Source organism: Ipomoea nil, unplaced genomic scaffold (genome assembly GCF_001879475.1).
Source record: "Ipomoea nil cultivar Tokyo-kokei standard unplaced genomic scaffold, Asagao_1.1 scaffold0202, whole genome shotgun sequence".
NCBI lineage: Eukaryota > Viridiplantae > Streptophyta > Magnoliopsida > Solanales > Convolvulaceae > Ipomoea > Ipomoea nil.
In genome coordinates this window covers 1,731,858-1,876,036 of record NW_017616630.1, presented here as the reverse complement: position 1 = coordinate 1,876,036, position 144,179 = coordinate 1,731,858, and the positions used below count along the sequence as shown (strand labels likewise).

The 144,179-nt window shown below is 39.9% G+C and overlaps 4 protein-coding genes, 2 long non-coding RNA genes and 1 other non-coding gene across 18 annotated transcripts; 4 read left to right on the top strand and 3 right to left on the bottom strand.

The window, feature by feature from the left end:
* The first annotated feature begins 10,027 nt into the window (after positions 1–10,027).
* Positions 10,028–43,206, top strand: LOC109189450. Its single transcript, XR_002055572.1, has 6 exons — positions 10,028–10,039; positions 22,369–22,375; positions 30,220–30,225; positions 33,314–33,499; positions 36,210–36,216; positions 43,195–43,206. It is a non-coding gene; the product is annotated as an uncharacterized LOC109189450 (long non-coding RNA).
* Positions 43,207–49,979: 6,773 nt separating this feature from the next.
* Positions 49,980–50,053, bottom strand: TRNAV-CAC. The gene has a single exon. It is a non-coding gene; the product is annotated as a tRNA-Val (tRNA).
* Positions 50,054–51,508: 1,455 nt separating this feature from the next.
* On the bottom strand, positions 51,509–55,249 carry LOC109189424 (uncharacterized protein At2g27730, mitochondrial). 2 transcript variants are annotated; one of them, XM_019340115.1, is made up of 4 exons: positions 54,981–55,249; positions 53,128–53,254; positions 52,438–52,476; positions 51,509–51,888 (listed from the first exon to the last, which is right to left on the bottom strand). In XM_019340115.1, the coding sequence occupies exons 2-4, from the start codon at positions 53,227–53,229 to the stop codon at positions 51,676–51,678; spliced, it is 354 nt and encodes a 117-aa protein (XP_019195660.1). In that variant the 5' UTR covers positions 53,230–53,254; positions 54,981–55,249; the 3' UTR covers positions 51,509–51,675. The 2 variants fall into 2 exon arrangements, with proteins under 2 accessions (XP_019195660.1, XP_019195661.1); XM_019340116.1 differs by having other exon boundaries at positions 53,128–53,239.
* A 12,445-nt stretch (positions 55,250–67,694) lies between these two features.
* On the top strand, positions 67,695–78,061 carry LOC109189327 (coatomer subunit beta'-2). Of its 9 annotated transcripts, none has more exons than XM_019340106.1 (26): positions 67,695–67,977; positions 68,239–68,259; positions 68,367–68,428; positions 68,693–68,747; positions 69,620–69,656; positions 69,763–70,088; positions 70,195–70,326; positions 70,413–70,561; positions 71,021–71,089; positions 71,410–71,560; positions 71,657–71,722; positions 72,323–72,511; positions 72,791–72,931; positions 73,022–73,096; positions 73,206–73,382; positions 73,488–73,579; positions 73,664–73,780; positions 74,673–74,787; positions 74,917–74,988; positions 75,243–75,439; positions 75,530–75,623; positions 76,006–76,112; positions 76,355–76,499; positions 76,762–76,991; positions 77,558–77,621; positions 77,780–78,061. In XM_019340106.1, exons 1-24 carry the CDS (start codon positions 67,975–67,977, stop codon positions 76,945–76,947), a joined length of 2,778 nt encoding a protein of 925 aa, XP_019195651.1. In that variant the 5' UTR covers positions 67,695–67,974; the 3' UTR covers positions 76,948–76,991; positions 77,558–77,621; positions 77,780–78,061. The 9 variants fall into 9 exon arrangements, with proteins under 9 accessions (XP_019195651.1, XP_019195656.1, XP_019195659.1 ...); XM_019340111.1 differs by having other exon boundaries at positions 67,847–67,977; positions 76,762–76,915; XM_019340114.1 differs by having other exon boundaries at positions 67,847–67,977; positions 76,762–76,915; positions 77,766–78,061.
* Positions 78,062–80,779: 2,718 nt separating this feature from the next.
* On the top strand, positions 80,780–85,914 carry LOC109189297 (nuclear pore complex protein NUP50B-like). Of its 3 annotated transcripts, none has more exons than XM_019340098.1 (3): positions 80,780–80,889; positions 84,272–84,634; positions 84,692–85,914. In XM_019340098.1, exons 2-3 carry the CDS (start codon positions 84,323–84,325, stop codon positions 85,688–85,690), a joined length of 1,311 nt encoding a protein of 436 aa, XP_019195643.1. In that variant the 5' UTR covers positions 80,780–80,889; positions 84,272–84,322; the 3' UTR covers positions 85,691–85,914. The 3 variants fall into 3 exon arrangements, with proteins under 3 accessions (XP_019195643.1, XP_019195638.1, XP_019195636.1); XM_019340093.1 differs by having other exon boundaries at positions 84,272–85,695; positions 85,731–85,914; XM_019340091.1 differs by having other exon boundaries at positions 84,272–85,914.
* Positions 85,915–86,097: 183 nt separating this feature from the next.
* On the bottom strand, positions 86,098–86,846 carry LOC109189311 (thionin-like protein 2). The gene is made up of 2 exons (XM_019340104.1): positions 86,504–86,846; positions 86,098–86,416 (listed from the first exon to the last, which is right to left on the bottom strand). The coding sequence occupies exons 1-2, from the start codon at positions 86,793–86,795 to the stop codon at positions 86,343–86,345; spliced, it is 366 nt and encodes a 121-aa protein (XP_019195649.1). The 5' UTR covers positions 86,796–86,846; the 3' UTR covers positions 86,098–86,342.
* A 28,756-nt stretch (positions 86,847–115,602) lies between these two features.
* On the top strand, positions 115,603–116,361 carry LOC109190463. The gene is made up of 3 exons (XR_002055706.1): positions 115,603–115,641; positions 115,739–115,818; positions 116,289–116,361. It is a non-coding gene; the product is annotated as an uncharacterized LOC109190463 (long non-coding RNA).
* Positions 116,362–144,179: the final 27,818 nt, after the last annotated feature.

Here is a 144,179-nt window from a genome sequence, read left to right as displayed (position 1 = left end):
CGGATGCGGTGGTGAGAGGTTGAGGTTGAGGTCCATCGTCTGACCCTGCTGTTGGGTAGCATAGTGGTCGGAGGAGCTCGCCGCATCCGCCTGGTCGTCGGCAAAGTTGTTGTGTGCCCACGGATACATGTCGATGTAATGGTCGGGTGCTCGTCAAGACGTTGGTTTCTTGCACGGATCCCCACAGACGGCGCCAAAATGATACTGCTAATTATACGTGAGCAATATATAACGACACGAGACCAATTAAAGCAAGTAAATATCTTTATTGATCACGGTAAAGGCCCTAAGTACAATCTACTTGGTTGCTCTGAGTACCGACTGACTGCGGTCGGGATTCTCTAACAACAACCTATCGATCGTCCAAAAGGTCCCTTACACTGTAGCTACTGTGGGTATTTATAGCCGCTATGCCGGGGACAAGATTCCAGCCGTTCGGCATGTCCTCCACGTAGCCACCACGTGTCATCCTCCCGGGTGCCCTGCCTGTCGATGTAGAGAGCCGCCATGTGTCCTTCGTCAGCTCTTTCGCCAAAGGACTACCGCTCGGCGGTCGACACCGTCGCCCGGGCAACTCCGTGCCGATCTACGACCGGGTTCTTCTCGAGGAGCCCGACCTGTTACCTGCAAAGACAAAGAGAAAGAGACAAAGGCTCCTCGGTCGGGGTGAAGCTATGTCGGTCGGGATATTCCCTACCAACCCTTTTGGAAACATTCTATCCCTGTGGACTGAGAGTTTAGAGTCATAGTGCTCAGACTTTTAATAGGGGTCTCTTGAACTTTTAAGGTAGGTATAAAGTTTACTAAATAAGTTGTAGCAAATAAAGGACTATATGATGGTAGGATTTAGGAAAAACATAACTAATATACAAAGAAACAGTTTACAAAAAATTGTAAAAAAAAACTTACGCATTATCACAGATTTGGAAGTCAATAAGTTTGGTGGCTTTCCCACCCACAATCTTGTCAACAGGACTATATATCTCCACCACACGACCTATAACATCTGCAAAATATAAAAAGATTATAAGCAGTTGTTTTATGGAAAAACACTTGTAATAGTAAGAGTTGTAGTGTATTACTAATGAGCTCCTTGTCATTGACTGCGTTGGGATCTTTCAATGACTCAAAACTTATTAACCGAAACATAAAAATGGGGAATCCTATAGAATTGATGTGTTTGACCTCAGTTTTATAATTGAACTTCAACATATATTTGTGCTGTGTGACCTTGTAGAGGTAATAATTTGTAACAGCATAGAAGTTCTTTATCTCATAAAGCTGCCCTTCTTCTAGAACTTCTTTGTATTTGACAACATCTTTAGCCTGAATATTGGCATGCATATAATGACCCTACAAAAAAAAAAACAATACAGTAGTTTCTAGAGTAAGATGGGTTCTGTTTTAGAATGCAGTATTTAGGAAAAAACATTAGAACATTACCTGATCATCATGGAAAAGACATTCCATACTCTTTATGTTAACACCTCCCCTCTTTTCAGGCGCATCATATATCCTTACACAGCGTACTCTAATGCCTCTTAACTTGTGTTGAGGATGGATATCCTTGACATCAATGAACAGGGAAGGCATCTCAATACAGTGTTTGAGATGCAGAATGGTGTTTTGCAGAGAAGGTTTAATCAGGACGAAATAATCAGTATGAAGGTAGCCTTTTATAGGCACAAATCTGAGTTTTGAATTACTTACATCGAAGAGTTTTCATGATGACACAGCCTTGGAACACCAAAAGGTTATTAAATGTTGGTGTTCTTTTATATTTGAATTAGTTAAAAACTGTTGGTCTTATAATATCAGCAGCTTTCATTCCCTTGTTTGTATTATATCAAGGGGTTTTTAATACACTTCCAATATCCAGATTTCATAATCTTTATTTATTTTTTATTGAACTGAATTTAAATTTACATTTGTATTCGGTAGCTATGTGTAATATGGTTTTAATTTTTTTTTCAGTATATTATACGTTTTTTTTTTTGCTAATTGATTATTTATATCATTTTATATTTGGATTTAGAATATATAAATATATTTATACATACATACATATATATATATATATATATATATATATATATATATATATATATATATATATATATATATATATATATATATATATATATATATATATATATATATATATATATATATATATATATATATATATATATGATACTGCTAATTCTACGTAAGCAATATAAAATAACACGAGACCAATTAAAGCAAGTAAAATCTTTATTGATCCCGGTAAAGGCCCTAAGTACAATCTACTTGGCTGCTCTGAGTACCGACTGACTGCGGTCGGGATTCTCTAACAACAACCTATCGATCGTCCAAAAGTCCCTTACACTGTAGCTACTGTGGGTATTTATAGCCGCTATGCCGGGGACAGGATTCCAGCCGTTCGGCATGTCCTCCACGTAGCCACCACGTGTCATCCTCCCGGGTGCCCTGCCTGTCGATGTAAAGAGCCGCCACGTGTCCTTCGTCAGCTCTTTCGCCAAAGGGCTACCGCTCGGTGGTCGACATCGTCGCTCGGGCAGCACCGGTCGGTCTACGACCGGGTTCTTCTCATGGAGCCCGACCTGTTACCTGCAAAGACAAGGAGAAAGAGAGACTCCTCGGTCGTGGTGAAGCTATGTCGGTCGGGATATTCCCTACCAAGAGCCCCCCAGCCCGGGCCTTTTTGATCAGTCGGGAAAAAACGGGACGGGATGAAGAAGCCCAACCGTCAGCCACCAAGCCGACCTGCCAGCTGTCATTCCCTCCTACGCCACGTGTCGGCCTCTGCCGGCCTCGGCGATCCCATCCGTCGCCTCGGATTCAGCGCGGGTCGTGTCTGGCAAATTGGCCCATTTCCCGCCTAAATGCCCTCCTATAAATAGGCCCTTGAGGCCCTCATTTGAACTTTCCTCACTCTTTTGCTTCAGTCGGTATCCTCTAAGAATCCCGAGCAGAGCATCTCAGCAAGGCGATCAAGCAAAGCAAAACTTCAGACCTTCTTCAAAGTTTTCTCACTCGGTAAGCTCTTAGTTCTTTACTCTTTGTTTACTCTTTACTTAGCGTAGAAGTAGGATAGCACTAACTTCGAGCTAACTCCCCGAACCCTGTACTAACTCCCGACCGACCTTTAGGTAGAAATATGTCGGACTCAGATAGTCAAAACGCCTCGATCGCGGATTACGATGAGGAGGTCGAGCGTATCAGCGACGAGGAAGTGGACATTATGTCCTACACTCCCGAAGCCAGCCCCCGAGCAACGCCAACCCCCGATCGAGCTGTCGAGCATAACAGCGCATCAGGCTCCTCCGGGACATCGAGCTCTAGCTCCAGCGGATCGGGGAGCTCCAGCGAAGAAGAGGAAGAAAGGACCACGTCAAGCGGGCGGGGTTCTCCGACCGAGGGCGTTAGGGAAACGCCTACCCGGGTGGTTGGGGACCACCCGGAAGCTGCTCCTCGAGGGGGTGATCGAGAAAATACCCCCGAGCAGACCGAAGAAGACCCGGCCGGGCCGGCCACACCAGCCGTCGAGCTCGAATTCTTGAACAGCGAGAGTGTCGAGCAAGAGATGAGCCTGCTGACCAAAGGCGAGGCGGCTCGGATTGCTGAAATACTCTGGGGTCGGGTAGAATTCGATACGAGCCGGCAGCTGGGAAACGTGATTGACAGGCATCGGGGCAAGTGGATCGGGATGCATTATGACTCCCTAATGGCCCCGATCGCCATTCCCTTCACCCCCCTCCTGAACGCCTTCTTGGCCTATTACCGGGTCGCCCCGGCCCAGATCTGCCCAAACGCACATCGGATCCTCGCTTGCTTCCCGCAGATATGCGCTCGGCACGGGGCCGAGTGCACGATGGAGTTGTTCAACTTCATCTACCAGATCAAGGTTCTCCCGGGCCGCTACGGGGGTGGGTTCCTGATGCTGCAATCCCGAGCAGATATGTGCTCCATCAAAGGCCTGCCCGGGAACAACAAGGGGTGGAAGAACAGAATTTTCTCCATCAAATACGACCCCTGGATCTTCCCGGTCGATCGCACTTGGAGCAGCCACTTCAGAAAGCAAGTGGTGCCGGCCGAAACGCAAGCGCTGAGGGACACGGTCAGCCGGATTTCGAGCGAGGTGCACGAATACACAATCTTCCGGACGGCTGAAAGTCTCGCAGCCGCCAAGCTCCCGCCCCCCACGTACGAGCTAAAGGAGAAGTACCTTCCCGTACCGATGGGCGTGACGGTCGCCAAGCCGTCGAAACGAAAGAAGAAAGGTTCAGCTCGAGCCGTTCTTCCCGACCTAACTTCATTTCTTGATCAAACTAACTTTGCTCTTTTATTGCAGCCATGGCAGAATTCGGCGATGAAGACACCGCCCTTCCTCCGCCCACGAAGATCTCCCTCGGCGGGAAGAAGAAGGCCAAGACCAAAGCAGCCGGGGAAAAGGAGATTCCCACTGCCCGACCCCTGAGTGCCTCGACCGTGTCGACGGGCGAGGGCTTCATCGTCGAGCAGCCCGACGTCATGGTCACCCGGGTGGAGGTCGCCCGGGGCAAGGAGAAGGTCGCCGACCAGGGCGCGACCGAGGTGGGCAGCCTGAAGCGCCGCCGTGAGCAGCACAGCCCGAGCCCTTCGGTCGGGCGAGAGAGGGAGTCGACGTCCGTGCTGGCACGGATCGGCAACGCCGCGCCAGCCCGAGTGGATCTGGGGAAGATGACCCCGACCCAGGTGGCTGAACGGATCGGCCACGATCTGGCCGAGGTGAGTTTCCCAACTTATATTCTTTGCCCAAGTGTTTTCGATCGGGCTAACCGAACGTTTCTTGTTTTGCAGATTTCCCGGGCCGCCCAGCTCCTACAAGGTCGAGCCATGCTGGCCGAGGAAGCTGATCACCACAAGAAGACGGCCGCCCGTCGCTTGAAGGAGATCAAGGACCTCCAAGCCGAGCTGGAGAAGACCCAGAAGGCCCTGAAGAAGGGCGACGAGGAGCGGGTCCTCGCCGAGAAGGTCGCCAGTCGGGCGATTCGAGAGGCCAAAGAGCTGAAGGCTCAGCTCGAGAATCCGAGCGAGCTGGCGCGGGCAGCCTTCAAAGACAAGGACTCGGGCTCGGCCTTCCTTACAGCAGCCCGGGGAACAGAGATCGGGGAAGAGCTGATCGTCTCGTTCGGTCGCTGGGGCTTTACGGCCGGGAAGCGGAAGATGCTCGAACGAGTCCGTTCCCGGTTGGAGCAGGCTCTAGACGGGGAAGACCTTCAGCTGGTCCTCTCAGTATTGCCCCCGGACCTAGCCGATCCCGGTCCCTCTCCCTTCGCCCCAAAAGCCAAGGCGTCTGAAGCCGGGGCATCAACGGCGGCCACCCCGAGCGGAAAGGAACCGGCTGCCGGAGCTCGGGAGATGAAGAAGTAGAATAGGCTCCTTTCTTCTTCTTCTTTTTTGTAAAGGACCATTGATCGGGAGCCCGGTCCCGAATTGTACCGGGCAACTTTTTGTTTGTTAATGAAATTTATTTTTTGTTCTATCTTGCGTCGCTCGTTTTTTCTTTTCGCACTTTTATCTTTAATCGCGTAAGTGCTGATCCTTAATGCTCGACCTCGCGGCCTTGTGGCCCGATCTTGCACTGGTTCGACCCACTCGACGCCCGACCTTACGACCTTATGGCCTGGTCGTGCGTTTGATATTACGACGTCAAATCTGGCCAACCGATCGGGTGTACCCGATCCCGGGCCTTTGTCGAAAAATTTTTGGAAACAAGCCTCTACTGTCGGGATGTAACCGAGCGACGGGCCTGCGAATACTTCCTTAACAAGCCTCTACGGTCGGGATGTAACCGAGCGACGGGCCTGCGAATACTTCCTTATCCCAGCCCCCACACTATTGTGCGCTCGAGGCACGAGTGGGTGCAATAGTGGACAGAAGTTGAACGGATCGGGGGATAATGCTGAGAGCTCCTGGCTTCCCCGATCATCGGCGTGACTTGAGTGTCCGCCAATGTGGAGCGCGTTTTGACCGGTCGATAGATTTCGCCCGGTTGATGAATGTTGAACTGACCTGCATGTAACGAAGGTGAAAGAAAATAACCGATCGGGCCGCCGCATACAAACGGTCGGGCAATCATCGATCGTATATACATTAAACTTTCCCGCTCGCAGGCGGTTGAATTAATTTTACAACCACAAATTTACATAGAACTGACGACCGGGAGTAACTCGCAGGTCAAGCCCCCACTTCGTCTAGAAAATACAAAGAATAGGCTAATGCCTAAAAAGAACGAGGTGCTCGGAATTCCACGTCCCCTCGATTAGCCGACCAGTCGTTGTCTCTAGTCGGTATGTACCCGGCCGTATGACAGCGTTGATGATGTACGGCCCTTCCCAGTTCTGAGCTAGCTTTCCGCCCTCTAGAGGTTGGCTGGCCTCCCTTCGTCGTAGAACGTAGTCTCCGACTTGAAAATAACGAGGGTTGACCCGAACATCTTTAGAACTCTTGACGCGCTTCTGATACTCGGCTATGCGTCGAGCGGCTAGCTCTCGTTTTTCTTCGATCCCATCAAGGTCCACGGCCATCGCGTGCTCGTTCTCTTCTGCATTATAGGTTCTCTCTCGATCGGTCAGAATCCAGGCCTCGATCGGAAGTCGGGCCTCAGCTCCGTAAACCAGGGCGAAAGGGGTCTCCAAAGTAGCTTCCCTCGGGGTCGTCCGATAAGTCCATAAAACATATGGCAACTCATCGGCCCAACTACGACCGGCCGAGTGTAACTTCTTTTTCAGACCTTCCACTATCGTCCGGTTAGCATTCTCCACTTGTCCATTTCCCTGTGGGTAAGCGACCGACGACCGGACATGAGTCGTCCCGATCGTGGCCAAGAAATTCTGGAAGTATTGGCTCACAAACTGGCGACCGTTGTCGCTAATGAGATGCACGGGCGCGCCAAAACGGGAAATGACATTGCGCTAAAGGAAGCGAGCACATTGCTGAGATGTGATCGTGGCTAAAGGCTCGGCTTCTATCCACTTGGAGAAGTAATCTATGGCGACGATCACGAACTTTCTCCGACCGGAGAGTTGAGGGAAGGGGCCCAAGATATCTACCCCCCACCTAGCGAAAGGAATTGCGGTCGTGACTGGCTGGTAAAACGTGGCCGGTCGGCCAGGCATCCGGGCGTACAGTTGGCACGTCTCACATCCCCGAGCTAACTTTTCACAGTCCAGCTGGAGGGATGGCCAATAGTACCCGATCAACATGATACGACGGGCCAGGGATCGACCTCCTTGATGGGAAGAGCAAATTCCCGAGTGTAGCTCCTTCATGACCAACTCAGCCTCAAATGCGGTCAAGCAACGCATGAGGGGGCCTCCATACGATCGCCTATACAGACGATCGTCCAAGACTTGGAACCTTGGGGCTCTTAGCTTGGCCTTCCGAGCACGCTGCGGGTCGTCGGGGAGGCGATCGTGCTCGAGATACTCCTTCAGATCGGTGATCCAATTGTCATCTACCGGTTGGTTGGGATTGACCGGTAGACGGTGAATACTGTGTCTGGGGATCACCAAGATCCGAGCTATCTTCGAAATGTGCTCCGGGGCGTCTTGGGCCAGTTTAGATAAGATATCCGCATCGGCGTTATCCAACCGGGGTATGTGTCGGACGGTATACCCCCGGAACTGAGCGAGCTTTTCCATGGCAAGGTCTCGGTACAACTGCAAACGCTCACCATTGACTTCATAGTCCCCAAGGACTTGCCCGACCACGAGCGCGGAATCTGTCTGAGCTCGAATGTATTCAGCCCCCAAGTCCCGAGCGCACTGCAAGCCGTTAACGAACGCTTCGTACTCGGCCTCGTTGTTGGTCGGGTGGAACTGATACATGAGAGCAAAATAGACTTTGAATCCTTCTGGGCTCGTGACTACTACTCCTCCTCCTGCCCCTTTTTTGCTACTCGACCCATCTGTAGCCAGCGACCACCACTCAGCCTCGGGATCCGCAACCTCAGGAGGCCGGGTATCCCGGGCGGTGCACTCAACCAAGAAATCCGCAAGAGCTTGACCTTTAATAGCCGGTCTTGGTCGGTATTCGATCGCGTACTGGGTCAACATTAACGCCCATTTGACTAGGCGACCTGATGATGAAGCAGTTCGGAGGACTGGCCCGATCGGCTGATCGGTCAACACGCGAATTGCTCGACCTTGGAAATAGGGAGCCAATTTCTTTGCAGCAATGTATAGGGCATAGACGACCTTCTCTAGCCGGGAATACCGGAGCTCGGGACCATGTAGCGCGTGGCTTACATAGTACACCGGTCGCTGGACCCCTTCCGGATCGGTTCGGCACAACACTGCGCTTACTACACGATCGGACACGGCGAGGTACACGTCTAGCTCTTCTCCGTGCTCGGGCTTTGAGAGCACGATCGGTGACATGAGATACTCCTTCAGCTCGTCAAAAGCCGCTCGGCATTCTTCGTCCCAGATGAATCCATTAACCTTCCGCAATACCTTGAAGAAAGGTAAAGCGCGCTCGGCTAGCTTGGAGAGGAACCGGCTGAGGGCTGCCAACCGACCGGTCAATTGCTGGACCTCCCGAACGGTGGAAGGTGGCTGCATGTCCAGAATCGCTTTTACTTTGGCCGGGTTGGGCTCGATTCCTCTCTTGGTCATCATATAGCCGAGGAACTTGCCGGTCTGAACCGCGAATGTACACTTGGTCGGGTTCAGCCGCAACTGGTACTTCCTCATGATCTGGAAGCACTCCCGAAGGTCCCGAGTGTGGTCGGATCGGTCCCGACTCTTGACCAACATATCGTCAATGTAAGCTTCCATCGTTCGGCCCAGCAAATCAGCAAAGAGCATGTTGACCATCCTTTGGTAGGTCGCTCCTGCGTTTCGGAGGCCGAACGGCATCACTCGGTAACAATACAGCCCATCCGGGGTTATGAAGGCTGTCTTGCTCTCGTCTTCATGGTGCATCATGATCTGATGGTATCCCTTAAAGGCATCCATGAAGCTCATTAACTCGGCCCCAGCCGTCTCGTCGACCATCTGATGAATGCTCGGTAGAGGATACGGGTCGAGCGGACAGGCTTTGTTGAGGTCCGTAAAGTCGATGCACATCCTCCATGCTGGGGGCTTAGGTACAAGAACAATATTTGCCACCCACTCAGGATAGACCACCGGACGGATGTGCTCGATCGCCGCCATCTTTTTGACTTCTTCTCTTACAAACTCGCGGCGATCGGAGGAGAGGTGTCGTGTCTTTTGCACGACCGGCTTAGCTGCGGGATCGACGGCCAATTTGTGACAGATGACCGACCGATCGATCCCGGGCATGTCTTCAGGCCCCCATGCAAAAATATCGGCGTACTCCCGGAGCACGGCCAGAACTTCCGCTCGGAGCTCGGGAGTGAGGGCTCGTCCAATCTTTATCTTCCTGTCCGGGCGGTCCTCGGACAGGGGAATTTCTTCTATCTCTTCGGAAGGCTCAGGCTGCTCCTTCTGTTCCTTAGCCTCCTCCTTGGCTATGGTGTTCACCCGGGAAGATGGACCGGAATCTCGTCTATTGACCGCTCGGGTGTAACACTTCCGGGCGGATTGGACATCGCCACGGACCACGCCGACCCCGTTGGGGGTGGGGAATTTCATGCATAGGTGAGGCATAGAAATTATCCCACCGATCTTCATAATGGCGGGTCGGCCCAAGATAATGTTGTGGACGCAATGGAGGTTGACCACAACAAATTCCAGCTCCGTTTGGATCGACTTTGGAGGCGTGCCGATCTCAACCGGGAGCGTTATTTTTCCCTCGGGGTAGATAAGAGCCCCGGTAAATCCTGACAGTGGTACACCGACCGGAGTCAGCTCCTTCCTGTCAAGGCCAAGCTTCTCAAACACGTCCAAGTATAGGACGTTCACGCTACTGCCCGTGTCAACCATAACCCTTTGGACGTCCGTCCCCTTAACGTCGATCGTGACCACGAGCGCCTCCATACCGTGGTCGCTGGTGCTAGGTTGGTCCTCAAGGGTGAAGGTTATGGGTTCCATCTTCTGCCTCTTCCCGGTTCCCCGGGAATCTACTATTGCGACCGGGCAATTAGTCCGCGGTCGGGAAGCATCTTCCAGCCCACCAAAAATGACGTGGATGGTTGGTTTTCCGGACGGGCGGCTACTGGACGGAGGGTCAGGGTCCCGTCGGTCATCATGACGATCGTCCCTTCGATCGTCTCTTCGGTCCTGGCCCGACCGATCAGAGCGGTGATGAGATCGTCTGTGATCCCTCCGATCGGTATTTCTCTTGCTGTCTTCTCTCTTTCCCACACACTTGTCCAATTTTCCCAAATTGAGCAAATCTTCCAATAATTGGCGCAAGTGGGTACACTCCTCGGTGTCATGCCCGGCGCACCGATGGTAAGCACAGTGCTTACTCTTGTCAGGGCCGTCTCGATCGGGATGGGGAAGTTTGATGAGATTGCAGGACTGGGCGTATTGCATGGCCTCCGCTGCGGATCGGTTTAAGGCCGTAAACTCGCCAGGCCTGGTGCGGGATCGGGGATGGTCATCTCCCGACCGATGTTCCGCCCGGCCGGCTGGTTTACGGGACGAAGAGCCGACCTCCTGCAAGCGCTTGACGGCATTCGCCTCACCTGCGTTGGCGTAATCAGTGACCCTTCGGAGGGCCTCCTCATATGTGGTCGGGGGGTGGAGGATAAAATCCTGGTATAGATACCCCGCCCGGAGGGAGATGTGAAGCATGTGAGTGGCGGTCGCATCATCCATGGGCTCGACCTCCCCGACTGCTGCCTTCCACTTGATGAGGAAGTCGGTCAAGCTTTCCCCCTCGAGCTGCTTGGCCTTTTCGAGGTACATATAGGACTTCCTCACCACTTTGGAAGTAATGAACTTCCGTACAAACTTGATCGCCAGGGTCTCAAATTTGTCGATTGACCCCGGCTGCAGGGTTCGGAACCATTCTGCCGCCTGACCGGTGAGCGTTGAGTAGAAGGCCCTGCACATTACGGCGTCTGAAACGCCCTTCAGCATCATATTGCTGAAGAAATCATTCACGTGAGCCTCAGGGTCCGTCCGACCGTCGTAACTTTTCTCTCCCGAGACCTTCAAGTCGAGCGGGTAAGGCTGGGCCATTACCGCTGCTGTGAAAGGCGTCTGGTGTAGGGTCGATCGGTCGGCCGGGGGTGCTGTAGGATACGCACTCCTGAGCTGCGCAACTTCCGCCTGGAGGTTGTAGAGCAATCCTCGGGTTTCGTTGAGCTCGGCGGCTTGAGCGGCTTGGGCTGTATCCCGAGCGCGTCGACGTCGATGAGATCTCGACCCGCTATACCCGGATGAAGCCTCGTGGCTAGCTTCCTGCATTTGTACGTCCTCTTGCCCGCGATTCGGGTCTTGGGGCCCCAGACGCTGGCGCATCTCTGGTCGGAGACGATCGAAAGCTACCGCTCGGGCAACCTCTTCAGGGTCCTCCGCTTGAACGGCCTGAGCTGGTGCCTCCATCGCATCAGCACCCCCCGACCCCAACCGCGAATGAGCCGAGCGTCGAGCCCGGGAAGTGGACTGACGCTGCGGCTCTACTTGTGCGGTCGGTTGTACTGGAGGGGCGGCGGCTGGAGCTGTATAAGCTGGCGTACCGGTAAAGGCCCTAAGTACAATCTACTTGGCTGCTCTGAGTACCGACTGACTGCGGTCGGGATTCTCTAACAACAACCTATCGATCGTCCAAAAGTCCCTTACACTGTAGCTACTGTGGGTATTTATAGCCGCTATGCCGGGGACAGGATTCCAGCCGTTCGGCATGTCCTCCACGTAGCCACCACGTGTCATCCTCCCGGGTGCCCTGCCTGTCGATGTAAAGAGCCGCCACGTGTCCTTCGTCAGCTCTTTCGCCAAAGGGCTACCGCTCGGTGGTCGACATCGTCGCTCGGGCAGCACCGGTCGGTCTACGACCGGGTTCTTCTCATGGAGCCCGACCTGTTACCTGCAAAGACAAGGAGAAAGAGAGACTCCTCGGTCGTGGTGAAGCTATGTCGGTCGGGATATTCCCTACCAATATATATACATACATATATATATATATATATATATATATATATATATATATATATATATATATATATATATATATATACATATATATATATATATATATGTGTGTGTGTGTGTGTGTGTGTGTGTTCAAATGAGAACAAGTATATTATAGAGGATTGTGAGGACAGATGTAGTGTGTGCCATTAGCCGGTAAGTCGTGTGCATGACCGAATGTAGTCCTGTGCAACAGTTTGTATGTCGCGTGCTAGATTTGTTAATTTATAGAGCTTGGGTTCGAAACCTGATGTTTACATTTATTCTTGTGTGCCATTATGTATTAAGTTGTGTGCCTGGTATTAATTTGTTGTGTGCCCATTATTTGTCCTCACAGTCCTCTATATATTGTTGTCCTCATTTGAACTCAACCCTATATATATATATATATATATATATATATATATATATATATATATATATATATATATATATATATATATATATATATATATATATATATATTGGTGAGCTGTCGTAGGCTCCCAAATTAAAACCTTACAAACGTAGTAGCGGGAGTAAGGATCGATCCCACGGGGAGTAACTAGTTTAATGTATGTGTTCAAATTAAAGTAAATGGGGATTTGGTATGAAGGTGATAATCAAAGTAAATAAACGAATAAAGCAATGAAAACAATATATTGAAAACACTCAGAATAGAAAACCTTGGTTAGCAAAGATCCACCACCGGAATTTAACACTGATCATTGACTCAAAAAGGTAATTGATATACAATTGAATATTTGTCGTGAAATTATTTCATTTCCGTTTTCCCTTAGTTGTAGGTAACTAAAGCACACGCGGTTTAATTACCCCTAACTACTAAATAACCTAAGACAAGCGCTATAGATTTAATTTAATAGCAGCAATAGGAACTAGGAAAACCGACAAACTAAATAACACAAGCACAAGCGGTTGCATTTAATTTAGGAAAATATTCTCCCTGAAATCAATTATCACTAAGCCGTCAATAATTAACCTCAGTTGCTACTGAATATTAGAATAATTTGTAGCACAACATTATCTAATATAGCAAAGAATTATATCAAATAGGTTAGAAGAATATTTAATACCCAAATGCATAAAAATTATATAATAAAATAAATAAATAATCTTACAGCATAATCAATTCCGGGGCTTCTATTCACTAAACCAAGCTAAAGAAATTAGCAATGAATGGACATTGATAACAGCTTTACAGAATAATCAAGAGGGAAAGAATGAACATTTTACAATAGAAAACCTTCACTATTTATATAATTTCCAAATCATTTTCTACCATTCCTTTTTCCTATTTTTCAGCCTCTCGTCTGAATCCATCCGCCACAAGCAACGAAGTCTTCCATCATTTGCTTGCACGCATGAATTGAAACATTCAATTCATTTTGCATCTCTGTTGGACCATTTATATATTAATAATATATATATATTTATTTATAATGCATATATATTAATACTAGTACTTAGTATGTATTCTTATTATATATTATATATTATATAAGAATAGATTATATATTATATAAAAAGAACTAATTATTAGATAACATTAAATAATTAATGTAAAATTATTATAAAAATATACCTAAAATATGAGTGTAAAATATGTCTATCATATATATATATATATATATATATATATATATATATGTGTGTGTGTGTGTGTGTGTGTGTGTGTGTGTGTGTGTGTGTGTGTGTGTGTGTGTGTGTGTGTGTGTGTGTGTGTGTGTATTCAAATGAGGACAAGTATATTATAGAGGACTATGAGGACAGATGTAGTGTGTGCCACTAGCCGGTATGTCGTGTGCATGGCCGAATGTAGTCGTGTGCCACAGTTTGTATGTCGCGTGCTAGATTTGTTAATTTATAGAGCCTGGGTTCGAAACCTGATGTTTACATTTATTCTTGTGTGCAATTATGTATTAAGTTGTGTGCCTGGTATTAATTTGTTGTGTGCCCATTATTTGTCCTCACAGTCCTCTATATATTGTTGTCCTCATTTGAACTCAACCCTATATATATATATATATATATATATATATATATATATATATATATATATATATATATATATATATATATATGATTGGGGCTGTAATTAGAAAAGTTTAATTAGAAACGTTTAAAAAAACCTTTGATGTTCTCAGCAGTCCAACGCATAGGTAAGATAACGTTTTGAAACTACAACGTTTAAAAGATATCATTAATTCGCCGACTTTGGGTTACACATGCAAGCAAACGGCATCGTTTAACGTGGGCGGGCAAAACGCAATAGGCAACAACTAATAGACCAAACGGCGTCGTTTTAGGTGGGCGGGAGATTTTTGTGGGTAGGAAGTTGTTGCTTTATTATAGAGTTAGATTACATGCATAACAAGAATGTAAATAACGTATAGAAGCCAATAATACCATAAATCTCACCATCATTTTTTTTTATTTCTTTAATTTGTTCGTTAAATATTTTTTCCTTCAACTTTGTAAAATATATTTGGTGTTAAAACTTGGAATGGCCCGCAATTGAAGAATGCAATAACAGAAGCCAAGAATAAGTTGAAGAAAAATTAATAAACATAGCGTTTTTTATTTTGTTTTGTTTTGTTTTGTTTTTTTGTTTTTTTTTTTGGGTTTCGTTTTTTTTTTTGTTAGTTTTTGTCATTGTTATGCAGTGCACACCACCACGTATCACATATGTGCACACGGTGTAGTGGGTATGTGCACTTGTATTATACTAAGTGCACAAAACAGTCCACATAATTGCACACATTCAATACAACTGAAATTCTATCTCTCACATCTGGTATCAATTTAGTGTTAGGTCTCTCTATTCTCTCTCCCCATACACCGATGTCGACCAACTCCTCCGAGCGTACGGTCACCACCGCCACCGTAGCAGCTCCGGGCACCACCCCTAATCCTCTCTCTTCAGCCCATCACTTCGTGTCCATAAAGCTAGCTTACGACACGAAACTTCCTATTCTGGCGCACTCAACTGGTTCCGTTCCTCGGTGGTCAAGGCCTCCTTGGCTATGTCGATGGTGAGTTGCCGTGTCCTCCGGCCGTCCTCAACACCACTTCAGTCGCCGGCAACAGTGCCTCCGCCAGTACAGCTTCCGCCACAACAGTGAACCCGGCGCACAGCATTTGGGTCCAGCAGGACCAATCTTGTAACACCCATAATTTTTAAAATAATTAAAGCTTATATATATAACGCAAACTAGCATTAATCATCCCAAACAGATCATAAATAATCCGTAAGAGTCGGGGTGCTATGCCACATCTAGGTTTGAGAACCAAGATGCACAGGCTAGACTAACTGAACAAGGCATAAATTATAATTACTATCCACAATACAAAATCAAGGCTCACAGGCCATCTAACTAATACTAAGCTAAATCCACGAGTTCATCTAACATACTCCGAAGCTACTGATATGCACCTGAAAAACATGCGGTGTAACAACCATCAACGAATAATGCTGGTAACCCACTTCAACGCGTTAAGTACAATATAGGTACATATTAGGAAAATCATTTGAAACTGGAATACATATATACTTACGAGATACTAATTTAAATCCAAGATCAAGACTCAACAGTATAAAATAATCATAAAGACTAGCATGCGTCCTAAGAATACGATACAAGACGTAACAGACAGATAGGCACATAAATAACAAATAAAGACAACAAGGGCATTCAAGACAATCAGTTAGCAAGTAATCATCAAAGCACACAATCCATCTTCCAACCTTACCAAGTTCCAACCTTGTAGCTCCCCTCCGTCCTTATATCCGTTCCAACCTATACCTCCAGGCCACCCTTATATCGCCTCCCTTATTCCTCCGGGCAACTACATGCCCCCACCGACAAACCACCTTTCAACCACCAACATATCAAGATAGCGCTGTTGTGCCATTCGTATGATCCGCACCTCTAGTGCCAATATCAAGGGGTCAGCGCATATAGCCCTGACATGACACCGCAACACTTATAACCTGACTCATGCTCAACAGCAAGCAAGTCAAAGGTGGGTTTGTGCCTTTAGCACAGTAACCGCTAGGCCTGTACCTTTAATACAATGACCGGGCACAAGTGGTGCCAATCGCCAACAATTCATTTCCACCAATCACAATCTCATCATCATCATCATTAATCACACCCACCATTGCACAATGACCACGATATTCATCACCATTCAATCAAGCAACACATAATCCATCAATTAACAATCAAGACACAACAACAACGACACGTATTACACATAAATTCCCAGAACGGTATTCAAAACATCAAACGAGACTTATACACGATAAACGTGGTACAACGGGACACAATGGAACATGGGGAAACAACAAACGGGGAAAAACATCACGAACCATGGCAAGCTTCCAGCGGGTGGAGGACCACCCGTCGGCGGCGTCTCACTATTCCAGCGGGTGCCCGGCGGGCAGTCGCCTGCCCGCTGAAACAATACCCACGGGCAGCGGGAATGTGGCGGGCACCCCTGCCCCCACCTACCCCCCACTGACTCACAGGCAACTTTTCGGTCCCAGGATCTCTCGTGGAACCCGAAACCATGTCCAGACACATTTAAACACATAACGACAACACCACGGATTCAATTAACAGGATAAAATCAAGAATTATACCAAATACGTTCTAACACGATTCCTAAACATGTCAAGACTCCACATTAATCATATAACGGTTCAGGAGCATCCGGAACCACAAGAACATCAAGAAATCTATATGCAAAGTCCTAAACACAAGTCCTAGGCTAGACTCAATACCCGATCATGCATAATCCCACCCAGATATACCAAGAACATCATAACACGAAATTCACGATATAAACCCTAGGGCTCTAGACATAACTAAAATACGAGATCATACATATAATCAATCACCATATCAAGAACATCAAGATTATCACATAAACACAATATAGACCCTAAGCAAGGCTCTATCACGACTCAATCACATACTTACACATACGATTATCAAAGGAGCCAATAAATAAGATATAGCATGGAAAATAGGTTTTGTCGAGACACGGGTTACCTCTTAGCCTTAATTAATCCTCCCTTGGCTATTAAGGTTCTTCTCTAAGATTTCCCTCTTATTGATCTCCCTAGGCTTGGTGGTGGGGTATCTCTTGGGAATATTTTCGTGTAATATACCTATAGGTGGTAAGGGTTCTAATTGCTTTCTAATCCCCTATTTATAGAATCAGGAATCCTAATCAGAATCTGAATAGTAAAGGCCTACTTTCTTTATTCCTAGCAGATATATAGGTCTAGGATTCCTAATTAGAATATGACTAGTAAAATGTTTACTCTCTTTATTCCTAATAGGCTTAAGACTCTAGTTTAGGAAAAGGTCCACGATCCATGGTGGACCACATTAATTAATTAAGGGAATCCAAACCAAATTAAATCCTTTTTAATTATTATTAACGGAATTAATTAAATAATTAATCCAGGATTGAAGGTCGTAACACGGGGTGTTACAAATCTATTCTCTCCCAACTCATCTTCGGGTTTGAAACGGTACAGGTTTGGGTATTTCCCGTGATGGTCATGCATCTATTCCTTCTGTGTCAAAATCGTTATGGTTGTCAAATATATTACATGTGCCTAATTTATCTGTGTCACTTCTGTCTGTTCAACGGTTTACCACTGAAAATAATGTTTATTTTGAATTTCATCCCAATTTCTTTGTTGTGAAGGACTGCACCACCAAGGCGGTACTTTTTAAAGGGCCCAGTTCGGGTGGCTTATACAGGGTAACGGTTCCCCGGTCTCACCTTGCGTTCCTCAGTGCACGGGCTTCATCCTTGGCCTGGCATCATAGGTTGGGCTACCCGCATGATCGTGTCTTCCATCGTTTCCTACAAAGTTGTCCCGTTCTTCCAAATAAATCCGGTTCGTCAGGGATGTGTTCAGCATGCCAACTTGGCAAATCCTCTCGATTTCCTCTTGATAGAGTAGGTTATTCTAGCAATAATGTGTTAGACATTGTGTACACGGACATTTAGGGGCCTTCCCCTGTTATTTCTGCCAACGGTTTTAGATACTTTGTTTTATTTGTGGATGATTTTTCACGGTTTGCTAGTTTTATCCCTTACGTGTAAGATCTGACATTTATAAAGTTTTTGGATTGTTTCGTGCTATGGTAGAATGCTTGTTTTCGCGTTCTATCAAGTTCATACAGTTTGATTTAGGGGGCGAATACCGTCGTTTACACACTATATTCGAGTCTCTTGGCATTGTGCACAGGTAGTCTTGCGCCAAGACACACGAGCAAAACGACCGAGTTGAGCGCAGGAATAGACATATTGTCGAAACTAGCTTAGCTCTTCTGGCTGAAGGCTCAGTTTCCTTAAAATACTGAGATTCGGCCTTTGAAACAACCACCTATCTCATAAATCGCCTCCCTTCATCAGTGTTACAGTTTGAGAGTCCACATTACCGTGTGTACAAGTCACCCCCCCACATACACGTTTCTTAGGGTATTTGGCTGTCCCTGTTACCCTTATCTTCGGCCATATAATCGGCATAAGATCGAGTACCGCTCAGCCCCCTGTGTCTTCTTAGATTACCCTACGTCATTTAGGGGTTATAGGTGCATGAACCTTAATACCGGAAAGACCTTTATCTTCCGGCATGTTCGGTTTGATGAGTCTGTTTTTCCTTTTGCTTCAGATTCGTCATTGCAGGGGGAGCCTCAATTAGCCGAGTCAATTACACCGTGGGCCTCCGGGCTAGTGGTGTCACATGTTGGGCCTCCACCGATGCCATTGGCTACACCCACGGTTCCAGAAGGTTCCCCTTTGCCTATCAACGTGACTCCTATAGCACGAGCTGATGCCCCTTTGGCAATACAAGACGCCGCCCCGGCTACCTTAAATAGGACCCGTGCCACTCATGCTCAACCCCAAGAACGGGGGCACTTCATGAGGTTTCGGCACATGACACGAGGCACGGGCGAGCAGTTCCACGCCTAACTATGGTTGTTGATCCGACATGTTACTCTCAGGTCGTGGGCCACCCACAATGGCGTGACGCCGTGGATCATGAATTCAACGCCCTTTTACACAATAACACCTGGCAGTTAGTACTAGCAAAACCCGGTATGAACATCATTGGGTGTAAAGAGGTCTATCGCACTAAGCACAAGGCAGATGGATCTATCGAGCGCTATAAGGTGCGTCTGGTTGCAAAGGGGTTCAACCAAGTGGCGAGAGAAGACTTTTTCGACACATTTAGTCCCGTAGTCAAACCGACTACAGTACCCATGCTATTTTCTTTTGAAGTGTCCCGTGGCTGGACTCTACGGCAGCTAAACGTTCACAATGCCTTTCAAAATGGGCACTTGGCTGAAACCGTGTTTATGCGGTAGCCTCCCGGGTATGAGGACCCAGCGCACCCCGATCATGTTTGTCACCTCCAGCGGTCTCTATATGGGCTCAAGTAGGCGCCACAGGCTTGATTCAAGCAACTGCACGATTTTCTGCTCTCTACAAGGTTTTCTGCTTCCAAGACTGATGTGCTCTTTTCCACTACACAGTTGGCACATCCCGCATCTTTCTCTTGGTGTACATCGATGACATCATTGTGATGGGTAATGACTCCTCCTTAATTGATACGCTTCTCCACCGACTTTCCTCTACGTTCAAGATACGGGACTTAGGTACACCAAGCTTCTTTCTTGGCATTGAAACTATAAAGGTATCCGAGAGTTTTCTTTTGTCTCGGCGCCGTTATATGGGTGATCTTCTAAAGCGGGCAGGCATGTCAGATTGCAAACCGTTAGCAACTCCAGCAGCTGTGACTCAAGTTGTGACTCCTTCGAGAGAGCCTTTTGATAACCCCACTCAGTATTGCCGTCTAGTGGGCGCGTTACACTATTAGACAATCACTCGACCAGATCTCTCTTACTCGGTGAATCGGTTGTGCCAATTTATGCACACGCCTACCGATGAGAACTGGGGCCTCCTTAAGCGTGTTTTACATTACGTCAAGGGCACACTTGACTATGGCTTACGCTTGTCAGCTTCTCCATCCGCAGATATCCATGCCTTTTCATATTCGGACTGGGCCGGTTGTCCAGTTGATCGGAAATCCACTAGTGGGTACGCAGTCTTTATCGAGTCCAATCTAATCTCTTGGGTTTCCCGCAAGCAGCGGACAACTGCTCGCTCTTCAACTGAAGCTGAATACAAGGGCCTCGCAGATGTCTCAGCCGAGGTCACTTGGGTTTTCTCGCTGTTACGTGAGCTTGGGCTCCACTCAGGTCAGCCAGCTACTCTCTTGTGTGATAATCTTGGCGCCATATACTTGTGTGTCAATCCTGTGTTCCACGCCAGAACCAAACATGTGGAAATAGATTATCACTTCATCCGGGATAAGGTTGCCTCCGGGGATTTCTTGGTTAATTTTGTATCTACTAAGGATCAACTAGCAAATATCTTCACAAAGCCTTTGCCGGCTCCACGTTTTGGGATTCTTAGAGACAAGCTCAATGTTGTCGCCCTCCAACCTTGTGCTTGAGGGGGTGTCTTAGTGATAATATGTGGTTAATGTTTTATGTGGTAGTAGATTAGTCTGACTTAGCTAACCTATTGTATAGGAGTGAGTTACGTTACCTGACTACTCTAGGATTGTATTATTGGTTGTACAATTAGATAATCAATACAACTGAAATTCTCTCTCTTCCTCATGACATAGAATATAAAAGGGGCAGTGCATACATAAAAAGGGAAAGGGTGAGAACACGGTTAAGCAAGAGAACAAACGTAGGGCAAAGGGTAGAACCACATCATTGGGACTAAACGTGCACACACGTAGATGTGATGATGCACAGGTCTAAACCCAGGTAAAACCGTGTGCACACACACAAATAACTGTGTACATGTATAAATGTAGTGCGAAAAACATGATGGGTCCCATCGTAGTGGTTATAATTTGTTTGGAAAAAACTATTTTGTTTTCAACGTAGATTGAGTTCAAAACTATTTACAGTGGACCTAGTTGTGATGTTGCAAATTATTTACATTATGATTAGTTGACATGTGTGCATTTTGCAATCAAAAGAAGGATGCAGGTGCCCCATGTGCAAAGGAAGAATGTTTATTAATGGAATGCACACACTTATGAAGGTGTATGCAGCCTTAACCGAACACTTAAGATTAATTCAATTAAGTATGTACTAGTGCACAAAGATAACAGCATGTGTGAACACAGTTACATAAGAGTTTTCCTCGTGTGTGTACCTGTGTTTAAGTGGGTGCATGCCTAGATATTGTAGACTAAATTAATTTCTTACTAAACGGTTATGCGTCGTTTTCGTTGTTTGAATGCACAAAATGTGCAACCAGTCATACACGTATGTGCATGCCGAGTGGAAAGCAACTAATTGAAATTGTAAAGTAGAATGGACATTTAAAAGGTGCCAATTGTGAGGGATAATAATAATAATAATAATAATAATAATAATAATAATAATAATAACAATAACAATAACAATAACAATAACAATAACAATAACAATAACAATAACAATAACAATAACAATAACAATAACAATAACAATAACAATAACAATAACAATGACAATGACAATGACAATAACAATAACAATAACAATAACTATAACAATAACAATAACAATAACAATAACAATAACAATAACAATAACAATAACAATAACAATAACAATAACAATAACAAACGAAAGCGAATTCTGATGGCTAGGATCGGCGGTATCCAAAAGATTTTAGCCAGAAGCTACCACAGTGGGCTACGCAAATTGGAGAAGAAGCTGCAATCGAACTTAGAGGACACCTTGTATCAAGAGGAGCTGTTGTGGTTCCAGAGGTCTAGGGACGAATGGATAAAGTCGGGGGACAGGAACACTGCGTATTACCATGCTGCTGCTACGGTACGAAAATCGCGGGCTAGAATTCCGGGGCTTACAAACGATACTGGGACGTGGATACCGGAGGGCATTAAGCTACGGGATCACGTCAGGAATTTCTATGTCAATTTGTTCACTGAGTCAACGGTGGTGGTGGATGGCTCGAATATAGGCGCAAGTTTCCCGACCATTATCCATATGGATTAGAGGATGTTCAATAGGGATGTGTCTAAAGACGAGGTCCATGAGGCTGTTTTTGGCATGAAGCCTTTCAAGGCCCCGGGCCCGGATGGCCTCCTAGCGGGTTTCTACCAACACACGTAGGCGGTAACTAGGGATAGCATCTATAATATGGTCAGTGAGGCAGTTCGTACCGGCAGACTCCCAGAAGGTTTAAATGATACCCTTGTCGCTCTTATACCAAAAGTTGGGGCTCCTGACACGATCAAACAATTTAGGCCCATTAGTTTGTGCAATGTGAGTTACAAAATTTTGACCAAGACCATCACAAACAGACTAAAACGCATTCTTCCTCAGGTGGTAGGGTCGTATCAAAGTTCGTTTGTCCTGGGACGGCAGATCTCGGACAATGTGATTGTGTACCAAGAAGTTTTGCACACCATGAGAGAGAATCGAGGGAAAAAAGGGCTATATGACTATTAAATTGGACCTCGAGAAGGCGTATGACAGGCTATCTTGGGCTTTCATCAGAGACACTCTGGTAAGGGCAGGTTTTAATGATACTTGGACTAACATTATTATGACTTGCATTTCTTTGTCCAAGTTAGCAGTCATCTGGAATGGGGAAAGACTGGAGTATTTTAGACCAGCGAGAGGAATACGCCAAGGTGATGCAATGTCCCAGGCTATTTTCGTTTTGTGTATGGAGCGGCCCAGTCACCTTATTGTAACCGCAGTGGAAAAAAATAAATGGAAAGGTATTAAGTTGGCTCCTATGGGGCCAGTTTTGTCTCATCTTTGTTTTGCATATGATATGGTGCTGTTCACCGAGGCTTCAAGTGAGCAAGTGGATATTGTCCAGGAGTGCCTGAACTCGTTTTGCAGAGCGTCGGGGCAGAAAATCAGCCTAGCCAAATCACAAGTCCATTTCTCGAAGAACACACCGCCAGAGCTCGCGAAGGAGATTGCCGCCAAGTTGGGCATAGCTGAGACTAAAGACTTGGGAAGATACCTAGGCGTGCCTTCCATTCATGACCGGGTAACGCGTAACACCTACTCGGGCCTTTTGGAACGAATATCGGCCAGATTAGAGGGGTGGAAAGCTAAGACTCTGTCTCTAGCTGGGAGAGTTACCCTAGCAAAGTCTGTTCTGAACGCCATCCTAGTGTATACTATGCAAACGGCAGCGCTTCCGAAGGGAATTTGTGACGAAATAGAAAGGAGAACCAGGCGTTTTATATGGGGTCGGAATGATAGGACAAGGGGGTCAAAAACTGAGCCTTGTTAACTGTGACGTGGTCACAACCAGAAAAGATTATGGAGGCCTGGGGCTGAGGAAAATGCAAGCTATGAATACTGCGTGTATGACAAAGCTCTGCTGGATATTAAAAACGGAACAAAGCGGCGTTGTGGGCCCGGACATTGAACACAAAGTACAACTACAGTTTAGGCTTTCACGTGGACACCTCTTGCGGAAGGAAAATTTCTAACGTTTGGAGAAGCATCAGTGGGACAAATGAGGTTCTAGAGAGGGGCCTTACGCACATCGTTCGGGATGGTAGGCTTACACGCTTTTGGATGGATCCCTGGCTATCACCGAGGCCCTTATGAGAGAAGCTGCTTGGTCCCTTAAGCCTCCCCAACCTCTATGCGTTTGTGGAAGATTATTGGGATCATGATAGGGGCTAGAAATGGGAACATATTCAGTAGTTTCTTCCACAAGAAGATTTAGAACGGCAGCCAGGCGTGCAGGACGAGTGGGGCTGGGGTCCGGATCCACGCAGGCAGTTTTCGGTGAAGTCAGCTTATGGTTTGATCGATACACCCAAAGGAAACGGTGATGACAACGTCTGGGAGATTATTTGGGCTTTGAAAGTACTGGCCAGAATTGTTGTGTTTCTTTGTCTTGTGAAGCATGCGAAGGTTCTTACTAACCATGAGCGTGCCAGGTGACATCTCACGTCTAACGAGTGTTGTTTTCTCTGTACAGGTCAGCGTGAGGACCTTAACCATCTGTTCAGAAGTTTCATTGCAGCAAGACAAATATGGGATCTGTCATTACACTGGCAGACGGTGGAGGCTCTGAGGAGCCTCGATTGGGTGGAGTGGTTCACGGTGAACCTACAGGGGGACGGAAGGAAAGGTTTCGAGGAAGGCTGGCCAGACTAGACTTTAGTGGCTGTGGAAGTGGCGGAACGAACAGGTTTTTAATGACAAATCCATGCCCATTGAGCATAAGATAGACTGGCTGCGTAAATATGATAATGAGGTCAACAAGGCCTTTGATGGGAGAAGGTGGCCGTTGCGAAGAAGCGAGTGGCCAGAAGACGCTAAGCTAACCTGGGTAAAACCGGATGCGGGGTGGTTGAAGCTTAATGTCGACAGGAGTTGTAAGCAACATGGACTAGCAGGGTGTGGGGGTGTTCTACGGGATGACAATGGGGATTGGCGAAGGGGTTTCATGTACAGAATTGGTAGGTGTTCGGCTGAGGCGGAGGAGGCTTGGGGTATATTGCATGGGTTACGAATGGCGAAATAGTATGGAGCGAGGAGGACCATCATCGAGTGCGACTCAAAGGCTATAGTGGACACTTTTTGGAAGGGTGAGGGATGGCAAAATCATTCTCATAATATTGGCTGGATGTGTATTAGAGAAGCGACGGATTTCATGGAAGTGAGGTACGAGCATGTTTACAGAGAACAGAACAAGCTCGTGGATAAGTTGGCGTCTATGGCGGTGTTGTATAGAGGTGGTCTACGCATCCTAGAGTCACCGCCGCAGGAGTTGGAGGAATTGGTCTCGCTTGATAGAGTTGGAGCTTCATCAATGAGACGATTGTCTCAGCGAAATCAAGTAGGAGTTGATAGTATGTAGTTTGTGTTGGGTTTCCCCCTCCTCTCTAATCCAAAATAAAAAAATAAAAAATAAAATAAAATAAATAAAAAAATAAAAAATAAATAAATAATAATAATAATAATAATAATAATAATAATAATAATAATAATAATAATAATAATAATAATAATAATAATAATAATAATAAAAGCCGTCTAAAAGGTGCCATCCTACGGCCTTTGAAGGTAGGCCAAAGGTGGAGAAACAAAGTCAAGATCATCATCGCTAACATAACTCTGTGAGGCACCAGGTTCACGCTGCGGTACCTTCGACCTCTTACCTACAACAATCACATAAGACAAAAGATATCAACAACATCCCACCCAATTTTAAAACAGAACAACCCCAGCAGAGCATTGGACATTGTAATACTGTAATGCACACACTACTAACAATTCATGCACACACCTATTACATACACATGCCATGAGTGCACAAATATAATACTATAAGTGCACACATCTACCCATACCCATGCAACATTGTATTACTTTTTATGCAGAAGGTCTAATCTCAAGCCTGAAAATTCCCAATTTTAACTACAATTTATGTAAACGAAATTACAAAAAATAGTTGAAAGAGTTATTGTAACAATCTAGTTTTGCTAAAAACAACATTTGCAGATGGAGCATTACACATTTACACCCCAATTCCAAGGGAATATGTTATTGTAACAATCTAGTTTTGCTAAAAACAACATTTGAACACCAAAAAAACAACTTAGTACGTAGAATATAGGCAATCCGTTCAACGCATTGCAGCAACAAACTCTAGTCCATTCCATTGCAGATTTGGCTTCACCATTTCTCTCTTCTTAGCAAGCACTCCTATATGGTCTCCACACTTAAAAATCATATATTTATACACACAATTTTTTTTTAAACATGTAGTCAAAATTACATAACATATGTGAAGCATATATATATATATATATATATATATATATATATATATATATATATATATATATATATATATATATATATATATATATATAGAATTACATTCAAGTAAAAACACTTCTTAAAATACAAATCTGTGGACATGTTTGGGCCGTTGGATGGTTTGATCGGACGGTTTTGATGCTAGTGTGTGGCTCATGAGTTTTTACGTTAACTTCAGTTGTTTTTTATGATAAGGGGGGGTCTTTTTGGTATTTTGCTTATTGTTGTAACCTAGTCAAACTACATTACGTTATCTTCAGTTGTGTCCACATTCAGGCGCACGGTTCTGTCTTCTCGTCTGTCTGTGTCGCTCTCTCTCTCCGTGCGGTGGAATCTTCCGTGAGTCACGTCTTCTTCGCTCCTTCGTCAATCAGTTTTCAGTTTCACGTAGCCATGGTAGTGGGTGGGGACTGCGCTTCACTGAAGAGGAGGGGACCACCGGTCGAAGCTGTCGGTGGAGGTACGTTCTCAATTTTTTTTTTGGTCAGTTGTGGTGTTTTGGGCGTTTTTTGTGTTGTTTGGTGTTGGGTTGCGTGTTTGGTAGCATCATATGGGGTTGTGGGGTGGTGGCAGTCTAATTGCCGGTTTGGCAAAGTTAAGGCTTTTTATTTGGAATTTTTTGTGCCTCTATTAGATGTAGTAATTGCCAATAGAGTTGTGTTGTGATGCATAGATAATGTTGTTTTCATCAATTTTTTGCTTTTTTTGATGCTCACATTGTGCGATGAATCATCCACAATACCTCCATAGTTGATGATTTCTAGGGTATTTGCGCGGTACTGTTATATTAAACATGTGTTCTTTGTCTTTCTCTGCTTTGTTTTCACATGGGTTGTTGAAATGCATTGGGGTTGTGGGGGTGGGTGGGTTTGCTGTGGCGGGGGACTGTGGGGTGGTGGGGTTGCTGTAGTTTATATTTTGTAGTTTATTTTAATTTATTTTGTTTAATATTTAAGTAGTTAGTTTTAATTATTAGTTTAATTTTGCAAATCCAGTAGGCATGTTTCATTATTTTTTATTAAAATTATAATTGTCTGGTCTTGTTTATTTTGGACTGTGTGCGTAGTAATGGTTGAGTGGGTGCGTTGTGGTCTCATGTTTGTGTGTGTCTGGTTATGAGCTAATATAAGTGGGTGGTGTTGTTGTTCTATTTTCCAGGTAAGAAGCTCCAGGTGGTGCGGTATGCTCGTCCTTTGAGAGCATAATATGCATCGCTCGGCTAACTTTTCTCGTGCGTATCAATCGATATCGGTCCCTCCTTCGGCCGTGTAGTCATATTTGTTATTTAGTTTGTTGTTTTTTTATTTTTGTGTGAGATGCACACAAGAAATGCAAATTGTGGTCACTTTTAGTTTTTGGCATGTATAAACATGTGGCATCCCTTGCGTTTAGTTATGCGTGCATCATGTTGTGGCCATATTATTTTTTTATGATTTTATAGCGGTGCAAACGCTGCCTTTAATTTATGCTAGCTCTTATTTGTAGATTCGGTATGGTTGTTGTGAGTGTTGTGGTAGTTTGTAAAGTCTATATTTGTGGGAATATATATTTTATTGCTGTGTGCATCCATGTGTGTTGTTGCGTGCGTCGGTGCGAATATATATTTAGTTACTCGTGGTCAGGAATTTCGGACCCATCCTCATGGCCATTGCTGTTGTGTTAGGGTCGAGCGTGTGTGCACCACTGTGTTCTATTGTGTGCACCGATTTTACACTACGGTTTTGTCCTCCGTAGTGGATGCGCACACGTGTTTCGCTGTGTCTTTGGTTAGTTGGTGTACGATTTTAACACACCAGGTTTCAGTGCTGAGGGTGTGGCTGTGTGTGCCCGTATATATTGTTCAGTGTGCGCGTTGTATGTACTCATTATATTCGATTCACCTATTGTTATTACGAAAACGGTTGCTTCATATTGGTAATCAATTACGGTGGCTAAAATTAACCTAAATGGTGGCTAAAATTAAGCTAAATGGAATTGTTCACTGGTTGGAGAATGAACTTACTTTGAAGTTCGTCTGATGCGGTGTGTTATTACGCTTTTTCATGAATTTGGGGCACATGTTCACGTTCATTGCTATGGTGTTAGTGTCCAGTGTGTGTGCACGTCTGTGTTTTATTTGTGCGCAGGTGTTGAACTGGGTTTTTATACTCCACGATGCGTGCGCATACGTGTTTTCCTTTGTGCGTGGGTTAGTCGCTGTTTATTTTTTTAAACCATGTGTCAGTAGTGTCGGCTCTGCTAGGTGACTCTGTGTGCATGTATATATGGTACTGTGTGTGTGTGGTATGGTCTAATTTTTTTTATTAAACATAGTGTTATTAATAAAGAGTTTACTTGATATAAAATAATCAAATACGGTCATAATTGAAATCTAAATGACATTGTTCACTAATTTTGGAATAAACTTATTCTAAACTTCGTTTGATGCAAGTTTGTCTGGACAGGTGCGACTGTTGTGGCCTGGGAGGTCGCATATATTGCATGTCCTTTTTTTTCTGTTGTTTCTTTGTGGTGGCTTTCTCTTTGTTGCTTTTGAGTCTCTTCTCACTTCCTTTGTTTTTTGCGACTCCAGGATTTCGCACCATCGTCTCCTATTTCCATTTCACATTGTGTTACATTGTCGTCACAGTGTTCTTCACCTATTTAACACATAAAGAATACATGTTAGAGGTGTGATCCAATCCTAAATGCTGTGCAGTAACATGATTTTTTTTTAGTGTGGTCGTTTGTTGTTTTGCACCCGTATGGTGGCATATAAATGTGTGCGTGCTGGACTGGTACTCTGTGCACGGGGTGCTAATTAAATTATTCTACGACAATCCACTGCCCTACGTGGTTGTGTTGTTTATCACATTTATTGGGTGTTTCTAATGTGAGTACGCTAGAGTTATACTACGTGCATGGGTATCGTCGTGTGTGTGCATCACTTTATTTCTTCGTTCATACAACAAATTGTTTGCCCTAATCTGTTTGCATGGTTCTTTAACAAAACAAAGATGCATGGTTCCTTAACAAAACAAAGTTGTCATTGGTTTTCCATTTAATATGGTTTTTCGATACTATAATCTGTTTGGCCGTTTATTTCGGTTCGATTGCGGTCTGAAGTGTGTGCGTCATGGTGTCTACTGGTGTGCGCGCTTGGGCGCTGGTGTGTTTTCCGTCTCACAACACAGTGTTCATCCCTTTTCTGGGTATTAGGATTTTCAAGTGATCTTCAACGCATACATGTCTAGTAATTCATTATTCCCCAATTCACCCAATAATAACCCACACTCATATGTATACAGATGCACATACATTACTATGATTCATCACATGTTGTCCGTACACTATCATAATGAAGTGGGATGATTACCTGGTATTAATCGCGATGAATTCTCCATGCTGGCGTCAATGTGTTTTTGCGTTGTTGCTTCGCCGGAAAGTTGTGTATCTTCTCTGGTTGCCGTAGGGGTAGAATGCCGTGGGGGTATGGGGGTTTGCATGTTGTTGATCTTGTGTAATCCTAGTGTAATCACTCCCCTTTAATTTAGGTATAAAAAAAATTAGAATTTCCTTCCTACCATAATTAGGAAACCTGCAATTCTCTTAAATGCCCTTATTATCATATATAACGTTCCAGCTATGTATTTTTTCTCATTTAATCCAAGCCATTAATCTAATATAATCTTATGGTCCTTATTTGTCCACAGTTTTGTATTTTAAGAGGCTTTGCATGTGAATGTAACCCTCTATATATATATATATATATATATATATATATATATATATATATATATATATATATATATATATATACACACACACACACATACACACACACACACACATAATTAGTCAAAACAAAATAGCAATAATATATAAATGAAGCAGACTGCAAACTTCAAGAGTCAATTAATTTAGAAAAACTAATACAGAGTGTGTATATATGTAAAACCCAAGTAGCATTGCACACAGTTCCCAAAAGAAAAAAGAACAAAGTATACTACCGTCGAATTCCAAACAAACTTGACCTGCTGCCGGCGCTAACCAAGATAAGACCCCGCCACAGGCGCAAACTCGACCTGCTGCCGGTCACCAGAATGGACAGAAAACACCAGGAAAAAAACCGAAGGCAAAACCCTAAACTGACTAAATACCAAAGTAGTGAAGCGATTGTAGTATATTTTGAACCAAATAAATACCTGGAGTATCAGGTTATCGATCCACAGGGAAGTGCAGTATTAACCACCAATTACTAATTTATTCACGAGAAGCTAATCCTAATGATTTTGATGGAAGAGAGCAAATAATTAAATAAAGTAAAGCAATGATTCAGGGTAATGAAAACAATAGAGAGAGATTGAGATTCCTGGGATTCAAGTGTTTAATCCCCCAGTGCCTAACCTAATGTAATATTAAATCTGGGTTTAAACGAGTGTGAGGATGTAAGGTGGTATAGAGCTACTCCCGTAGTCACTAACACTAATGAATATCCACTCCCGTGGTATAAACACTCAATAAGAACAAGAACAAACATTCATAAATAATCCCATAACCACTACCATCTCCCAATGTGCAATAATCAAGAATTAAACTCCCTAACAAATATGCCATTTTCCAAGGTGCAAAAGTTAAGTGCAATTGTGTGAACTCTCAATTATGCCTAACTCCCTTTATGACATAAACAAAGCAATGAAACAAGTAATCCGAGCCCTAAACTACTCGCAACGACAATAATAAACACAATTGCAACACAAATTTAAAACTCAAATAATAATATATTAAAGAATCTGAGAGCACAGGCACATAGGTTTCTAAACACTTTTTACCCAAGAATCCCTAATGGAATTTAGCCACACATGGCTAAATTATACATAGCTAAAGATAATAAAGAAAATACAAGTTATCAAAAAGAGTAGAAGATTGAACCAGGAAATTTTCCCAAATCTCCCTAGCTTTCTTCTTGCTTCCCAAAACAACTTGTGGCTTTTGATTTCTGTCTTTCTTGTCTCCAAAGATCTCTAAATAATATTAGGGTTGACGTCTTGACGAAGGTGGGATTTTATAGCGGGAGTCAAACCGGGGCGATATCGGAATTTTATTCTTTTTTTGGGAAATTGCCGTCTTTCTCTTTCTTTGGAAATTTGCTAACTTTAATTTCAAATGGAAAGTGCCACCTTTTAGAAATTCAGCTCCCTTTTGCTTTAGATTAGAAATTTTGCCGCACCCCTATTTCTTGTAAGTCAGTGCCATTTCTATAATTTATGCCGCTCATTTCGACGCGTCGAATTCCCTGAGCACGAACCAAAAAGCTACTGTCTGTTTTCGATGCGTCGAGTCCCAGACTCGACGCGTCAAGTCTTTTGGGATCCGAACTTATCCATTTTACCTTTTTTCAAGGTGCAAAAGTTAAGTGTAATTGTGTCAACTCTCATTATGCCTAACTCCCGTTATGACATAAAGGAAGCAATAAAACAAGTAATCCGGGCCCTGAACTACTCGCAACGACAATAATAAATACAATTGTAACACAAATTTAAAATTCAAATAATAATATATTAAAGAATCTGAGAGCACAGGCACATAGGTTCATAAACACTTTTTACCCAAGAATCCCTAATGGAATTTAGCCACACATGGCTAAATTATACATAGCTAAAGATAATAAAGAAAATACAAGTTATCAAAAAGAGTAAATAAACTTAAAACCTACAAATGCCCCCAGTAAAAATAAAAACCTGATAAAAAAAACATATGCGAGAATGAATTAAATTAAAACCCCAAAATCTGTATCACCAAATCTTATCCATAGATTCCTAAAATTGAACGATTCATATACATCCACATGTATGTATTTTAAGATATGCTTTTACATGAATATAACTCTCTCTCTCTCTCTCTCTCTCTCTCTCTCTCTCTCTCTATATATATATATATATATATATATATATATATATATATATATATATATATATATATATATATATATATATACATATCGTGTGATCAGTGCGGCAGCTTGAAAAATACACCAACAGTGTTAGGAAAATGCACAATAATGAAATGCATAAAATACACCAAAAAAACGCACAACACACCCAAAATAATGCACCATAACTCTCCACCCCCTAATTATGCATTTTCGAAAATTGTGTGGTACTTTTATTCATACCTAATGGTGCATTTTTGCTGATGCGTGCCTAATTTGTGCATTTTTTGTTGTGTATTTTCTAACATTGTTGGTGCATATTTGCATAACTATTGGTGGGGCTGAACGGGAAAGTGCGACTACACCTGAACTCTACTATATATATATATATATATATATATATATATATATATATATATATATATATATATATATAGAGAGAGAGGGGGGGGGGGGGGCTTGTGTTCAAATAAGAGGGTGAGAATGTGCGAACAAGCATGAGTGCACACAAAGAGTTTTTTAGCTATCTAACAATCATTATTGTGTGGACCATGGTCCACACAATGCTCCATATGCACATGCGAATGTTGAATTTCCCTATTAATCTCATCTATAGATCCGTTTTTTTTTAATGCACCATATTGGTTCTCATGTACTCATGGGGAGGGTAGTTTTCATAGGATCATCACTATATGTGTGTGTGTGTGTGTGTGTGTGTGTGTGTGTTTATATATATAAGGTCTGACTCCCATGAGAACCATACCTTTAGTGAGTCTAATCTAAACCATTAAAATCAAGAGATATACGTGTATGATCTACGGATCAATTTGCTTAAATTAAGGATATTATTAGTATAATATAATAGGAAATATATGGCAAAGGATCTAGAAGCATCCAACCGCAATAAAAAAATAAAAATAAAAAAAAATAAAATAAAATAAAAAAACAAGCATTCCTTCCACGCTACGCTTTCCAACTTGTTTCTTCTCTAACAATATTGATGAAAACACAACTATTTTTAATCACTAATATTAATGACAGTTTAATGCACTATAACTACAACAATGACCATAATGGCTATATAGTTGTCATATCCTACTTAAAATCAATTGGTGATAAGTGGGTGGACATTAACCATATAACCACATCCCTGCATGGTAAGCACAACGCCACCTCTCGAATCGAGCAGGGGCTGAACTCGGCCAACCCAGCCGACAGGTGATAAGTGCTAATTTTTAGTACTTTTATGTGCACAATTGATATCAAACTCATATGATTTCAAGTTAATTAGAAGCTTAGTATGTGATTATTTGATTTCATTGTGTCATTTAGGTGATTTGGAGGCATTGGTATTAACTTCATGTAAATTGGAGCTCAATTGAATGTGTTTTGAAGTCATCTTGACACAAAGGCAAGTTCTTAGAGTCATGAGAGGTCAAGAAAACGAAAAAAGAGCAAGTGAAAGTATCATGACATGACTCGGGGACCCAAAGGAACAAAGGAGATGAAGAAATATGCATTTTAAAGTGAAGAACATGGGTCACGTTGGTGGTCACGTCGTGACTGCCAGCGTGACACCATTCTGCTTTGTAATTTTTTTCTCAAGTTAGGAGTGTCCAAATAAAGTGATTCAAGTGGCATTAGAATGGAAACTCAAAGAGCTACAAGTTTCATGAAAACCATGAAGACTAGTTCGAACGTCTACAAGGTGAAAAATGGCCTAGAAACCAGAGCTTCTATGCAGAGTGGGTGGTCACGGTCAAGGTCACGGCGTGAACTTGACCGTGACCTCTAGAACCTGCGAACTATGCTGCAAAGTCACGGTGGAACTTACACTGTGAACCCCAGCGTGACCACAGGTCCTGTAGCGAACCTGAGATGGTCATTTTGGGGCAAACTTCGACTTTATATTGCTTGGATTGGTTGTTTTGACTCATCTTTGGTTCCTGGAGTTCCTCCCTCTATGTCTTCTTCCATAGAAACTCTCCCAAACACTTATAGATTGTAATCCATCAACATCATTGAAGATCTAGAGGAAGAATTCAACTTGTAATTGCTTTTCAATCTTCAATTTCCATGATCAAAGCTAAGTGTCATTTCAATTGAAATTTACTTTTCCTTTTTAATGCTTCCATTGATTCTTGATCTTGGTTATTCAATTGTGACAATGTTGAGCTAATTCTTAGGGAATTAGGATTAGGTTTACTTGATATGATGCTAGAATGGTTTGATTGCAATTAGGAAGTGACTTGATGTATTGATTTGATCCTTATTGGAAGTGAACTTCGTATAGACTATTGTTTGGTGATGGCCACATCATGGAATAGGTATTGGGGATGTGTAGTTGCCAAGAGATTGGGACTACACTATAGCCTAATCCACTTGCATTTCGCACCTTGCACCAAGAGGTAGAGCTCGGAAAAAGGTGTAGTAAGGTTGCTATGAGAGTACGATTTTACTACTTGATAGGCCAATTAGACCGCGAGAGTGGCTTGGAAATGGAAACATCTTCCAAGAATCATGATCAATGCATTATACTACTTCCTATACTTAGGGCCATTCTGTTGTACCCAATCAATGAACACATAGTCCTAGTCCCCTCCATTCACTTAGTTGCTTCCTTACAATTACTTGTTGCTTTACTTTACTTATTACTTTGATAATGCTCTTGACACCTAGCTTTCTACGGCTCTTACGCACTTGTGCTTAGCCGCGCATTATTTAATTCCCATTACCCATCCTTAGAGAACGACATCCCGGGGAAGTTTCACCTTTCCCAAACTTTCTTTCCATCCCACGCATACTACAACTATCAAAATGGCATCGTTGCCAAGGACATGATCAAGAAGATTATGCCTATGAATATCGGGAAGAAATGAGAAGAAATTCTAACCAACAAGACTCTCCACCACCAAGAGGAAGCTACACATCTCAACAATACTACTCCAATCAATGTGAGGATGAAGAGGAATACTTTCCCCAAAAAGGATACCTTAATGACCCACCTTATAATCCTTACTCACCACAAGCCTACCCTCAAGAACCTTACTTCCAAGACATCCAATACCCTGTATATTGTCAAGATCATCAAGACTACCCACACTACTCCAACTAACCACTATGAGGATGAGGAGTACATAATGCAAGCATATGAGGGGAAAGCAATGAAGAAATGAGGAACAAGATCTTGACAATGTTGGAAGATTTATATTTATTTTGCATGCTTGTTTGAGGTTCAATCCACCACTTCTATGGACAAAGGTCAATGATCTCTCGAAATGGAAGTGTATACGAGATGGTTTGTGGAATGTAAGGTGGTAAGACCCAGAATGAACTTTCTCGGTGTGGCATAAGACAAAAGGTGAGATATTTTTTTCTTTTAGTGAGTTGTGTGATTCCCTACCCCCAATGAAAAAGGCATGAGGTGATGAAAAAATGGTCAATGGAAAAATCTAAAAAAGACTTTAAGTTATCCTTACTTGAGAGGGAAAAACATGAAGTAAGCCATCTCGTAGGATTCGGGTAACCATTGCACAGACTTCAAAAGAACGTACAGATCTCGTAGAATTATGATGAGTATATTTGGTATTTCTATTTGTGATTTCTTGAATTTTGTCTTGCTTGAGGACAGGCAAGGTCTATGTGTGGGGAGATTTGATATGTCATGAAATAGCCTTATATTTGTGTTCATTTATGCTTGCTTTTGGCTCAAATGTTAGGTAAAGGATGGTGCAACAATGCATAATTTGGTGTACAACATTTTGTAAGTGCACACCATAAACCCCTAAACCTTAAACCTTAACCCCTAAATCCCTAAGCCCTAAACCCCTAAATCCTATACCCTAAACCCCACAAATTGACCACTGTCATACTAACACAAAATGCACAACATTGCCCGCAAAACGCACACCTTTACTATTAGTAATCAGTTTTGCAAAAATCTTGTCTAGGCACCGATTAATCGGCGCCTAGGCGCTGGCAGGCCACCTAGCGTACCACCATAATCAGTGGTCTAGGCGGTTGGCCGCCTAAGCTCCCGACTAGGCTGCCTAGGCACCGACTAAGTTAGGGGTGAGCATCAGTCGGTTACGGTCAATAACCGACCGATAACCGAATAACCGATCATACTTTTTAACTCTCCATAACCGACCGTAACCGACCGACCATATACCTATAACCGACTGAAACCGATTGTCGGTTATTGCGGTAACCGAAATACCGTGAGATTGCCTTAGTTTCATTGTATATAAATATATTTTTGACAATAAGTTTCACTGTATATAAAAATAACAAAACATACATCATTATGCTGCATAATTCAACTGAGCATATCCCCATAATTTATGCATCAATAAAAATAACCAAAATGTTTAAGACTTAAACACTAAACAGTAGCCATAAATCCATAATGCCATATAGGCATATATGCACCAATAAAAATAAAGTTCATAGTCTTCATACTTCCAACACTGCCAATCTGCATAACACATTCATCCAATTTCAAAAAGGAAAAAAAAAAAAAAAAAAAAAAAAAAAAAAAAAAAAAAAACCAAAGTGCAAACAAATTCAGTTTCCAAATTCCCAATAGCCAAAGTTCATCAAGATTCAAGACATCAACTACAATCCATGGATTTCATGCCCAAGTCATCAACATGTTTCCAAATTCAAACAGCCAGAGTTCATCAAGACCTGCTTACTTGCATCCAAAAGATAATAAAAAGTGAGTATATGATATATGAATATTATAATTAATACATAATAAATAAACATAAACATACAGTATTAACTTACACAATCAATTATATTCTTCTTGCATCTTGTTTTTATAATCAATCACAGGATCCAAACTCATCTTTGACATATCTAAATCATATATAAATACAAACATTAAATAAAGAAAGAACAATAAGAAAATTATAATATTTAAAATAAAGTAATGATTTTGATACTCACCCACGTCAAGTTTATACATCTCTCCAACATCATGCTCAACTAAATCAGTCATTGAAATGACGTTTTCTTCTCGTAACCAATCTTGAGTGCACACAAGAGCTTGTACAATTTTATGAGTTAATGAACTCCTATACGTATCAAGCACACGTCCACTGGTGCTAAATGCAGATTCAAATGCGACAGTTGATATAGGAACTGCCAATACATCACGAGCTATGTATAACACCCCCGATTTTACCAAAATTTAAAAGCTTAAATTAAAGGAAGAACAAGCTAATCATCCATTAAGATAAAGCGGAAGCAAAGACTAAATACGGAGGTGCTATGCCACACCTATCTCAACATAGGTGCACAGGCTAAGTCTAACCCAAAAGTCAACAACAAAGTCATAGGGAAAAAGGCACACAGGCCATAAGTCTAAACAAGGGAAAACAAGAAGAGCTACACTATCTAACGGTCCACTAGCGCGCTCTCCAAAAGCTACTCATAACCTGTAAAAACATAGGGATAACACCCGTCAGCGAAAGATGCTGGTAACCCACCAATACGCGTTAAGTACATAATATATAGATATTATAAAACCATTTGAGACAAAGGAATACAGTATACATCATTTTAAAACCAAGAGAGGGAACATCAAGAGACTCAACATAACACTCTGAACAAAGACCAACCATCAACAACAATCCACAAGTCAATAAGGACAACAAACAACATACTCAACAATAGACACAACCTACCATAATCAAGGTAGAATTCCCGATAGACATGCTCATAAGCAATGAATACGATAAATCACACAATGACAAATATCAAGTTCCAACCTTATGCCCTATTCCAACCTTATGGCTACCCCCGACCTTATTTCAGTTCCCACCATTACCTCCTAGTGCCACCCTGTACTTCTAAGTCCAACCTTATTCCGCCTGAGATTGTCGTCCCCAGCCAAACTGCCGCCAAACAATACTGTCGAACTCTCAGTACACGAGGGTACCATTAAATATCATAGTCACATACCGCCGATCTCATGAGCAAAGCTCAAGTCACAATACCACCAATCTCATTCATAGTCACACATAGTCATCATCAAGAGGATTGAGGCTCATCAATAGCCCAATCAAGTATCAACAACGGGTACAACAAATGTACAAGACCACATCATAGAAATCAATCAAGAGGTTTCAATGATAGACATGAAACAATACTCAACAACAACAATGTACTTCAATCCAATATCAACATGATTGGCAACATAAGTTGCCAATCCTCAAGGGAATGGACAAACAACACATACTAGCATCAACGACATTAGAACTAGCATGCACATCAAAAGGGTAAACCAAAATGGTTCCAACGAACCTCAAAGACTCACATAAATCCAACGAATCACAAAGTTGGACTATTAGCACGATTCAAGACACCAAATCCTAACATAGCTACTTAGGACATCGTTCTAGACATACGAAACATCAAGGAGACACCCAAAAGCTCCACAATCCAACAAAGGGAGGCCAAAACATCACATACCAAAGGGTGGAACCACGGGGAAACAACCAACCGTCACAATCCACCTGTGTACCCCGCAGGTGGAACCGCGGGTGGGTCCCTACCCGCGACTCTGCCTGCCGGGTACACACCTCCACCCGCGGGTGGGGCGGCGGGTGGACAACCGCCCGCGGGGAACATACCTGTACATCAAAGTTCCTCTTCGGGGAATTTCAACAACAATGACAAGTTCAAGTCCAGAACACCCCAAATCTCACATACAACAAGGAAATAACTTAAACACAATAATAGATCAAAATATAGCATTTAAGAAGCGTAGATACAAGCTCTAAACATGCATTATCACAATATCATGCATCAAATCACTCACAACATCAAGAATCATCAATAGAAGTCAAGAATCATCAATAGCAAGCAGAAAATAGGTTTTGTATAGCATGGGTTACCTTTGTAGACTAAAAGACTTCTCCATTTTTCCTCCTAAGCTTCTCCTTGAAGCTCCTCTTCAACCAAATCTTCTAACACAACCAAAACCACAAGAAAAACAATAATCTTATATAAAGACTAGGTAAAGCTAACTAAAAACACCAACTAATCCTAGATCTTACCCTTCCTTAAGCTTGGGAGATGGAAAGGTGGAATCTTGGAATGATTCCTAGCAAGGATGGAGGAGATTCTTCTTGGCTTTGGGAAGAAGCCAAGTTTTCTTAGAGAGAAGGTAGAGAAAGGTTTTCTTGCCAAAGTGGGGAAATGAGATTTAGGCTTGATAGGGTAAGGCTTCAAGACCAAGCAAGTGGAAAAAGACCATAATGCCCTTACTTTCTCGCTTAGGAAGACCCCAAAGAGTTAGGTACAACCATCAAAGCTAAAGGTCCCCCTTTTTTACTTAAATCAATTGACCAAAGAGTTGGTCAATTTAAGTCCTCTGACTATCAATTTGGGAAATTGATAAGAAAGTCCACAAGGATGACTTAGGATTAATTATCCAATTAATCCTATTTAAAGGATAGGATTTTCGGGGTGTCACACCATGCATGAAAGAATGGGAAATCTATGAGCATTTTCTTTCCACCAACGGAGAATATCAAATTCACCACCACCAATCTGAGTATCAAGCTCTTCATTGATGTATTTATCCAATTCGTTTTTTTGCTGCCCAAGTACAATTTCAACCAAATACTTTTCAAAGTCAGTTACAGTGTTTAGTGGACTATGCAACCCATCCTCATTAGTGGCACTCGTTGGTTGAGTAAAATTGCTACCATCACCTTGTGAAACTTTCAACAACCCATGGTATTTAACAAACAACTTACTAGTCACTTCTTTAAGGTTAGAAGACAATAATGAAGCTTGATCAGGTGAATACATTCTCTTGAAACAAAAATCAACAAACACATTTCCTTCTAGGGTCAAAAACAGTTGCAACATAAAGTATCATATTCATCCTCTCAACATTCCCCCAATATTTGTCAAATTTCTCCTTTATTCTTTTGGTCATAGCTCTAAACTGTTCGTCATCACTCTTAATCCAATCACACAAAGTACAATACAATTCACAAATTTCAAGAAAGTAAGCATTGCAAGTCACATATGTAGTTCCAGAAACTTTCAATGTGAATTCATAGAAACGTTGCAAAAACTTGCTCAATTTCCTAACATTTCCCTAATCCTCTTCCTTGGGTGTGCCACCATTCAACACAAGCTCGTGCTTATAATTGTGGTCAATCTCTTCAAATCTCTCAAATGCTCTTTCAAATTTTTGAGCCACATCTAACATCAAGTAGGTAGAATTCCACCTAGTGCTACAATCCATGCTCAACAAAGATTTAGATTGAATTTTTTCCAATTCTATACATTCTTTAAACCTATGCAATCTAGCCGGTGATTGCCTCACATACTTCACCGCGAATCTAACACAAGAAATTGATTCATTCACTTCCTTTAACCTGTCTGTGACAACCAAATTAGTAATGTGTGCAACACATCTCATGTGAATAAATTTGCCCTCTAAGATAGTTCCACTAACATTGTTCAATTTCTTTTTCAAGTATTGAGTAGCCACATCATTTCAACTAGCATTATCCACGGTAATTGTGAAAACTTTGTCTATTGTCCAATCACGCAAACATTTTTCAATCATCTTATCAATATCTTCACCTTTATGACTATTAATTGGACAAAAATTAATTATTCTTTTTTGCAAGCTCCAATTATTGTCAATAAAGTGACAAGTAAGGCACATATAATTTTCCCTTTGCAATGATGTCCAAGTGTCAGTGGTAAGTGATACCCTAAGTGAAGACATATGGATTAACTTAGACAACTTTTGTTTCTCCCCCAAATACATACTATAACAGTCTCTAGCAATAGTCCATCGAGATGGAACCTTAAACCTTGGACAAGCAATAGACAAGCATTTTTTAAAAACTCTTAAATTCAACAAACTTGAAGGGGATTTCATGATTTATAATCATTTCAACAATGATCTTTCTAAGTGCCACAGCACTATACTTCACACAACCTAGTGATCCTTCCCCTTCAATCAATTCAGTTTGGCTAGGGTCACTACTAGCACGGGGAATTTTCGGACAGCTTCTAACATGGGCTTTTAGTGAACTAGTGCCATTTAGTTTAGGATCAGCAAGCAATTCTTTCAGACAATAATTGCATCTAGCTTTTCGCTCACATATGTCATTACTAATTTTAGTAAAATGATCCCATACCTCAGATCTTGGCCGGCTAACCTTTCTTTTCTTAGTTTGATTTACTTCCTCATTAGCCTCAGTTCCAACAGTTAGTGCAATCTCTGGCTCTTTTTCAACCGTATTGTAACACCCCGTGTTACGACCTTCAAATCCAAATAAATTATTAAATTAATTCTGCTAACTAAAATAATTAAAAGGGGATTTAATCCAATTATAATTGCCTTAATTAACCTGAGTGGTCCACGATGAATCGTGAACCCTTACCTGAACCAGGAACCTTAAACCCATAGGGAATAGGGAAGCGGGCCTTATTACTCAGACCTTGAATAGGTTTCCCTTAAATATATAAATAGGGGATTAGGAATCAGATAGAACCCTTCCTCTCCCTTCCCTCACACGAAATTACTCGCAGGAACCCCAGACGAGGAAATCCCCCACCAGTTAGCCTAGGAAGATCAATCGGAGGAAGAATCTTAGAGAAGAACCTTAGTAGCCAGGGATATTGGTTAGGGCTAAGAGGTAACCCTTGTCTCAACAAAACCTATTTTCCTTGCTATATCTTATTCATTGGCTACTTTGATAATCGTATGTGTAATTCTGTGATTGAGTCTTGATAGAGCCCTTGCATAGGATTTATATTGTGCTTGTTTGATAATCTTGATGTTCTTGATATTGTGATTGGCTATATGTATGATCTCGTACTTTAATTATGTCTAGAGCCCTAGGGTTTATATCGTGAATTTCGTATTATGATGTTCTTGGAATATTTGGGTGGGATTATGCATGATCGGGTGTTGAGTCTAGCCTAGGACTTGTATTTAGGACTTGCATATAGATTTCTTGATGTTCTTGTGGTTCCGGATGCTCCTGGACCGTTATATGATTTATGTTGGGTCTTGGTATGTTTAGGAATCGTGTCAGGACGTATTTGGTGTGATTCTTGGTTTAATTCTGTTAATTGAATACGTGGTGTTGTCATTATGTGTTTGAATGTGTTTGGACATAGTTTCGGGTTCCACGAGAGATCCCGGGACTGAGAGTTGCATGTGTATCAGTGAGGGGTAGGTGGGGGGGCTGACCACCTACCACCTACCCGTTGCCCATATCACTATTCCAGCGGGTAGCCGGCGGGCGATGGTCTGCCCGCCGGCCACCCGCTGGAAGGCGAGTGACCGCCGGCGGGTGGTCACCACCCGCCACCTACCCGCTGGAAATCGGTCGGGGTTCGTGATGTTTTCCCCGTTTGTTGTTTCCCCGTGTTCCGTTGTGTCCCGTTGTACCCCGTTTGTCGTGTATGAGTCTCATTTGGTGTTTTAGGTATCATCCTAGGAATTTATGTGTAATACGTGTCGTCGTTGTTGTGTCTTGATTGTTATTTGCTTATGTGTTGATTGATTGAATGGTGATGAGTATCGTGGTCATTTGCGCAATGGCCGGTGTGATTAATGATGATGATGAGATTGTGATTGGTGGAAATGAATTGTCGGAGGTTGGCACCACTTGTGCCCGGTCATTGTACTAAAGGTACAGGCCATAGCGGTGACTGTGCTAAAGGCACACACCCACCTTCGATTAGCCTGCCATTGAGCATAGGTCAAGTTATAAGTGCTGCCGGTGTCATGTTAGAGTTATATGCGCTAACCCCTTGATAGTGGCACTAGAGGTGCGAATCATTGAATGGCAGTGCGGCACCATCTTGATATGTTGGTGGTTGATAGGTGGTTTGTCGGTGGGGGCATGTAGTTGGCCGGAGGCATAAAGGGTGGTGATATAAGTGTGGCCTAGAGGTATAGGTCGGAACTGATATAAGGACGGAGGAGAGCTACAAGGTTGGAACTTGGTATAAGGTTGGAGAAAGAACAGTGTGCTTTGTTGACTACTTGTTAACTGACTGTCTTGAATACCTTCGTTGCCTCTAATTGCTATTTCACATGCCTAGCGGTCTGTTATACCTTGTATTGCGTTCTTAGGAAGCATGTTAGTCTTTATAATTATTTTATATTGTTGAGTCTGTTAACGTGTCTTGAGTCTTGATCTTGGATTTAAATTAGAGTCTCGTAAGTATATATGTATTTCAGTTTCAAAATGAGTTTCTTATATCTACCTATATTGTACTTAACGCGTTGGAGTGGGTTACCAGCATTATTCGCTGATGGTTGTTACACCGAATGTTTTTCAGGGGCAGTTGAGTAGCTTCGTAGTGCACTAGTTGGACTCGTGGGCTTAGATTAGGTAGTTCTAGCTTTGATAAGATGGCCTGCGTGCCTTGAATTGTATTTTGGTATTAATTACGGATTATGTCTTGTTAGTTAGTTTAGCCTGTGCATCTGGGTTCTCTAGCTCAGATGTGACATAGCACCCCGACTACTATACTTAGTTTATGCTCTGTTTGGGAATTAATAATAGATTTGCCTTTATTTTATAAGTTTTAAATATCTCAAAATTTAGGGGTGTTACACGTATCATCATCCATATGCATCGATCTCATTGTTGGCATCTATAATTAAAAATAATAATTTAATACTAAAATTAAAAACTGAAATAATGAAAAGGTGAATAACTTAATTCCTAGACTTTATAGTTTATACTGCCAAAACACTAAACAGAAGTACACATAAAGTGAATCAGTGATGAAGGTCATGAACAATTGAACACAGTTACTGGCTTAGTGTCATTCTGTCAAGACTTTATGTATACAACTGTGTTCATTTTGCAGTTTTATACTCCCAACACTTTATGTACAACACATGAACATAATTTATACTTTATATAATTTATTTAGAGATATATAGCCAAGACATATAGACTAATAGACTCACAGACTCATAGTATAGACTATAGATTGAATTACCTTGAATATAAAATTTAACATGAATAGATTGTTAACTATTTTAATATAAAATTTAAAATAAACAAAAATTAGAAATTATCTTCTTTTTTAATTGGGTTATTTCACTCAAAATGATATCGTTTTGAGCGAAATAACCTTAAATTGGTCAAACTCTGAATATTTTTTAGGTTAATATTTAATATTTTAGTATTAACTATTAAAGTATTAAATAGTTTATAATTATCAAGTCTTAAAAAATTTAAAAAAAAAACAAATTTTTAAAAATTAAAATATACGCGGGCACCTAGGCGCCGATTAATCGCCGCCTAGCCTAGCACCCCCCCCCCCCCCCCCCCGAGCGCCCCGATTAGCGCCTAGCGATTTTTTCAACCACGTTAGCAATGCACAACTTTTATTCTGGGAGTGCACAAAGGTGCACAACATAGTCATATGATGCATAACCAAATAACCTCACGCTAGTAGCAACACCTAACACCCCACAAACAATGAACAAACCAAAGTCCTACGATGCACCACACATAGCGCCACAATGCATAAATCAACAACCTACGATGCACCCCCTCCTAAAATCACATATTTATCAACAAACCTAATCAAAAGCATACTCCAATGAACCGCAAAAAACAAAACAAAAAAAAAAAAAAAAAAAGGAGAGAGAGAGAGAACAAACATGAAGCCATGTTGGGCAATCACCATCGACACCGGAAAAATTCAAAAGAAGAATAATGAAGGAAAACAATCAAAAAATTCCTAAAAATGATCTAAAATCAAGAAACACAATGTATTTAGAAACTATATATATATATATATATATATATATATATATATATATATATATATATATATATATATATATATATATATATATATGTGTGTGTGTGTGTGTGTGTGTGTGTGTGTGTGTGTGTGTGTGTGTGTGTGTGTATGTGTGTGTGTGTGTGTGTGCGCGCGCGACAATCAATATGGAATTTATATAATCTTCTTAGATTATAATTCCAACCAACAACTATATATATATATATATATATATATATATATATAGAACAAGGATTTATTGCTTAGAGCATAATCCCAAAACCTTGAACCGAAAGACGAGAAGATCGAAGATGAAGGAAAGGTGGTTAGTACGAGTCGAGCGAAACACTCTTTCCTTAAAACCTTATTTGCTACCTTCCAAAAGTGCTAGGAGCGTTGTAGCCTAGGTTTCCCAGGATAAAACGTACTACGGTTCAATGTTTGAGCACCCAAACGAAGAACCCGACGAACTGGAGCACGGACAGAACACAGTCGGCAAGAAGGATTAGGAGCAGAGTTTTGGAGAGAAGAAAATCTAATTTCTTGTTGTATGTGTTGTGTCTCTTTTGTTCGTCTAAAACCTGCTGCATCTACACAAGTTTATAAAGGAGATTGAGTACTTAATACGTAGTAGCATTTATCTGGCATTCGTACTTATATTAAATCAGTTCAAAAACTGTTGTAACAGCTAACCATTAATCGTGAGAATTAATTTTGAATTAAGACTTGTAATGGTCCAGAGGAGGGCAAACGATTCTGGTTACAGAACCAGAATCGACCAACCCGAAAAGAAGCACAAGCCAATGGCTCGTGCTGTTGCCCCGCCATGATTCGGCCATACCCAAGACCGAATCCATGTATGGCCCATGATTCGACATTGGGAAGACCGAATCATGATTCGACATTGGGAAGACCGAATCCTGTGTTTATGTGTTGGAAAAATATATAGAAATTTGGCATAACGTAGCCCGTAAGGTCAGTCGTGTTCGCATGTGCCAGTGTACACGAGTCAAGCTTGAATCAAGCCTTTTCAGGCTCATTTTAGAATTTGATTTGCACACCCCCCCCCCCCCCTCCCTGCGCGCGAAACAGAACCTCTATGCTATACAATTCAATAAGCCTTAGAAACGCTCTTGTATAAATAGTGGTGCAAACCCACTTCCCAAACCAATATGGGATAAAAGCTTCGGGGTCGATTACTTCATTTCTCTGTTTTTCCATTTCCAGTTTTCCATTTCTCCATTTCTCCAGTTTTCCTTCCCCATTCCTCCAGTTTTCCATTTCTCTATTTTTCCAATTTTCCTTCTCCATTCCTCTAATTTTTTATTTCTCCATTTCTCCATTATTAAATACAATCACCCCACATAGCATTTATACTTTTCTGCAATAATAATAATAATAATAATAATAATAAATCTATGTGCAGGAGGATGAAAAAAAATAATAATAATAAAATCTATGTGCATAACAGCATAAGGAGGAGGAGGAATAATAATAATAAAATAGTAATAATAATAATAAATCTATGTCCATAATAGAATAAGGAGGAGGAAATAATAATAATAATAATAATAATAATAATAATAATAATAATAATAATAATAATAATAATAATAATAAATATGAAGAAAGATAATAATAATAATTATTATTAGGGGGATGGGAAAGGGGAGTACAAAGGAGGCAAGACTCAAGAAACGCACAGCCAACAGGATTCAATCTTTAAACTTCATACACTTTGTACGCGCGTTTTTCCGTTTCTCCATTTGGAGATGTTGGAAATCAACTTCTCCAAATTCTTTAAGAAAGTTGGAGATTGGAGGAGTAAGCATTTAGAAGAAGAAATTCAGTAAACAACTTCTCCAATTTTTATTTTTTCCACTTCTTAATTTCTTCATTTTTCTAAAAAATCCTCTATTTCTCCAAGTTGATAAACGACCCCTCTCTTTTTCCCTTCATTTTTCTAACTTAATGGGTCTACTTTGATAATCAATTTCTCATTCACCCATTATTTGTTTTGAGCGTACAATATATCAATCTCTTCGTCTCACTACGAAGAACCGGAATCCACTTTGACCCGACCCAAATCAGAAGTGGACCCCACTAATAATTCTACCACGAAATAGTCACTTAAAATGTTATTTTAATGCTATTTTTCCAACAGATTAGACCACATGTACTGACTTTGGGAGTGGTTCTCATATGAACCAGATTCTATATATATAAATAAAATCGTAATATAAGAATAAATTAACAAGATACTTCTATTATAATACGGAATACTATTTAAACACGTATGTTTATATAGTGTCTTAATTTTGGATACTATTTAAACACTTATGTTTATATAGTGTCTTAATTTTGGATAGAGCATAAATAAAATTTACTTGTATTGCATGTAAGGTATATTATATCATTAATCGGGTTGATATATATGATACATATAGTAATCAATTGGGGAATTTGGAAAGCTCGTAACCATTTTGTCTTCAATGGGTTGTTGCTTGACCCGAGTGAGGTGATTGAGACAACTACAATTCTTGCAAAGGAAGTAGCTTGGCTACTGACTAAAAGGGACACAGTTAAAGGTGGTAAGCCTTTGTGGGTTGGTTGGTCTCCACCTTTGGAGGGATGGATCAAACTGAATACTGACGGGACTAGAAAGGCTCCCACTAGGTTTGCTAGTGCTGGTGGTCTCTTTCAGGACCACCAAGGGAGGTGGATCATGGGTTTCACGATCAATGTAGGAGGGACTGATAGCTACTATGTTGAATTGTGAGGCCTAAGGGAGGGTCTACGACTCGATAGAGAGAGGTGTTTTTAGAAATTTCTAGTTAAGCTTGATTTGAAAGTTGTCATTGAGGTGATGAATGAGAGTTTCCAGGGGGATAACCTTCCATCCCTCATCATGGATTGTAAGTTTCTTGTAAATTAAAGGGTTTTGATTGTTTGGTTTTCTCACATGTTCTGAGGGAAGGAAACAAGTGCGCAGACTACTTGGCAATTTTGGACAGACAAATAATTTGGGGACTAGGATCTTGGAAACCCCTCCGGATGAGATGATTGAGCTTCTTCAGGCTGATGTGGAGGAGCCAGATTTATAAGAATCAAATAATCGCGGCTAGTGCGGTATCCTCTTCATCCAAAAAAAATAAAAAATAAAAAACATATACTAATCAAGTTTGTACACTATATTAATTAGGTTTACACCATTGATGGATTTAATTAACCGAGTAGACCGAATCAATAAACCCGATAAATTATGTAAATAGTAAATGGATAGGTAAAATAGGCAAAACAAGTGTTGTAGGGTCACGGAGACCAAATATTGTATTAAATTGTATTTGTCAAGCTATTACAATGGTGTTGCAATGCTATTGCAAGAGTGGTTTAGGACAAATAGGATAGAACATGTCTTAATGAGACAATAGGGAGGCCTATTATACATAATGTACCCCCTAACCGCCCCCCTAAAGAGGAGGGGACGGTTATAACCGCCTCTGACCGCGCCCGGCGCCCGGATAGGTCGGCCAGGGGCTCGACCAAGGAGGTCGGCCCATGGGCTCGGCCAAGGAGGTCGGCCGAGGGGTCGGCCTAGGGGGTCAACTGCCGAGACGACCCGGGTCACGCGCGGGGCTTTATCCTAGGGCCACAGGTCTTCGATGCACCATTTCTCTGGGTCTGTTTGCTCCATTTCCAATAATATGGCCATCATCAGTCCCCCACTCTCCGAGCTGCGAGAAGTCGTCAATGAAGGAGAGTAGATACTCCTAGCCGTGCCTTGCAGAATTCCGACCCGTATACTCCGAGTTGCATCTCATAAATTCCGACCCATCTACTTCGAGCTGCATCTCATAAATTCCGACACGCCTACTCCGAGCCGCAACTCATAAATTCTGACCGCCCAATCCGAGCTGCGCCTCATAAATTCCAACCCGCATTCTTCCTTCGTTATGTACTTGAACCCAATCAATGTTGAATGAAGAACTTCATTTTCTTTGCTTTGCTAACACCCGATCTGAATGAGTAAAAAATTTTGTTTGACTTGACGGGGTGACATGACCAAAGTCGCCCCCCCCCCCCCCCCTCCCATCCGACATGCACCTGCTAGGCCAGCCACCATTAGTCGAGGAACCAGCTCAAAGCCTCAATCGAGGGGTCAGCACAAGCCCTTGGCCGAGAGGTCGACTCAAGGCCTCGACCGAGGGTTCGGCGCGAGGCCTCGACCCAAGGGTCAGCGTGAGGGCTTGGCTTAATGTCGAGGCTGAGGTTGAGCTCGGCCAGGATCTTGGCTCAAATATAAAAATTATATATATTCCACTAACTCGATCATATCTTCTAAATCAAAATATTCACTCTATTATTGTGTGCTATTGAGATGTTTCATCCTTATCAACATTAATCAAAATGAAAATAATTAAAGAAATTAAAAAATAAAATAAAGTGTCGGAGTGAATAACATATAACCATCTCCCTTTACCAACCAGTCAAAGCCTCGTTGACTCCCATTTACCTACTTAAAGATACCCAAAATAAATAATAAATAAAAGCAACAAAAATCAGGAATTGAAAGTAATGGTGGCGCGTAGGCACGAGCAGACATGCAAGGCAAATGCAAGACACTTGTAAGTTGTAACCTAAGTGGCCACACGTCAATATTACCTTAACGTAAATCTTTTTTAATTTTTCGGGGAGCTTTATTGGCACTAATTATGCAATGCAATCAAGAGAGTTGGAATTAAAATAAAAACGTAAAACAGGTCAAAAGAATGATAAATTTTCATCAAAAAAAAAAAAAAAATGATAAGCGGTAGAAAGGAGGATAATGTGGATGGTAATCAAGAAATTGCCGTGCCATTCAACATTAATGATGTTCAACATCAGATAGATTAATAGAGTTTGCAAGATTGAAAGAGGCTAAGGTTGTGGTACAAGTCATCAAGGTAATCTTTTTAATTTTTCGCAGTATAATTATTGTGCTTGTGTAGTTTAATCTGGGTTGACGACTTCTCTAATACGGAGTATTATGCACTGCGCTAAAAGCCTAAAATATATGAAGGAGCATCAAGAAGCTTGAAATCGAGCCTTGTGATTTCTTGCGGTGCTTGGAACTATTATATGTGCCATGGTGGCTGCAGGAACACGTGCTACAAATTAATAATTCTCATTCGTGGACGTTTGAGAGACAAAACAAGACTGTAATCACAAAATAAAAATGTGAGAGATGTTTGTCTGAGCCCGGGTTCGAACCGGGGACCTCTAGTGTGTGAGACTAGCGTGATAACCAACTACACCACCCAGACATGACGTTATCAAATTCGGAGTTAAATTCTTTGTATACTTTCATTGTTTTTTTTTTTTTTTTTTTTGATTGTTTTTTTTTAATGATTTTAATTGTGTTACATGGGTATAGGCATCGTAATTGGTAAACAACTTGGAAGAATAACCGCACGTTTGGTTCACGGAATGAATTTTGAGGTAATAGGAATGCTATTCCATAAGGAATGGAATAGGCAAGGAATAGAATAAGAATTGTATTCTGTTGTTTGGTTCGCGGAAGGAATAGACTCTAGGAATTATATTACAGTGTTTGGTTGATTTAAGGAATAGATATGAAATATGTTTTAAAAGACATAAATACCCTTATAAAAATATGTGATGGTGGCGGTGGTGGTGGCGATGGCGGTGGTGGCGGTGGCAGTGGTGGTGGTGACGGTGACGGTTGTGGCAGTGGTGGTGGGGGCGGCGACGGTTGTGGCGGTGGTGCTGCTGGGTGGTGGTTCTGGTGGCGGTGGTGGCAACGGCGGCGATGGTGGTGGCGGTGGCGGTGATGGTGGTGGTGGTGGCGGCGGCGATGGTGGTGGTGGTGGTGGCGACGGCGGCGATGGTGGTGGCGATGGCTGTGATGGTGGTGGTGGCAGTGGTGGTAGTGATGGTGGTGGCGGTGGCAGTGGTGGGGGGGGGGGGGCGGCGACGGTTGTGGCGATGGTGGTGGTGGTGGTGGCGGCGGCAGCGGCGGAGATGGTGGTGGCGGCGGCAGCGGCGGTGATGGTGGTGGTGGCGGCGGCGATGGCGGTGATGGCGGTGGTGGCGGCGGCGATGGTGGTGGTGGTGGCGGCGACTACGGTGGTGAAATAAGATAAATTTATATATAGGATAAAAAAATTAGGTTATAGAAAGGGGTAAAAAAGGAAATAGATTCTAAAATCTATTCCTGAACGTTCAGTAATAGGCTAATACCAGGGGGGGCCCTAGTAATAGCTATTACCTTATTTGAGGTAATAGGCTATTACCAGGAATATTATTCCTGATAATAGAAATGGTTACCAAACAACGGAATAGGCCTATTACTGGGAATGCTATGCCATTCCCGGCCTATTCCGTGAACCAAACGGGCCATAAATGTTACTCCAAAACCACTTAATTACTTAATCTAATACAACTTTTACAATTCTTCCGCTCCAATTTTTAATCATATCCGCATGCAATTCTAGATATAATGAGTGAATTTATGACCCCTAGACTCATACGCCGCTCTATCAATGATGTACCTGTAAGTCGAGCTATTTTATGGTTGGGGATCGGAAGTAAGCATCTAGAGTCTAGAGACAGTGAGCCACATTCCATCCACTGACCACTATTATGCTCACAAGCACAACTCGGAAACATATTTAGACTTAACCAGAATATAGCCTGCGTTTTAACCAGAAGTGAAAGCATTAGGCTAATGGCGACCGAAAATTGAATGCGACAAGGTGGATAAGGAAATCAAATCACATCAGCATGCCTCTGCCAGAGTGCAAAATATCATTGAATTATGGAAGAGAAATTCTACATCCATGAGGAAAACGATACGGGACCATTGTTTTCATGATTCAAGGTTTTATTTTCAAAGTCCATGCTCCTATCAACAAAACACTATACTTCAGTCCTGTACTTCTTTCTTCTTGTCCTTTGACATCAGATACCAGCCCAGAGCACCAACACCAGTTACAATTCCAGCCAAAACACCATAGTTGCGGTAATTGTCATTCGACACCCCGGGTGTTGAGGAGGAGGCTTGAGCACCTGCTTTAGCATCCGCTACAGACCCTGAATCCCCAGAGTTGGCAGCAGCTGGTTTTTCTGGATTGGGACCCTGGGGAGACAAATTCGTTGCCAAATTTAAACCCAAAAAAAAAAAAGGAGCTCACAAGAAAATTAATAGACAGAATAGCCATCTAACTCTCCCAAATTGTCACTACTATATTCTCAATTTCAAAAGGGATTATTAGCTTAGAGTTCAATTGAAGTACTTAAAATCATGCCAAACCACTAAATTAGGCCTCACAGAAGCTAAGTGGTTTGCCTAACATCCACAATGAGATGCATAGTTAATAGTTTACTGAATGAAAATGGATTACAAGCATAAAAATACTCTGTAAATTATCAGTTCATACAGATGAGAATGGAACATGCAAACACCTCTACCATACTGAATTTAAACCTTCAAAACAAACCAAGTCAAAGTTATAGACATTTATTCACTCAGATCTACAACTATAATTAACAAGCTCCCAGGTTTTTCCCCCTATCCAGCAGGGACCTTACTCTCAACTAATATGTTGGAAGCAATAATAATGAGGGTAGCACACAAAATGACTAAGAGAACAAAAACAAAACCATAATATAGTCAAGATTGACAGACCTTTCGGGCAAGCTTCTCCAATTTCTCCTGCTCAGTTTTCTGCATCAGTAAAGGGAGTAGTGTAAGGAATTTAGAAATATAGAATAATAGAATAATTTGCCAAGTACCAAGCAACTTCTAAATCTTGTGAGGGGAGATCCATTTCTATATATCTTCATTCAGTTCATTCAAGAACAAATGAATTTGTTGTTCAATTATGTGATGCGTGAATTTCAAAATGCTGAAACTGTTTTCTTCAATGCCATTTTCAACAGCGCCTGTAATAGCCTGTCTATCATTTACTAAGTCATATTTTTTAAAAAATCTTTATCAATTTAAAGGGACAAACACAGCACATTATAATCAAATGAGATGCAGCATCTACATCAATGCATTTCAAGAACCATCAGAACTTTCCTGTTGAAAGCTTTCATGCAAAGCATCAATAAGTAGTCCGTACATAGTACTCTCTAATAAATTCTTACAACACATCCTAATAGTTCAATTCACTACTCATGCCAAATATTTGGTCAAAATACCATATGGTTAAATAACAAAATTGCTTAGACAATTAAGCACAGATATATCAGGAAATATTACACCATTAACAAGGAAAAAAGAAGAATATAGAAGCACAAAGAAAGAAGCTATTACCAAGAATGTATTAAAAGGTGAATGCAGGTAGAACCATGTACACAATTAAAGATTCACCTTGATATAGACATTTTCTGCAGCTTTTTCCTCCTCACTGAGCACCTTGCCACTACTTGAGAACCTACGAGATACATACCTCAAAGCATTTCTTGCTGCCATGAAGAAGTTTCTTCAAACAAATTCCCTGTAAATAAAGTGATGACCCATAGGTTATAATTAAAGTAAAATAAATCTAGTATATAGCTAGACTAAATATTTATAGAGTGGAAAGCACATATTCTTCATGGAATAGGTACAACCAATAATGCTAACTTCTAAGACAGTATGACCTACTACTAGTAAATGATAATTAATTCAATACTTCTTTAAGTTAAACTGTAGTCATATAATAAGGATCAAAGAGCACAATTACTACAAAGTATAAGAATGGGAGGCAAGGTAACCATCATATTAGTATGTACCTAAGTTGACTACAAAATCTACATATATCCTCTATGCAATCATCAGACACAATAATAAGACATTAAAAGACAAATGTGCAAGGAGAGATAATTCTATTATCAATTAACATGGCAGAAGGTCAATAGTAGTGGTTGCTCCATAGATCAAATAATACCAATGTAGCTACTCTCAAAGAATCCAGCATGTGCCTTATGTTAATTTGTTAGAAACAGCTCATCTAAAGTTTTAAACATCCAAAAAAAATCAATTCATTTGAAACGTCGCATTAGCCTATTGGAGCTTCTAAAGAAATTATATTAGAAATGTTCTAATAAAACCTAGAATTGATACAGTTAATTTTACGCGAAAACATGGCAATCAATATGTGTGTAGCTAAGGAGAAGACTAAGAAGAGTGCTTACTGCAAACTTCCAAGTCGAAGAAAAAAAATCTAGAGAGATAGAGTGTGTAGACATTTGGTAGAAGAAATGACCATAATATCAATAAGAATCAAAGCCCATAATTTTAATTTTAATAAATGTTAAACTTTTTCCAAGGTTTGGAACCGGAACCATCCGATTCCATAATATCAAGAACCGGAACCCCTTCATTCCTACCGTGCAAGGTTCGGTTCAAACCGGAAGGTTCAAACCAAACCATGGTCATCCCTAATTATGACCCCTACGACAAACAACAATAAAGATAGTTTATTGTAAAAGTTCATATATGAATTCCAATAAGGCTAATTATGCTATGATACTAAATACAAATTAAAAGCACAAGTTGAGAGTTTAAATAATGTATAGAAGTTACATCATTATTGATATAGCAGTAAGTAAACAAAACATATCAAATAAAATTACCAATTCAAAAAGACAAAGTGCGGGTGCATATCAAATTACCAATTCAAAAAGACTAAAAATGGAGCATACCAAATTACCAATTCAAATATGCATTCCTAAGATTCTGAGGGGAAACTGATAAAAGTACCCTAGCATACATAAACTGATAAAAGCAAAAAAAATCATTAATGAAAAAGGCATATGATAGAAACTCAAAAAGTATGTACTTCAGCAAACACAGACATCATAATACTAGATCTTTAAAATACCTCTTGTAGTTTCTGTTTTAGTTCACCTTAAAAAATGTATATCCATAAAACTAAAAGTCATAAAATTCACAGTATAAAGAATAAAATTCACAGTATAAATTATAAAATTCACAGTATAATATAAAATTCACAGTATAATATAAAATTCACAGTATGTTCATATGACTGTATATTCATAAAAATCATAAAATTCACGGTATAAATTAAAGAATCAAAGTCATAAACAATTCACATTAATATGTGACAGTAAATTCATAAAATCGTAAATTAAGCATAAATTCGAAGGAGATCTCCGGATCTAGGGTTTCCTATGTAGAAAGGAATAGAGAATGAGCAAATGATGTTAGAGGGGACTAACCGGAGAGGCGGATAGCCGGAGACTGGCTTATGAACCCACGAAGAGTCGGAGAGGCGAAGCTGGAGACGGAGTGGCTAAGAGGGTCAGAGGGTAAGAAGCGGAGAGGCGGAGACGGAGAAAGACTCTGGCGATGGGCCGATGGTGTCTGGGCGTCTGGCAATCTAGGTGAGAGACAGAGAGGCGAGAGCGTTTGAGGTGAGGAGTGAGAGGTGTCAGCTGAGCGGCGCAAGGTAGAAGTAGGGGCTGGCGAAGTTAACGATTCTGATCTGTTGACACTTTTTTCTTTTACCAAAAAAAAAAAAAAAAAAAAAAAAAAAAAAAGAAACAATAAAAACTTGTGGTGAAATTGTATAACTCTCACAAATAAAAGGTCAGATATTTCAAAAAAATAATAATAATAAAAGGTCAGATCTTGTATTTTTAATTAGACCTTTTCTTTCAAATTAAGGGAGTGTTTGGTTATTGACTTATAAGTTAAAAATTGATTAATTTAATCATGTTTAGCTGTTTGACCTTATGAATAAGTTGATTTGGAGTGTTTAATAAATGACTTATTGGCCTTGGTTGATTGGGCCTATCAACCAAAATACTAAACGCTGATATACTCAGCGTTCGAGAATAGCTTATTGATTTTCTTTGTAAAATGACAATGTTATCCTTCTGAAATTCATAATCCTTCGCTCAGTTTCACCTTCGCGTCCGTCTCCTTCACTCAGTTCTCACCTCTGTGTCCGCCTCATCTCCCCGTGTCACGTCATCTGTCGTCTGCGATCCACCTCTTCTCACCTTCGCAACTACCTTATCTGATCCACTACCGGTCGGAGAAACTTGATAATATGTTGTAAATTATTGGAGAAAAAACTAATGTATCTAAGGATGTGAATATGTCACTTATAGATGTTTTGACTTCAATGAAAACCCAAGTCCTAATGAAATTATGGATACATTGGCAAAATTGTATATTTTGCCCGATTTGGAATTCGGCACCCCTGAATTTTTCTTTGCTTGCACGCTAGCTAATTGAAGATCCAAAAGAAAGATCCGTTATCATTGGATTACCAGATGATAAGGTGAGAGTTGACTACATCAAGTTCTTATATGAGAAAGAAAACTAGCATTAATGGTTATGCATGAAGTGTTATGTATTTGGCTTTGGTAGTGTTTTGCTTTAGTAGTAGTTATGTATTAACTTTTATGTAATTTCTTATTGTATGAACTATTATGAACTTTTGTTGTAGGAAATGTTATGTAATTTATTATAATGTCTTATTATGAACTCTTATGTAATTTCTAATTGTATGAATTATTATGAAATGTTATGTAATTTCTTATTTAATGAACTATTATGAACTCTTTTTGTAGGAATCCCAGAGTGCTTTTATCCCAAGAAGACTGATCACGGATAACATTTTGGTAGCAGCCGAGGTAGGGCTTTTTGAACAGGAAACGGTGTGGTTTAATGGGGTGGAGTGCACTTAAATTAGATATGTCAAAAGCTTATGACAAAATGGAATGACCGTTCTTGAAAAAAAATGTTGGTTGTCATGGGTTTTAGTGAAAAATGGATTCAACTTATTATGCTGTGTGTAACGATTGTTAATTATACTGTGATGGTGAATGGTGTTGCTGGGGCCCGTGTGGTGCCTACCCGTGGGCTCAAACAGGGGATCCCCTCTCTCCATATCTTTTTATTATCTGTGCAGAAGGCCTGTCGATGTTATTGCAAAAGGCACAAATGGCATTATCAATACATGGTGTAGAGTGGCTAGGGGGGCACCTCCTGTGTCACACCTGGTTTTTACAGATGACAGCTTATTATTTTTTAAAGCAAATATCCAGGAGACCGGTGTTATCAAACAGTGCCTAATAAGATATGAGAAATTGTATGGTCAAGTGGTGAATTATAATAAGTCGAATATCTGTTTTAGCCGGAATACCCGGGAAGATGATAGGGATCAGGTGGCGAGATGCCTTGGGGTGGAGGAAGCTGTAAATTTTGGAAAATATCTTGGTCTACCATCCTTTGTGGGGAGGAATAAAAGGGCTGTATTTTCTTATGTGGAGGATAAAATAAGACAAAGAATTGGGTCGTGGAATAAAAAGTCACTATCCCAGGCTGGTAAGGAAGTACTGTTGAAAATTGTGGCTCAATCTATGCCTACCTTTTCAATGAGTGTTTTTTTTTTGCTGTCTCAGGCAGTTTGTTTATCTATTAAGCGAACCATGAATAAATTCTAGTGGGGAAATGGTGCAGACAGGGGAATACATTGGAAGGCTTGAGATAAATTATGTGTCCCTAAGAAAGTTGGTGGATTGGGGTTTAAAGAATTACGGGCATTTAATCTAGCCATGTTGGGTAAACAGGCATGGCGTTTTCTTACTAACCCAAGTTCTCTCGCGGCAAAGATTTATAAGGCTCGTTATTATCCTACAACTAGTTTTGTTGATGCTACCATTGGAAATTGCCCGAGTTTTTGTTGGAGAAGTATTATGGCTGCACATGCTATGGTATGCGCTGGGGTACGGAGAAGAATTGGAAATGGCCACACAACGCTAATATGGGGCCACCCCTAGTTCAAACGGAGATGCCAGGAGAACTAAGGGAAGCACTAGTGGTTGGTCTGATTGATCAACAAACAAACACCTAGGATCCACATATTTTATCTGGTCTTTTTATCCCTGAGGATGTAAACTGGATCACTATGATTCCAGTAAGCCCGAGCTACTAGGACTCTTGGTATTGGAAGGAAGACCCAAATGGGATTTATACGGTTAAAAATGCATATAGGTGTATTATGGGGGTCTTTAGTAATAGCTCAGGTGCCTTTGATAAATGGGCTACAATGTGGAGATTAAAAATCCCACAAAAATGGAAGACCTTTTTATGGAGAGCTATATGTGATATTATTCCCACCATTGATAATCTAATAGTGAAGAGAGTAGAAGTGGATCCTGTGTGCCCAATGTGTGGTTTAGATCATGAAGATGTGTTGCATGCTCTTGTGTTATGTGAATATTCTAGACTTGTTTGGAATGTTGCACAATTACTTATTACAAATATTGTTACAAATTCCTTTCCAATATGGCTAATGGGTGCTTTGGCAGTATTGGCGGAGGAACAATGTGGTCTCATGGTCGTTGTGCTATACCACTTATGGAGGAGTCGGAATACAGCCTTATGGGACGGTTCATTATCACGCCCGAACGACGTTTGGAAAAGGGCGTCCGCTGCCATGCTGTTGTACCGCCAGGCCCATCACCGCCCAGCACACCCACCGCCGGCGGCACCAGATACGGCAGCAGATCACGGTGCACCACGATGCTATGTAGACGCCGGCTTCCGGTAGGACACCGGGGAGGCCACGTACGGTGTGGTGCTACTCTCATCAGAGGGTTTATTCGTAGCAGCAAAAAATGGCAAGCTACCATTTTGTTTCTCGCCACTTATGGCGGAGGCACTAGTTGGATAGGAATATCACAACGGTCTGTCTTCTCACGGATTGCATGGTGTTACGGAGTGCTCTACACCAACAAACAACATCTACCTTCTCTTATGTTGGGGTCGTGATTGATCAGTGCAAGACTACTATGTCTCTATTTAATCATCTTTCATTATCTTATGTTTCTAGACAAGTTAATTTACATGCTCATACTCTAGCTTCTTTAGCATTCGCTCAGAAACATTCTATGTATTGGGATTCTATTCCCCCTAACGATATTACTGCGTTCATTCATTAATACAATCGTCTGATTGGCTTTCAAAAAAAAATGAACTCTTATTATAGGAAATGTTATGTAATTTACTGTTATGAACTCTTATGTAATTTCTTATTGTATGAACTATTATGAACTGTTATGTAATTTCTTATTTAATGAACTATTATGAATTCTTATTGTAGGAAATTCTATGTAATTTGTTTATGGTTTTTTTTAAAGTATGAATGGGAATTCTATAATAAATATACTAATTTGTGTGTTAGGCAACAAGACATGATGAATAATACTAAGCAAATTAGGAAACTTATCATAATTAAGTAGTACTTGGATAATGAGGATGAATTTTGAGACTTGGTGGCTTGTATGGCCGGGTATATGTGTGTGTACTTTTTGAAGCATATTTACAAAGAGTCATGCATGACTTCAAGTTTAACTGGAGAAAGATTGATGAATGAATTAATGAATGGTAATGAGAAACGGTGTTTTAATGTATTTAGAATGAATCCAATTAAATTTCGTCATTTATGTGTAGATTTAGAAACCAAGTATGGTTTGAGGGCTTCAAATAGGATCTCAACTTTATAGAAACTTTGTATATTTGTATATGTGCTTAGTAAGGGTGCTTCTAATAGCGATACTCAAGAACGCTTTCAACATTCTGGTGAAACCGTGAGTAGAATTATTAAAGAAGTGTTAAATGTCATGGATGAATTCTCAAGAGATATGCTTGTACCAAAAGATCATGAGTTCAAGGAGATCCCGCCACAAATTGCTAATGATAATAGATATATGCCACATTTTAAAGTAAGTGAATTAATATGTTGTTCATCTCATTCTTATCTATATATTTGTTACATCAATATGTGAATTAATATATATCACTTTTTCCCCTTAAATTAGAACTACATTGGAGCTATTGATGGCACACATATTGCAATAACTGTAAGAGAGGAAGACCAAATGAGATATAGAGGAAGGAAAGGGATTCCAACTACCAATGTCTTAGCATCATATAACTTTGATCTGTTATTCACATATGTTTTAACAAGATGGGAGAGATTAGCACATGATGCTCGCATTTTTCTTGACACGATTAATAACCCAAGTCTCAAATTTCCTAAACCACCACAAGGTAGTTTAAAAAGTTTATTTCATTAATTGCTATTATAGTTAAATATACTTATAATTTATTAACTTTTATATACATTTAGGAAAGTATTACTTGGTGGATAAAGGCTTCCCAGAAAGGAATGGATATTTGACACCTTACTCTAAAACTAGATACCATCAATCAGAGTTTCGTAGAAATATTTAATCGAGCTCATTCATCTTTAAGAAGTTGCATTGAGACGGCTGTTGGTGTTATTAAAGCTAGGTGGAAGATATTGCAAAAGATGCCGATATATTTGATGGGGTGTGAACTCTGTGGGCTCAAGGCCCAAGAAGAAGAGAGATCAAGCCCAGAGGAAGAGAGGCCCAAAATGGAAATGGGCCAAACCGAGGGGTCGGCTCGACCCAGAAGTCGGCGCGAGCGAGAGGTTGGCACGAGCAGGAGGTCAGCCCGAAAGTAGCCGTTGGCATTTAAGAGGCCTATTAAAAGGCTCGGTCAACAAGCCGTTGGGAGGCCCAGTAACGGCAGCCCAACGGCCCCTAAGCGTTAACAGAGTTAATAAGCCAATTTATGGCCTTAAATGTAAGCTTTCAAATGACTCTAGGGATGACCCACTATAAAAGGGGCCCTTCAAGAGTGAAGGGGGGGACGGCGAAAACAGGCCAAGAATATACATATACTTGCAGCTATCATTTTTTACTTCTATTTTTTAAAGGTGAATCCACTAACTAAGGTTGTATTGGACCTCCCTGGGCCCAAAAACCCTAAAACCAACACTGGCCCATGAATTACGTAATCTAAAGGAGCAAGTGGAGGGCAAGACCAAGTCTCGTGCCTCGTGGTTAGACAACTGTCGACCGCTTGCGTATTAAAACGGATTCGCGCCTCGTGGTTAGACAAGTGTCGGGCACCTGTGAAGTTAGGAGCACTCGCTGGTACAGTACAAAGAGAAGACCGAGGAGTTACTGAAAGGGTTTACAGCGTACGAGATAGAACATATCTCACGAGCCGAAAATACAGAAGCCGACATCTTATCGAAGATCGCCCTGGAAGGGGTGCCGGACCACCTCTTAAGGATCTGTCAAAAAGAAGAACTGCGCCGACCAAGCATCGAGGAACTGGGGGAAGAAATTCAGCAGGTAACAATTCCGAGCTGGGACCGTGTTAAAAATCCCGAGATGTTCTGGATCGAAGACATTCAGCGTTACAAAGAAGAGGAAAAGCTACCTGACGACCCAACGGTCGCCGCCCGAGTCCGTAGAAAGGTTCCTTCCTTTGAAATCATAGATGGACAGTTATACAAGAGGTCATTTGGGGGACCACATCTCAAATATTTGCTAAGACCAGAAGCAGAAAAGATAATGGACGAGGCCCATCAGGGATATGCGCAGCCTACCAGGGCGCCCACACCCTAGCACGGAAGTTGGTCGTCCATGGCTACTACTGGCCCACCATGATGAGAAACTGCATCGATTGGATAACTAAATGCATCGTGTGCCAAGCCTTCGCGCGAAAAGACACTCGGCCCGCACCTTCTATACCCCGGTCACTACCGCCATTCCATTCGCTAAATGGGGAATTGACCTTCTTAGGCCCTCTGTCGATTGCACCCGAGCGCTTTAGGTTTTGCGTAGTGGCCATTGACTACTTCACCAAATGGGTGGAAGCTGAGCCACTGGTCACCATCACCGAGTATCAGTGTCGACGTTTCATCTAGAAGAATGTGATCTGTCGCTTTGGGTTGCCCGAACACCTGGTCAGCAACAACGGTCGATAGTTCAATTGTCAACCCTTCGCGAAATTCTGCCAACGACATAACATTCGGCACACCAAGGTGTCGGTGGCCTATCCTCAGGCCAACGGACAGGTTGAGAACGTAAACCGCACCATTGTGGATGGCATTCGCAAAAAGCTAGAGGACGTAGGAGGAAATTAGGTCGATGAGTTAGATCGCATACTATGGGCTTATCGAACTACTCAGAGGCGTGCTACCAGCGAGAGACCGTTCTCATTGGCTTACGGTTTTGAAGCAAAGGTACCCATGGAGGTTGTTGAGCCCACTCATAGAGTTTGCCATTATACTTACGAGGGAAACGAGGAGAACTTGGGAATTGAGAAGAATTTCCTAGAGGAACGAAGGGAAACAGCTCATGCTCGCATGGTGGAGTATCAGCAGGCTGTCAAACGGTATCGGGATAAGCGAATCCGACCCCGAGCTTTCCAGGTGGGGGATCTTGTCTTACGTGATCGACAAGCCAGCCGACCAACCGAGGGAGGGAAGTTCGCGGTCAACAAGCCGTTGGGAGGCCCAGTAACGGCAGCCCAACAGCCCCTAAGCGTTAATAGAGTTAATAAGCCAATTTATGGCCTTAAATGTAAGCTTTCAAATGACTCAAGGGATGACCCACTAAAAAAGGGGCCCCTCAAGATTGAAGGGGGGGACGGCGAAAACATGCCAAGAATATACATATACTTGCAGCTATCATTTTTTACTTCTATTTTTGAAAGGTGAATCCACCAACTAAGGTTGTGTTGGACCTCCCTGGGCCCAAAAAGCCTAAAACCAACAATATTCATTAATGGATCAAAACAAACTTATTTGCTCATGTTTTGGATTGCACAACTACATAAGAAAAAGCACAATTAGTGACCCCAATTTTAAATTCATTGATCAAGATCCAGATTTCATACCTCCATGTATTTTTCAAGATGTTGAAGCTAACTATATATATATATATATATATATATATATATATATATATATATATATATATATATATTGAAAAAAATTAGCAAGTCTGAGTTGGCCGAGTTAACTCGATCGAATTGGACAAGTTAATTCGGCCGAATTTGTCGCTAACTCGATCAAGTCGGTATATATATAATGAAAAAAAATTAGCAAGTCTGAGTTGGCCGAGTTAACTCGATCGAATTGGACAAGTTAATTCGGTCGAATTCGCCGCTAACTCGATCAAGTCGGTCGCGGTAGGCGCCTAGGTGGCCACCTAGACAAGTGCCTAGAGTGGAAATCGCCAGGACCTAGGGGCGCCTAGCGCCTAGGCGGCCCGCCTAGGCCAATTTTTGCAACAGTGTTTATAAGTATTATATTTTCACTAATATTTTTCAAGTAACAAAATATAATATTTGTTTACATATAAAAACTATAATATATTTGATATTTGTCTGGCAAATAATACTGGTTACCAAGAGTGACCAAATTGACTAGTTGTCCCCACTTTTGTGTTAGAGCATGTCCATGTTGATATCAAGTTTCACAAAGATGTCATAGTAGAGGATGTTGGCAATAACCCTAGCATTAAACTGCATGAGGCAACACATTTCTGCCTTACAAAAGCAGGGGTTAATAGGGGAAGTTAAAATGGAGGAGGTTAAGGCTACGGTTTTTAGTATGCACCCCAATAAATCTCTGGGGCCGAATGGATTCAATCCATGATTTTTTCAAGCTTTCTGGGATTTTTTTTTTGGGGGGGGGGGGGGTTGGATGGGTGGGGGGATTTGGTTAATCTTTGTGTTGATCTCTTTAGAACTGGAAAGCTCCCTAATGGTCTTAACAATACCCAATTAGTCCTAATCCCTATGAAAACTAGCCTAAAATGTATGGGGGACCTTAGATCTATTGCCCTATGTAATGTTGTCTATAAAATGATAACAAAGGTAATGGAAAATAGGTTGAAACCACTCCTTAAAATTGTTATTAGTGAGTCCAGAGTCTCTTTGTTCCAGGGAGGATTATTTCAGATGTTGTTATGGTGGCTTTCGAAGTACATCACTATCTTAAGAAGAAATATCAGGGTTAGGAAGACTATGTCACTCTCAAATTAGATATGAGCAAGGCCTATGAATGAATTGAGTGGGAGATGCTTCGAGCTATTCTTGAGAGGTCATGATTTAATGATAGGTGGATTAGGTTGGTTATGTAGTGTGTCACTACTATGGATTACCATGTCCTACAAAATAGTGAATTGATTGGACCAATTATTCCTCAACGTGGGTTTAGACAGGGAGACCCACTCTCTCCCTATTTGTTTATCATGGTAGCAAAAGGATTAAGTGTCATGATCATGAGAGCAGAGTCTAGAGGACTGATTCATGGCATTCAAGTTGCAAGAGGGGCCCCTAAAATCTCCCATTTACTTTTTTCTGATGACAATTTTTTATTTTGCAAGGCAACTCCTTAAGAATCTCACACTCTTAAGGATATCCTTAACAATTATGTAGGGGCTTCAGGGTAAATAATAAATTTTGAGAGTTAATACCAGCCAAGGTCCCTCGAGTATAGTGGTTCCGCCACCTATGGTCCTAAACTTTAAAATCAACCATCCGGGATCCTTCATGTTTCAAAAGTGACCTGCCGTAGTCCTCCCGTTCGTGTTTTCCGTTTGAGCCGTGAATTGTGAGGGCATTATAGACATTTCACATTTTTCTCACTCAAATTAAATAAGTTTGGTCAGAATCTTCGGCGGAGGAGGTGGCAGAGGTAACTGGAAATGCAGATGAGGGGGCTGTGATGTATGAAGGAGAGCATCCAAGTTGTCTACGCTCAGTGATCTTTGCTTTATCTTCCTCTTGTGATACAAAGAGCTTATAATGAACCCCTTAGTCCCACTGCTACTACTTCTCTTCTGTTCACTTTTACTGCTCTTTGGCTCTACATAGTGCGACAACAGCGGCAGCGACGGAGATGTTGCCGGTACCGGTGGCGTCTTGTGATCCCTCTTCTTGTGTTCCCAGTCTTCCTTTTGGGTTCAAGACTCTCATATGTTACCTTCTCCTTATCTTCATATACGGGTTCTGGAATCGTCACCTCCGTTGGCGCCCGCGGCGGCAGCGGAGGAGAAGAAGGTGCCAGTAATAGAGCTTCCTTCACTGTATCAACATAAACAATCTTACTACTTTCTGCCTCCGGAACCCGATCAACTTCCCTCCAGCTCCGACGCCGATAAAGCTGACCGGAATTGTGACAACCCAAAAATAATTTTTCTAAATTCTATTTTATAAATTCCAAAATAGCTATTTTCACTATTCCAAAATTTTTTATTTCGAAAACGGTGTTTGAATTAAATATTTTAAATCGAGTTTTAAATAAATTCGACACCAGGGATATTCTACTTCGAAAATCCCAAAATTTCGGGTACATTTATGTACCAAGTTTTGACCCAAAAAGTCAATCTGAGTGAAACTGGAAAGGAACCTGTGAAACCTGAATCAAGTGTTTTAACTAGAAACTATTCTTAGAAAATCTATTTTTGACCCTAAGTCATTCAAAATCACTTTTAGACCTTGGTCCAGTTACAAGGTGAACCCTTTTACTACAGTTGTCTAGTTGTCTGATAGGTTAGAAGTCAATCACAAATTTACCCTTTTTCCCTTCACCAATCATTGGTGACCAACCTAGTGTTTAGCACCCTATATATTCATCACTTTTCACCTTATTTTTCCTGATTTCTTCCTTGTCTCTTCACCTTTGAGCTCTATGTTAGAAGGAAGAAACAATTGCAGTAAGTTTTCCCCAAGCTCTTCTCATCCATTCATTCATCTTTCCTCTAGATTTTCATTGTCTTTGCTTCAATCTCTGATGTTCTTTCTTTTTGTGTTGTTTAATTTGTGTGGTTTGGTTGAGGAGTCTAGGAGGTGGAAGTGGTAGTGGTTGAGTAGAGAGGAGGAAGGGATCCACACAAAGAAGAAGAACAAGGAAAGGTATAAACCATGGACTCCCAAACTATATTTTGACTCTGTGAATTGCTAGAATGAGAAATAGATGTGTAGAAATGCTAGATAAATGTTGTTGTTGATCTATGATTGATTTATTGTGGTTTAGATGAGTGGGATTGCACTGATGTTGCATTTCAAATGAAGAAGAAGGTGTCTGGTGCACACTGGTGGTGCACCACATCACCTAACGGAGCTCACCAACGGACCCTGGCAAGGTCCATTGGGAAGCCCCGTTGAGTAGCGGGACTAGGCCACGGTTCTAGGCAAGAACCGTTGCCAAGCTCCACTAGGCCAAAATCAGTTCTGGCCGGGCCCTCTGTGGCTCACCTACACGTTGTTCAGACCGGGACTCGTGGGCCCTTGAGGCTCGGACACTCGGGCTCGTTACGACGCACTAGTAGAAGTTAGTTTCGTTGATTTTGGAGTTAGAATGCATGATTTATAGTTGAAATTGTGAGAAATGAATGTTGTTTGTGTTCTGTAAATGTTTTACAGTGAAGGGAAAATGGAAGCATCTGAGTTTTGTTAAATTGAGTAGAAAAGCATGATCAATATTTGTTTGAAATGATTGAGAAGCATGTTTAAATACTTGTTGTATCTACTGAGAAGATTTGCTAAGCTATTGAGAATTTGGCATGAATGGTGTATGATTTCCTTGTTTTACAGTAAATGGAATTGCTAGCACTTGAGTATATTTTGAATTGAGAAGCATGATCAATACTTGATAGTATTTATTGGGAAGATTTGCTAAGTGTTGTGATTTTAGTATAAAGCAGTGTATATTTCCATGTCATAGTAAAGAGCATGTTAGTAGACAAAGCATGGAATTGATCCTTGAGTATTTGTTTAGATTTTGAGCAATGTTGAAAAAATCGCTAGGCGCCCTCTAGGCGCATGGGGACCGCCTAGGGCGCCTAGAACGCCTAGAGCGGCTAGGTGGGCGCCTAGGAGGTTGACCGCCTAGCGCCTAGGCGCGATTTTCACAACACTGATTTTGAGTTCAAGTTATGAATTATCAGAGTAGCATTTGCTTACAAGAATTATTTGACTAAATGTGCTAATTGCATTGCTTAGCTCATGAATAGAAGATTTGTTGTAATTCTTGAGATTTCTTGCATAAGTCACTGTTTTACCAACTTTGCATTTGAAAAGGGCATTTTGCCACTTTTAAAGATTAATACAGTAAATGCTCATAGTGAAGCTTTAATCTATTTTGGAAAATCATTATCTAGTTTGCATTGAAAAGATTGCATGATATTTGATTTTCAAAATGTGAGAAAGAGAAGTTGTTTGCGATTTATGTGCATGAACTTGCATAAGTAAAGTTTGTTGCATAAGAAAAGAAATTGCATGAGAAAAAAGTTGCATGATGTATATATATTATCTATCTATTGTGAGAAAAATAGTATTTTGGAGTACCGTTAGGACTATGTTCTTTCGTAAGAAAAGGGAAAGAAAGAAAGTTTGAGAAAAGAAAGAAACGGTCAATACGAACCAACAGATTTTAGAAGTAACGAGGTCGATATTCCCGAGTTACTAGGTTAGATACTACCCGCCGGGCTTGAAATTCTAGTTAGGAGGTGTGCACACTGAAAGTACGATACCTGATTCCACAGAGAGAAAAAAAAAAGAAAGAAGGAAAGATTAAGAACCAAGAGAGTGATTCTGTGGGCGAGTTGAGTATTAAGAACCAAATGTGTTTATTTCATTTGCAAAATGATCGCAAATAAAATTGCTCACATGCTAGTTCGGGGATTTCTTTCTATGTCTGAATGTATGGGGTGTTAGTTTATTCACCTATTTTTATTGTTAATGTTTTATCTTCGAAAGTTTGAATGAAAGTTAATGTTTCTTCTTACAAAAAATAAAGTCATTTTATATCAATTTTAATCGAGGTAAATAATCTACCAAACGATACTCTAGAAAGTTTGTAACTCAGGCAGGGTTAACTCATGTTCTCCACCGTTCATCACGCCACATCATCTTCATCAACGGACATGCTGCGCAAGAATGAATTCCAGTGAGGTAGTGACTACTGACCAGTGACCACACCAAGTACTACAGAACCAGCGAGCAACCGAAATCCAAAATTTTTTGCAAAAGAAAAAAAAAAAAAACTGAAATCCAAAATTCATAAAATTCCCATTTTCTCCTCTTCGTCCCTCACTTCCTCGCATATCACAGAGGGAAACTTAGCTGTGGCATGAGCACAATCTCTGCACTTTCTCTCTCCTGAGATCTCTCTTTCTCTATTAGAGTTTCATCGCTCGGCCCGCAATTCCAATTCGAAGAAGATCTCCGCACCCGACTGCGCGCGCGCGCGTCAGTGGATTCGCTCCTCTGTGATCTTTGCTTGGATCTCTAGGGCTGCTCATTTTTCCAAATCTCCGATTGGTTTCTTCAATCTAAGTAGCTTCCCTTTCATCTGTGAATATGGTGAGTTCCTTACTTCCCCCGCTCTCGTTTGCATTGCGTTGCGAGCTAGATCTGATTCGGTTCGGTCACGGTGGTCGGCAGTGATTGGAGAATAGCAAGCTCCTTTGCAATTATCATGCGAATTATATAGTTTTATGCTTATAGCGCGAATTCTGGATTCTTCATTAATTCGTTGAACACTGATTTTGGTGAGATCTGCTATTGTTTTGTGGTTACTAACCGAAGTTCCGTTTCTTTTCGTTACTGTTATGCAATATGCAGCCTCTGAGGTTGGAAATCAAGGTACTGTTGTCTTTCTGATTCGTACTGCGACTTCATAGATATGTGTTTATGTTTATATCTCCCGTTTGCAAGTATTTGCTCAATGCTGCCTTTGATTATTGGATCAGAGAAAAGTTGCTCAAAGATCGGAAAGAGTAAAGTCGGTGGATCTGCATCCAACCGAGCCATGGTAAATACTCTTTTATTTTTTGATCCAATTATGTTGTTCGAAGTCTATATGTACAAATGCATGCATTTGACAGCATTGTACTAATTGAAACATTGCTGTGATGGGAAAGGCAAATTCATATATCTGATTGACTAATTAATTGAGCTCATGTAATAGAAGTTTTTCTTCCCTTGTTGATTAGCAGAGTCTTTGATGGACTGGATTGACTTAGCTATTCATTTAGATCACGCCTGTTCATCAATTTATACATTGTCCTTCTTGCAGGATACTAGCGAGTTTGTATTCTGGGACTGTTTGCATCTGGAACTACCAAACACAGGTAAGGAAAATTTGGTTTGTGGCATTCTATTTCATGAACTTAGTCAATATTAGTTCTTTGTAGTTCTCAACATGCTTCATTCTTACCATCATGTATCTAGCTTCCTAGCTAAATTTAAAAGCAGATTCTGCCAAAAATGCGAGGCACCACAAGAATTATGCTTATATTATCTTATTTTCTACGTTTACTTATCCACACACATGTGATATTACACAGCAATAGAAAATTGAGATTACATCCATCTGACAATGCATTTTAGGCATTTTCAAGTTAAGCTTTTTATTTATGGTTATATTTTCTGCTATATATCAATCTATGTATATTTCATTTGCCACTGTCTCTAGCTTCAACTATAAGACTCCATGGTTTGTCCACCCCCCCTCCCCCCCCCCCCACGCCCCACCCCCCACCCCGATGCACACAAAACAAGTGTGAAGAATAAAAAGAAAATAGACGACACGTGAGGTTCACTGCTTTATCATTATTTGATTTGTATTCATATTTCACAACTGTCTCCATGCCATTTTTTTTATAGCACAGTATGTTATTTTGGTAGACTCACAGCACAAGGTTGTAGAGTTTTGGGACCTCTGGTAGGAGAGGTTTTTTGGTAATTGCACATATGTCCTTACAGCAAACTACTGAGCTCGGTCTCCAACCCAATCCTCTGCAGTATGACAATTAGGACTATCATTAAAATGAATGAGCCGAATAAAAATTTTCTCCCCCCTTGCATTTGCCTGTCAAGAAATATTTTCCTTCAGATCATATTGATTGCAATTTAAGTTGTCTATACTAAAGCTTCTTAATTAGTTATAGAGAGTTCTTGCAAACATAAATTGCTAATGGAAGCTTCATGTAATTTCTTGCAGGCAATGGCAAAATCTTTTGAAGTGACTGAGTTACCAGGTTCATGAGTTTCTACTATCTTGCTTGTTTGGTCAGAGTTTATGTAGGCCTCTTTTTTTACTTTAATGAAGCTTGGCTGTTCTGTAAGACCTTTATTATCTTGCAGTTAGGTCAGCAAAGTTCATTGCACGCAAGCAGTGGGTTGTTGCTGGTGCTGATGACATGTTTATTCGGGTGTACAATTACAACACCATGGATAAGGTTAAAGTCTTTGAAGCTCACACAGATTATATCAGGTGTGTTGCTGTTCATCCTACTCTTCCTTATGTGCTGTCATCATCTGATGACATGCTGATAAAGCTCTGGGATTGGGAGAAAGGATGGGTGTGCACTCAAATTTTTGAGGGCCATTCCCATTATGTGATGCAAGTGACATTTAATCCAAAAGATACCAACACTTTTGCTAGTGCATCTCTTGATCGAACTATAAAGGTTAGAGATATTTTATTTTATTTTTTGGGTTGACTACCTGTTAAATGTTCCTCCATTTCATTATATCACTGATTGAAGGTGACACTATGTGCTTATGTCTTTTAAGATTTGGAATCTTGGCTCACCTGATCCAAACTTCACGCTGGATGCCCATCTGAAAGGTGTGAATTGTGTAGATTATTTCACAGGTGGTGATAAACCTTACTTAATCACTGGGTCTGATGATCACACTGCAAAGGTTTGCCACACACTTCTATTTTCATATTCCATCAGTTGGGGTTGAATGCAATCTAAATTATATTTATATTTGTCAATGTGGACTAGGTGTGGGACTACCAGACGAAAAGTTGTGTGCAAACTCTAGAAGGGCACACACATAATGTCTCTGCTGTGTGTTTTCATCCTGAACTGCCTATTATAATCACGGGTTCTGAAGATGGTACTGTTCGCATATGGCATGCAACAACTTATAGGTAGATTTTCAGTACATTGTTGCACTTTGTTGATTTTCTCCATGTTGTTCACACCCATTTGTGTGTTGAATATCTATCTATATCTTGTAAGCTTTTTTTATTTTTTATTTTTTATTATTATTATTATTTTTTTAATTTTTGCGAACATGATTAATGCCGGAGACTATACGTTATTCCCACAGCGAAACAACTTTGATTATTCTATGTTAAAAGGATAATTTTGATACTTATGGAGGTTCTCTGATTGATTCACAAGGTTTTAGGAGAACCTTGCTTGATACAGAAATTGAAGAAAATGTTTTATGCTTGTCATAACTCACTCATAAATTAGACCTGTAGGGAGTTTTGGTAGTATGTATTTAGTTGTATTGTCTCATTTTTTTTGACCCTTTATAATTTTGATAGTGACTCTGCTTCCAATTCTTTTTCCCCTTCTTTAATAGTTGAGTTTTCCTGCAGACTTGAAAACACTTTGAATTATGGCCTTGAGCGGGTCTGGGCAGTTGGTTACATGAAAGCTTCAAGAAGGTTAGTTTCTCTCCAATTAAGCCCATGCCTCTGCAATTGCTAGTCTGTCAAGTTCCTTGCATGCTTCATTTACGTGTCTCTAATTTGATATTTCAGGTTTAGTGCCTTTAGTATTTGATTTCAAATTCTTTCATAGAAATTGGAAAGGTTATTTCAATTAACTATGTATAGTACTAATGAAAAAGTGAACTATGCATCAGTTTGGAATAAGCTAATACTTGGCAATATTAAGAGCAACTAGTTCAGGAATAACTTTCCTAGCTTTATTTACATATGTTTTCTTTGGTAATAGCACTCTATACTGTTTTGCCAATGGACAGGATTGTGATTGGTTATGATGAGGGAACCATTATGGTCAAAATAGGTCGTGAAGTGCCTGTTGCTAGTATGGATAACAGTGGGAAAATCATATGGGCAAAGCACAATGAGATCCAAACAGTTAATATAAAGAGTGTGGGATCAGATTATGAGGTATTATTTGATTGGGTTCTGCTTACCTGGTTACAATATTTCTACAGCTTAACATTATGGTGTTATGGTGAATTAATTGTATGTTTTATGTCTCAGGCTACTGATGGAGAAAGGTTGCCATTGGCTGTCAAGGAATTGGGAACATGTGACCTCTACCCACAGGTGTGTTTGCTTTATTTTGGTAACAGTTCATTGCTCAATTTTCATTTGATGTTTAAGATTTAATTGCATGTGACTGAGATTTTTGTTTGAAATATTGTTTGTAGAGTTTAGAAGTGGTCTTTCTACCATTTAATATGCTGAACCTGAAATGTGACACTTCCCACATTTCTGCCATTTGAATAAGCTATCCTTGTACTGCATTTTAGGTTCTTGAGGTATGGAATAAGCAAATAACCATTTGGTTGTTGCAACAGTGCAACCCAGAGAATGTAAGGGTGCTGATTACGACCTAAGAAGCTTTAATAAATCATAACAACACTTAATCACCTATATGAAATTCTTCTCAGCAAATGTCATCCTTCGGTGGCATGATTCTTTAAAGTCTACTCTGTAGTATCTCTTTCTTGTGTGCTTTAATTAGAGTCTTTTGTAGATAAAATATTATTGATAAAATGGAAAAGTTCATTGTAGCCTTGTAGGAGTTGTAGGTCTTATTATTGGCATTTTGAGACCAGCTTGAGAAGATTCGGATAAAGCTGCACTACTAATCAATGATGTCTGCTGATTTTGTTGTGTCTTGCTTTCTTCCTTTCTCTACAGAACTTAAAACATAATCCCAATGGAAGGTTTGTTGTTGTTTGCGGAGATGGTGAATACATTATATATACAGCTCTGGCCTGGAGAAACAGGTCATTTGGATCTGCACTCGAATTTGCTTGGTCATCAGATGGGGAATATGCTGTGAGGGAAAGTACATCAAAAATTAAGATCTTCAGTAAAAATTTCCAGGTTTATATCCCTTTCTTCCCTCCTGGCACACCAGTCTTCTTTATCTTTTTCCCCAAATGTCAATTTGAAACCAAAACAATGTAATTTCATTTACAGTAGACTATTTTTTTTTCTTTTTAACTTTTACTAATGCTCAAGAGCCTTAATGGTCAATTTTGTTGACTTTGTATGCTATATCTTCTAGTTATTGTTCCTGCAATTTGATTTGATGCTGCTGCAATGCACAGTGAGTTCTCTGTTTACATGCTGGCTAAAGCAAATCATTTTAACATCCTTTAGGAGAAGAAAAGCATCCGTCCGACTTTCTCTGCTGAGCGCATATATGGGGGTACTTTATTGGCAATGTGCTCAAATGATTTTATTTGCTTCTATGATTGGGCTGACTGCCGGTTGATAAGGCGGATTGATGTTAATGTCAAAGTAAGAATAACAGAATTGACTTTTTTTTGAGCAATGATTACTGTTTTACTTGCATGCTCATTTGGTGTTCTGCTACCAACTTTTTTCCAGAACCTCTACTGGGCTGACAGTGGTGATCTAGTGACAATTGCAAGTGACACATCATTTTACATTCTTAAGTATAATGTAAGAGCTCCCATTTGGAAGATTTACATACTGGGATTTATTTATTTATTTATATTTTTTTCCCGTTTCTTGTATCAAGGATTGATTGGATTTGAATTAAACATTGCAGCGTGATGTTGTATCTGCACATTTAGAAAATGGAAGATCAGCTGATGAACAAGGTGTAGAAGAAGCTTTTGAACTTCTTTATGAGATCAGTGAACGGGTTCGGACTGGATTATGGGTTGGGGATTGTTTCATTTACAATAATTCTTCCTGGAGACTCAATTATTGTGTTGGCGGTGAGGTAAAATAGCATGCTCTTTACATTGATCTTTTGGCATTATAATTTTGCAGATCAATTTGTTTCTTATGTGTGAGGGAGAAAATGTATTTTATATGATGTTTCTAGGTGACCACAATGTTCCATTTAGACCGCCCAATGTACCTGCTCGGTTATCTTGCAAACCTAAGCAGGGTGTATCTTATTGACAAAGAGTTCAAGTGAGTAGCATTCTAGTAATATTTTTGGTATCGTAGTTACTTTTGTAATCATTCGTAACTCACTTCTAATATCTTCTGCCACAGTGTTGTTGGATACACTTTACTGCTTAGCTTGATTGAGTACAAGACACTTGTAATGCGTGGTGATCTGGAGCGAGCGAATGAGGTCTTACCATCGATTCCCAAGGAGCACCACAATAGGTACACACAAGTTTTGGCCTATGGCAATGTCTATCCTTATAGAATGATTGTTTGCTTTCAAGTGTTTTTTATTTTAATAATATTTTTTTAAATAAAAATAATAACTCTTTATGACAGTGGTTGGACTTTTCTGGTGGGGAAATGTGAATTCGGTTCAATAATGCTGCAGAGCATTGTCATTTTGACATACTACAATGACCATTAGCACTGTTTTCTTTGAAATGGCTTTGTGCTGCAGTCTGCAGTTTATAAGTTATAACATGATACACATCATACAAAAAGAACAAATGAAAACTATTTGAAGATTATAACTTGACGCATATAGTTATTGCTAGTTAGATAAAGTGAAACATGATTATGGTTTTATGATTTTGTAAATTTCTGTGAAGGAGAAAGGTAATTCCTATTAAAAAGGAATATTATGCTAGTTACAACTCTCTATTGCAAGCAGGTGAAATAAAGAAACAGAATGTGCATAAGATAGATGTAGATGATATAAAAATGCTAAATTGGTTGTATAGGAATGTCAGGACCATATTAGAAATGATTTTAGCAGAGTATTCCATAATCCATATGCAGGAAAGATTGAGAGAAAATTGATATAGGTAATCTGAACACGATCAACATATACATATGGATGCACTGGTTTGGAAGTGATAACATGATAGGAGAGGATGAGGTAGACTGGAACTTCAGTTATAAAGAAAGTTTTGATAGTTCAGGACTTATGAGAGATCTTACACATTAAAATTAATGGAAATATGAAACACGGTATGGATACATCCAACCTAACTAGATGATTGGGATTAAGGCTTTAGTTGAGTTGAGTTGGGTTATGTCCATCCCAAATTCTTTTACTTGTTTGCTGAAATTTGAACTGTATCCCTTTCAGTGTGGCCCGTTTCTTGGAATCACGAGGAATGGTAGAAGAAGCATTGGAAGTTGCTACAGACCCTGACTACAAATTTGAACTGGCAATACAGCTTGGAAGACTAGAGATTGCAAAGGTATGTGCATCTGACTTCTAGTTATTGAAGTGAGGGGTTTCTTTTTTGTTTTTCTTCTTCTTGATGTAAGAAGGGTTGTTAAATGATGAGCCTGTTGGATATTGTTCATCTTTTTGATCTATGGTGCAGGAAATTGCTGTAGTAGCACAGAGTGAATCCAAATGGAAGCAGTTGGGGGAACTTGCTATGTCTACCGGAATGGTAATTGTTTAATGGCCATATGAGCTGAAATGTTTTTCCTCTTTGAATCTCTTTGATGTTTCATGGATGAGTGTTGATATAGTAATATAATTGCTCTGTATAAGTTGATGCCACTCTTTCCCTGTGCCCCCTAGCATTACTATTTAGGATAATCTTTCTTAGTTTTAATGTTTGTGCTTCCTGATTAAATTTCTGTCCTTTATGTGCTTTTTTAGGTTTGATAACTATGTTGCCTTTTTATTTTATAATTGCAGTTGGAGTTGGCAGAGCAATGTTTGAAACATGCAAATGACCTGAGTGGCCTGTTGCTGCTGTATTCTTCTTTAGGAGACGCTGATGGAATAACTGGATTGGCTTCTATTGCCAAGGAGCATGGGAAGAATAATGTTTCATTCCTTTGCCTATTTCTGCTGGGTAAAGTGGATGAGTGCATTCAGCTGTTGATTGACAGGTATCTTTATTCATTACTTAACACAGTCCTGTTAGGCTGCATGTAATTTTTCGAATTAGGGGATGACATTCTATATCTTTATTAATGCAGTGGCCGTATACCTGAAGCAGCATTTATGGCACGATCATATTTACCCAGTAAAGTCTCTGAAATAGTTTCCATTTGGAGAAAGGACCTTAACAAGGTTAGTATTTTTTTCTTCCTTCTTAAAAAAAAATCATTTTCTCATGAAGTTTGCTGTAGGGAGATCAGTTAAAGCTATTTTGGTGCACATCCTATCATCTTGCCATAGAGTTGATGGTGCAAAAAACTTTATTAGTCCATTGCGATCACTCTCTTTCAGAAAAGTAGTTTCTCTGGAGTGTATTTTTTATTTGATTTACTACAAGTATGCTATATCCTTTTGCTGTTGAAATAATATTGAGACTTTATTTAAATAGTCTGTGTTGGATGTAAATGGAATTCTGATAATGGTTTTAACATGAAAACTCTATTTGGAGGAGGGTTTTGTTTTAAAAAATGTTTGACCTGGTTCAGTGAATGAATTATGATGTGCAATTGTGCAGGTCAACCAGAAAGCTGCTGAGGCTTTGGCTGATCCTCAAGAATATCCGAACTTGTTTGAGGATTGGCAAGTTGCACTTGCTGTTGAATCTAGCGTTGCAGAGACCAGGTATACATCATACTGCTATTCACTCTCCTGTTTCTTTTTTCCCTTCTCTGTATTAGTATGTGAAGATATGCTTTGCTGTTCCCTTTTCTTCACCTCAATCTTTGATTTGTACAAGGGCTTGAAATGGATAAAGTTAGAAATGTGTTTGACCGTACTCTGTAATCAAGTAAATTTGTTCATGTGCTGTATTAGAAATCTGTCATGCAAACTCTTTTTGTGGTGCTTTTGTAATTCTGGTGTTGTCACTTGCTCTGCAGAGGTATCTACCCACCAGCAGCCGAATATTTAAATCATGCTGATAGATCTGCAGTCAACCTTGTGGAGGCTTTCAGGAATATGAGGATGGATGAAGAGGAACCCCTTGAAAATGGAGAATTGGATCATGAGGTATACATTTTTAACAAAAAGAAAACCTAATTCTCTTGATTTGATTGGCTTTGTGCAAAGATGCTGACTTCTAACCCTTGGTTTCTGTTCTTTGTTCTATTTTCTTAATGCATTTTATACAACCTAAACAGTTCCATACTCAACTGAATTTCTTGTCCTTTTCCAACAGTTACTTAGGAATCTTTCATAAACTTTTATATACTAGTTTGGTTTTATTTGTTTAGCCCCAAGTTGAAAATTTCTTTTCAATTTCCATGTACAGGCTGCAGTACAGAATGAAGGCGAGGGACAGCAGCCGGAGCAAGATGATATTCAACCAGAGGGGCATGAAGATGGCCAAGAAGAGGCTGTTGTGGTGGATGCTGAATCAACAGATGGTGTGCTTGTTAATGGAAACGATGCTGATGAAGAGTGGGGTATGAATAATGAAGGAAAACAGTCAGCTTAAAAGCAATTGGTTGGGCTGGTGTGAAAATCGTAGTTTTGTCGCTGGTGATTAATTCAATTTCTTTTAGCCGCTGCTTCAAACTCCCATACCTGCATTCCAAGTTTTTTTCCCACTCTTTCTTTTCCTACAAATTTTTTATTCATATTTAATATTGCTGATATCATTTTTATTTATGAAAATATTTGCAAGTTTTTTTATAATGCTGCATTCACGACGTTTCTGAGTGTGTAAACTACAGGAAATATTTTTTTGTTACTGAAATTGTCACAAAAACCAAGGGAGTTCATATACTATTATAATTTTCTGGTTGGGAAGTTTATAGGATTTGTAAGACCACCTTCCACATAGTATGTAGAATATACTGCACAGCATCTTTAGGTTCTGAATTTGGTTTCTTTGTTTTTCATTCCTTGTCGGTCTGTTTATGCTGTTTTGAAATATGATCATCAATGCTTCTTGTTGTTAATTTCATAGTAGTATACTTTATTTACATAGATCTTTTTCCTCTAATTTTTATTTAATTTCTTGTAGGTGTTCCTTGTGTTATGCGGTTTTATGTGTATTGTGATGATACCTTACTTTTTCTTTTTCTGTTTTGTTGTTTTGGCAGTGCTTACACATCCCTGATTCCAGTCAATGCAATCGGTTCCAGCTGTATGTAATTCATTCTTAAGGTAAGAAAAAAGAGTTGAATTTTGATCAGCCTGCCCGTGTTTAGTTTCATTCAAATTGTTATTCTATTTTAGAGACAGACAGAAGTACAACTTTCTTTTGTTTGTGTTGGCGATTTTAACCCTACCCTTATCAGCTGACAACAGCCGTTTTATTCCAGACTCTCCGTCAATCGTCTTGAAAAGGTAAAGGTGAAGAGGAACCGGGTGTTTGCTTGGCTTGGCTGTGGTGTGATTTTGTAGCAATGAGTTTTTTCAACATTCAGTAGACGACATTTGTTTGAGCTTCAGTTATTAAATACTGTGTAGCTTAGATGCCCCCCCATAGTTGTCTTAATTAATACAGTATGATATTCTTTGAAATTCTTAAATGCCATTGTGAATGTAGAAGTATTATGTTATATGAAAAGTGCGGATAGGGTGGATCATTTTAACCTTTATTATATTGTTTGTTCCACTCTCCATGATTGAATCCGTTAACCAACGATAATTATGCATTGCGCGATAGATTAGGATTTAGGAGCCACTAAGCCAGCTTGTTGCCCTAACTTCTGTCAGAATCTTCTCGACCCAGTCTTTTACTCTTTTCATATTAAGAAGAAAAGATTAGTTCATTCCGTTTTTATGCTGAAGGCTTAAACCTCCAACGCCAATGGCAATGCCTCCCTCGTCAACAAATATATTAATCTAATTTTCATTCTTTCGGTTAGAAAAACATAGCAGTTGTTCCCCTTCCCAACAAAATTAAACGTACCTTAGTTGTCCATGCAAGTAGAACATTTTTTTAGCCGTCCAATTGTGCATCCATTTCATAAGGTTTATTTAATCAATTAATGATGATGAAATTTTAACCTATTTAATGTGCGTAAATATTTTGATGCACACATTTTAATTAAGTAAATATATATTATTGATTACTTAGAATGCATAATTATAAAATGTTATACCTGGAAAGCCATAAATAGAGAATTTGACATGGTAATATGTCAATTTCTTTTAACTAATTAAGGTAGGGCTGTAGGGGTAGCCAATGACCTTTGTGGTCTAGTGGTATGAAGTGGCTCTTCCAAATGAGAGGTCATTGATTCAGTAGTTATAAACATATACTAGTATTTTATATGCGCGATGCACAAAAAATATATGCCCAATATTAAAACTAAATATTAAAATCTTTGTTATATTAATTATTTTAACAAATAATTGTGTGTGTGTGTGTGTGTGTGTGTGTGTATATATATATATATATATATATATATATATATATATATATATATATATATATATATATATATATATATATATATTGTGTGTGTGTGTATATATATAATTGTATAATTCATATTAATATTTTTGAGGTAAAAATTATAGAAATGATAAATTATTAAATATAACTATGATAACATTTTAATTAAAACCTAAATGAATTCAAACTTACCATGGAAGGATGTAAGAAATAATATTATGTATGCATGTACATGGTAATAATAATGTAGAAAGATAATAGAAGTTATAACTACAGGGATATTTTTGTCCAAAAAATTATGTAGTACAACTTTTATAACATAATGTACAAAAGAATTTAACAGAAAAAATGGACATAAACCAGGGGTATAACCTGGATTGAAGCTTATTATGTTTTTAGATTACATTGTAACAAAGTCGGCAATTTATATCCTACACCACGGCGCGTGTTGCACTATGCGCCCAGATGCAAAACGACGTCGTTTTAATTTTATTTTTTTTTTTGAAATTTCCCACCCCAGTGAATGGCAGTAGTTTTTGCTTTAAAAAAAAACCCGCTGTTCAAGAATGTACATAATGTTATACTTGAATACACATAATTGTATACATGAATGTACATAATTATATAACAAAATATACATACTCTTTTTAAAAGATAATACACATAATCTAACATAATACTTAATAAACATAAACTTTTAACATAATACACATAAACTCTTAACATAATACACACAAATTTTCTGATTTGGATGTACATAATTGTATAAAAAATACACATAACTGTATGAACCAATACACATAACGTTGTGAACAAATACACATAATGTTGTGAACAAATACACATAATCCCAGCAACTTCCTACCGCGCCTCCCAACACGACCTCAAAACGACGTCGTTTTGGGAGGCGCGCGGCGCACAGTGCTATGTGCGCCGTGGTGTAGGATATAACGATTGCATATCTATACCTAATGTGGAGTAGTGAGATTGATCATTAATTGAAGGAATAAGGTTCAAATTGACCACTGAACGTAACTTGAAAATGCAATTAGGCCACTGAACGAAAACAAAGTGCAATTAGGCCACTGAACACTCCAAAAATGTGCAATTTCACCTGATAGCAGGTTACCCTCAATTTTAGAAGGTTATCTGCTTACGTGGCAGCTGAGTTGGCATTTTTAATAAATTTTAAATCATTTTTAATAAATTTTAATAATAAATTTTTATTTTAAAAAATTTTTTAAAAAATAAAAATGACTTTATTTTATTTTTTTATTTAAATTTTTATTTTAAAAAAATAAAAATGACTTTATTTTATTTTTTTATTTAATTTTTTTAAATTTTTTATAAAATTTATTATTAAAATTAATTATTAAAAATTATTTAAAAATTATTAAAAATGCCAACTCAGCTGCCACGTAAGCAGGTAACCTGCTAAAATTGATGGTAACCTGCTATCCGGTGAAATTGCATACGTTTGGAGAGTTCAGTGGCCTAATTGCACATTTTTGGAGTGTTCAGTGGTCTAATTGCACTTTTTGTTCGTTCAGTGGCCTAATTGCATTTTCAGGTTACGTTCAGTGGCCAATTTGAACCTTATTCCTTAATTGAATAATTTGAAAATGTTGGTTCGGTTTGATACTTAAAGTTTCATCCCTGTGCAGCCCAGCCCAGCCCAGCCCAGCCTATCTGGTATGGTGCATTTGTAGATAGCCCCAACACTCCTCCACCCCACATTTAATCATAGCTAGCCTTAAATGAAAAGCCCAGAGAGCAGAGTGGGCAATAATTGTTTTTGGAAGTTAGATTGCGACACTTGTCCTTTATCTTCATTTCTGAATGCTCCCTTTATCCAATTTTAGGTTTTAGATTTTAGATTTTACTCCTTCCAAATTCAATTTTTTTTTTTAAATAAAAATAAAAAAGCCCATTGTTTTATTCCCTGCTCTAGGGTTTTATATATTCCCTAATCAAATGAACTGCTTCTTCTTCTTCGTCATCACCTCCAATAAGCTCAAATTTCCCAAGGTAAATCTCCATCTCCATCTTCTTTTCCATGTATTTATTTAAATCGTCTTATTGTCTTACACCTATTTCCTTTCTGATTTGCGTGGAAGGTAAGCTGGTCCTTTTCTTTTGCGCTTATTTTCATTTCTTATAAACTGATTTTGTTTTGCAATTATCAAATTCGGGGCCTTATGGTTAATGTTTTAGAGATTCGTTGTATATCATAGATTTTGGGTTTACTCGGGAAGATTTAGGTTTATACCTGGAAAATGAAGTTGGTGTTCGGTTTGAGGAAGTTTAGCTAGCCAAGGCCAGCTAAGCCCTTTCTTCTTTTTGGTACTTCTTTATATATATATATATATATATATATATATATATATATATATATATTCACGAGATTTTATACAGTGAATAGTGGGGAAGATTTGATGTAATAGTTTGTACCTGGTATTGTGATTTAGTCAGAATTGTTAGTTGGGCGAACTACCTAGGATTGTTTGTGGGGTTTAATTGATTGGATTGGACTTCTAGAGAGAACCTTATCAATTCGATGTTTTTTTTTTTTTTTTTTTTTTTGAGTTAGACCACTAGGTATCCTGAGCAGGGCCCTAACAGTAGGATGCACCTTTAAGCCCGTACTGTACTCAACCTAATTCCCGTTCGCACCGCCCAAAGTGCTGGCCAAATTAGTTTTCCATACAAGAGGGGATTCGAACTCTTGACCTCTCTGATATAACCATGATCATGGGGCACTTTATTATTATTATTATTATTATTATTATTATTATTATTATTATAGTGGTAGAAGTAGTAGTAGTGGGATGACCACTTCCTTAGGTAGTTAGAGTAGTTTAAGGTAGTGGGGTAGTTGGAGTAGTGGGTAGTTTTATTATGTGTATAAATAGGTATCTATGTATTTGAAGAAGGGAGATCTGGGAAATTTGTATTTTGGGCTTCCTATTGAAGGGAAGATTGGGGGAGAAGAAGCACTCCACAAAAACGCTTCATTTGGGGAGAAGAAGCACTCCAGAAAAGCTTCGTTTTGTATTCCTAAGTTTCTATGCCTTTGACGCGATCCTAGCCTATAACATTTGGTATCAGAGCCAGTCGTCATGGGCGAACAATCCATATCAGACTTTGTTACTTCCCTGCGAGGATAGCTCAGTTGAGAGTATCATCCTGAAAAAATTATTTTCAGGCTTGTTCCCAAAACGAAAGGAAAAAACTAAAAAAAGAAGAAAAATCACAGCAACAACACTCAACAGTTTTGCGCCCGCTACCACCAAACCAGTTGCACTGCTGACCGAAGCGAAATTCTGCCGGCGAACAAAACTAATCCCCAGAATTGACAAAAGAAAGCTAGGGAACATGGTGTCGCCATGGATCATTCAACGGCTGCCAACCAAGAATTGCGCAGAATTGCTTCCAAAATCAACAGTTGCTGCTGACTCAATTAATTTGCTGTTGTAGATTAATTAGTCACGCCAAGGAAATCGGTTCACCACAAGACTAGTCCAAGAGAGATTATTATTATTAGTAGTGCTTAGAGAGGATGCCTTTGATAATATACAGAAGCAGATTTGGTCAAGCTTTGGAGTTACGTCTCATTAATTATCACCTTGAGGACAAGGTGATTTTGATGGGTGCGGCAATGATATAACCATGATCATGGGGCACTTTATTATTATTATTATTATTATTATAGTGGTAGAAGTAGTAGTAGTGGGATGACCACTTCCTTAGGTAGTTAGAGTAGTTTAAGGTAGTGGGGTAGTTGGAGTAGTGGGTAGTTTTATTATGTGTATAAATAGGTATCTATGTATTTGAAGAAGGGAGATCTGGGAAATTTGTATTTTGGGCTTCCTATTGAAGGGAAGATTGGGGGAGAAGAAGCACTCCACAAAAACGCTTCATTTGGGGGAGAAGAAGCACTCCACAAAAACGCTTCATTTGGGGAGAAGAAGCACTCCAGAAAAGCTTCGTTTTGTATTCCTAAGTTTCTATGCCTTTGACGCGATCCTAGCCTATAACACTCTCTTAAGGAACGAGAGTGCACTACTACTCATTCCAATCAAGCTGATTAATTCGTTGTTTCTTTAGTTGGGTGAAGGATACAGTGTCACTACACTTTAGGTTTATGCTCATAGGTCTTTCTTCCGCGGCTTATTTTAATTTGGAATAAGGTTCAAATTGGCCACTGAACGTAACCTGAAAATGCAATTAGGCCACTGAACGAAAAAAAGTGCAATTAGGCCACTGAACACTCCAAAAATATGCAATTTCACAGGTTACCCTTAATTTTAGCAGGTTATCTGCTTACGTGGCAGCTGAGTTGGCATTTTTAATAAATTTTAATTAATTTTTAATAAATTTTAATAATAACTTTTTATTAAAAAAATTTTTAAAAAATAAAAACGACTTTATTTTATTTTTTATTTAATTTTTTTCAACTTTTTATAAAATTTATTATTAAAATTAATTATTAAAAATTATTTAAAAATTATTAAAAATGCCAACTAAGCTGCCACGTAAGCAGGTAACAAAATTGATGGTAACCTGCTATCCGGTAAAATTGCATACGTTTGGAGAGTTCAATGGCCTAATTGCACATTTTTTGAGTGTTCAATGGCCTAATTGCACTTTTTTTTCGTTCAGTGGCCTAATTGCATTTTCAGGTTACGTTCAGTGGCCAATTTGAACCTTATTCCTTTTTTTGGGGTGTAGATTTGTTAGCTTATATTCAGTCAAATATTTGAGCAAGAGTAGTCAGTCAGAAATTCACTGTTAAACCACCATTCAAATTATGAATCGAAGTAGCTTTAATATCTTACTAACATTCCTGTCCATGTTCAGCAATGTGTGTTCAAATTTCTGTTTTTTCACTTCATCATGGACTCTTTCTTGGTATAACAATTTCCTTTTTTATAGCTGGAAGACTTCAAATGGAATTATATAAAAAAAAATTCAAATGTATGTGAAAGTGGATAGGGTGTTTGATTATGGATATGAGGAATATGGATTTTTAATATTTTGGCTTGTAAATGCATAAGAGTTTGCCATTACTACAAATGTGTTTATGTGATGGGAATAAATGCAACATTTGCTCAACATCATCAATGTATCCCTTTATAAATATATATGTGTGTGTGTGTAGGAACAATAGCTGTGGTATTAATATGCAATTAATTTTGAATCATTGCTGATCTTGATGAAATTGTTAATAATTGGGAAAACTTGTTATGTTTCTTGAGTTTTTACCAAGTTTAATCTCACTGTCACTGTATGCTTTTTTTTTTTCCTCAGCTATCCCTACTTTATTCTCATTCTGCTGAGAGCATTTAACCTTTATTTACCTGTTTTTTTTTTTTTTTTTTTTTTTTTTTTTTTTTGTGATTTCTTACAGCTGTTGAGTTCTTTGTTTTTGTGAAAACGTTTCGCGTGTTTCTACATTGAAATGGGGGATGCTGAAAATGCTCTTCCACCCTCAAAAAAGAGGGCTGCCGGGAGGGAGATATCACGAGATAACCCTGGTCTAGATGATGATGATGAGACATCTGAGCAAGAGACTGGAACTTTCCAGAAGGCAAGTGATGAGGTCATGGCAAGTAGAAGAATTGTGAAAGTTCGGCGCCAACAGACATCATCAACCCCTTCTGCTCCTTCCTCTAACCCTTTTGCTGGGATACGCTTGGTTTCACCTGCTACTGCTCCTGTGGAGGCCACAGATGCAAAATCAGACAAGGTGGAAGAAAAACAGGATGCGAACGAGGAAGCAAAAGCTGACGTGAACAAGGAAACTGATGAGACAAAAGCTGATGTGAAGGAGGAAACTGAGGAGGCAAAAGCTGATGTGAACAATGAAGCACAAGGGAAAAGTAGTGAGAATGATAAAGAATCAGAAAACAAGATTGATGACTCAGAGGCTGTATCAAGTGTTGACAAAAATAATACTGAGAATGAACCTGAAAAACTTGAATCAGCTGAACCTGAGGAAACTAAGGTTGAAGCCAAGGAAGACGCAGCCACTGCCAAGGTGGAGAATGAAATTGGCAAAGATGCAGAAGGTGAGAAAACAGAGAATAAAGATGAAAAGCCCAATGGCAATGAGGTTGCTGAGAAGAGTGCCGAAACCCCATCTTTTAGTTCATTCCAACAACTTTCTAGTAGCCAAAATGCTTTCACTGGACTTGCTGGAACTGGATTTTCTGGGGCTACATTCTCATTTGGAACCATTTCAAAAGAGGACACTGGGTCTCCTTTTGGAGTGAAAAGTGATCAGCCTTCTTTCAGTTTTGGTAGTTCTAATAATGGGAGTGTTTCCCTTTTTGGTAACTCGGGGACATCCGCTGTCACTAAGTCTGAAGGGGCTGCTGGGTTCCCTTCGATGCAGGAGGTTTCAGTTGAAACAGGAGAGGAGAATGAGAAGCCCGTGTTTACAGCTGATTCTGTGTTATTTGAATATCTTGATGGAGGGTGGAAGGAGCGGGGGAAGGGAGAAATCAAGGTGAATGTGTGTACAACAGAAGTGAAAAAAGCTAGACTGGTTATGAGATCCAAAGGAAATTATCGATTGATTTTGAATGCTAATCTATTTCCTGAAATGAAGCTGGCAAATATGGACAAAAAAGGGATCACATTCTCGTGTGTGAATAGTGCTAGTGAAACAAGCGAGAAGCTGGCTACATTTGCTCTAAAATTCAAAGATGCTTCAATTGTTGAAGAGTTTCGAGCTGCGGTGGTGGAGCATAAAGGTGGGACTCCTGCTGCTGCTGCTTCTTCTCTAAAGACACCTGAAAACTCACCTAAGGCTGCTGAGGTCTAAAGAACCACTTGGCCACGATGATGTTGAGAGGATCCCATTTTCTTGAGTATGGAGGAGTGGAGGCAATTTGAGATAAACTACAGGGTACCCTTATTTTGATCTAAAAAAAGACTTTGTAGACCTAAATAGTAGTATTTACATTGGAGTCTTTTCTTGTTGATCTCATCCCATGTAGAACCTCAAACTTAACGACCCAATACATTTCTTCTTGTGTTTGGTAAGCAGCATTACATTGATTTTGTTTTTTGTGTTTTAAATAGGTTATTGCACTGCTATTATTTTACCAAGGAAATGTGTTGAATGTGGAGTAAGTGGTTTGCTTTGATTTGTTGTTGAATGTTCACGTGTTATGATTATTGGTTTCCATGGATCACGGGTCACGCGAACAGACAGACACAGACAAAAAAAAGTGGAAAAGCTGAAATGCTCTTCATTACATTACATTGCAGAATAAAGAAAGATTGATTAGATGAAGTGAGGTAGGGTGCATGTATGTTACATAATTACATCAACCTCCTTCCTTAATAAAAAAACAGTAATTAAGAATGATTGAAAATGCTTCCTGGGCAGCTGGCTTAATCAGAACAAATATGAGTTATTGAAGACCACTTAGCTTCTGCCTCAGCTCCTCCTATGGGCTATGGGCTATGGGCTATGGTGATGAATTGTAGTTGTTGGTGCAGCTGTTTGAGCAGGATCCAACACAACCATCCATTTTCTCTTTATCTGCAAAAACAGCCAGAATTACTGGGAATGAATGAAATGAGCAAATTAAAGAAATTTGATTTTATTTAAAAATCCAGAATTACTGACTGGGTTGATGCTTAGAGCTGAGGGAGGAGCACATGGAAAGGGCACAGCCAAGCTTGCAGAAGTTGTGGTTTCTGAGCTGCTGATGATCATCAGATTCTTCAACTTGTTTAGCATCAGAGTTGAAGATGCATTGTTTGAGGCAGTTGGTAGTGCAAGAGCATAGAGTTTGAGAAGGCTCAATCATGCAGAAAATAAAGCATTTTGCATAGCAGTCCTTGAAAGACGCATTTGTCTGCCCTGTTAGCATCCCCATTCCCACTAATACCACCACCATCACTTTCCTCACATCCATTCTCTCTCTCTCTCTCTAATACTGCACTGCACTCCTAAGGGAACCAAGGAAGGGAAGTGTATATATAGTGTAATGGGACTTGGGAGCATATATATATATATATATATATATATATATATATATAAAGCTAATGGGTAGATCCCACTTTTGGTCATATATAGCCGGTGAAAGACCACATGGAGGTAAATGATGATCGGCTCATACTAAGAAAAGTCAATAGTTCGCTCCGTTGAGAGTTAAATTTGTAACATTATGGTTATCAAGTCAATAACCTGACCAACTTAATTGAGATGTACTCAACACACACCCTCAAGTAGTGCATGCGCGTTTACCATGTGTATTCGTGTAGTAACTTGTATACATTTATGGATGGTCAACAGGTGAATGCTCTTGAACATTAGCCTATATATATATAAAGTTAATGGATAAACTCTGTCTTGTCACCTTAGTCGATAAAAGATCACAACGAGGTAAAACAGTCTAAGTTACTCATATATGACCGACCGGCTTAAACCAACAAAAGCCAATAGATTGCTTTTGTAGAAAATCAAACTTGTAATCTTGTAATTACCAAGTCAATGACTTTACTAACTTGGTTAAGATTTACCCAGCATACACCCTCAACTTACTGCAGAATTCCTTATTCACTCAAAAAAAAAAAAAAAAAAAGCTAAGCAAGGAGCTATATATATATACATAAATGTCAAATTGGGCTGGTTTGCATTGCCTTTATCTTCCATTTCCTTTTGGGAATGTCAGTCCCCGTCAGTTTTGCTAAATGTTGAATGTGGTTTTAAGTTTACATGTGACTACATTTTGTCCTTCTCTTACTTTTTTTTTAGTATTATATTATTTAGTTATATTAAAATATACAAATAAATACTCCAGACCATATGTCCATCCCATTAATTAACATCCTCCAATGAACAAATGACAGTAATAACTCACTCTCTTACCATTTTCAAATATGACACTTCCGAAAGAGATGGTCACACTGGAAAAAAAAAAAAAAAAACTATGAAAATCCATGGTTGTATTAATTGATATAATATGAGATACTAATCATACTATTACAAAAAAAAAAAAAAAAAAAAAAAAAAGACTATCAATTGGACAACCCTCCTTTTCTTATTAAAAAAAATAAAAATATCATTTTAATGGAGAGACCTAATGCATAATAATTTTTTGAGTAACGAAAGAAATCCACTTTATAACCATAGCTGGCAAATGATCACAAGGAAGAAAACCAGCAACTTAAGTTGTCCATAAGTGACGAGTTCAAACTAAGAAAACCTATAAGCTGTTCCCATTAAAATTCAAACTTGTAATTTTATAATTATTAAGTTAACAGTCTAATCAACTTAATTAAAATTGTCCAACCTAATGCATAATTAATTCATAGTCACGTATGCACCAATTCCACCAAACCTTGAGAGTAGCCCACAATTCATAGGTTGTAGTCCATTAACTAAATGGGCCAACATGAAATCCACTCCCTTCTGTTAGTGGCGCAAATTAAAATTTTAATACGGAGTAATACAAAATTAATACTAAACTAACAATCATTATTGCATGGACCATGATCCACACAATTGTGCGAATCATAAATAAAAAGTACATTTTTAATATACTAAGGGTATATTATTTATGTACGTAAGGTACATTTTTTGAAAATACATTTTTAATATACTAAGGATATATTATTTTATATAATGTACTTTCAGTATAAAAATAATGTATTTTTAATATATTAAAAATGTACCTGATATTCATGGTCCACAAAATAATTTGCCCTAAACTTATTTACCAATTCGACTTTTTATTTACGTGTCACAGAAAACATTGAAAAAAAAAAGAAATATTAATTAAATATTATAATAATTAATCGAGTTTTTTAAACTTTTGGTCCCACGACCATGGTGTCACTAACAAGTTTGATCCACAACTTTTAAAACTTGTAGAATTGGTCCACGACTATTACTTTCTTAGCAAATTTGGTCATTCCTGTGCAATTTCAGTTCAATTTTTGGCGAAAATTTTTACTCCCCATTTTAACATGGGTAATGTTGTCTTTTCCATCTCAAAAACTAATGACATAAATAAATAAATAAATAAACACAGCCAGTGGTACGGTGATTGAAATTAAAAGTCACCCAAGTCACCCAATTTTTTAACTGTTTATTTATTTATTTATTTATGTCATTAGTTTGTGAGATGCACTGCCCAGGCACAAAAGTCAGTTCACAGCAAGCATCTTGTAGGAGTTTACTTACAGAAATTATGTTAAACTTGAAGGAAGGTATATGGAGGGCATCCTTCAACCACAACTCATTGTTGAGCCTGACATCACTTATATGTTTAACAGCTATGCCTTCTCTAGTGGGCAAATTAACCTCAGCTCCACAAACATCACGATAATTATCAAAACATTCAAGAACACAAATTATATGATCTGTAGCCCCAGAGTCAATAATCCAAGAAACATCACATAAGGAGATATAATTGATATGGATTTTAGGACACTTGCCTTCATCTGCGCAGTCTGTTTCTTTAAATTCTGGAACCGGTGTGATGGCAGAAGTAGTATTCGTGGCCATGGATTGTCCAGAGTGTGTGTTGGATTGATTCTGGAGAAGAGAGATGAGTCTCTGTAGCTGGTCAGAGGAGACTCCAAGTTCACCTACACTGTTTGTCACAGCTGCTGCATTCACTTGTTGCTTAGCCTTTGATTTGAATCCCGGTATCCACCCGGATGGATAACCGTGTTTTTTTGTAACACTTGTCAACCGTATGCCCGCTCATTCCACATAATGTAGATTTCGCACCCTTATTCCCATTGCCATTTCGCCTCAGGTTATACGAATTCATAGCAGCAGCCATGGCCTCGTTAGTACTGTTCTGGCTATGGTTAACTGCATTTGCTTGGACAATCTCTATGTTGCCTACACTCAGATTCATCAACTTGATTCACCCATTATTCGTTTTGAGCGTACAATATATCAATCTCTTCATCTTACTACGAAGAAACCGAATCCACTTTGACCTGACCAAATCGAATGTGGACCCCACTAATAATTGTACCACAAAATAGCTACTTAAAATGTCATTTTATACTATTTTTTGGCAAGGGATAAGGACAAGTATATTGGACTTCAAGCTCCCATAATCATCATTGAGTCCTTGGAGGAATCGAATGACACGATCTGTGTTACGCTCCTTCCTGTTCTCATCAACGAGATCACATCTACACCTTGGATCACATTTACAAACTGGAAGTGGCGCAAGGCATTCATTTCTTCCCATAAGGTCCTGCACTTTGTATAATAATCGTTCACGGATAGACTGTTCTGTTTTAAGCCGTCGAGATCTTCTGAGCATCGCATTGCGAAAACCTTCTCCGGAGATCCTCCCAGACGTCCTTTGCGTTGTCCAGGTGCATGATGCTACTAGATATGGAGGAGTGCACCGATATGAAGATCCAGGAACAAATCATCAGATTGCATATCCTCCAAGCTCCATAATGATTCTGATCGCGACTTGGCGCCGAGATAGTTCCTTCGACAAAACACCAATTGTTTTTTACTTCAAGTGCTATTCGCATGGATATGCTCCATGCACTGTAATTGGAGCTGGTGATCAACAGAGGAGACACAAGCAGTGTGCTAGGATTATCACTTGAGCTGAAGAAGAGAGGATTCTCCATGCATGTCTTCTAGGTTGGAGCTTCAATTCTGTGAGATTGCGGAACAGAATTCCCATGTGGAATTGCAGTTGATTCAGTGATTCAGTGATCAGAGACACCGGTTGTCCCTGCTAACTCATTTCGCCGGTGACTGCCGCTGCATAGGAGCCCCTAGGGAGATCCGATACCATGATGAAGAGGAGAGAATATAATGAACGAAGACTATGTATTGATTTTGTGTAAAGATACAGAGGATAAATATGACGTACTACTGCTTATATATACAAATGGGGAGAGAAGAACGGTGTTAAGGATATCTGTGGCTGACATGTTTTGTATATGATTAGTTCTAGTTGCATTCCTTTTATGTAGCATTGTTAGACTGGTTGTTACAACTTACAACAACCTGCTAACTACTCACTATCTTCTCTCCCTTGTATGCTATTTAAAGCTGATTGTTTTACATCAATAATATCAGTTAAGTTCATAATCTATTATGGTATTAAGAGCCTAATTTCTCCTATGAAGTTTTTTTTTTCCTTCCCCTTCCAAATGGCTTCCGCTACTACAACCACAATAATCCAATTAAATGCCCCAACACACTTCCCAATTAAACTCACGACCGTGAATTTCCCGGTGTGGCGGCATCAAATTCATGCCACACTTGTTGGGTTTAATCTCTTTGGCTATGTTGATGGTACAACCAAAGAACCAGCCAAATTCACTGATCCTGCTCAAACTTCTGTCAACCCGGCTCATTTAGCTTGGTATCGTCAAGACCAAGTTATTGTCAGTGCTCTACTTGGGAGCTGTACTGACACCATACAACCCCTTATCTCCTCGACTGCGACAGCTCATGATGCGTGGCAACGTCTTGTTGCTAGTTACGCCAGTGCCTCACGAGGACGTATCATATCCCTCAAGGCCAAACTCACAAGGAATCCGCGAGGGTCTCGGTCCATCACCACTTATCTCAATGACATGCGAGCCATAGCTGATGATTTAGCGTTGGCTCAGTGTCCCGTACCTGACGAAGATCTAATCGTCTATGTATTGACTCAGCTAGGCGAGGATTACAGTTCCATCACATCGGCCATCCGCGTTCGTGAGAAGCCTCTTTCTTTTGGCGCGTTGGCAGATGTGCTGACTGACCATGAACACCAATTGACAGACGTAGATGCTTTGCGTCAGTCCTTTTTTACTACTACTAATGTTACTCAACACACCTCGTCACCCCCGCGGCGTAACCACCAGTCCAACACCAATCGGAGGGCCCGCAACAATAACAATCATTATGGCTCCAATCGGCAACAAAGGGAACACAATCGCTAAGGTATCGTCTGTAAGTTTTGTTATCTTACGGGCCATGAAACAAGGGTGTGTCGCAAGCTAGCCCGATTTTTAAAGGAGCATGATGTTCCTCCTGTGCAATCCTATGTATCTCCTACAGCCAATTCAATGACTAGGGTTTCTCCTCCCTGGATGTTTGATAGTGGGGCGTCGCACCATGTGACACCAAGTCTCGCTCCTCTGCAGACTTTCGTCGAGTATAGTGGATCGGATGAAATACGCCTGGGTGACGGTAATTCCTTACAAATATCCCATATTGGCCAATCTGTCATTCCCACTCCTTCTAATGTTCTCACTCTATATAATGTCTTGCGTGTCCCATAGTTACACACTAATTTAGTTTCTATTTTCCAGTTATGCAAGACTAATCGTGTGTCTGCTGAATTCTTTGATTCTCATTTTCTGGTCAAGGAACTTCGAACAGGGATTTCGCTGCTACGGGGAGTGAACATTAATGGTGTCTATTTTGGACCAGTTGCCTCTCACCCAACAATTCATGCTACGCAGTTGGCTTGTTTGTCTCAGTGGCACCAACAACTTGGCCACCCGTCGAAAAAGGTGTTGCAACGCTGTAATGTTCCAGTCTCCATGTCATCTCTGTGAAAATTTTACTGTTCCTCATGCAATGTTCATAAAAGTCATAAACTGCCTTTTTTCTAAAAATACGCCTGTTAGCACTAAACCTTTGCAACTTGTTTATACTGATGTGTGGGGACCTACTGAGAACTCTATTGATGAATTTCGCTATTATGTCATTTTTGTAGACCACTTCTCAAAATACATTTGGCTGTACCCTATGAAACGTAAATCGGATGTGTTTACAATATTCATTCAATTCAAACAGCTAGTGGAAAAATATTTTAGCCTGTCAATTATTTCTGTTTACTCAGATAATGGGGGCGAGTTCATGAGACTTGAGCCGTTTTTTAATACTCACGGTATCTCTCATTTCACCACCCCGCCACACACTCCTGAGCACAACGGTGTCGCAGAGCGACGACACAGGCATGTCGTGGAAACTGGCATGTCTCTTCTTCACTCTATGTCTTTGCCATCCTCATACTGGACCTACACCTTTTAGACAGCCGTATATCTTATTAACCGGCTACCTACTCCAATTTTAGATAATCAATCCCCATTTTATGTCTTGTTCCAACAATTGCCTAATTATGCCAAGTTACAACCCTTTGGTTGCCTGTGTTTTCCCTGGTTGCGTCCCTATAACACCAAGAAACTACAACCAAAGTCACGTCCATGTATTTTCCTTGGCTACTCGAACACCCAATCCAGTTATAAATGTCTAGATTTTGGTTAAAATCGTATTTATATATCTAGGCATGTTAGATTTGTGCCCCATGTGATTCCTTATAACGATTTGCAGAAGTCATCTACCAGCTTACCTTCTGCTTCTAATGATTGAGCATCACGTCATATTTTGTGCAAGTCGTCTCCTTTGTCTACACAGGTACAACCCGTGGGTGTTCCAACACCAGTTCCAACATCAGCTCCAACTCCAGTTCAAAGTCCAGTTCCAACTCCAGTTCCAACTCCAATTCCAAGTCCAGTTCCAACTCCGGTTCCGACATCAGTTCCAACACCATCGCCTTCGGCTGCGTCCAATTCATCGTCTCCCACTGTCTCAGGAAATGGCCAACATGCATCCCAATCCGTGTCTGACTCACAACCTGCCTCCACCTCCAAAACGTCTCAACCGTTGAATATTGTTCGCCGTTCCACTCGGGAGCGTCGTCCTAATCCTAGGTATTCCGATTATGTCATTAACCACACCACTTCCCATCCCTTGCCTCCTCCTTTAGAACCTTCTACCATCGCCCAGACTTTTAAAGATGCTCGGTGGAGGAAAGCAATGGATGAGGAGTTTGAAGCGCTGCAACGTAACAACACGTGGCAACTGGTTCCCCGCGGAGCGGCTGTTCCGATTGGCTGCAAATGGGTCTTCCGTGTTAAGCGCAAATCAGATGGGTCGGTTGATCATTTTTAAGCGCGGCTTGTCGCTAAGGGATTCTTGCAGATTGCTGGCCGGGATTATTTTGAGACATACAGCCCGGTTATGAAACCGGTCACAGTCCGTATTGTTCTGACCATTTCTTTGAGTAATAGCTGGGGTCTGCGCCAGCTAGATATCAATAATGCGTTCCTTATCGGAACATTGCATGAGGAGGTTTTTATGGAACAGCCTCCCGGGTTTGTTGATCCGTCCTTTCCAGTTCATGTATGCAAACTGACCAAAGCCTTATATGGTCTTAAACAGGCTCCCAGGGCTTGGTACTTGGAACTTTCCCAGTTCTTGTTGCGTCGTGGGTTTTTGAAGTCACAGGCAGATGCATCTTTGTTTGTCTATTCTGCTAATGATATTATTGTTTATTTCTTGATGTATGTCGATGATATTATACTAACAGGAAACAATGTTGCATGGCTTGATCAATTTGTTGAAACTCTGGCAGCTCGCTTTGCCCTTAAGGACCTTGGTCCCTTGCATCACTTTCTAGGTGTTGAGGTTGTTTCAACACCCACTGGCATGTTCCTGTCTCAGAGTCAATATATCACAGACATACTGGTTCTTTTTGAGATGGATGGTGCAAAAGCAGTTTCAACACCACTTGCAACATTAGACAAGTTACTCCTTGCGCAATCCGGTATTGCTACGGTGGATGTAACTCAGTACCAGCGTCTTCTTGGCTTGTTGTAGTCCCTGGTCATCACTAGACCTGATATGTCCTATGCAGTTAACCGGCTCTCACAGTTCATGCATATGCCTACGGAGGTGCACTGGCAAGTTGCGAAACGGTTGTTACGCTACCTGAAGGGTACGGTGTACCATGGGTTGTACCTCACTAAGTGTGTATACGGATGCTGATTGGGGTGGCTGCACTGCCAGTGGGCGGTCCACTACCGCTTATCTATTGTATCTTGGGACCAATCTCATCTATTGGAAATCCACTCGTCAAAAATCGGTTTCGCGCTCGTCTACAGAAGCCGAATATCGAGCCTTGGCGAATGCTGCTGCAGAAGTTTTGTGGGTTAAGAATCTGTTGCATGAGCTCCGACTGCAGCTGTTGGGGCCTCCGGTTCTACTATGTGACAACCTCAGCGCTACGTATGTGTGTAAGAATCCAGTGTTCCATTCACGCATGAAGCACCTCGCACTAGACTATTTCTTTGTTCGGGACTTGGTTGCTAATGGTTCGTTGGTGGTTCGACATATTTCTTCGTCGGCTCAGCTTGCTGATTTTCTTACAAAGCCGTTGGGCCGTTCGCTATTTCTTCGGTTCCGTTCCAAGATTGAGGTCTCTGATGGCTCCTCTATTTTGCGGGGGCGTGTTAAGAATATCTGTGGCTGACATGTTTTGTATATGATTAGTTCTAGTTGCATTCCTTTTATGTAGCATTGTTAGACTGGTTGTTACAACAACCTGCTAACTACTCACTATCTTCTCTCCCTTGTATGCTATTTAAAGCTGATTGTTTTACATCAATAATATCAGTTAAGTTCATAATCTATTAAACGGTTATAACAGAATTGGAAAGTGAAATTACAGAGATGCGCTTTCATGCTTTCATCATGCTTAGTTACTGTGTTGTTATCTTCCTTCATCATTCTATACTCTTTTAAACATTTTCAACTCAAAGAATCTAAGTCCCCACCACCGAAGTTCGAACCTATACCTATGAGTTATGACCACTCATTTAGAATAGTAACTGATATGTCATCACACCACATGGTAGTTGTCTTGATGTCTCTTATTTGATATCAAAAAAAATACTTTTATTTCTTTTAATGTTAGGAAAGATAATGGGAAGGATAAAGAGCTGGAACAACAAGTTTGTATCGCGGGCGGGTAGAGAAATCCTCATCAAGAATTTTCTTCAAGCTATCCCAACTTATGCCACGAGCATCTTCCATCTCCCTAAGTCACTGTGCAGAAGTATTGAAGTAGCTCTTAATGACTTTTGGAGAAAAGGTATTAGATGGAGAGCTTGACGTGACCTCTGCTTACCTAAGAGTGCTGGAGGTATGGGTTTGGGTTTTTGTAGCATTAGCAGCTTTAATGTGTCTCTACTTGGTAAGCAAGCATGGAGAATCCTCAACTTCTCCAACTCCTTGGTCACAAGAGTCTTCAAAGCCAAATACTTCAAGCATTGCTCTTTCCTTGATGCAAATTAAACTTGGCAGCAACCCATCCATCCTTTGTGTGGCGTAGGCGCGTAGTATTCTGGAAGCCCAGGAGATTATCAAAGCCAATTGCCATTGGTGTATGTGTGGGTAACGGTTCTATGATCAACATTCAGATATTATAACAGAATGATCGAGAATAACAAAGTTGATGATTGGGTGGTACTTATGAGTAGGGTGGGTGAGTAACAATCAAAGTTGTTTGAAGCTGTATGTGGAGATAGAGAAATATTAGCTCGATCTGGTGTTTGATTTTGGTTTTAGACATATCATCCAAAATGACAGCAACATACAGTTACAAATTTATCAAAACCCCCATGCCACCCCATCTCGATCAGTGAAACCACGGTTTCAGGCCTCATGCACTTAGACAGATCTGATTGGGAATTGGGATGTGGAAATATTGGCCTGGATGACATCAATACCACATATATTCATTGCCTTTTCCTATTTAATATTTATCGGGTTTAGCGATTCGGGTCCACCCCGGATAATTAAATCCATCAGCTTCCAAGTCTTTCCACCTTCATTTTTCAACTCAAATTATGAGACTGAATTTCTCATTTACTATTATCTGTTTTGAGTGTACAATATATCAATTTCTTTAACTCACTTTGAAAATTTTGAATCCACTTTGACCAGAATCAAATCGACAGTGACTCCCATTAATATTTGTACCACAAAATAGCCATTTAAAATATCTTTTTATACTTTTTTTTTTCCCAACAAATCTGTCGTTAAGAACACATAAACTTAAGTACCACATTTGAATATCATTTGACGGATAAGGAACGCTTGAACATATTTTGATGATTCAAACAAAAAAAGTTAGTATATTCTAGTTTTGAATAGTATTTGTTTGATCTAATCAATTAATCAAAACTTATTGAACAAGATTCATTTTATTACTTTTAGATTTGAAACTATTTGATAAGAAAATGTTTTTTGTCTTATATTTGACACCAATAGAAAAACAATTTTCCTTTTTTAGTGTTTGCCCAAATTTATGTATTAAATTTTTTAAAGATATAAATTATAATAAATTGTGAGTGGGGTGGTAAATATGTTAATATGTTTAATATGTGAAAGACGATATCATGTGATGTACTAAATGAGTTTGTTTTTAACTATGGAGAGGGTTTTTTTGTGGGTTTTTATCCCAATTTAGTTTTTTTTTTTTTTTTTTTTTTTTTTTTTTTTTTTATTTTTTTTTATGGGTCCCACTGCTGAAATTAATGGAGAAGGCACACTGCCTGAGGCACGAGTTTGGGCCAAATTCGTGCCCAGCTGGGCGCGTGATGCCGTGATTAGTCAGTGTTTTTTTTTTTTTTTTCTCATCTTACTTGAACATATAAAAATCAAGAAATTTTTTTTACTGTTGTGGTTACTTTTAGGGCATTTTCAATAGTGGAGGTTTCGGTGTTGTATTTGAGGAGTTTTTGTAGGTGTAATTAGAAAATAGAAAATGAGAGAAGGAGGTTAAAAAAACAAAAAACAAAAAAACAAAAAAAAAATGTTAACAAAAGAAAAAAGAAAAAAAAGAAGTTGAAACGCGCCCAACCAACTTTTCTACTTGCTTCTTTTTTTTCTTTTTTTTTTTGTAGGGCCCACACAACAGGACAAAGAACCCGGCAAATTATGCTATTGACTCGTTTCCACTGTTGACTTGCTGTACATTCATAATTTCTAAACTGTAAATCCATAATTTATATACTGTAGATTTATAATTACTATACTGTAAATTTATAAAATCTATACTGTAGATTCATAATTTCTATACTGCACATTCACAATTTCTGTACTATATGAATTTTATGAATTTACAGTATAGAAATTATTAATCTACCGTATGGAAATTATGAATCTACAGTACAGAAATTATGAATGTGCAGTATAGAAATTATAAATTTACAGTACAGAAATTATGAATGTGCAGTATAGAAATTATGAATCTACATTATAAATTTTATGAATCTACAATATTGAAATTATGAATCTACAGTATAGAAATTATGAATCTACAGTATAGGAATTATGAATGTATAGCATGTTCACCATGCACATGGTGGACACGGGTCCATAGCATAACGTTCTCAAAGAACCCCAAACTCCTGCAACACACTCTCCCCTCTCTCTCCTCTTTCCTCTACCGTGCCATTTTTTCTTCAAAATCTGTGCACAACCCTCTTATTAGGGTTGCTCTTAATATTATGTCAGTATTAAGTTTTTGAGAGAATGTCAGTATTAAGTTTAAAAGGAAACGAATATAAAATTTGAGAAATTATTCTTTAATGGCCATAATCTATCACATTCTCATACTTACGCGTACATTATTATTATATTAAATAGCACAATATATATCTCAATTGTGTAGGTGATAAGGAAGATCCGGTTTTGAGCTTAACATGTTATTTGATGAGACGACTTCTGGTGGATTGTCCTTGCATTTTCTCCGGCACAAGTTCAGGCAAATAAATCGAAAGCGGCCAACGCAACGGGCACTACATTTTCTATAGCAATCCGCATAGCTTTCAGCATCTACGACAATTGCTCCAACAATAAAAAACATGAACGCTATCACCAACAAAATATGCTTCGTCTCACACTCACCCATCTTCATTTCGTCTATATTTCAACAAACTTAATTAGAATATGTTTTAGTGTTGCTTCAACTATGAATCATTGCATTTATTTATAGTACATAGGATACAGAGTTAACGTAACGATGTATGTCATGTATATCCAAATTGCATATATTATATATACAAGTTAATATTTATGAATCTTTATAATTTTTCTACAAATTACTTGTAAATTAATGTCTAAGGGCCTCAACTTTTGGTCCACTATTAACTTACGGCCATAATTTTAAATATTTTGTTTAAGGCCCTCAACTTTTGGTCCACTATTAACTTATAAACTTCATACTTGAATTTTACTTTAAATATTTTTAAAAATTATAGGGGTGGGCGTTTCGGGTTTCGGTTCGATTTTTTTCGGTTTTGATTTTTTAATTTTAAAAAAGTTAAACCATTCGGTTTACTATTAGAGTTCGGTTTAGTTCGGATTTAATTTGGTTCGGTTTAAGATCCCCAAATTTTAACATTTTCTAATTTTTCGAACATACTACCAAACAATAAATATTCACATAATCACATAATCCAAATCCAAATCCAAACTCTAAACATTATATAACAAAATAGCAATTCAAAGTTCAAACACAATACTAAGTACTAATTACCAAGCATCGGTTAACTTTTTTGCACAACCGACTCTTCAATTGGTTCACTTGGAATAATTTTATTGACAAAATGAATAATCATCTATCTGTATAGTTGATATTAGAAGAACAAGTGTTGAATACTATATAGTTAATGTTTGGACACAATTTGTCATTGTTAGTGCACTCGAAATATATTCCATTACTAGAAAATATTCTAATGCACCGAAAATCAAAATTAAAATCACTGTAAAGCACATTAAATTTATAGAAACATGAAACTAAGGAAAATACTGAATATTGTAAAATAACTCAAGTTAGATATAATTGTGAGGTAAAATGCAATGTAGAAAACAAGCTATAAAGAAATTTAAGGAAAATACAAGTGAGAATAAGAACTAAACGGCGGAGTAGGCATCAAGAGATTTGGATTTACTACTACATATATATATATATATATATATATATATATATATATATATATATATATACACACACACACACACACATATGGCCATTTCATTAAAAATAGGCATGTTGTCTATTTATAGAGACAAGAAATATAGTCTCAAATGAACTCTGAAAAATAACAATAGAAGATCTGGTAATTGAGTCCAAATCTATTTGATCGAACTTTATGTTATTGTATTCTATAACAAATAATAAAAAATTTTGTCCAAATATAATGCATAAAAATTCAACAAAGAAAAATACAACACAAAATTTTATTTAAAAATGACATTTTTAGGGCATATTGAAATAAAAAATTATTTATCAAAATTTCAATGTCAATTCGTTTTAAAATTTTATTTTCAATTACAATTAAGACTAATTTATGGATTCTAAAAACATATTTAACAAGTATAAAAATAATGATTATATATATATATATATATATATATATATATATATATATATATATATATATATATATATATATATATATATATATAGGGTTGCGTTCAGGTGCGAATAAGTGCCCAGGAGAGAAATGCGAACCAATAAGCGCGCGCCACATGTTAGCATTCATTGATCGGGTGCACCTACTTTCACCTACAAGTGCATGTAGTTTTTGCCTGCATTCATTGATCAGGTGCACCTACTTTCACCTACAATTGCACCTACTTTCGCCTGCAAGTGCATGTAATTTTGCCTTGTTAACATTCATTGATCTGAGTTCGTTCTGTTTAGCATCGTTTTTGTTCTTGCGGGTAGTAGTACCCGTGAAAACCACCCGCAAATATTCATGCACCTAGGTGCAACTACTTATAGTTATAGGTGCAACTACTTATACCTATAGGTGCACTTAGTATTGATGCTCAGTGTAAATTTTACTTGCACTTATAATACATTTTACTAGGAGTGGGCGTTTCGGGTTTCGGTTCGGTTTTTTTAGGTTTCGGTTTCGGTTTCAGTTTTGAAAAAGTTAAACCATTCGGTTTAGCATTAAGGTTCGGTTCGGTTTCGGTTTGGTTTGAAACGGTTCGGTTCGGTTTGAAACGGTTTGGTTTCGATTCGGATTTAATTCGGTTCGGTTTAAGATCCGCAAATTTCAACATTTCTTAATTTTTCGAACATACTACCAAACAATACATATTCACATAATCCAAATTCAAACTCTAAACATTATATAACAAAATAGCAATCCAAAGTTCAAATACAATACTAAGTACTAATTACCAAACATCAGTTAACGTTTTTGCACAACCGACTCTTCAGTTGGTTCAGTTGGAATATTTTTGTTGATAAGATGAATAATCATCTATCTGTATAGTTGATATTAAAAGAACAAGTGTCAATTACTATATATTTAATTTTTGGACACAATCTGTCATTGCTAGTGCACTCGAAATATATTCCAGTACTAGAAAATAATTATAGTGCACTGGAAATCAAAATTAGAATGACTGTAAAGCACATTAAGTTTATAGAAAAACATGAAACTAAGGAAAATACTAAATATTGTAAATATAACTCAAGTTAGATATAATTGTGAGGTAAAGAGCAATTGCGACAAACAACAAAAGTGCAATGTAGAAAACAAGCTATAAAGAAATCAAATAAAAAATTTAAAGTTCAGTACCAGTAAGAATGCGAACTGAACGACAGAACAGGCATCAAGGAACTGGATTTACTTCTTTATTATTATTATTATTAATTTATTATTTATTAAACAAATTATATAGCATTCAGTTCGGTTCGGTTTTTGCTAAACCGTTCGGTTTCGATTCGGTTCGGTACTAAACCGTTTGGGTTACAAAATCTCGAACCGTTCGATTTTCTATTACTAGTTCGGTTCGGTTCGGATCGGATCGGTTCGGTTTGGTTCGGTTCGAATAAACCGAACCGAAGTGCCCATCCCTACATTTTACATGCACTTGTAATACATTTTACTTACACTTCGATATTCAATTATTTACGAAAATGCCACCACATTTTTTTTTTTAAATCAATGTTTCTCATCTATTAGATCTGGACACGTGAAAGGACAACAGTCATTGCTATTTCACTCCTGGGAAATCCATTCCCACGGGAGTGTAAATAATCCAATTAAAACTTACTCAAAGAAGTAAGAATAGCCAAAAATGGTTCGTGTGCTATTAATCCAAACCTCTGGACTTCAAAGTGAGACTATTCAGTATTCACTATGTGAAATTGTGAATCATTGTAATTATTTCTAAGATTGAAAGCAAAGTACGTAATTGTTAATGACCTCAACTCTGATTCAATTATTTATAATGTGAGACATTAACTTTTAAATATTCTATTCAAGGACTTGAAATTTAGTTATTTGTGTGACCTATCCATTTTCTATTTTTCTTTAGTGATGTGGTCCAGCTCGGAATGCCAACCACCATTGCGAACTGACACAGTATGTTTTTAATGTAATATTTTAAAAAAATACTCTATATATACAATAACTTACGTATATAATAGTTTCTACATCATTTTTTTAAAAAAAAAAAAAAATCGATGTAGAAATTAATATATAGTTATATATTATTTTTTAGAGTAAAAGACATTTTTAGTCCTAAATTTATAGTGGCTTGGACAATTTTAGTCCTTTATAAAAAAATTTGTCATTTTATGGACAGAGTTATTGTGGCGAGGACATTTTTGGTCCTCCGTCTATATTTCTGTTAGATAACCGTCTGAGAGAGGGGTAATTACGTCAATTTAAGTTATCTCCTTCTATCTATTATATCTATGTGTGTTTTGTTTTCTTCTCGGTCATAATTCGAAGGAGTCGGAGAGTCCAAGTTGCAGTTGTACGAAGAAATTGCCGGAGAATCGAAGCCTCCAAACAGGTTACTAATCAAATAGATAGAAGGAGAATCGAAGCCGCCAAACACACATTGATATAATAGATAGAAGGAGATAGCCTATATTGACGTAATTGCCTCTCTCTCATACGGTTATCTAACAGAAATATAGATGGAGGACCAAAAATGTCCTCGCCACAATAACTCTATCCATAAAATGACAAATTTTTTTATAAAGGACTAAAATTGTCCAAGCCACTATAAGTCTAGGACAAAAAATGTCTTTTACTCTATTTTTTATTTATATGATTAAGTTTTATGTCGAATATTCTAAAAATGACTTAATTTTGGAAATGTTAAAGCTAGTTGTTGTACTTCTGTTTGGTAGAGTTTTTTTTTTTTTTTTTTTTTTTTTTTTTTTTTTTTTTTTAGCTTATAGATTATTTAAGCTACAAATAAGCTATAGCTCTGTTTGTTAAAACATTGGGAGTTTAAAATAATAGTTTATTTTAAAACACACCTCCAAGTAGCGTGCTATAGGTTTTAAACATTTTCTTCCTTTTTATCCATATTAATTTACAAAAATGACACCATCCACGCTTCTTTAATCAAAGCCCTAATATCTAATTTTTCCTAATACCTATTCTTTTTATAAAAACTCTTCTCCTCTTAGTTCTCTACCGTGTATTTTTTCTAAACAGTCTTCTCTTCCTAGTTCTTTACCGTACATGTTCATCAATGTGAGAGGCAAGCAACACTCATTGATACGGTTAATTACTCGATGTATGTGGAGTGTATACTGTATGTATGTAGAATCAAGAGTAGAAATGGTGGAATGATAGCTCAAAGACTCTTTTATCATAATTGTTTATGTATTTTATAGAGAGAAGGGAGAGAGTTGTACATTCTAGAGAGAGAGAGTGTATAGTGGAGGATAGGAGAAGGAACCCCTAAACTAGAGGGCTAATGCCCTTTATATAGGCCCAAGAGTGACGGGTTTGACTTTGACCCGCGGACCAGGTTCCGAACAGTTTGACCCCGACCCGACTACAAAACGAGAGCACAGGCATATAGGGAAGTCAAAACCGGGGTATATATCCTATCAAGTAGCCCCCCCCCCCCCCAGTTGTGCCCTGACGGCGAGCTAATGAGGAAGGGTTCGGGCTAGAGAATTTGACTAAACAGTCCATGACTTATGCCGGTTGCCTCGTTAAAAACCTTAGACTACGAAAAAAAAAACCATCAGGGAAAAATTCTAGCTAGGGCTTAGAGCCAACATATGGTTCCGAGCTCATCGCGCCGATGGTGGGAGTACCGACCTAATCGGGCTTATAGGGCCGTTGGTGGCAATGCCGACCTAACCGGACTTAACTGCCTACCTCGTAGGTCTTATGTCGAGATGCAATCTCGGGCTAACCGGGCCAGAGGTGGCAATGCCAACCTAACCGGACGTAGAGCGTCGGCGGTGGCGATGCCGACCTAACCGGACGTAGAGCGCTGGTGGTGGCAATGCCGACCTAACCGGACTTATAGCGCCAGTGGTAAAGCCGACCTAATCGGACTTAACTGCCTACCTCATAGGTTTTATGCCGAGATGCGATCTCGGGCTAACTGACCGGCGGTGGCAATGCCGACCTAACCAGACGTAGAGCGCCCTGACCGAACATAGAGCGTCGGCGGTGGCGTTGCCAACCTAACCGGACGTAGAGCGCCGGTGGTGGCAATGCCAACCTAACTGGACTTATGGCGCTGGTAGTAAAGCCGACCTAACCAGACTTAACTGCCTACCTCGTAGGTCTTATGCCGAGATGCGATCTCGGGCTAACCGGCCGGCGGTGGCAATGCCGACCTAACCAGACGTAGAGCGCCCTGACTGGACATAGAGCGCCGGCGTTGGCGCTGCCGATCTATCCGGACGTAGAGCGCCGGCGGTCGTGATGCCGACCTAACCGGACGTAGAGCGCCCGTGGTGGTAATGTCAACCTAACCGGACTTATAGCAACAGTGATGGTAAAGCCAACCTAACTGGACTTAACTACCTACCTTGTAGGTCTTATGCCGAGATGCGATCTCGGGCTAACCGGGCCGGCGGTGGCAATGCCGACCTAACCGGACTTAGGGCGCTGGTGGTGGTGATGCCGACCTAACCGGACGTAGAGCGCCAGCGGTGGCGATGCCGACCTAACAGGACTTAGAGCGCTGGTGGTGGCGCTGCCGGCCTAACCGGACGTAGAGCGTTGGTGGTAGCGATGCCGACCTAACCAGACGTAGAGCGCCGGTGGTGGCAATGCCAACCTAACCGGACTTATAGCCCTGGTGGTGGCAATGCCAACCTAATGGGACCTATCACACGACCAATCCACATACATGATCATGATACAATTTACAAACCAAAGTGGCCAAGGGTAGCTCTTCCTCGTGGGTTTGGAAACCGTAGTTTATCCCGACCTTTTGGTCGTAATGGTAGCACGTGTCCTCTTCAGTTATAAGACTGGAACTGAAGGACCTTTGTCCTCTTCGGTATAAGACCGGAGCTAAAGGACCTTTGTCCACTTCGGTATAAGACCAGAACATAAAGTTTATCGACATTGCGGTCGTAGATCGGAGCCTTGTCCTCATCAGTATAAGACCGGAACATAAAGTTTATTGACATTGTGGTTGTAGATCGGAGCCTTATCCTCATCAGTATAAGACCGGAACATAAAGTTTATCAACATTGCGGTCGTAGACCGGAACCTTGTCCTCATCGGTATAAGATCGGAACATAAAGTTTATTGACATTGCGGTTGTAGGCCAGAGCCTTGTCCTCATCGGTATAAAACCAGAACATGCATAAAGTTTATCGACATTGCGGTCGTAGGTCAAAGCATTTTCCTCATCGGTATAAGACCGGAACATAAAGTTTATCGACACTGCGGCCGTAGGTCGGACCATTGTCCTCATGGGTCCGGAGACCAAAATTGCCTACTTAGTAGGGCTTGGTGCCGAGACTTTTCCCGGACTTAACAATGCTGGTGGTGGTAAGGCCAACCTAACCGGGCTTATTACAATTAATACTTGCTGGTAGGATAAATCCTGACCGATAGGTCCACGTGTGCTTTGGTTGCCCGGTGAACTTTCTTGACCGTTTGTCCTTGCTCGAAGCTTGCCCGCTAGACCCTTACCCCTTGCCGAGCATCCATCAAATGGTGGACGAGACGGCTGGCGCGAATTTGATGAGCTTTATGGACGCCTTCAAAGGGTATCACCAAGTCATGATGGCTCATGACGATGAAAGTAAAACTTCTTTCGCGACACCGGATGGTTTATATTGCTACAGAGTCATGTCGTTCGGTCTTCGGAATGTTGGGGCCACTTACCAGCGGATGGTTAACTCCTTGTTCGAGATCTTCGTCAATGCTTCCAGATCATGAAAACATACCAGTTGCATTTGAACCCTAATAAGTGCACGTTTGCAGTTCAGACGGGAAAATTTTTAGGTTTCATGATGACTAAGAGGGGGTTCGAACTAAATCCCTCAAAGGTCAAGGCGATACTTGATATGCAGCCGCCTTCGACCGTTCGGGAGGTCCAACAGCTCACGGGCATGTTGGCCGCCTTGAGCCGGTTTCTTTCTAAGTTGGCTGAGCGGGCTTTACCGTTCTTCAAAGTCTTGAGAAAGGTCAATGGATTCATTTGGGATGAAGAATGCCGGTCAGCTTTTAATGAGTTGAAGGAGTATTTGATGTCTCCAATCGTTTTATCCAAACCGGAACCTGGAGAAGATCTGGAGGTCTACCTCGCTGTATCTGACCGGGCCGTGAGTGCAGTGTTGTGCCGAACGGATCTCGAGTCCGTACAACGACCCATGTATTATGTTAGTCACGCGTTGCATGGCCCGGAACTTCGTTATTCCCGGATGGAAAAAGCAGTGTACGACTTGTATATAGCGGCTAAGAAATTGGCTCCTTATTTCCAAGGCCAATTGATTCGCGTTTTGACTGATCAACCTATCGGAGCCGTCCTCCGAACAGCTTCTTCTTCCGGTCGTCTGGTCAAATGGGCATTGATGCTCACCCAATTTGCCATAGAATATAAACCTCGACCGGCCATTACAGGTCAGACCTTAGCTGACTTTGTTGTCGAGTGCACCGCTCGGGACATGCAGCCCCAAAGCTTGGAAGATCCCGATGCAGCTTTGGTGGGCAATAACTACAGATGGCTCGAGCAACAAGAAGGGAGCCGGAGGTGTATCAGTTTGCTCCCACCAATAATGAAGCTGAATATGAGGCTTTCATCGCCGGTCTCTAGTACGCTCGGGATCTGGGGGCTACCTACATCCGAGTGCAAACTGATTCTACCTTGGTTGTAGGGCAAGTCTTGGGGGAGTATGAGGTCAATGGAGAGAGTTTGCTTTCGTATCGTGATTTGGCGTTGGAGATGTTGAGTTTCTTCCGGGCATACGCTGTTCGACATGTTTCGCGTCTAGACAATGCTGATGCAGATATCCTATCCAAATTGGCACAAGACGCTCCAGAACACATTTCTAAGATTGCCCGGATCGTAGTGATTCCAGCGCCCAGCATCAATCGATTGCTGACCGCTCACATTCAGGCGGAGGAGGAAACATGGATTGCTGACATCATAGGTATTTACGAGATGGAAGATTACCGGACGACACTCAGAGGGCTCGGAAGGCTAGACTCCAAGCCCCCAGATTCCAAGTGTTAGACCGCCACTTATATCGTCGATCATATGATGAACCTTTAATGAGATGCCTAACTAGCTTTGAAGCTGAACTTGTCATGAATGGGCTACATTCGGGCTTGTGCTCGTCCCACCAGGGTGGGCGCTCCTTGGCTCGTCGCATTATGGTCATTGGATATTATTGGCAATCGATACAGCTGGACTGTGAGAAAGTAGCTAAAGATTGTGAAACCTGTCAATTGTATGCACGGATGCCCGGGCATCCCGCAACCTACTACCAACTGGTAAGCACGGTTATCCCGTTCGCTCGGTCCAATTGAGGCTATCCGGGCGTCGTCGTTTCATCATTGTGGCTATCGATTATTTTTCCAAGTGGATTGAAGCGGAGCCCTTAGCCACAATTACTTCACAACAGTGTGCTCGATTCTTGTGGCGGAACATGATATCGCGTTTCGGTGTCCCGGTCCAATTGATAACGGACAATGGACGGCAGTTCTAGGGACAGTACTTTCGAAATTTCTTGGCAACTGTTGGGACCACGTCCATACGATCGTCAGTAGCTTATCCTCAAGGAAATGTCCAGGTAGAAAATGCAAACTGCACCATCCTAGAAGGATTGAAGAAAAAGTTACACTCTGTGGGCCGGAGCTGGGCGGAAGAATTGCCATTTATCTTATGGACATACCGAACGACGCCCAGGGAGGCCACCAAAGATACTCCATTCGCATTAGTATATGATGCAGAGGCTCGTCTTCCGATAGAGGCTTGGATCCCGACCGCGCGGGAGAGAGCATATGACGCCGCGAAAAACGAGCAGTTCCTTATTACGGACCTGGATTGTGTAGAGGAGAAGAGGGACTTAGCCGCCCGCCGAGCGGTTGAGTACCAGAAGAAGGTGAAAACAAGTCGAGATGTGCACATTCGGCCTCGATATTTCCAGGTTGGGGACTATGTTCTACGCCGTAGGGAGGCGAGCCAGCCATTAAAAGGGGAAAAACTCGCTCAAAACTGGGAAGGCCCATATGTCATTTCGGCGGTAGTTGGCCCGGGTACTTACCGGCTGGAAACTACTACCGGAAGACCGATTGACCGGACTTGGAACTCGAAAATTTGGTCTTGTTCCGTCATTAGGGGCATTGCAGCTTTTGCTTTCCTCTGTTTCTTAGGTAAAGTTGGGAGTGGGCACCAACCTGCGTGTTGTTTTGCTCGTCTCAAGTGTCATGTAAAACCGGTCGGAAGATTACGGTCAGTCTGCGAACTGCGCTACCGATCGATAATATCTATGTATAATTTTTCAATATAATATCATTCAGGTTCGTAATAGCAATTAGTCCGATCGACGTGAGTCACATCAGCCTTGAAGATCACCAAGTTGAGCGTTAGAGATCATCTACGTTGACCCGGCCTTGGCCGATGAGGGTGATAACCCGACGACCACAATGTCGCATAAACTTGATCCAGCCACAACCGATGAGGGTAATAACCTGACGACCACAATGTTGCATAAACTTGACTCAGCCCCAACCGATGAGGATAATAACCCGACAACCACAAAGTCGCATAAACTTGGTCCGATTTTAACCAACTTGGACGATAGCCTAAAGACCATAAATTCGAAAGCTAAACGTTCATATAATGCGATCAGATAACGATCGCTGCAACTTGGAAACAAATTCGCAAAGGATATCTTTGATCACTTTCACCCACACTTGTCCCTTGTATGGCTGACAGTGGGGGGGGGGGGGGGGGGGGGGCTGGAAGGAGAAAGAGCTAATAGTGCTAATAGCCAATGCTAAAGTTTAATAAGAACAATAGGCGTTAAAGCAGCAAACCGGAAACCAAATAAACCGAGCGCTAATAAGCACTAAAGCAAGAAACGCACCAGATGGTAAATGTTCGGCTGTTTGCGTTGCGTTTGGTTGTCTGTGCTCGGGATCCATAGTAAAAGGCGCTCGTAAATTAAAAGGCGCTCATAAGTTAAGCCAATTTACTAAACATGCACACCAAATTTCGTTAAAGTGGTCGAAGTTAATTCGTGCATGAAATTACGAAAGGTAAAGTATGAAGGAAACATCAAAATAAAATTGAATTTAAGAGAGTTATGTGCTCGGTACAACAGGACCGAGCTCCCGATCGATAAGTCCGCAAAAACAAAAATATAGGAAAATCAATCTAAGCGCCCGGGGCATCTTTGCTAGCCGTGTCGGTAGGAATGAAACCTTGCCGATCAGACGGACCCTCCTTTTCCGAGTTAAGATCCGTGACACCGGGAACTGGGTCGGAATACGGAGCAGGACCGGGGTCAGGAACATCATCCGGCAGGTTGGCCAGCACAGTCTGAAGGTCTTCCCCTTCGAAAACCTCTTCCATAATCATCTCGGCTTCCTTCCGCATAGCCCGTTGCCCGGAAGCGTAGGCCCAATGACCTAATGACCACACCAGGTCTTCCCCGAGCTTTTTCTTCATGAAAGCTCGAAAGAATTGCTCAGCGGATCCAGCATCACGGCATAGAAAGGCCGCTAGTTCGTCCATGTTGCTCAGGTGAGTTTTCAGCTCATCCTCCTCTTTCCGAGCGATCCGGGCGTCTTTCTCAGCCGCCGACTGGGCTTCCTTTGCAGCTTTCAGCTCTTTTTTCAAGTCGACAATTTCATGATCTCGCCGACTGAGGACCTGCTTCAATGCCTTGGCCTCGTTCGCCAAGAGGGCGCGGTAGTGAAGATCAGTAAGCACGCGGGTCAGCTGCGAAAATCTAGGTTAGGTGCATTGTTTACCGAGTAAGACGACTGAAAAGAGTTAGAGGAAGAGTTAATATGAACCTGAATTATGTCGTGGACCCCACGTTCAGCGACCTGGTTGGGCGTCCAACTCCTCAGGTTGTCATCAGTCGGCAATAGAGCGTTAATTTTTTACATGAGCGAGCTAGTCGGACCCCCGCTCGTCAGGGCCTCGATCAAAGGAGTCTCAGGCGGAAGGCTCGCTCGGCGGCGTCGTTTGAGCGGCACCACTTCCTCAGCATCACTCCCCGCTGCTTTGTCCTTGCTCTTTTTATTGGGGACTCAGATGGTTTGTAGATCCACCCCTGAACCGCGGGGCAAAGCCACTTCGGATGCAGAGGTGAAGTTCCAAGGGGGCGGTCGGCAGGAGCAATCGGATTACCCGCCCCTGTTGCTAGAGATGGTGAGGCGCTAGAAGTTTTCTTCCCGAGCACGGCTTTAGCTCGGAGAGCACGGTTCGAACCGGAGGTGGAGGAAGGGAAACCTCGAGCTGGACCCATACCTGTAAAAATAAGCAAAAGTATCGTTAATCAGTGAACAGTCGGTAAGACAAAGCCCGGTAGTATGGCGAAGAACAACCTTCGTCAATCGGGATACGCGACTGTGAAGGTATGACGGCCCTTGTAATTGCAGGCCGCGGTCTGTATTTCAGCTTCAGATCGTACCGAAGGGGAGGTAGCCGAGCGTTGTTATAAGCGTCCTTCGATCGAAAGTGCTTGTACTCGTAATATTCACAAGAGATATGAGAAGTAACTTCTTGAAGGGCTTGAGTGGGCGGTGGCTGTACTTGTTTCCTAAAATTAGAGGCCCACGTCCTTTCGACTAGGAGGATCCACGGATCGCATTTAATAGAAAAGATCCTGTTTTTCCATCCCCGGTTGTTTCCTAGGAGGTTTGGGATCGAGCAAAGGAACTCCCTGGACTGAGCCATTAAGAACTCTCCTCCCCCCCCCCCCCCCCCCCCCCCCCCCCCCGTGCTTAGCCGCTAAGGGTTTAACGACATATGATAGGAATATTTTTGTAAGTTTTGATGAGCCAAATGTACTATAGATCCCCTTAGATTTTAGGTCTCTAGCTCAAGCATCATAAACCAGAATATCGAGTCAAAGGAAATCTACCATATGAAGAACAAAATTAATTTGGGAAATTAATTTTGGTCCTACGAGTATTCATCCGAGAAAGAAGCATAAAAGAATGGCGTTGCAACAAATAATTGGATGAGCTTAACGGTGAAATGGTAGAAGTCCTTACTTAAAACGATCATACCTGAGATTGATTCCCCTCCAAGGACTTATTTTTTACAAGTCAAGAATTCAGACAAGCACAATGTTCTTAAGGAGCACGATGCGTACAAGAACAATGTTCCCAAGGAGCACAATGTTCTTAAGAAGCACGATGTGTACAAGCAAGATGTCTGAAAAGGAGCACAATGTGAACAAGCACGATGTGTCCAAAGGAGCACAACGTGACCAAATCAGAAAAGCACAATGTTCAAGTCAAACAAGCAAGAAGTGTCTAAGTCAAAGGAGCACAATGTGGCAAAAATGTGAACAAGCACGATGTGTCCAAAGGAGCACAATGTGACCAAATCAGAAAATCACAATGTTCAAGTCAAACAAGCAAGAAGTGCCTAAGTCAAAGGAGCACAATGTGGCAAAGAAGCAAGATGATCAGAAAATGGATAAATTCGAAAGAATTTATTTTGAATCTACCCACATGCCACAAGAGTCCAAAGTTGCCTGAAGATATGATCAGAACGTGAGAAATATTTATGAAGACATGAATATAAAAACTTATCCTAGAAATAAATTCTATCAGAAGAATTTATTTCAAAGATTCGTTGGAAATTCAAATTGACAACAAAAATAATATTTTAAGAAACAACTTGAAAATCAAGTTGAGATAAAATATTATTTTGTCAGGCAAGTTGACAATCAAATCAAAATTGAAGATCTACTGTTGTCAACAATAGCAGGCTATGAAGATTCAAATTTCAAATATCAAATTATCCCACTCCAACGGATATATTTGATTATCTATAAAAGGGACATGAAGACTTGAAGAAAAGATAGAGGTGAATACAAAAAATACACACGGATAAACAAGTGCAAAATTCGAAAAGTGCAATTGCTCAAATATTCTTTAGAGACTTAGTCTGAATAGTCTCAAAAATAGTTGGAGAGAGATACAATTACCTTTGTATTTGTAATTGTTAGAAGAGTATAGCTGTGTGCAAAATACTCTAGTGAGTGTAGCTATGTGCAAAACACTCGTGGTTGCTAAGTGGAGCTGTGTGCAAAACACTTAGTTGGCGTTGAGTATAGCTGTGTGCGAAATACTCGTAGTTGAGTGTAGCTGTGTGCGACACACTCGGAGTTGGGTGTAGCTGTGTGCAAGACATCCGGAAGAAGTGCTTGTGTAGCGCTTATTCACTATTGTAACTGTGTGTGGAAAATAGTGAATTACTCCTAGAAGTGAATGGAGTAAAGTGGACTAGGAAGATTACGCCACTTCCGAACCACTATAAAAAGCCTCTCTCATTTACATACTGCACTTACATAATTTGCTCTATCTATCTATCTTATCCGACTAACCCGTTTACTATTCACAGTTAATCTTAATCATTTGGGTTTAGCATGTTTTTACGTATGTATGTAACTCAAACTTTTCAGGCTTAAATAGTGACTTATTCTAAGCAAGTTTGACGTATTGCATGTGACGTTCGTCATACGGTCGACGTGATACGATATCTTATTTATAGTCTTGAATATTATTGTTACATATTGAGTGAACCATCTCCTTTAAATATTCAAGATATTCATGTCATCCTCACACCTCATTTAAACTTGCTATACACGTGCATGTGATTCAAATTATTAATTGAGCATAACTCTTTACACCTATTTATTCCACTGTGCAGTTCAAGCTAACTCTATTTACTTGTTACTTAGAGTTGAAGTTACCAAAGAGTTATTACTTGTGAAAAAGCTTGAAAGTCTATTCACCCCCCCCCCCCCCCCTCTCTAGACTTTCACCACCCTATCGGGACCAACAACATAGATGAAGTTGAATAACTCCATCGTGCATACTGCATTGTGCCGGGCGCAAATTTGCGGGAAGCATGGAATGATTAGGTGGGTGTTTGGGCAAATTTGTCCCGGTAAAACCCGGAAGTAGCCAAGAAAGGCGGTCAAGAAGGGGGAGAAGGGGAAGGTGATCGAGGCCTTCAGGGAATCGTAATGAAGCCCGATACATTTGCCCCGATGGCGCTCCTTGACTCCCCCGGAGGATCTCCGGGTGTTGAACGCTACTCGTCCGTTGCTTCATTGGTGGTCAGTAGACACTTTTGCCGATCGACGCTCTCGCTGTTGAGGAAGACCATTTTTATCTCCTCTTCGACCGTTGCCGGAGCGTCCCTTGCGGCGGCCCCAGACAAAGCTCCCACTGAGCGGGGTGACAAGTGGGGGTCGGGCCCGATCCCCAGCGTGCGGGTTGGCGTTTCTGGTTCGTCAGGTGCTGAGGAAGCGCCTGTGACAACCCAAAATTTTATTTTATAAATTCGGTTTTAAGAAATTCCAAAATAGCCATTTTTCACTCTATAAAACTTTTTGAGATAAACTTCGTATTTGAATAAATTATTTTGGGTTACATTTTACGTGAATTCAGCACCGGAAATTATTTTAATTCAAAAATCCTAAATTCTCGGGTACATTGCGTACCAAGTTTTTGACCCGAAAGTCAATCTGAGTGAAACCGGGAGCACTACAAGAAATCTTTCATTTCCCGACGAAAATTTTAACGACGCTCTAAAAAACGTCGCTAAATATAACAGTTAGTGACGTTATATTAAATAACGTCACTATATATTTGGGTAAAGACAATAATTTTTTTTTGTAATATTTACTGACGAAATATAATTTTTTTGTCGATAAAGATATAGATTCAATGACGTTTTATAATAAGTGTCCCTAAATATTTTGTTTTAAAAATCAATTTTAGCATAAAACGTCGGGAAAAGTGAAAATATTTGGTGGGAAAAATTTTTATCACTTGGCGCCATTAAGAAAGAATATCTTCAGAAATTTAAAAAAAAAATTGTGTAAAAATCTTCCAACTTCGCCTCTCTACACTACCCTAGCAGCAGTACGCAGTACAAAACACACCATCGCCATTCGCCACTCCGTGACACCATCGCCATTCGCCTTCATCAGCACCGCTCCGTGACACCATCGCCATTTCCACTGCGAGAAGAGTGTTGTCGTTTCTGCAGCGGCGTCGCACTATAGAAGGAAGAGAGGTGACGCTGAAGATCCTTTAGAATGGACCATAGCCATTTCCATTGACCTCTAAGCCAGTGAATTCACTAATTTCTTTCCGCTTGCAGGTTAGTTATTTAGAATGAATTAGATCCTTTTAACTTTGATAATTTCATGTGTATTTTGCTGTTCTCATAGACTAAAGAGGCCTAAGAACCCGTGTCTCTGGTTTTCCCCTAATCTCACTGCAGTATAATGAAATTTTCTTTGCTTTTAATTTCACTATTTTCCCCTCATCTCATCACTATTTTCTCTGCCTTCATCTCTGCAAACCCCAGTGGAAGTCTTCCAAAAGGACCCAAGCTTACAAGAGAAGATTCATGTCCAGGTAAATACAAACCCTAATCAACTAATCTCCACCAAGCATCCATGTATAAACTCTATTTTTGGTATCATTTGGGTAATTTTTTGCTCTCATTAGTTAGAATAGGATAGCTTTCTCTGTAATTTCTTTAAAAACTTTGTTGTGATTTGTTTTTTATTTTATATATATATATATATATATATATATATATATATATATATATATATATATATATATATATATATATATTTATTTATTTAAATTCATTATGAATTACTCATATGAAGGTTAGGAGTTTAGAAATTTAAGAGTTCCCTTTTCTCATGATTTGGTGTTTAATATGCAAAATCTGAGCTAGCTAGGGTTTTGTTTGGGTGAAAATATTGTGATCTAGGGCTTGGATGCTTGTTTAAGTTGAATCCTACTTAATTATTGGCTCACAGTAAAAATGTATCAAGGATTATTAGCTTGATGCCTAATGACTTGCATCATATAGTTTTGCTGACCCTAGTACATACACAGGATTAACCATAGGATGATCCCAACCTGCAGTTACAACACATATTTATTAATAAGCTTTGTCATTGAATAGAACAATTACTGAGATTGTGACCTAACCAATTTTTGTTTAAGGTAAATTTCTTAGGAATTCACTTCTCTGTGGAGGGTTACCATTACACCATTACCGCCTTACAGGGTTCCAGCTCAGCCACAAAATCTGAAAAACCAACTAAAAATTATTGTAAATGCAGTTGATTTGTTTCTTTCATTTTTCAATTAACATTTTTAGATTTTTGTTTCTAGATAATCAGGATAGCTAAACAAATGTTCTACAGAAAAGGTCCATACTTTGCTGTATCATTTATTGTTTGTATTTGTTTCGCTGAGCATTTACATTATGTAATGGTTGTATTATCAAGGATGTTAGTACTTCTTGCTAAGATCTCGTTTTGTTTTCAGGCAATTGACCCGAGAACTCGCATGGTTTTATTTAAAATGTTGGACTGTGGTGTGTTTCATGATATCATCAATGGCTGCATTTCAACTGGTAAAGAAGTATGTCAATGTGATTTTGTTTGCCAAGTTTGCTTCTTAGTTATATTTTCCTGTAAGCTGTCCACTTGAATTGATGTCACCTGTTTTTTTCAAACAGGCCAATGTTTACCATGCTACAAAATCATATGGGCAGGAATTTGCAATCAAAGTTTACAAGACTTCAGTCCTTGTATTTAAGTATAAAATTATTCTAAGCGTTTAATTCCTTTCTACTAATCTTATCTTTATGTTGATTTCATAATTATGATTGATTTTGTCTTCTACTAAGCATAGAACTAGTGAAAGTGTGCATAATTATTATTGATTTTATCTTCTAGATCTAAGCTTATGAAACTAAACTGTGCACACTTTTACTAGTTTTAAGATGCTCTGTTGATCTCATTTTCTCTTAGATTTTCTACAAAAATGCTGTTTTATTTTGTTGCCTTAATCATAAACATATGTTTGCTTCATGTTGTGCTTTTTGAAATTAGTTGTTTGTAAGACTGTGTTTTTGTAAGGTTGTTAGTTGCTAGTTATATGGGCCATAGTGATTGGTATAGTTGTATTACTTTCAGGAAGAAGTGTCATTCCCCTATTATATCAGCATAGAACACTGTTAATTTCCTTACATGATTCATTTACTGAAAGTGCTTCTGCAACTGCAGGCTCAAGGCAGTTGGAATAAGGTGCCCAACTCCACTTCTTTTGAGGTTGCATGTTCTGGTTATGGAATTCATAGGTAAAAACTGACTATAATGATTCATGAGGCTCATTATGATTTATAATGTGTTTGTTTATTTTGAACTTATATTATACTTAATATTTTGTTAAAATTTAAAACTTATATATATATATATATATATATATATATATATATATATATATATATATATATATATATATATATATATATATATATATATATATATAAAATAAAAATTGAGGCATTAAGATTGCTTTTGTAAAATTAATGCAATGATTAATTTAGGATATTATGGTCAGGTTAATCCCTCCATGAGTACCTGTGTCTATCTGGGCTTTGAGGCTGAAACATCCTTGAATATTGCTCTGCTCGTATTTAATTTGAGGACTAAATGTGAGCTTTTCTCCCACATTTACCTCCCCATTTTCTTCTTGGATACCTGTATACACAAACATGCATGCATAGACGCATACATACATTTATTATTATTGGTTGTTGGTCTGGGTGGTGAAATAGAAAGGGGAAAGATCACTTCTATTAGAGTGGCCAATTGCAATTTATGTTTTCTTTATAATTGAATTCATCACAGTGAAGGTGCAGTAGTCATCTTTTGAGTAATTTTTGTGATTTTATTTCTATAGTCTAGTTGATGGTCTTATTATTTTTCCAATTGCATATTGTACTGTTTAGATTATCCAGCAGATGCTGGAACACTGGTTGACTCTCATATTGCAATCTATTAATGTTCTTAGTGTTCTCTGCTAGATAAATCTTTGCTTATTTTTCATTGATTTATTTTCTTAGGTTGCTTGATATGTATTTGGATCCGGATCCCATGAATGACAAAGAGCCCATGTTTGCAGCTGTTGTTCACCTACTACACAACCATGGAGATATGCTGGACCCATTATATACACATTACATCCTTGTAATTCAATATTATACTATAAAATATAAAATGTATATATTCTCTTATTTTGAACATTTAATTGATGCTAAAATATTTTATTTTCAATTACATGAAACTGTTGTATAAATCTTTTTATATACAAGCATATGTAAATATCATCAATTGTTAAAAAAATTGCAAATATCTCCAAATATAAAATTTTGCGATCACAACGAATATGGAAAATATGTCAGTAAATGTCTTTTTACTGACAAATTGTTATTTTGTCATCAATTAATTTTTTTTAGTGACAACATAATAACGTACACAATCGTCAATAAAATAACACATTTCATTTTTCGTCACCAATTAAATTTATTCATGACAAGCATAATTGTGTAGAAAACGTCAGTAAAAACACATTTGCTGACGAAATATTTTACTTCGTCACAAACTATTACCGACGTTTTTGTTAATATTTCGTTTCAAAAAGTATGTATTCCATGACATTATCAAGACCATGTAAAAACGTCAGTAATCGTAATATTTTATGACGAAAAATTAACTTCGTCAGTAATACCTTTCCATACGCCGCTAACCCGACGGTCCGGGTGACGTTTTTATTTCGTCAGTAAAGACATTTGGCGACGTATTTTTATTTTTACCGACGTTTAAAAAACGTCGCTAAATGTTAACATTCTTGTAGTGGAGAAATCTAAACTAAGTGGTTGTCTAGAAAGTATTTTTGGAAAAATGTATTTTTGACCCCAAACTATTTAAAATCTCATTCCTAGACTATGGTTCATGTTGCATGATAGACCACAGGCTTGCCTGATATTTTGTAGAACTCAACCAAATTACTATTTTGCCATCAACCAATCATTGGTGATCTACCTAGGGTTTTGCACCCATATAAATAGAACCCTCTCATCTTGTTTCTCCTGATCCTCTTCATTTCCCTCTCCATTTTCTAAGCTCTGTAGAAGAAAGGAAGCAAAGGCAGTAAGTTCCACAATCTCTATTCATCCATTTCATTCTCAGACCTTGCATTATCCACCTTCCATCTCTGAGTTGTCTTAAACTTAGTGTGTATCTATGTTTGCTTGAGGAAATAGGTGGTGAAGGAGGGTAACACCTGAGATAGAAAGGAAAGGGAACCACACAAAGAGAAGGAAGAGCAAACAACAAAGGTATAACCCCATGGACTCCCATCTTAAGTTTGGCTCTGTGAAACCATTGTTTTATAAGTAGAAATGAGTAGAAATGCTAGATCCTTGAAGTGTTTGAGCTATTAAGTGATCTATTACTTGTCTATGATGTGTTGTTGATGTTTTGGATGTGCTAGAATTGTCTGAAAATATTTTGCAGATGAGAAGAAATCATCTGGTGCACAGGTAGTGTGCACCAGTAGATTCACCGGCCCCAGCCAACGGCCCAACAAGGGGACCGTTGGCTAGAGTCATGGCCAGCCGGGCCTAGGGAACGGCCCTAGGAGAGGGTCGTTGCCTAGAGCCAGCGAAATGGCGGTTTGAGGGGCGAACCTAGTTGAGCCCCGCCCCAAGGTCTGTGAAGTTGTTCCTTGTGCAGTGGCCGGGCCCTTGCGGCTTAGCTACGTGTCGTTTCGAACCAGGTATCACGGGCCCTTGCGGTTCGGTACCTCGGGGTCGTCTTGATACACGTTTTGGCTTTGATTTCGTTGGTTTTGGTTAAGTTTTGAGCTATTTATGATTGTTTTTGTAAAAGAAATTGTTGCAGAAGTATTTGGTTTCATTCACTGTTTTTGGACTTATGAATTACCAGACTTGTTTCAATTCATGAGTTGAGCATGATATTTTATTTTTGTAAATAGAAAAGCATGAGCCTAAATGGTTGGTTTTCGCTAGCAAAGCATGCCTAAAGTATTTACAATAAATTGTTGAAGTTCACTGCCAAGTTCATAATGTTGAGTATGTTTACTGTGAGTATATTTTTGAGTTCAAATAGCATGCTAACTACTTGCTAAGTGTATTTGAGAAGATTTGTTAAGTTATGAGTTTCAAGCATGTTTTATTGAATTGTTGAGTTTCACAACGAATAGAAAGTAGAAGCATATGGTTACAGTAAATGCCATTTTGAGCATATCACGTTTTAAAAGTGCATAAGTGGCCAACGTGAGCCTAAGTATTATTTTCCAAATATCTCATTTCCATGTAGAGCATCTTTATCTTGTCTTTTGAGAATGAGTTGAGAAGTATGTGCATTTCTTTTTGCATAAGTTAAATGTTGCATATATGAGATGCATGAGTGATATATCTATATATAACTATGGTGAGGAAAACCTTGTTTTAGAGGACCCGTTTGGACTATGTCCTCTTGGGAAGAAAGAAATGGACATTGCGGTCTAAGTGTATGTAACGCGGCATATTCCCACGTTACAAGGTTGGAAATTTCCAGCCAAGCTTGGAATCCTGGTCAGGGGGTGTGCACACTAAAAGTTCGATACCTAATTCCACAGAGATGAGTTTAGAACCAAGAGAGTGGTTCGGTGGATGAGATTGAGCATAGGTCGGCTAGAGGTCGTACCGGGATAGGTTCGTTCACGCTACGGTGAAGTTCCTACCTTATCCATTTGTAAAGAAAGCGAGTCATTGTGACTCTAAGAAAGCGAGTCATTGCGACTCTAAGAAAGCGAGTCATTGCGACTCTAAGAAAGCGAGCCATTGCGACTCTAAGAAATGAAAGCAAGCGAGTCCTTGTGGCTCTAAGAAACCTCCACAGAAAAGTATTCTATTTTCAAACGAGCGTATAAGTATACTTATCCTATAGCATCCTAATGCATTTGAGTATAGTATTGCACGAGATTACATAATGAGTATGTTTGCACGAGATTGCATAATGAGAATGTTACACGAGATTGCATAATGAGAATGTTGCACGAGATTGCATAATGAGAATGTTTGCACTAGATTGCATAATGAGAATGATTAACCGAGATTGTATATTGAGTATGATTGCCTTAGTTGCATATTGATGTCTTATATATCTAGTTTGCATGATGAGAACTCAAAAGCATGAGAACAATTTCTTATTGATTGATAGTATGCAATTGCTTGATAGCATGAGATCATCATGATGAGTTTTGCTATGATGAATATGTGTTAGAGTGATTATGTTGATAAGTATTTATCGTTGAAGCATGCCTGTTGATATTATAGGTTGCGAGCATATAGAAAGCTTGTAGTTTATCTTAAAGTTGTGTAAGTGTTGAGATTGCTTGATTTGAGAATGTGAGCAAATGTTTTTCCAAAGTATATAATGTAGTATTTTACAGGGTTGAGTGTGGTTATACTTAGCTTCGTGCTAACGGGTGTTTTCTACTTGTCTACTTGTTGTTTTGCAAAACCCCTTTCAGGTGGGCCCAGCGTTTGAGAGTTGTTCGAGTTAGACTAGTTTAGTAGATCTAATAGTCTAAACTCTGTTTATCTTTATGATGTTTTGGTTGATGGATTGTAGACTTATGTTATTTATGTTTGGTGATAGACACCAGGGTGTTTTTCCCCAAGTGGCTTTAATTAAGTAATTTCAATTTTAGTTCGACTTGATGATTTAGTTCTATCCTTAGCCTGTGCAATCACCGTGGAAGGGTGGTTGTGGCGGTGACATTCCCACTAGTTTGTTATTTAAGTTTGTTTATCCGCTGCTTAGTTTATCTTAATTTGGTTTTTAGAACGGTAATTAATTTTAAGAAAAGTAGGGTGTTACAGCGCTCGTGTGGTCTGAAGCCTCTCTCTCGTCGCTCAATGATTCCCCGGAATGTTCGGAGGCCTCTGCCGCGTCCCCAGCTGCAGGTGACGATGGGGCACCGAGAGTTGCCTTAGACGACTCTTCAATCATTTTTTCCTCGCTATCGATCTCCATGTCGTCGTCGTAATCCGCAACGGAAGCGTTTTGACTATCCGAGCTCGACATTATCCTTCATAAAGGATAGGGCGGCGTTTCAGAGGAGAGGATCGGGTCGTGATAACCCGAGACAAACGGGGTGAAAGGAATATAAACCGGGGAAAACCAAGCTAATGAAAATAAAAAGCAATAAAAAGGAGGAATGCGAGCTTACCGATCGGATTGATCTTGTAGAAGTAAAAACGGGAGTGCTCGAGCGCTTGCAGTATAGTTGGCTCGGGAACGTCTGAGTGGTTTCTACAGCGGTGAAAGCATAGAAAGGAGGCCACACACGCCTATTTATAGATACGTATTTGGCGGGAGTTGCTTAGCATAGCCAAGACGTTCTCTCGGATCACGAGGTAGCCGCAGGGCGGAACGTGGTCATTGTGTCATCAAGTTAGCCACGTGGGTGGATCGGTCTAAGTTCCGAGTGATGATGTTATCTCTTAGCCTAGAACGTCTTCTCGGAGCCGTCGAAACGATCCAGGCTGGGGGGGACTCTTGGTAGGATAAATCCCGACCGATAGGTCCACATGTGCTTTGGTTGCCCGGTGAACTTTCTTGACCGTTTGTCCTTGCTCGAAGTTTCCCGATCGATGCTTGTTGCCCGACTGCTTACCTGACTGATTACCTTCCCGACCCCTTTAACTTGGCTTCGGAATTAAGAAGGAGCTACGTGTCATCGTTAGGGGTAAGCAAGAGGCTAGTCTTAGGTGGAGACACGTGTGTGACACGTGTATTACATGTTGATGCCTCGGAGGGAATGAACTTAGCTTCTTCCGTTATAAATACTAGGCAAGGACCATGATGAAGGGACTTTTGGAAGATCAGAGAGACTTAGCCCAGAGCTGCCCAACCGCCTCCAGTCGGCCCTCGAGCTAGGTTATTTAGACTACTCCTAAGTCCACGTGTATGAACACTATCACTTACTATTACAATTTTTCTAAGTATAAGTATGTAACTTATACAATTTGTTAGGACTATTCGTCTATTCTAACTAAATACAACGCTACAACTAATACAATTTACAATTTTAAAATTAGTCTAACAATTTACAAATTCTAAAAACGTTTATTCTGCAATTTCCAATGCTTGTCAGCCACTCCTTCATTCCATCACTTTGCTTTTCTTTTATCTTTTCATAGTACTAAGATTTGGGAAACTGCTCATGCACTGCCATGCTCACACTACACAGCCACCGTCCACATGCACCCAACCCTTCTCCTTAATGACGCGAGTTGCTAGTGTTCACTTAACCGGTGCTAGCAGTTTCGATCGGCAAAGTCGGAAAACCAACGTAGCTCTTGTACAGATTTGGACACCAACGAGGATAGGTGAGGTTGGGAGGGTGACCGGAGCAGAGCATATCAATGGACTCGGAGCTCACTCTTATGCTCGAGAAATGATTCTTGAAACCGGGTACAAAATACTAGCTTCGAGAAGATGATAAGCTTGCGAGATCGAAAACTCATATACCACGATCGGTTCGACTGTAATTGAACTCAATGGTGGTCTTGGAGACTTACACATGAGACATGCTCGGAGAAAAGCGGTTGGGCTCTTGCACAAAGTTTAGACCGGGAAACAGTACAGTTTATAAAGAGAGGTCGGTGATCGTCATGAATGCGGCGAGTTATCCGATCCGTGCTGATTGTAGGAACACCGAATAATTTTGACAACAGCCTTGGTGATCTTTACATGGTCTCCGATTATCATTCTCATCTTCCCCTACTTATCATTGGGCCGGGGGGATTTGATGGAACTGGACTTTTTGTATACTGCATTTGGAGTCGGGAATTACTCAGCCAAGTAGATGTACTTGTTGATGGGGGGAAATAATGATTTCCCGTGTACTGCAGAGCTTTGGTTTCCTCGACAAGTTGTTGTTCCATGATCGGTTTCCCAACCTCCTCACCGCTCTGGGGTGCTCGGGAACTCGGCAATGCCGTCTGATCACTTGTAATTTGCTTGACCCGGCTAAGCTAGTGAAGGTGAACGGATACATGTTTACATGTTAAGTTGCTCGGGAAGCTTACTTGCTATCGTTCCAGGAAATCACAATATAATATTAATCTGACCGGGCTCTGGACTCGATGGTACGTACTATCGGAGAGGATAACGCGATGCATGTTACTCAGCTTCAGAATTCCATAAAAGCAATGGAAACCGATCTCCCATTCGCCAAAGAAAACAGCCTAAAACTAAGGAATTCCGACCACCAGCCCCGCAAATTAAAGGTCGGGGGATTCGACCGCTACTCTTGGAGAGGTTGACGCTGGCTATGGCGTTTAGCATCCGAGTCAAGGAGCTCGAGAAAAAACGGGTTGCCCACCTGATCATTAATGCATTACAGTCGGTTACTGGCCTATACATAATACATGTTGTTGACTCACCAGATGCTTTTGCTTGTTCCTTTCACTGCTCGAAAACGGGTTTTTGGTGATTGCTTTGATCACTAGTCACTACAAGAAAAATGCATATAGACAACACTAGAAAGACAACAGTTTTTAAGAAAAGTGTTGTCTTTTGTATAAAAGACAACAATTTGGTCCAAAACCGTTGTCTTTGATGCAACACTTTTGTCAAAGACAACGGTTTTTACTTAACCGTTGTTATAAGTGTGTTGTCTTTGTGCATTTTGTGAAAAGACAACACCACAACGACAACGGTTGTCTATGTGCGTTTTTTTTAAAATAAGACAACGGTTTTTTTAACTGTTGTCGTTGGTGTGTTGTCTTTAAGCGGACTGGAATACACAACACTAGAAAGACAACGGTTTTAAACAACCGTTGTCTTTGTGCGCTCTTTTTTAAAAAATAGACAACGGTTTCGTTGGTGTGTTGTCGTTAAGCGCACTCGAATACACAACACTAAAACGACAACGGTTTTGTATAACCGTTGTCTTTGCATGTTCTTTATTTGTTTAAGACAACGGTTTTATTTAACCGTTGTCTTTGATATGTTGTAGTGTATTTGAATAAACAACACTATAAAGACAACGGTTTTAAAAAACCGTTGTCGTTGCACATCATTATATAACATGTATATAAAATAAAAACAAAGAAGTTAACTAGAAGAATCAAACCTATGACCTCGTGCTTAACAAATACAAGGTTTTACCAACTACACAACACAAACTTTTATATCTTAAGGTGCAACATATGGTATATAACTGGGTTTCTTCTGTGTTGTTTGTGAAAACCAAGACAACTATTTTAAATGATAATAGTTGAAGAATTCCCCCCAGGAAGAATAGAACTTGAGACCTCTAACATAATAAACTAAGCTAAACCCACCAAGCCACCACAACACTTACGTATTCAAGCGCAACATCTAGTATATTACCAAAATAGCTCTATTTTCGTTCATATTTAATTAAATATAAAATTATTCACCAAAATTTCAAAGTAAATTCATTAAAGTTTTATTTTCAATTATATTACAATAAAGGCCAATCTATGAATTCAAAATAATAATAATAATTATCAAGTATAAAAAACAATATGGGGTGGTGTTCATAATGGTGCGGTATATATGATGTGTAGGGGTTTAGGGCGGTATATATGATGGGGGACGGGGTTGGTAATCGACTATTCCGGCTAGCGCATGACTAACAAGGTTAGCTATATGTTGGTAATTGACCCTTACGGCTAGCGCATGACTAACAAGCTAAGGTTAGCTATGTGTTGGTAATCGACCCTTCCGGCTAGCGCAAGACTAACAAGGTCGAAACTGTACGTAATCGACCCCTCCGACATGCCTGGAACACGTTGAGAATAGATATGAAAGAGTAGTTGATTGATGCCGTACAGTTTGCTATATCCCATTTCTTTTGCCGCGATCTTAATTAATTAGCTCTATGTTCATAATTACCAAACTATATATTCATAATTTTTGAATTGAAATGCATATTCATAATGATTGAATAACTCTGATCTATATTCACAATTACAGAACTTTGTGTTTATAATTTGCGATGTTCATATTCCCAAGTGTTTATAACTATACATTTTAGAAATTGTGAATCAAGAATACAGATTATGAATATGAAGTATAGAAATTATGAATTTATTGTATAAAAATTATTAATCTATACAACTGTATTTAAATTAGAAATATACTGTATAGAAATTATGAATCTACATTATAGAAATCTATGAATTTCGTGTTCTGTACCTATATACCCGGTTTTATTTTAATTGACCGGATGTAGCGACTCAAGTAATTAAACTAATATTTTGTTACGAAATTTCCCTCTAATTAAGCTAAGGCAAATTAAAATTTTCCCCTAAGTCAAAATTTCCCTCTAAGACAAAATTGGGAATTTTTTGTCTTCCCTCTAAGACAAAATTACGCAAAGGTCGTAGGTTAGTCCAAAATTTCCTCTCCTTCAGTTCGCCGACCGCCAGTCTCCGCTAACAACTCGTCCGTGTCAGTGGGGTTTTTGCCAGTCGCCGACCGTAGGTCTCTGCCAACAACACCAACGATACAGCTCGTCCGTAGGTCTCCGCCAGTCGCCGACCGCCACTAGCCATCTCCGCCGACCGTGTACCGTCGCCGCGTCCATGCTTCGACGCCGTCGCCAAAGCCCAACCTCTTCCGCCATCGCCGCCGCCATCCTGTGTCGCCGTCGGTCCAGCTGCCGCCGCCGTGAGGTATCCAAGTTATTTTAAGATTGTATCGAAATTTCCCCCTATAATCTGTCAACTTTATCGAAGCTAGGTCTGATTGTATCAATGTGTGTATCAATACAGTATTTGTTTTTTTGTGTGAAAATATGATAGAAATTTAAATTATGATCTCTGGGTGTGATTATTGATTTTTTCAATCTACTCTTGCATAAGAAAGAAGTTGTTTATGCTTGTTCAATCTACTCTTTCTGCTTCTCCAGAAACTTGTTTATGCTTGTTTTTGGTATACTTTAAATTTACCACTTAGATAGCTACATATTAGTCTCTATGAATATGCATCAATGCACCATTCTCTTGGTAGTTGGACATTGGCAGTGAGCAGTGAGCTCATTTAGACTTTGGAGCATATTTTAAACTATGAACTATTATTAGTTTGTTAGACTTGTGATTTTTATTATTTATGGACATTTGATTTTGAAATCTTTATGTGATTGAATGTTTTAACTAGTAATGTGTTTTGGTAATCTGTTGTCAATTGACTCTTAATTTTTTTTTTCTCAATCTATCATGAAAGATTTCTCTTTTACTATGTAAAGGAACCAAACTAAGTCTAGCTTGTTTTGGTTATTCTCTAAATATATAATAGGAGAAGTTGTACCAGTGGATCTTGAGGCTACAAGTGGGAGGATCAAGAGTAACCACAGTTGACATTCTCAATTACCTTCAGGTTTTTCTTTTTTTACAAATTCTGTTACTGTTTCGTTTGTAGAAAAGATTGATTCTGTTTTTTATACACTTTTGAGTATGTGTTTGCCAATGGTTGTTAAGAGTTCTTGCAAAGGGGTTTAAGACAGTATTAATTGCCAGTATATTGTAGTGATGATGTTAGTTTTTTTTTTATTATTAATTTTGTACTATTTTGGGTGGGAGAATGTCTGGTGGGTACTGACTGGGAAAATGAGCTCATCACTTCATTCCATGCAGTTTAATTTTAGTATGTTTCTTTCTGCTCAGGACCACCTCATAAGCTGATCAATAAGAACTTCAAGTTAAAATCCTTGAAAACTTCAAAAAATCCCCAGCTTTGAAAATATATATACAAAACAAATGAAATCAACAACAACTGCTGCATGTCTTGCATGCAATTTGCATCCTAGATTCTTGTTTTTACACACACATACAGGTCAATTATTAATTGCTTCTTTGAATCCCATTATATATATATTCTCCCATGCACATATGTATGAAAGAAATGACATTAATCTACCTCTTAATATAGCCAAATTACAAAACCAAATTAAACTTCTTTCTTTCATATAATGTGAAAAAGAAGAAAAATATTGCATGCTTAATATAAAAAGTTACAGCTTTTTGGAGTTTGGGTCAGGAAGGGAAAGAGAAAAAGAAAAAGTTGCATTCTGTTTGATTGCTGCTCTGTTTGATATTCAATGTGTTAGAACTCACACGAATTGCCGGACAGACCACATTATGCTGTTCATTTGTTTTTTTTTTTTTTTTTTTTTTTTGGTTTTGTTTTCAGTCTGATCAATAGATTATTTTTCACAGTATTATTGTGATTTCTGATTCTTTTGGTGCTTTGTATTCGAGTTGATGAGCATGTATTCAATCTCTGGGTATGCCTGAATATATATATATATATATATATATATATATATATATATATATATATATATATATATATATATATATATTATTTGTCTTGTTACTTGATTATTTTAAGCGACATGAATTTATTTTTCTTTTCACTTGACTGTTTTGTAGCATTGAAATGGACAAAGAATGGATGTCAAAAGATAGATTATGTTATGAATATGAGGTTGGAGTAGAATCTTTTTTAGAATTTGCTAAAAAAAATGTCGTTGATCTTAATTCAATATCATGCCCATGTGCAATATGTGGCAACCTAAGGAAGCAACCTATTGATACTATAAGGGCACACTTGTACCGTAATGGAATGGATGCAACGTATGTGTCATGGATATGGCACGGGGAGAAGGCCACGTTTAACAACTCAATAGATGAGGGAAGTCAAATTAGAGGAGAGGAGCAGATGCTTTTTGATGAAAACCCTATAGATATGGTAAATGCTGTCTATGTGCATTTTTCTTGTAGTGAGTGTACCACGTACTGGAAACTCAGTTAACGAAGCTGAACAGATTGGAGAAGGATTGAGTGATAAGGTCAGGGTGACCGGGGATACGATCAAATTAAAGGTACTCCAGAGTACTCCACACGGTCGGGGAAGACCATGATCGGAGATTTGTAAACTTCAAACAACTTGCTCTGTGTCATGGCGCGCGCCAAGAAGGTTCGGTCGCTACTCCCATATGCTCAAAAGGGGTCTTGACGGACAAGAAACCGGCTGAAGAACCGTTTTCAATGATGATGCTGAACATGTGCATGGTTTTAATTTTCTCAAAGATGCTTGGTGATATTCTGGTTCGTCTTTGGTCTAATTGGTTGATCAACCAGGTCGGGAGTTCTTGCGCTTAATCGGGAGATCGTGCGAGTTCTACTCCAGCTTTAACACCTCCTTTTTCTAAACTCTAGAGCCCATAATTAAACATTCTAAATAGAATATAATCAAAGGATTAATATAAACTATGATAGAATCCAAAACATAAACTGAGTGGAAGTGTTACTGCCACAGCTACCCACTCATGAGTAACTGCGCAGGCTAAACAAAAACTACTAATACTGGAGTCTAACCTCATAAAAACATCAAATGGGGAAGTAATCCCCGGTATCTACGCACCATCAAATGATAATTGTAGTCTAGCTACTACTAAAGCCACTGAAATGTCTAACATAGGAGGGAAACTAATCTAGTCTCAAACATGAACACTAGAGCTACACACTACTATACGATGCGCGCTCTCATCATGAACTGGGTCCACCTGAAAGGGGTTATAAAACACATAGGAAAATAAACCCGTTAGCATATAATACTAAGTATAAAGCCACTCAATCTTGTAACATACTATAGATATAGGTTGGAAAACGTTTTGCATTCATACACATTCTCAAGTATGAACATAAGCAAACAATACACTCAATCAATAGATCTCATTTAGATATACTTTATATACTTCTTTATGCTCAATAACCTATACTCATATCAACAGATAGTAACTCATAAATAATGCTCTTGCATATAACATGTACTAGAAAGTGCGATACAACTCTTCTATTAAGCTATTATGCACTTCTTGCAATCATGATGATACTTTTAAGATAGATAATGAACGAAAGATGTAACTAGCAAGTAAGATCATGCTTTCATGCTACTACTCAAGCAATGAATGATACTTCACTTCTCATATACTCAAGATAAGACATATGTTATGCCATGAATTATACTTTACTTCTCATATACTCAAGATAAGACATATGTTATGCCATGATGTAATTCTACAAATGAAGATATGATACTATAAATATACTTATACTCTCGCTCTTTAATTAAAAAGAAATACTTTTCTGTGGGGGATCTCTGATCTGTTGAGTCACTTGACTCGTTTTTCTCTTCTTTCTTCATTTCTTGCTTTCTTTCTGAACTCGTGGGGAAGGTAGGAACTTCACGAATCATGAAAGGACCTATCCGGGGTCGGCAATCTGGCCGGCCTAATACTCATCCTGCCCATAGAACCGGTACTCGTGGTTCTTAATCTCAGTGGAATCAGGTATCGTACTTTTAGTGTGCACACCCCCTAACTAGGATTTCAAGCCCAGCGGGTAGTATCCAACCTAGCAACTCGGGATTGTTCTCAAGTTACTTCTAGAAGAAACTGTCGGTCCTCTGTGACCGTTTCGTTCTCTTTCTCATAACTTCTTTCTTTCTCTGTTTTGTCGGTGACTTTACCGATCTTTTCTTTGTTCATCTGAAAGGACATAGTCCTAACGGGAGCATCCAAAATATATATTTTCCTCACTTTATATAAATAGCATATATATCACATGCAACTTCTTTTTCTCATGCTAGTATATAATTATCATGCAAGTTTCTCAATGCACATATATTTCTCATATAACTTCTCTTTCTCATATTGAAAATCTAATTATCATGCAAGCTTCTCAATTTCACATCTATTTCTCATATAACTTCTCTTTCTCATATTGGAAATCTAATTATCATGCAAGCTTCTCAATGCACATATGGGTATAGATTTTCCAAAATAGATATAGGGTTTGAAAATAGCTTGAGGCTTCACTTTAAGCCTTCTACAGTATAAAATCTTTAAGAGTGGCAAAATAGGCTTTTCAATGCAAAGTTTGGAAAACATTGACTTATGCAAGAAATCTCAATAAAACAATTATTTTGGAACGTGAACTTTGGCATTGTGCACCTCTGTGTGCACCAGATGCCTCCATCTCCATTTTTCTCAACTCAGACCTTAACAAAACACTTCCAAACAACCATGAATCAATCATCTAACATCATCAACATACAATAAACATATCATCATGCATTCTCATTCATTTCTAAACATCAAATCTCAAGAAATCTATCAACATATGGCTAAAATAATAGATTTGTGAATCCATGATTTATACCTTGAGCTTCTAGCTTCAACCTCAAAAGCTTATCTTCTATGACCCCAAGCTAGGTCTTCTCTTCACCTTCTAGAACTCCAAGACCACCAAAACAACAACATACAACATTCATCACATACACAAGCATACATTCTATAGTAGAAGATGAAATAGAAGGGGATGGAAGATGGAAATGTCTCAGAAAGATCGAAAGAAACTTGATGAAGATGAAAGGGTGAGATTTGCTTACTGAGTTCTTCCTTTCTCTGCTAGCAGACTTCTATTCCCTTAGAGTGAAAGAGGCAAATGGAGGGGTTAAGTTCATCAGAGAAGAATAGTGGTCTTTATATAGGGCTCAAAACCCTAGCTTTTAGACTAAGTATTTAAATTAGCGTTATTACAAAGTTGCAAACATTTATTTTAGTGATTTAAATTACCGATTTAAATAAACAAATTCAACATTTATTTACTTATGCATGAACATCTCTTATATAATATTGCATTGATATACTTTGAAATACTTATTTAAAAATAATCATTGGCATTATCGCATTCGCGCAAAGCGCGTAAAAAAATTAGTATTTAATAAAGGTAATTATTACCCTACTACCTAATCGTTACCTAATTTTTATAATTAGTGATATAACCTAATATATATTATTCACACGGAATTTACTTAATCTTGTATATGCACACGGTATATCCATATAAATTCTATAATGAATTAAATTTTATAAACTAATTAATTAATTACCATAATATTCTTTCCTTCCTTAACTAATTAGTAAGACATGGAACATTTAGAAAATATATCTAAATCTAAAAACATAATAAGTCTCAATAAAATTTATATTCCCCATTTATGTCCATGTTTTTAATGCTAATCATTTTGTACATTATGCTTTTAGAGTTGTATTATATAAATTTTTGGACAAAAATACCCCTACCGTTATAATTTCCGTTATCTTTTTCATTATTGTTACCATGCACATGCATCCACCATATATTTTCTTATATTCTTTAATGATAACAATATTTTGTAGACATTATATATTGAATTATTATAATAAATAAATTTGATTTTATATATCTTTTAATTAGTAGGAATTTGTTAATTATTTAAAAAGATATAAATATTGGGCATATGTTTTTGCGCATCGCACATAGAAAATACTAGTATAGAGTAATAAGTTTGTATACACGGATATGAATAATATATAATTTCTATAATTAATTAAATTTGGATATTACATAAATGCCCCTAAGTTTTGGGAGAAAATTTAGAAAGGAGGATTTTACTTTATATATATATATATATATATATATATATATATATATATATATATATATATATATATATATATATATATATATATATGTATGTATGTATGTATGTATGTATATTACTTTTTATAATTTTAGTTTCATAATTTCAATTATTAGGATAAGAACACAATGCACATAAAAATAAATTTTTTTTGTAAACTTATATTACACCAACATAACTATAATGTTCATGCAATTTTATCATCTGCGATGCACGACTATCATACTATGTTGTTATTGTTAGGACTCTAGTATTAGTAGTCTAGTAGAACTCTTTATACTTGTCTTCTATATTAGTATTGTACAGACTATTATTCGTTTTCGGTTAATCAATACAATCCTCATCTGGTATCATATCTAGGTTTCTTTCCATGGCAGCTTTGGGTGGGAATAATGATGGATCTGTTCGTGATTCTTCAGAACGGACCGTCTCCGAGGTTGCCTCCACCCCCATTTATCTGTCTCCGAGCTTGTCCAGTGCTCATCACTTTGTGTCGATCAAGCTCACCGCACACAATTATCTGTTCTGGCGTACCCAGATGCTCCCGTTTCTCGAAGGTCAGGGGGTGTTGGGCTTTGTTGACGGCACGGTGGAGTGTCCGCCGGCAGCCTCGTCGGCTTCGTCGACGGCAGACTGCGGCAGCACTGCCTCGGCAGTAGCGTCGCCGGTGGTGCAGTGGCGTCGACAGGACAAGGCTGTCCTGTCTCTCTTGATCTCGTCCTTGTCTGACGAGATGCTACCGTTGGCGGTGGGCCGACCGACGTCGCGTAAATTGTGGTTGGCGATTGAGCAAGAGCTCGGCTCGGCAACGCGGTCTCGCGCGGTTCGTTTGCTCAGTGAGCTGCAGCGTTTGTCGCAGGGGGCTTCGTCCGTTTCGGATTATTTGAACCGGGCGCGGATTTTGGTGGAAGACTTGGCCCTTGCTGGGCGTCCGGTTCCTCTTGATGAGCAGAATATTTATGTCTTCCGTGGTCTGCGGTCGGATCTTCGCCCGCTCGTTGCTCCGTTGACTCGTGGTGACCCGGTAACTCTCTCGGATCTTTCCGATTATTTAATTTCTCAAGAATATATCTGCGCAGGTGATGGTCCGGTTGGTGCGCCGGCTGCCTTGACCGTTCACCGTGGTGGCCGGGGCGGTCGTGGCGGAGGCCGGTTCTCCCGAGGTGGCTCGGGCAGTGGGGGTTCCGGCGGCAGTGGTTCGGGCACCGGCGGTTCGGGCAGTGGCGGCCGTGGTCGCGGTGGCCGGGGCCGTGGCCGTGGTCGCTCGGATGTGCGTTGTCAGATTTGTGACAAGATTGGGCACTCGGCGGCGAATTGTTGGCGCCGTTATTCTGAGTCGTCTGGTCCTCAGGCTAATGTGGCTTTTTCTGGTGGTGAGGGTGGTTCGGTTGACTCTCACCAATGGTTTCCTGATACGGGGGCCACTAATCATGCCACTCCCGATTCCTCTCAGTTGATGTCCTCGGCAGGCTATGACGGTTCGGACACTCTTCGTGTCGGCAATGGTGAAGGTATGCCTATCTTTAGTGTTGGGTCTACTTCGATAGCCTCGTCTTCTAGAGTGTTTCGATTAGATGATGTTTTGCATGTCCCTGGTTTGTCTTCTTCTTTAATTTCTGTTCAACGCTTTGCTAAAGATAATCGTGTCTTTTTTGAGTTTCATCCTGACTGTTTTCTTGTGAAGGATCTCTTGACCAGGGAGGTGGTTTTTAAGGGGGGAACTTCTGGTGGCTTATACTCCTGGCCCGCGTCTTCTGCTCGTTCTGTTGCTTATGTTGCTGCGCGTGCTTCGTCTTCTACGTGGCACAAGCGGCTTGGTCACCCTCATACTCGGGTTCTTCGTCAGATTTTGCAGTCTTCTGGTGTTAGTAGTTTTAATTCTAGTGATCTATCTCATTTGTGTTCTTCGTGTCAGTTAGGGAAGTCATCCCGTTTTCCTTTGCCCCGTGTTGAAACTAAAACTACCCGTGTACTAGAATTGGTTTATACTGATATTTGGGGCCCTGCGCCTGTGCACTCTGTGAATGGTTTTCGTTACTTTGTTTTGTTTGTGGATGACTTTACCCGTTTTATTTGGTTTTATCCGATGCGCTTAAAAACTGATATATATTCCATATTTGAACGGTTTCGGTCACTCGTTGAGCGCTCGTTCTCACAGAAAATACTTTCTATTCAGTCTGATTTAGGGGGAGAGTATAAGAAACTTCACTCTACCTTTGAGTCTCTTGGCATTCGTCACAGGCAGTCCTGTGCATACACACATGAACAGAATGGGCGGGTAGAACGCCGTAATCGGCATATAGTTGAGACTGGCTTGGCCCTGATGGCTCAAGCGTCTGTTCCATCTCGTTTCTGGGACTATGCGTTTGAGACTGCTGTATACTTGATTAATAAAATGCCTACCAGTGTCTTAAATAATGAGTCTCCTCACTCTCGTTTGCACCGGTCTCCTCCATCCTATTCCTTTTTGCGTGTCTTTGGGTGTTTGTGTTTTCCTTTATTGCGTCCCTATAACCGTAATAAATTGGAATATCGTTCTTCTCCTTGTGTGTTTTTAGGGTATCCTGACTCTTTTCGTGGCTATCGTTGTATGAATCCTGTCACTAATAAGGTCTTTATTTGTCGCCATGTGCGATTCGATGAGTCCGTTTTTCCTTTTGCTAGATCTGTTGCTTCGCAGGTGGTGTCTCGGCCTCCAGTGGTGCCGTGGGGTGTTGCCCCCATCGTGCCTATCTCCTCTTCAGTTATGGAGCCTGTCGATGATACACCGGTTCCGGATATGCCCGCGGGTCCGGCTGACTCTGTCTCCACTGAACGGACCGTTTCGGCTGTCCCTAAAGCTTCTCGGGGTCGACCTCGTGGTAGTAAGAACAAGGTGGCAGGTCCGCCCTCTCATGTTATGGCAACGAGGAGTCGGGGCCCGCAGGAGCATGTGGCTCTCGTTTCTGCCGCTACAACACCCGAGCCGACATGTTATTCTCAGGCTGTTGCGCATCCGGAATGGCGTGAGGCCATGGATGCTGAGTTTAATGCTCTCCTACACAACCAGACTTGGACTCTGGTCCCGTACACTCCAGGTATGAATGTTGTGGGTTGCAAGTGGGTGTTTCGGGTGAAACGGAATGCTGATGGGTCTATTGAGCGACATAAGGCTCGTCTGGTGGCCAAAGGTTTTAATCAGGTCGCTGGTAAGGATTTCTTTGAGACTTTCAGTCCGGTGGTCAAGACAACCACGGTTCGCCTTCTTCTGTCACTTGCTCACTCCCGTGGTTGGTCCATTCGTCAGCTGGATGTCCACAACGCCTTTCTAAACGGTAACCTGGCGGAGACAGTGTATATGCGTCAGCCGCCTGGTTATGAGGACAAGTCTGTTCCTGATTATGTTTGCCATCTACAGCGTTCATTATATGGACTGAAGCAGGCTCCTCGTGCCTGGTTTACCCGATTGCATGACTTCCTGATCTCTGTTGGCTTTGTTCCGTCCAAGACTGACGTTTCGTTGTTTATATATTCTGTCAGTGGTGTGCAGCTTTACTTTCTTGTGTATGTGGATGACATTTTGGTCATGGGATCGGACTCGAGCCGTGTTGATGGGCTTGTGGCTCAGCTTGCGCGTACATTCAAGATTCGGGACATGGGACCCCCGTCTTTCTTTCTTGGCATTGAGACGATGTCACTATCTGATGGTATTCTTCTGTCTCAACGGCGTTATATACAGGATATTCTGAGACGTGCAGGCATGGTTGACTGTAAACCGGTTTCTACACCCGTTTCGGTGGCTCGGTCTGATGTTGATGATTCTACTCCGTTTGCTGATCCTACTCACTACCGTAGCATTGCGGGTGCTCTTCAGTACCTGACGGTGACTAGGCCGGATTTGTCTTATGCAGTTAACAGGCTTTGTCAACGCATGCAGTCGCCCACCACTGCGGACTGGGCGGTTATGAAACGTGTTCTGCGGTATGTGAAAGGCACTCTTGGTATGGGTCTATGTATTCGCAAGTCGGAGTCTCTTGCATTGCATGCGTTCTCGGATTCGGATTGGGCAGGTAATCCGGATGACCGAAAGTCTACGAGTGGGTTTGCCGTCTTCTTGGGGTCTAATTTAATTGCTTGGTCTTGTCGGAAGCAACGGACAGTGGCGCGGTCCTCTACTGAGGCCGAATATAAGGCACTGGCTAATGTGGCGGCGGAGGTCACATGGTTGGTTTCTTTGCTGCGCGAAATTGGCTTCCCTCCGGAAGCTGCGCCGGGGCTGTGGTGTGATAATCTGGGAGCAACATACCTCTGTGCTAATCCGGTTTTTCATGCACGAACTAAGCATGTTGAAATCGATTATCACTTTGTTCGAGACAAGGTTGCCAAGAAGGAGTTGCAGGTTCATTTTATTTCCACGAAGGACCAGCTAGCTGATATTTTCACCAAGCCACTTGCATCTGCTCGGTTTTCATTGCTTCGGGACAAGCTCAATATTTCGAATGCTCCACCTTGAGCTTGAGGGGGAGTGTTAGGACTCTAGTATTAGTAGTCTAGTAGAACTCTTTATACTTGTCTTCTATATTAGTATTGTACAGACTATTATTCGTTTTCGGTTAATCAATACAATCCTCATCGTTATGTGTTGTGTTGTTGGGTCAGATTGATGAGCATTTATTGAGTCATTTATTTGGATGGATTCCAGGTAATGATATTGGGCCTAGCATTAGGTATATAATGTCACATAGGCCTGATTGTACACTAAATACAAGTCACAAATGAAGGTATAAGAGGCCTGATTTCAATTAATGTCAATACATTAGGTATAAGAGGCAAATTATGTTGTGCATACGGATGCAAAAACGACGTCGTTTTATTAAAAACGTGCATCTAACTTAAAAAAAAAAAAAAAAAAAAAATCAGTTTCGATTCCCAGCAATAACAAAAACGACGTCGTTTTATTAAAAACGTGCATCTAACTTAAAAAAAAAAAAAAAAAATCAGTTTCGATTCCCAGCAATAACATTATATTATGCATTTTTTTTTTGAATGCTACTGGCTCTATTACATTGTAGTATCTGTTCATATACTTTCTTAGCCTACTGGAACACAAAGAACCAATAACACCTCTACTGAGGCTCGAACTTACAACCTTCCAAATGAAAGTCCAACCCGGATACCATTAGACCACATAGTCCTGGTACATTATATTATGCATAATTTGAACTATATATCTAGAATCAATGAACTAAAATTCCAGAATCTATGAACTAAAATTCCAGAATGAATGAACTAAAAATCCATAATGAATGAACTAAATATCCATAATGAATGAACTAAATATCCAGCATGAATGAAAAAAAATCAGTTTCGATTCACGTCTAAATATCCATAATCAATGAACTAAAATTCCAGAATCTATGAACTAAAATTCCAGAATCTATGAACAACATAACGCTATTGAGGGGAATCGAAATTGATTTTTTTAAGTGGGATGCGCGTTTTTAATAAAACGACGTCGTTTTTGCATCCGTATGCACCATGCATGGTGCATACGGATGCATAGCATAACGATCCGGTATAAAAGACCTGATTTATATTAATGTCAATTATTATGTAAATACATTTGAATTGCTGTAACAAGTCACAAATAAAAGATTCAAACAATTCAAATCATTTTATATTAGGAGGATTACAAATCACAATATCGATCAGATCGAGCTATATATTACTAGATAACTTTTTATACTCATAATTTATTACAGTTTAAATTTGTTAATTGTGTCATAAATTACATTAATTATAGTTTATATATATATTTTTAAAGTTTTTTTTCTTTCTTTTTAAGTTTATTATTCAAAATTAAGTGTAGCATTAGATGTGAATTTTTATAAATTAACTTTGCTCTTATGTAGATTGTAAGGTACCCCTAACACAATCATTGCGCAAACCTTTTAAGAATATATCAAATGGTAATGCCTTATAATTATTATTTTTTATATTTATACGTTTTTTGTAAGAAATTTTATGATTAATGTTAATTTCGTCTTTCTGATTTTTTGAATAGTTAATGGTTTCGGTACAACTGAATGCAACAAAAAAAAAAAAAGTGCAAAAGGCATGGCCATATAAGACACAATCTATTGTTGTGTCTAGGGACTCGCTTTCAGTTTTTGAAGATGAATGTATACCGACAACTATCCCATCATGGTCAATTGTACGCAGCAGTCTCAAGAGTTAATAGTCCTAGGGAATTAAAAATTTTGATGTGCTTGGAAAATGTATCATTTCTAAGTACGACTAAAAATGTTGTGTACAAAGAAGTTTTCAATAATGTTTAATAAAATTGCAATGTTTATCATTACAAGATTATTAGTTATTCATATATTCTATTTTTTTCTTATTATATTATACTGTAAATTCTACTCCGTGTATATATATATATATATATATATATATATATATATATATATATATATATATATATATATATATATATATATATATATATATATATATATATTGGCCGTGCATCGGGTGTAAATACTAGTATTATATATAGAAACATGATAGGAGATGTACAAACATACTTGTAGAATTCTCCGATGATATTGTATCTGACAGTCTAAGTCTCAACACATAATTTCTCGTTAATGTTGTGCCTGATCAGACTAAATTTTTACCAGCCCATGGGTGCGAGAAAGCATGGGAACATGAGCATTCTTTGTGGCCATGTTAGTTATCGCTGTAATAATCAATATAACACTATTAATAGCTTCTTTCAACATTAATGCATGTGCTAGATTGTTGATGTCCTCAAGACGTGCAGGCAAAATAGAAAAACTCAAGAACCTAGATATAAATACAATGACGTACAAACATATTTCAGCTCACATGAAGATAATGCAATTTATACAAAATTATATAAATCCTTTTAATTATTTATACTCCATGGCTACAAAACAGACTTATTGACAAGCATATAGGAAAAGTATCAAATTATCAATGCTTGCTGGAATTTCACAGTAATACTTTTGAAATCTAGAAAAATAAAAATTAGAATACCAATGTAGTATTTATGAAGATAAGTAGACAGTGGTATGTCAGAAATTATATAATTCACTTAGCCATTTATATTGCATGGTTACAAAGCATTGTGTCATTGACAGATAAGTAGTAAAAGTAGCAATGATTCAATGGCTGCTGAAATTTCAGTAAGAAGATAACAAAATTTACAAAAGCAAGAAAATTAAGTAAATACTGCAATATTTATGAAAATAAGAAGTAAACGTACAACTTAATACACCTTAGATTAGATATCTCTTCATGTGATTGGCATCTTTATTTTAGGAAGTACTCCACAACTTTAACATCATGGTTAGTTACTTTCTTAATTTCCTTAACTTCAATTCTATGGCATCACTCCAGCTAAACCCATCAATCAAGCCTTGCAGATAAGACTTTGCCCCTTGAGTAAAATCAGGAACCTCATAGATAGATTTCAGGAATCTGTACGTGAAAGCTTCAACAACTACATAACCTGATAAAAAAGATAATAAGCACATGTTTTATACGTACAGACAAGTTGGAATATAATGCCATGCTGCAAAGGATGAAGGAAAGTAAAGATGCTACAAAAACGTACTCGTCAAAACGAGCAATGATTTTAAACTAAAAACTAAAGCACAAAGGTGAGAAGAGAATCTGATTGAAGAAGTCTAATATAGTATGTAGACAATGATATTTATAGCCCAAGCATGAAAATCCATTTTATGAATTTGGCATCCAACTATACTAATATTTTGAAATATATTACAATGTATTAACTATCATTCAAAAAAAAAAAAAGGTATTAAGTTATTAACTAAACAATTAATAGGGAAAGGTTTTTTTTCTTCATATTTGCCTAAAGAACATTACCTCATGCTAAACAAATTTGTATTCTTTGCGATATATCCTAGGTGCATAAGATTACTGCAAAGCAAGCTTATGTCCATCAACCAAAACACGAAGGTTACAACATATAACAGTATTCATCAACTAAACTCGAAAGCGAATTAACCCATACTCGCTCATGAATGGAACCAGGTCTTTGACTTTATCCCAATAGTGGCCATCCAATGCCCACAAGGCTATTAATTAAACTTGATAGCTTTGTATCACTAAAATAATCAACAGACATTGGTGTTTATATAATTCTATATTAGACTTTCATATTAGAATTAGTCTATGATGTAGTTATAATCTTATAAAGATTTGTGGGTTAGAGTTTTGTTAAGACTAAACTTTAATATTACAATTCTATAAAGATCTATAGGCAATGTTAACGGTTTTTCAAATTCTCTCTCTACCTAGGGTTTTCTAGGGTTTCCGGTCGATCCATTGACAATCTTTACGGTTTCTACCGGTCAATTACCGTGGTTTTTCCCTCTCCGAGTTCGCATGGCGTCGACGTCGAACACAGCAGGGGTGGCGGGACTCACCGCCAGGTGGGCAGACTTGGTCCTTGAGGAAGAGGCGACGACTTTCATGCCGGCGGTGGAAGCCGAAGGGGGGCGAGGGGAGCGCGGACGTTGTGGAGGAGACGTGGGGGGTTGTAGGCCGATTCTTGACAAGGAAGTTGGTTAAGCTCGAGTTCATGAGTCAGGTTATGGCATCAGTCTGGCAGCTGGTCAGTGGTGTCGAAGCTTCAGATCGAGGTAGAACCTGGTCTGTTCCTGTTCATCTTTCACCATAAAACTGATATGCAGCGAGTCCTAAACGAGGGGCCATGGTCCTTCGATAATAACACCTTGGTGTGCAAGCAAGTACCAGATGGAATGATGCCGGTAGATGTTGTGTTTTATTCAGTAGACTTGTGGGTTCAGCTACATGGCTTGTCGAAGGGGTACACGTCCGAACGGATATTGGAACAGATTGGGAATTTCTTGGGAAGCTTTGTCAAGAGTGATGATCGGTTTGTGAACGTACCATGGAAAGCTTTCTACCACATTAGGGTTTCGCTACCTGTTGAAAAACCCTTTAAAAGATGCATGAATTTTATCAAGCGAGACAAGACGAGTTGCTGGGTTTCGTTGAAGTACGAGCGGCTACATATGTATTGCTTTTTTTACAGGTTGTTAGGCCATTCTTACAAATTTTGACGTGGTGCGAGGGATTCTGTGGTGCTAGTCGAGGAGTATCCGTATGGCCCGGAGTTACGTGCATGAGGATCTCGTGGCCCTAGGCTGGTTGGCAGCAGTTGGCTGTTGCAGGCAGGCCGTCCGTCAACGCCGCAACCTCCACCGGTAGCAGTCACGGACGAGAGGCAGCGGGCTGTTGGTGTGCGTCTGGCCGATCATGCTGATGAGGCGGGTGTGGTCACTGTGGCCAAGCGTTGCCGAGAGGGGGAGGGTGACGGCAGACAAGAACTAAGCAGGGAAGATGTAGTTATGACGATCTTTCAAAAAACTTGCAGCAGGCAGGTTCTGGTTCCCAGACCCGCCCGACCCAATGAGTACCCTAAGTTGGAACTGTCGTGGCTTGGGTAATCCACGGACAGTTCGTGAAGTTATGGACCTTGCGTCCCGTAAGGAACCCGACTTTATTTTTTTTTTATGGAAACCAAGGTGGGACGGATACATGCTGAATGTATTCGTGTCAAGCTTGGCTTTGATGGTCTTTTTTATGTGGATAATACAGGTTTGAGTGGTGGATTGGCTTTACTGTGGAGAAAGAATAATACAGCAAGGCTCCTCAGTTATTCAAAGAATCATGTGGATATTGAGGTTAGTATGAATGGCTTTCCGAAATGGCGTATGACAGGTTTCTATGGCTTTCCACAGCGCACCAGACGCAATGAGTCATGGGAGGTGTTAAGATCTTTAGCATCCAGGTCTGATCTACTGTAGGTGGTCATTGGCGATTTTAATGACCTCTTGTATCAACACGAGAAAAGAGGGAGAAATCCACATCCGAATAGGCTCCTACGCGGTTTTGGGGATACTATTGAGGACTGTAGACTGTCCCAAATGGCTATGGAGGGCTACCCGTTTACGTGGGAACGAGGGAAGGAACGGTAGATTGGATTGAAGAAAGGTTGGATAAAGTCTTGGTCACGGAGGCTTGGCGTGAGATTGTAACAGATGCCAGGGTGATCAATTTGATAACCCGCAGGTCAGATCACACAGCTCTCTTTCTTGGCATCCATGACTCCTTTAGGAGGGGTGGGGCCGGCAAGAAGGGCTTCCGTTTTGAGAATGCATGGTTGTATGATGAGGGGTGCCGAAGTGTAGTGTGGAAAAGTCCTGGGAGGAATGAAGGGATCGTGGTTTGCAAAGTTGTATTGATTACTGTGGTTCTCGTCTATCACGCTGGGGTGGTGACCGATTCCATAAATTCGGGGAGCAGATTATGAACCTCCGGAAAGAGCAACTGCGATTGAAAGGAAAAACTGACCCAGTTTCATTGACTGAGTTCCAACGCCTGAAGGAGCTCTTAAGTCGTGTTGAGACACAAGAGGATGCCTTCTGGAGACAACGAGCTAAGCAGCACTGGCTGAAAGGGGCCGATGCTAATACCAAGTTCTTTCACAGGTATGCCTCTCACCGTAAAAAGAAAAATACTATTGATAGGCTTATGGATGATAATGGGGATTGGGTGGAAGGTGCATCTATGAATGGGATTATCTTGAATTATTTTGAAAATATTTTCTGCTCGGGTAATCCGGTAAATGGTGATAATTTCTTTAATGGGATTACTCCGCGTGTCACTCTGGCACAGAATGAGTCTTTACTTCGCCCTTTTGCTATGGAAGAAATAAAATCTGCACTATTCTCAATGTTTCCTGATAAAGCACCAGGCCCGGATGGAATGAATCCGGGCTTCTACCAACATTTTTGGGATGTGGTGGGGGGGATGTTTCATCCTTTATAATTGGCTGCTTAGAAACTCGTTGTTTCCCGATTGGTCTGAATGATACTAATGTAGTGTTAATCCCTAAGAAAAAAACCCCAGAGCTGGTGTCTGATCTTAGGCCAATTGCTCTCAATAATGTGATTTATAGGGTAATGGATAAAGTACTTACCAACAGGATGAAGCCACTAATGGACGAAATTATATCAGACTCGCAAAGTGCGTTCATATCTGATAGACTCATAACTGATAATATCTTGATAGCTGCAGAAGTTGCTCATTATCTGAACAGGAAACAGTGTGGGGCAGTTGGCTGGGCTGCCCTTAAACTGGATATGGCTAAAGCTTATGACCGCATGGAATTGACATTTTTATGTGGTATGCTATTGACTATGGGATTTGATAACAGATGGTTGGAACTGATTATGTTGTGCGTATCCACTGTGTCTTACACGTTTTTAATAAATGGCTCTCGTACTAACCCGGTAATACCTACTCGTGGGTTAAGACAGGGGGGACCCATTATCTCCATATCTTTTCATTATCTGTGCGGAAGTCCTCTCTATGTTATTACAGCAGGCACAATCTAATGGCAGTATCCATGGATGCAGAGTGGCTAGGGGAGCTCCCCCTATATCTCACTTATTTTTTGTTGATGATAGTTTGCTATTTTTAAAGCTAATATGCAGGAGGCCGGCTGGGGTGATTAAGAATTGTTTAACTGTGTATGAGAGTTTATCGGGACAGGCAGTTAATTATCACAAGTCCAGTATATGTTATAGCAAGAACACTTGTGAGGGGGACAAGACAAATGTGGCGCAGGAATTAGGGGTGGAACAGGCCCCAAACTTTGGAAAATATCTGGGACTCCCCTCTTTTATTGGTAGAAATAAAAAGGCAGTCTTCTCATATATTGAGGACAAAATCAAGCAAAGAATTGGTTCCTGAAACAAGAAGCTTTTATCACAGGCTGGTAAGGAGATCTTGTTGAAAAGTGTGGCACAATCTATGCCTACATTCTCAATGAGTGTTTTTTATTGCCTATTTCTGTATGCTCATCTATTGAGAGAACCATGAACCGGTATTGGTGGAACTCTGGCTCTAATCAAGGTATCCACTGGAAAGCATGGGATAGACTATGCATCCCAAAGAAACATGGTGGTTTGGGCTTTAAGGAGCTACGAGCCTTTAATTTGGCAATGTTGGGAAAGCAGACATGTCGGCTTCTTACTAAGCCAAACTCCTTAGTAGCGCGCGTTTACAAAGTCAGGTATTACCCTAAGGATTCTTCTCTGAAGCATATCTAGGGAATAACCCAAGTTTTTGTTGGCGGAGCATTATGGCTGCAAAGGGCCTGATTTGTAGTGGGATAAGACAAAGGATTGGGAATGGTGAGGAAACGAGAATATGGGATCACCCCTGGCTTCAGGATGAGCAGGATCCTATGATCTAGACTGAAATGCCCCCAAAATTGGCTTATGCACGGGTGGTAGGATTGATTGATCAAGATATTGGTACATGGGACAACTCAATCATAACAGACATTTTTATACCCACAGATGTAGCCAAGATAATGATGATACCGGTTTCCCCAGATTATACAGATACTTGGTATTGGTATGATGATCCTAGAGGAGTTTATTCTGTTAAGAGTGGATATAG

Coding starts and splice junctions, on each gene's coding strand:
- LOC109189297 (XM_019340093.1), top strand. CDS start 84,323: ATGGGGGATGCTGAAAATGCTCTTCCACCCTCAAAAAAGAGGGCTGCC.
- LOC109189311 (XM_019340104.1), bottom strand. CDS start 86,795: ATGGATGTGAGGAAAGTGATGGTGGTGGTATTAGTGGGAATGGGGATG. Junction 86,417..86,503: donor CAGCTCTAAGCATCAACCCA/GTCAGTAATTCT, acceptor CTGTTTTTGCAG/ATAAAGAGAAAATGGATGGT.
- LOC109189424 (XM_019340115.1), bottom strand. CDS start 53,229: ATGGCAGCAAGAAATGCTTTGAGGTATGTATCTCGTAGGTTCTCAAGT. Junction 52,477..53,127: donor CAGAAAATGTCTATATCAAG/GTGAATCTTTAA, acceptor TTACTGATGCAG/AAAACTGAGCAGGAGAAATT. Junction 51,889..52,437: donor TGGAGAAGCTTGCCCGAAAG/GTCTGTCAATCT, acceptor TTGTCTCCCCAG/GGTCCCAATCCAGAAAAACC.
- LOC109189327 (XM_019340106.1), top strand. Junction 71,090..71,409: donor TACATGAAAGCTTCAAGAAG/GTTAGTTTCTCT, acceptor GCCAATGGACAG/GATTGTGATTGGTTATGATG. Junction 74,788..74,916: donor GAAGACTAGAGATTGCAAAG/GTATGTGCATCT, acceptor TCTATGGTGCAG/GAAATTGCTGTAGTAGCACA.